This window comes from Silurus aristotelis (genome assembly GCF_946808225.1).
Source record: "Silurus aristotelis genome assembly, chromosome: 10".
In the NCBI taxonomy this organism is placed as follows: Eukaryota; Metazoa; Chordata; class Actinopteri; order Siluriformes; family Siluridae; genus Silurus; species Silurus aristotelis.
Window position 1 is genome coordinate 7263363 of NC_139583.1, and position 144179 is coordinate 7407541.

At 37.5% G+C, this 144179-nt stretch overlaps 10 protein-coding genes across 26 annotated transcripts in view; 7 read left to right on the top strand and 3 right to left on the bottom strand.

The window, feature by feature from the left end:
• Positions 1–15354: 15354 nt before the first annotated feature.
• Positions 15355–20608, top strand: arsa (arylsulfatase A). Its single transcript, XM_083551793.1, has 8 exons — positions 15355–15758; positions 16727–16967; positions 17082–17300; positions 17971–18140; positions 18264–18388; positions 18906–19033; positions 19121–19223; positions 19326–20608. The coding sequence occupies exons 1-8, from the start codon at positions 15541–15543 to the stop codon at positions 19631–19633; spliced, it is 1512 nt and encodes a 503-aa protein (XP_083407919.1). The 5' UTR covers positions 15355–15540; the 3' UTR covers positions 19634–20608.
• A 123-nt stretch (positions 20609–20731) lies between these two features.
• mapk8ip2 (mitogen-activated protein kinase 8 interacting protein 2) lies at positions 20732–65153 on the bottom strand. Of its 3 annotated transcripts, XM_083551737.1 has the most exons (14): positions 64162–65153; positions 63916–64089; positions 41000–41105; positions 30624–30857; positions 30423–30501; positions 28991–29185; positions 26364–28697; positions 25945–26020; positions 25642–25814; positions 25367–25476; positions 25151–25273; positions 24967–25037; positions 24755–24853; positions 20732–23897 (listed from the first exon to the last, which is right to left on the bottom strand). In XM_083551737.1, the coding sequence occupies exons 2-14, from the start codon at positions 63984–63986 to the stop codon at positions 23825–23827; spliced, it is 3744 nt and encodes a 1247-aa protein (XP_083407863.1). In that variant the 5' UTR covers positions 63987–64089; positions 64162–65153; the 3' UTR covers positions 20732–23824. The 3 variants fall into 3 exon arrangements, with proteins under 3 accessions (XP_083407863.1, XP_083407864.1, XP_083407865.1); XM_083551738.1 differs by lacking the exon at positions 64162–65153 and having other exon boundaries at positions 29093–29185; positions 63916–64145; XM_083551739.1 differs by lacking the exons at positions 41000–41105; positions 63916–64089; positions 64162–65153 and adding an exon at positions 35621–35721.
• Positions 44603–47798, top strand: LOC310732715 (gastricsin-like). Its single transcript, XM_083553331.1, has 9 exons — positions 44603–44670; positions 44818–44962; positions 45037–45154; positions 45285–45403; positions 45905–46104; positions 46259–46375; positions 46559–46712; positions 47312–47407; positions 47519–47798. The coding sequence occupies exons 1-9, from the start codon at positions 44615–44617 to the stop codon at positions 47675–47677; spliced, it is 1164 nt and encodes a 387-aa protein (XP_083409457.1). The 5' UTR covers positions 44603–44614; the 3' UTR covers positions 47678–47798.
• LOC310732248 (gastricsin-like) lies at positions 53242–56187 on the top strand. The gene is made up of 9 exons (XM_083552556.1): positions 53242–53317; positions 53453–53591; positions 53666–53783; positions 53909–54027; positions 54447–54646; positions 54745–54861; positions 55007–55160; positions 55561–55656; positions 55780–56187. Exons 1-9 carry the CDS (start codon positions 53262–53264, stop codon positions 55933–55935), a joined length of 1155 nt encoding a protein of 384 aa, XP_083408682.1. The 5' UTR covers positions 53242–53261; the 3' UTR covers positions 55936–56187.
• Positions 65154–70083: 4930 nt separating the features above from the next.
• Positions 70084–80063, top strand: chkb (choline kinase beta). 4 transcript variants are annotated; one of them, XM_083551804.1, is made up of 12 exons: positions 70084–70125; positions 70418–70714; positions 71663–71771; positions 71875–71988; positions 73110–73243; positions 73331–73435; positions 75450–75508; positions 75706–75793; positions 76090–76198; positions 77159–77250; positions 77396–77477; positions 78389–80063. In XM_083551804.1, exons 2-12 carry the CDS (start codon positions 70449–70451, stop codon positions 78443–78445), a joined length of 1215 nt encoding a protein of 404 aa, XP_083407930.1. In that variant the 5' UTR covers positions 70084–70125; positions 70418–70448; the 3' UTR covers positions 78446–80063. The 4 variants fall into 4 exon arrangements, with proteins under 4 accessions (XP_083407930.1, XP_083407929.1, XP_083407932.1 ...); XM_083551805.1 differs by lacking the exon at positions 70084–70125 and adding an exon at positions 70147–70165; XM_083551803.1 differs by lacking the exon at positions 70084–70125 and having other exon boundaries at positions 70128–70714.
• Positions 80064–81532: 1469 nt separating this feature from the next.
• Positions 81533–85501, top strand: LOC310731849 (kelch-like protein 26). Of its 2 annotated transcripts, XM_083551791.1 has the most exons (5): positions 81533–81625; positions 81918–82035; positions 82926–83645; positions 83765–84065; positions 84386–85501. In XM_083551791.1, the coding sequence occupies exons 2-5, from the start codon at positions 81946–81948 to the stop codon at positions 84724–84726; spliced, it is 1452 nt and encodes a 483-aa protein (XP_083407917.1). In that variant the 5' UTR covers positions 81533–81625; positions 81918–81945; the 3' UTR covers positions 84727–85501. The 2 variants fall into 2 exon arrangements, with proteins under 2 accessions (XP_083407917.1, XP_083407916.1); XM_083551790.1 differs by having other exon boundaries at positions 81533–82035.
• A 620-nt stretch (positions 85502–86121) lies between these two features.
• cpt1b (carnitine palmitoyltransferase 1B (muscle)) lies at positions 86122–98404 on the top strand. 2 transcript variants are annotated; one of them, XM_083551772.1, is made up of 20 exons: positions 86122–86437; positions 87928–88100; positions 88287–88426; positions 88769–88940; positions 89077–89178; positions 89284–89421; positions 89641–89718; positions 89810–89917; positions 90020–90104; positions 91154–91349; positions 91621–91806; positions 91994–92099; positions 92819–92935; positions 93087–93251; positions 93349–93483; positions 93713–93865; positions 93960–94073; positions 94194–94286; positions 96597–97613; positions 97817–98404. In XM_083551772.1, the coding sequence occupies exons 2-19, from the start codon at positions 87960–87962 to the stop codon at positions 96678–96680; spliced, it is 2313 nt and encodes a 770-aa protein (XP_083407898.1). In that variant the 5' UTR covers positions 86122–86437; positions 87928–87959; the 3' UTR covers positions 96681–97613; positions 97817–98404. The 2 variants fall into 2 exon arrangements, with proteins under 2 accessions (XP_083407898.1, XP_083407897.1); XM_083551771.1 differs by having other exon boundaries at positions 87952–88100.
• Positions 98405–98496: 92 nt separating this feature from the next.
• Positions 98497–104343, bottom strand: sephs1 (selenophosphate synthetase 1). 5 transcript variants are annotated; one of them, XM_083551795.1, is made up of 9 exons: positions 104021–104343; positions 101772–102021; positions 101474–101577; positions 101201–101308; positions 100959–101113; positions 100759–100849; positions 100438–100537; positions 100144–100356; positions 98497–99515 (listed from the first exon to the last, which is right to left on the bottom strand). In XM_083551795.1, the coding sequence occupies exons 2-9, from the start codon at positions 101962–101964 to the stop codon at positions 99301–99303; spliced, it is 1179 nt and encodes a 392-aa protein (XP_083407921.1). In that variant the 5' UTR covers positions 101965–102021; positions 104021–104343; the 3' UTR covers positions 98497–99300. The 5 variants fall into 5 exon arrangements, with proteins under 5 accessions (XP_083407921.1, XP_083407922.1, XP_083407920.1 ...); XM_083551796.1 differs by having other exon boundaries at positions 103117–104343; XM_083551794.1 differs by lacking the exon at positions 104021–104343 and adding an exon at positions 103467–103661.
• A 20929-nt stretch (positions 104344–125272) lies between these two features.
• On the bottom strand, positions 125273–135036 carry bend7 (BEN domain containing 7). Of its 3 annotated transcripts, none has more exons than XM_083551800.1 (9): positions 134660–135036; positions 133322–133396; positions 132973–133242; positions 132464–132595; positions 132098–132378; positions 131778–132003; positions 127444–127557; positions 127303–127356; positions 125273–126364 (listed from the first exon to the last, which is right to left on the bottom strand). In XM_083551800.1, exons 1-9 carry the CDS (start codon positions 134721–134723, stop codon positions 126330–126332), a joined length of 1251 nt encoding a protein of 416 aa, XP_083407926.1. In that variant the 5' UTR covers positions 134724–135036; the 3' UTR covers positions 125273–126329. The 3 variants fall into 3 exon arrangements, with proteins under 3 accessions (XP_083407926.1, XP_083407927.1, XP_083407928.1); XM_083551801.1 differs by having other exon boundaries at positions 133322–133431; positions 134660–135032; XM_083551802.1 differs by having other exon boundaries at positions 133322–133434; positions 134660–134717.
• Positions 135037–136634: 1598 nt separating this feature from the next.
• The window catches only part of prpf18 (PRP18 pre-mRNA processing factor 18 homolog (yeast)), a 13813-nt gene continuing 6268 nt past the window's right edge, over positions 136635–144179 (top strand). For 2 of the 4 annotated variants that reach the window (XM_083551809.1, XM_083551808.1), the window contains exons 1-7: positions 136636–136822; positions 138525–138602; positions 138786–138812; positions 141279–141389; positions 141477–141590; positions 141681–141827; positions 143555–143623. In XM_083551809.1, the coding sequence (XP_083407935.1) occupies positions 136757–136822; positions 138525–138602; positions 138786–138812; positions 141279–141389; positions 141477–141590; positions 141681–141827; positions 143555–143623 (612 nt within the window). In that variant the 5' untranslated portion in view covers positions 136636–136756. Of the gene's footprint in view, positions 136823–138524; positions 138603–138785; positions 138813–141278; positions 141390–141476; positions 141591–141680; positions 141828–143554; positions 143624–144179 lie in introns of all 4 variants that reach the window. The other 2 variants (XM_083551811.1, XM_083551810.1) reach the window with 1 other exon arrangement.

The following is a 144179-nucleotide window of genomic DNA, read 5'->3' on the forward strand; positions in this document are numbered from 1 at the left end:
TCCTGTGTTCTTTCCCTCTAGCTGCTGCCCCATCCAAGAGTTTATGTCCATTATCAGTTGCTTCACCCTGTCTATCAAGTCTTTGTAGTGCCTGTACATCAGCCTGAAGCTCATTTACTTTTGTCACTTTTGCACATGCATTGTTCTTTAGTTTCTGTTGTCTCTCAGTTTCAATGCCTGCAGCATCGTTCATCCTCTCAATGAGCTCTTCGTCTGTAATACCTTGATTTTCCAGGTCAACTTTTAACTGAAACTTTATGTGGTCGCTGATGAGGCCAGTACTGACAGACCGTAAGAACTTCTTTTGAATGAGCTCAGCACTATACTGTTCCTCGACCTCACCGTCTCTGAAGGCAATCAGAAGTCTCTCTTTCAGTTCTATGGCTCTGAACAAGAAGTTTTGAGGTGATTCACGATTATCTTGTGTGATGTTTACCAGTTTGTGATACAAATCTGTGGGCCCATCCTCTTTGAAATGGCCTTTTAAGATGATTTTTAATTGGGGAAGTGTCAGATTGCTTTTAATTTCCAGCATGTCTCGAAGGCAGAGGCCGGGAGTTATAGATCTTACAACAGCATCCACAATTTCTGTCTCAGCATGTCCTTTTTGAACTCCACTGTCTATCTGATGCATCAGATTAGTGTATGACAGCCGATCCTTTTGACCTCTCTCACCTATTTGTCCCCAAATTTTAAAATCACGTCTGATGGTCACTTCTGACACTCCTGATGGCTGAGGTTTGGCATCCCTCTTTATAGCTGGGGCTGACCTGCTCTCTTTTTTCTTCACGTGCTCACTCAGCCTCGTAATTTCACTCTCCAAAGATTTTGTGGAATTCTGAAACATCAACTGGAGTTCTGCATATTGTTTTTTTTAACTTTGCCAGCTCATCTTCGTCCTCGCTTAAACTCTTTTCTGCCTTCAGAAAGTTTTCATTTTTCATCCGTTTAATTAATTCCAAAACATCGCCCATAAACTGACGTACTGCATCCTCATCTTCCTTCGCAATAACTCCATCAATCTCTTCATTGATTGCATGAACGATAACGTGCTTTTTCCTTACCTTATCCACGGGCACTTTTGGAAATTCAGCCAATTCTTTAAGCTGATCCCACGTGAGGTGCGGTAAATCCGTGCCGAGCTGCTCTTGCAGCTGCCGAAGATCCATCTCCTTTTTTTCCGCGTTGTTCTGTGCTCGTATATGAAATCTCCTGGGCTGGCTCGCCAATTTTGTTACACACGAGGTCCACAAGTGTGTTGGGATAAAGGTATATGGTTCGTTTTATTTTAAAACTCTTTTCCACTCAGCAAAAAAAACTCTCTCTCAACGTGGGTCAGGTCAAAACTGTACTTCCGCCTCCCGCGCTCTCTAACAACACCCGTCTATACAGCTCCGGTTTTTTTAAAGACACAGACATTAACATATTCAATAAAGACAACATAAAAAAAAACCCAGAACCATTACAAAGTCCAGAAGAAAACAAATTCCATCAACAGTACATTGAGGTAAAGATTATCAGCCAAATAAAGAAAAATAAAACAAAACATTAATTGAATCTGGGGGGGGCTTATTCCCTTACACACACTCATAACAAAGTGTTCGGTCAAGGCCCTTAATCAAAAATGTCTGGTGGTGAGTACCATGGGAATGCTGGCTGAAGTACAGAGGTAATAGGGCATGTCATCCTTGAGATCTCTGCATTTTAATAGGCTTTTATTATTTAGTTCATATATATGCAGAGGTCACATTTATTTCTTTTAAAGCAATCATGTACCATATTTCAGCCTAAAGCCTGGAACGTGCTTTTTGCTATTCTGATCACAGGCTTTATGCCGTATTTTCACAAAGAGTGACTACAAGAATAATTAATAGCTTTGTGATTGAATCATTTAAATAAATGATTTGTTAGTGTTACTTTAAGTAAACATCATGATAGAAGGATTACATGCTGTTTATTAACTATATAATGCAGTATTTTGCAGTAAGAAGGAGCAAATCAGTATATCAAAATGTATACATATCTTACCACCAGACTACTGTTATTAACTGCTGGGTAAATATTGGGTAATTAAAAAAAGGTTTGGTTGTTGGTTTTATTAACCACAAGTTAACCTCATTAGTCTTGAAACTTGTGACAATGCAATAGTTTGCTTTTAGGAGGCATGGCGATACCAGGTGCCATTGAGGGAAACAACATTTGCTCCATGCAGATTTTTCACTTGTTTTCTTTAAGGCTTAGTGCTGAGTCAGTTCTCACATTAATTTCTCAAACAATGTTTTGCTGATTATTTTCTCTCATATTTTTTTTCCCCCACTCTGACACTTGTATCTCTGCATGGATATTCTGGTAGACATCTCACCTCGAATGGCAGCTCATCAGCTAAAACACATTGAAACTTGGGGTACACACAGACAAATCAATTTTCACTTCAAGTCACTACACCTGACTTACTCGTGTCAGTTTCTCCAATGCACTGTTTGAGTAGTTCTGGCTATTTCTACAAGAGCAATGCAGGTTCTTTTGTCATTCCTTTGTAATTTTAGCTGATTCAGAATGCATGGATAAGGAAATCCCATATAACCCCACTGCTACCTCATTCCTACCTTCTTCTCCAAGCTGTAAAGCATAACACTGTATAGAAAATGTTTAAGATTTCCCTTAATTGTATTAAGGGAGTATTAGCCACAGATGTTTTTGTACACAGACATTATCCTTGTACACAAGCTCCATAAGGAAATATGTGCAAGGGTTGGTATGGAAAAACACCAGTAGCCTGCATAAAGCATGATCTCAACCCTACTGAAAAACTTTGTTATAACCCGGAATGAGGTCTGTATGACATGCCTTTTTCAGATGCCTATTCAGAAGAATGCTGCTGTTGCGACAATAGCAGGTCAGGTGCAGGTCAACAAGATGTTTAACAAGTGCATATGTGTATGATAATTTACAGTTTACAGTTTAATTAATATGTTAGATAATGTCTGAAATGTTACTCTGTCCTTGCCTGAAAGTTAGTGATAATTTAGAGCAGTACTGTAGAGTGAAATATATAATAATTCATTGCTAATAACTATTTAGCTAATACAGCTTTACAATTTCTGTGGTTTTATGTATTCATTTTGGCCCACAATAAACATCCAAACCATCATTTCTCTTCATAGATGTCTACTTGTTGAAAACCATATAAAGATTTATTGCAATGTTAAGCCTTGAATAGTTTGTGCCCCATATTGTATTACCGTATTTTTCGGACTATAAGCCGCTACTTTTTTCCAACGTTTTGAACCCCGCGGCTTAAACAACGAAGCAGCTTATTAATGAATTTTTCCTGGGTTTTTCCCGGTTTCACAAACTTCAAGCCAAAAAAACTGAACCCCATACCATTAGACCAATGAAATTTCCGAACGGAAACAAAAAACACACCTCACCTGTGTTCTGAGCTGCACGGCATCGGGAGAAAAAAACTTTTTTCTTAAACACACGACGATGCCAAAAGATAAACTCCCGAGAGAAATAGTGAAAGGAAGACAAGACAGTAAACAATGACTTTCTTGGTCAGCTACTGTTTAGATACAAGCCGTTGTAACCTGTTGAGTCTGGGTGAAGGGAGAGCTCGCTAACTCCAGTTGCAACAGAAATCATATAAGCACAGACAGGTTTCCAAAACTCGTGCTTTTTTATTTTTCTTGGCAGCAGCGTTAAGGGTTAGTCAAAGAATCTTAGAAATGAGCATCAGAAAATAATAAGGACATATTCCTCAGTCTCCACACATGCAGTAATAGCGGAAAAATGCGGCGCCAGGCTATTCCCAAAATACCGCTATGCTCCTAAAGGAAGCGCAACATATTTCACCCGTTACACCGTGTGTAACGTGTCTTTCGTTAACACTGTTCATGATAACATCTCTTTTGATTTACAATGGGTCTGGAGCACAAATCCACTGTTTTGAGGCTCTGAGCTTTATCATAACTGCTAAAGAGGCAGAAAGACTCCCACAAGCACAATGAAAAAACCTTTACACTGAAAAATGTACTTGCCTGAACGCTAACACATAGGGACATTGAAGTGAAACATTACAGAAATTGTAATTAAGTAAGCTTATATAAATGGCCTTGCTACAATGTTTTTTACTGGCCCCTGACTGGCTTCACATACCTTTATACTGTATATAAAGGTCATCGGAATAACTATGTAGTGTGTTACTGCTGCTTCTTTATATTCTTTAAACCTGCACCCTGAGACATTCTTAATGCCTATTCAGTCATTTTCAGTTATGTTCATCTGATACTATATGTCTAATATGCCATGGACGTGGTGTTTCAAGAGCAAAGTCTATTTTGCACAACTTTTAAAATATAATAGAAAAGAAAAAGAAAGACCTTCAGTCGGTTGGCACAGCAAACTTCTCAAACACATTGTCATCCTGAAAGGATGTGATGCGCAGCTGAAAGAATGTCCAATCTTGTTAGCTTCTCTCTACAGAGAAACATGATGTGAGCGACAGCAAATCAGTTATGACACCCATGAATTTTCACATTAGCTGAGCCATGTCTACATTCTCATGTTGCAATACCTTTTAATGAAGAACTCAAAGTCCATGTAATGAAATGTAAGCGCAGTATACAGGAACCTTCCATATTGTATGTAAACATGCCACGTTTTATCTTGGATTTGCGGGGAATCGTAATCAAGGCACACTCAATGTCAGAAGTAGCAGGGAAAGGAATATGACCATTAAAAAGCTTAAAACAGAAAATGAGCAAAGAGGGGGCTTCTGAAACAATAATTCACTTTCAATCACATTTCAATCGCAGCACTAATCATTTCTCAAAATATATTGAAAATTGACATTTTTTTTTTATTATAGCATGTTGTATGTTGTTAAGGTCACAACAAATCCAAGACACAAAATAATAGAATTTTACCAAATGTGTTGTTTAACAAAACATCCATTAGTTGATATGCTTTAGCCATTTATAATGACGTTTACTTAAGATTTCTGATAACTGGATCTGAAGGACTAACCATCTTTTCACAAAATTACAAAACTTGAAGTAAAACACAATGGGTCATGCTTTTATTGCAAGCAAAACTCTGCTTTCTGTCACATCAACACAGTGAATATTTTCATAAAGTAGCATATTCTGTAAATTTTTGTATGTGTACTATATAATGTAAACTGCAGCTGAAAACACTTACTTATTACTTGATATTTTCTTATTCTGACCTTCCTAAAGCTAGAGGCTACAGTTATTTATAGTTAGTGCAAAATAACCAGGTCATACATTTACACACTTGAGGGAAAACAGGAAAATAATGAGGAAAAGGCAAAGAAAAATGAAATCGATAATTCAGTTAAAAGTGTCTGACAGCTTGCGAAGTTTTCGGATATAATAGCCCAGGCGAAGTCTTTTATAGTCAACACCATATGTGCTAATGGACATTCAAAAGACGTATTTGTATAAACCTTTAAACTGTTTTATACAATTCAAACACATTTGTGGTTATTCAGCATCCAATTAGCAAGTCAGAAAATCTCTCTCTCCCACACACACACACACACACACACATACACATACACACACACACAAACACACTCTGAAGCAATGAGTCATTGTGTCGTTGTTTGAGCAACGGATAATTAAATAATAAAGACAATCTATTTGTGAAAATACAGAGGCACTGTGTATTTGGGGAAATATTTTGGCAAGTTAAAATACTGATCAGTTACTACAATTTGGAAATTAAACTTTTTAAGACATAAACTTCAGCCCTGATTACATGCTACATGCTAATACATTAAACAAATCATTGTAGTGTTTAGCATTATAAAAACTATAGTACTGGGCAGGTCAGATGGTCTGTGATAGTGAGATGTTCTGTATTATTGTGCCAGTAGTGTTACAACTCGTTGTATTCTGTGTGTCGGTACTCTGTTGTGTGCTCTTTGTGTAATGTGATGTGTTGTGTGCAGGTCGGAATCCCAAACAGAGTTTTCAGCATTCCCTAACCTGCCTTGATCCTGCCTTTACCTTGATGACATCATGAATGATGCGCCTATTTAAGGAAAAAGAGGGGAATTTTAATAGATTGGAAATAAGCCTGGTTATTTCCCACAAATTCTGCATTCCCAACAAAAACAAAAGAAGTTTATTTCAAGATCCTTCATAAAATATACCCAGTGAATTGTACTTTGGCAAAATAAATAGATGTTGACAGTTCATACTCTTTTTGTGGCATTGAAGATGAAACACTGATCCATTCATTTTTTTTAATGTGAAAAAGCTTCTGGAATAGCTTCATAAAGGTAATCACATTGATCCTTTCAGTTAAAAGATTTGTTACTATAAAGGTAAAACTAATATATCAGTGAATTACATTAACTTTTTCATTTTGTTTAGGACTTTTTTTTATTAACAAAAATTCTTAAATTCACAGCCTTCTTTTTCACATATCTTAATTGAAATTTAAATATCTCTTAGATTGATTAAAATGAATAATCATTAATGTTATTTAAGAATAAGTGTTAATTATTAATTATCTTTAAAATATATGTTCTTACACACACACACAAGCAAAATGTTTTAATATGTTGTAAAGTTATACATTTTGCATGGCACATAAAACAAAAATAGTTTGCAAACTGTACTTTTGAATGTGAATAATTCCTAATCGATTTGGAGTCATTAAGTAAATCCTTAATGTTAGTTAAAAACAAAAATAATGAAATTCTGTTCAACTTTAAGAAGAAATTCTTTGCAAAATAATATCCCCGATAAGCTTTTCAAATTGTGTCTCATTTGAATATGTTTCTACCACTTTTTCTTTTACGCTTTTTATCTTTTAGCAATATTATTTGTTTATGTAAAATTTGGATATGAATTTTTTGTGTATCTTTCTTTTATATGGAATCATTATCCTCTGTTTTTGTAGTAGGGAGTTCTGGAAGCTTGGCTGTATTATATATTTTTGTTTGTTTGTTTGTTTCTGCTTTAGTTTCAGGGAAGGCAGCTCCAAAAATGTATGTGTGTGTGTGTGTGTGTGTGTGTGTGTGTGTGTGTGTGTGTGTGTGTGTGTGTGTGTGTGTGTGTGTGTGTGTGTGTGTGTGTTGTTTCTTGTTCATTATAATGATATCAAATCCTTTGAATCCTGAGGTAATTACCAAACCTACCCCTAGACTGGGTCATAACAGTAGAAAAGTCATATATTTGATTCACTTCCAAATAAAATGTAAAGTATTATGTCACAAATGATGCTACAGAGAGGTTCAGAAAGACATACAGGAAGCTGTTCTGAGACCTGCAGATATCTAAGTGAATGAGCTCCATGGTCAGCAGAAACAAATCACAAGATGCTTAAAACAGGCTTATTAAATTGAGATCTCCTTATAAAACGGCAAGAAACAGTTCCTCAGAGAATCGAGGCATGCAGTTTAAAAGGCAGAAGCAGGTCTCGGATGTTTGTTTTATTGACTAATTCTCTGTATAATTAAAAGCAGATTTACACATTTTTGCAATAAGGGAGTTCATTGAAGCATTCAGTACACTTCTTGTTCTTTTTTGCAGAACATTTGTTGTAGGCATATAATTACGTATTATGTTTAATTATTATGTTTTGTCCACAATGAAACATTTATGAATGCTGAAATATCAGTGCAGAGTTTTGAATTAAAGTTCTGATATTACAAGCCAGAAATCAGGTGTCATAGAAGAGTAGTGTTAAAAAAAATTGGAATGAATGTTAACCTTAAGCACGACGTGCAACAAACACTAAAGATATGGACTAAGGATGTGGATATGTACCCCACTGTACCACTGAGGAAAAGCATTTAAAAAGGCAGCCAAATCCGATAAACTAGCTAATAAATTGTAAACAGGTAAGTACTGTTACACAGTGCTAGATCTCGAAATCTGAAAGTCACCAAATATTTTACTCCACAGGATTTTACAAAAACACAGACATCATCATTTACTCTTCCGTCTCCTCTCTTTCACAGTTTTTTTTTTCTTTACCCAAAACAGAACCACTGCATTGATGCCAAAGAGCAGTAAACAGTCAGGCAAGAGGAAATGCTCACTAGCTGAATTATTCAACAGTCTTATCTACTGTCTCGTAACGTACTGTTCAAGTAAGCGAGAGAGAGAGAGAGAGAGAGAGAGAGAGAGAGAGAGAGAGAAAGGAGAACGAAGGTAAGGAGTTTTTAATCCTAACTTCTCCTCCCTTTCTGCCACAACCACCCACTCAATTATTCATCTGCTGCTGGGTGGGCAGAACACATGCGCTTTTGTGAACAGCAATTAGGGATTGATATATAAAAGCACTTTGCTCTCAGAATCCACAATGTAATAATTAACCACATCCCAACATTTATCCTAAAATCAGTGTTCACGTGGCTGTATTATTAATAGGCAATACATTACAGGGCATGCTTTTACCTGTGTACTAGGAGGATATCCCGCAGGCATTTAGCTACCCAACTTATTTATATACGAATCAGCCAAGCAGAGTGAGACACACAGCCTGAATACAAAGTTGTCAAGGTTACATTTCTGCAGCCAGTCTAAGCCTGATGCTGATGCTTTGCTCACATATCCAACATATAATTTGCTCATCGCTTGCTGTTTTCCAGTTATTTCAATGGTGCAGGTAAAGTGCACCATTTACTCACTACAACTGGGATTTGTTTAAAAAACCCAAAGAAATTCTCTAATTTCTCTGCCTAGTCTATACTTTACCATCACCATCTAGATTATTAGAAAAACCTATACACATGCACATTCATTTACTTGCACAACATTCTTTAAAAAATATATACAACATCATGCAAATATGGATGAAATGTATAATAAATGATGAAAATTATAAACATAAGGTTTGGTAAGTGGAGATGCATTGTTGAGACTTGGCAGCAGGGCATTTCACATAACCACTTTAGTGCAGAAAAGCATTTCAGAATGCAGATGGACTACAACACTATCACAGAAGATCAACATTCATCCCAGGAATCTGCTCCCATCTGTAACGCACCTGCCTCAAGTATACTTTAAGCTAAACTACAGATATTTGACTGCAATAAAATGCAAAATGCAAGCCATGGTTCATGGTTCACACAAGCTGCAGGTGAAACCTCTGCTGAAAGCCATTAAATGGTGAATTTACATAAATGCAGTGCAAGAACCATATTAACAGCGGTGACCTGCGACAGAGCTGCTGGGGACACGCGCTCACAGGTTAAATTAAAATCTGCATCCTGCTCTTTTACGTTAAATTAAAAACACTACTTTACAAAACTTTACACACGCATTAATTATAGCATGTCATGCTGTCAAATATTGGCAAAGCTCAAAGTGCGACGTTTTTTTTTTTTTACTTAAAGCCGCCAAGTACGAAAAAAGTACCACAGCATTCACAATGTAAAAAATGTCAGCTGTCAGCAAAATGTCAATAAATACAACCACACTCTGATCCCCCAGCATCCAACAACATCTATAAGATGCATTTATCAGAAATGTTGCAAATATGTTGAGGGAGAGATTACCATGAAGGAGCACTTAAAAAATTTACCAAACATGCAATATCATATAGACCTGATTAAATTTTTTTATCAAAATATATGATTTAAAGAAAGATCACCCCCGATATGTACATAGTTTTCTCTTTTTTTCTTCTCGATCTATATTTCTTATGAGCATGTGTACATTAAACATAATGTGTATATGTATATATGGGCATATACTGATATGTACACGTGTGTATAGATGTAGATGAACGTGTGTTTAAATATAAGTGTATACTATACTCTATAAGTGTAAATGTCTGATGGAAATGGATTCCTTTGATAGGAAGAAAAATTTAAAAGTAAAAAAAAATTAGCACTTATTGTTTGTTTTGAGGGTACGATAATATTAAATTTATTATTTTTACAACTTTTTATTTGTATTAACAGATACAAACACTAATTTCAATTAGACATGTTGCGATTACATTTTCAGACTGGAGATGGAGATTCTGTTCCTCAGATCAATATCATGGAAGCTTTTTAGTTCGAGGACAAAACTGTGCTTGACTAAGAAACACCTTGATTTTTGGCTCCGCCCCCCCATGTGTAAAACTCTTGCATCATTTCTGTAAAAATGCCAAATTTTTTGGATAAGCCTGAGATCTGAATCCTAATGTGCAGAATTTCATGTGCAGATATTAAATCCTCACTATACGAGCGTAACTCTGTCCTAAGTATGCATGAAAAAAGGGGATTATGACAAAATCAATATCATATTACAATCCTGAGAAAAACTCCAGGACCCAACACTCAGAGCACAGAGTAGCAAATGAGACTGATCAAAGTGATACTTTAGAGCTGTAATGAGGAACTTTATATGAGGATGTTCAAAAGCGCTACACGTTTAGAATAGGAAAATTTCACTTAATGCATCTCTGAGGAATAGATTTATTACAGCTGATTACCATCAGGCAATCTTTGATCTTCACCACACTGTTACTTAACATAGTGGTGAAATCCAAAGACGTGCGCTGCAAATTTTCCTTTTTATTACAGCTTTGTATGATCACACACATACACACACACACACACACACACATACACACACACACACACACAAACACACACACACACACACACACACACACACACACACTGGCCTTGTCAGAAAGCAATCCAATAACCGAATTTTCACATTCTACGATGCACAGTAGGAAGGCGGACAATAACCAGCATTCAGGAGAGAATAATAAGACATTTTCAGGACAAAGCAATTGTAAGTATAGATGATTCTTCTATTCTTCCTTCACCCCCAAAATACAAACCCCAGTCCATCCTCCCTGTCCAACCACATTTGTGGTTTGGCCTTGAAGGGCACAAAGAGACATTTCTGACCATCTTGATTTATCATATTCGCCCCCTCCCTTTTTTTTTTATTCTCTTATTCTCCTTCTGCCTCCCTTCATTACTCCTACTATATGCACAATCACACTGAGCTGAATGTAGGTCAGCTTTGTAGAGAGACGTGAAAAGGAATAGCAAATGCATCGTCTTTTTCTCAGCCAGACACATGGATATAACTGTCCATTCATCAGCAGTGGCTGGTCATGGTGGATCAGGGAATGCTGTGTTTGAAGCGGGAATACATCTTGGCTGAGACACCAGTCTATTAAGAAAACCATGCAGAAACCCTATTACACACTGAATCCTGTCTGGTGAAAATGTATAGTACTGGCATATTACACAAGAGCACCTAAAGAAAAATCATGCAAATATGAGGAATATGGAAAACGTTTTACAGTATGAGTTGGTCACACTACCAGCTGTGCCACCATGCCAGCATTCCACAAATAATAATAAAGCCTTAATCAGTAGTATCAAAACTCCTGTGAGTTTACTTTGTTAAATTATTCAAAACAGTATGACAGGAACTGACCCTCAATATAATATTATTAGAAAGGGAACATGTCTATTTAAAAGGTAATAAAAGTTGTAATTTTTGAGGTGACAAAAAAGAAGAATTTCATGAGACAGTGTTTGAAATACATTAAATATATCTCCTGATACATCTTTAATTTCATTTTGTAATAATAGTACATTAAAGAGAAATGATATACAAATTATTTCCAAAAAGGGTAAGAAATAATCTTTATTAAGCACTGATTTAAAGCTTTGGAGAATATAATTAATACTTTTGTGTGTCAATAGACTGTAAATGCTGACATTTTACCTGATATGAGAATGAACATGTACAATGGCTGTAAACTTAAACATACAGTATGGGGATGCTGTATAGTCTAATATATATATATATATATATATATATATATATATATATATATATATATATATATATATATATATATATATATATATATATATATATATATACAGTGGAACCCACTTGTCTCGACCTCGGTTACCTCGACAACCCTATTAAGTCGACGTTTTTGAAGTGGAACCGCCAAATTCTCGCTTTGTCTAAGCATTTTTTAATGGTTATGTCGACTTTTTTATGTCGCCGAACCCTGATATCTCGAGCACAAGGGGGGAAAAATGTGCTTTTGCTAAATGCTTTTTGGCGACCCCCTAGGACATCGACATAACCGGGTTCCACTGTATGTGTGTGTATATATATATATATATATATATATATATATATATATATATATATATATATATATATATATATATATATATATATATAATTTAAAAATTTATTTTTTTTTTTTTATGTTTGTATGTAGGTATGTATGTTTTAAAAGTACTTGGCACCCTTTAAAAAAGTAACTGTGAACATCATAACTGCTATATAGTTTTATATAGTTCTTAATTATAAGTCGAAATGTTAACCTTTTTGCCCAAAATCGCATATTAAAACTGTATTCTCATAGATTGTGCATTCAAGAGACTATAACGAGTTTTTAAATGTAGTTACAGTGCAAGAAATATGGCGTATATATTTATATGATTATGTGTTGTAGCTGTGAGACTTACTGGTCTGTTTGACTGAAATTGAATAGGTTTAATTCACCGTGTTATTACCCTCAGTCATTTAAAAACATGAACATCGACTTATCGTGTTTGGGTGTTGGAAGGTTAAAAAATTCCAGGAAGTCTTTCTGTTTAACAAAATTGGACAAACAATGTTACAAAATGATGTGCATGAAATAAATCTATAATGAGGGGGTTTAAATCTATTAGTCTGTAAAGGGTTACCTCAGTAGTTAAAATGTTGGACCTCTGATCAGGAGTTTGTTTAATAAATTTCACGTTTTAGCATTTATGCATGAAGTAGCAATAGTTTAAATGACCTAGTTTATATTTCTATACCATATTAGCAGAGCTCTAAGTGTAAAACCCAGAGCATCAGTGAAATGATAGGTGTTTCCCTGCTATCCCTTTATTTCTGTCTAAAGACACTGTCAGTTCCTTATGCATTTATGGCCAATTTAGACTCATGCTGTCCGATACACTCTTCAATTAATTAATTGCAGTAGCAGGAAGTAAGTGGCTTCTTGTGCTTTATTTCAATAATTACATTACCGATGGCGTTGAACTTTTACTTAAGATTTAATAAACTCGTGAACTCTATTTCCTACTTTGCAATGCACTTATTGAGTGGTCGGGTTAGTGAAGTCAGAACAGTTTCTCCTCATATTTCAGAAATCAATCAATTATGTGGAATTGAGGAAATTCTGGACAAACCTGTGGTGTACTGTACCAAGAAACAAAATAATGATGAAGACCAGCCAGTCCATATTTTTTTGATATCTTCTCATTTCAAGCACAGGCAGATATACGCAGCTAAAAAATGACTGGTTCACAGAACATTATAAAATAGCTTCCTGAAAGAATCGAAGGTATATTAAATGCAAATGTAGAAAAACAGTTTGTGTATGCAAAAGTAGGTAATCAGTATCATTGAGACCCTTATTTCCTTGCTAAGCCTTTCTGACTGAACTAGAACAGAACATATAGTTCTTGAAGAATTGGTTTATTCCACGGATTATCATGTTGGATTACTAACACAGCATTAAGATAGCATATAAGAACTCTAGTCATAATATACCATAATGCTTGTGGTGGCACAGCGATTAAGGCTCTGGGTTATTAATCAGAAGGTCAGGGGTTCAAGCTAGCACTGTTGAGCTCTTAACCCTAATTGCTCCAGATTGCTGGAACTGTTGTTTTGCATTTGGACCCTTAAAAAAGACCCAACATTTTATTGTACTTTAATTATACAGATTATTTAAAGGTAATATATATAAGGATATTTTTTGGTTTAATGATTAATGATTGATCCATTTCCTATTACATGGGTCCTAGCACTGGTCTGACATTTTAATGTATTCTCCACACACAGACACACACACACACACACACACACACACACACGCACACACACACACACACACACACACACATTCATAACCCATTAGTTTAAAAGTGTGTGCAAGAGCAAGGAAAACACTAATAATGTGCAGGGCAGCTGGGTTTTCAGGAGGGTTGTGAATCTGATTTATAGGCTAATTTACAGTAGGAATCCTCAAAAATCCTTTCTGCGTTCAGCTTTGTGTACTTATACTGCGCCACCATCAGGGAAACAGTGACCCACAGTGGCAGAGAAAATCTCTCTGTCCAAAACAATCGACCATTTCGAATTTCTTCCCCAGAAGATTAAATGTATCCTCTGATTAATATTTTATTGGATTTTGTAATACTACTACATTAAAGTGTAGAAATAGAAACAGACATTATAATATCGATATATAGAAATATAATATAGAAATTATTATAGGCTGTAATTTCTAACATGAGAATGAATCTTGTATGTTCAGTAGCTGTGAGCTGAAATATATGTTCAGCAGTGGTTTTGCAATCTAAGGGCCTATGAAACATAACCAGGGGTCCCTTTTTATTCTAGTTACACAGGCAGACATCTATCTTAAATGGTGATGTGTTGTAACTGGGAGACTTACTGGTCTGTTTGACTGAAATTGAATAGGTTTAATTAATTGTGTTGTAAATCTCAGTAATTTAAAAGGAATTCAGGATTAAAGGTCGCTCTGTTTCCAATAAGAAATTGACAAATGTTAAAACAATGTGCACAAAATAAATCTATACTGAAGGGGTCTAAGTTTATTAGTCTGTAAAAGGTTAGCTTAGTGGTTAAGATGTTGGACTTCTGATCAGAAGGTTGTGAGTTCAAATTCCACCACCACAAATCTGCCTTTGCTGGGTCCCTGAGCAAAACCCTTAACCCTCAAGTGCTTAGTTGTATAAATGAGATCATTGATGCTCTGGATAAGAAAATCTGCCAAATTCCATAAATGGAAATTATAGATAACAAATAAAACAGGTTCTTTCTTTCTTTCTTTACTGTATGCTAAATTGAAGACAAATTACAGAAACTTGAAATCCAGTAAACAAATAAATTGTAATATATTTCATTTTTGTTTTATTTATAACCTTTATTTGTTTGTTTATTGCTTCTCACTTTTATACTTTCTTTCTTTCTTTCTTTCTTTCTTTCTTTCTTTCTTTCTTTCTTTCTTTCTTTCTTTCTTTACTGTATGCTAAATTAAAGACAAATTACAGAAACTTTAAATCCAGTAAACAATTTTTTTAAATATATTTCATTTATAACCTTTGTTTGTTTATTTGCTTGCTTCTTTCTCTCTCTCTCTCTCTCTCTCTCTCTCTCTCTTATTCTTTCTTTCTTTCTTTCTTTCTTTCTTTCTTTCTTTCTTTCTTTCTTTCTTTCTTTCTTTCTTTCTTTCGCTAAATGTAAGTACAATTTCACCACTTCAAATCCCATAAGCCCTCTGTATGATGTAATGGTTAAAGTTGATCACGTGACTTTCACATGACTTCCACATGACTGCAGAGTGAAACACTGCGCTCTACACTGTTACTGAAGCGTGATTTCCGGACTGAATGAACACATGCTTTAGGATCTCAGTTGTGTGAAGTGTGATGGCGGTGATGGCTGCTGAAGGGTTCCCCTGTGGAATTATGTGAGCGGTGTGGAGGTCATGGAGAAGTTTACGGTTGTTGGATTAGTGCTGGTGTCCCTGTGCCAGGCTGCACCTCTGCCCAACTTCGTGCTGCTGTTTGCGGATGATTTGGGTTATGGAGATTTGGGTTTCTCGGGTCATCCTACATCACTCACACCGAACCTGGACCGACTGGCGGCTGATGGGCTCCGGTTTACCGACTTCTACTCCACCAGCCCTGTGTGCAGCCCGTCCAGGTGTGCAGTGTCTTTATTTTCTGCTTACTATAATTACTCTGATCATTTACTTTATTTCTGTTTTTATGTATTGTACGGAAAACCTGAAAAACATGTAAAACATGAAAAATAATTGTTTAAGGCTTTAGCTCAAGTGTATGTATATGATTGGATGACCCTCCTGTCAGTCATTGTATAGGTCCTGGGGGGCGGAGCTTCCTGAACACTTGAACATGGGCAAGAAAAAAAGAAAGAAAGAAAGTGAGCTTCATACTTGTCACATGTACCTTACAGCAGAGTACAATTCTATTTTTGCATATACCAGCAATGTTAGAAAAGATGGGATCAGAGCGCAGCCTTGTTACAGCATCCCTGAAGGGTCAAGAGCCTTGTTCAAGGGCCCCAAGTGTCTCAGCCTGGACCCCCAACCTTTCAATCAGTAACCCAGAGCATTCAGTGGTGTGAAACATATAAAAATAAATATATAACTTAAATGTCAAACCTATAATTAATTAAAGACATAGTCTTGGGGCTAAAATCCTACCTACAGTGTAGATTTAAAAAATTTCTCTGCAAATACACACTGAAGAAGAAGAAGAAGGAGAGAAAATATACAGAAGAACTAAGGGTTCGATTTCAGTTTTTAATATAACAACAGACCAGTTTGTATTTCCAAATTCACCCTCTGTGTTCTCAGAATGAGCTTCAGATCCAAAACAACCCAGATCATGATAAAGCATTTTCAGAAGATCAATGATAAGATATGTCATATTTATTTAATGATACCAGATGAGTATTAGGATTGTCAGTATGCTGTTATTGCAAGGCAGTACAGTATTTGGATAATGTAAACTTTGGGATGCTTGATTTTCTTTTTAATTATCAGGAAAGTCAAACAACAATAAGCGAAAGTAGAACTTAGTCAGCGTTATTAGTTCAAAAAATTTACCATACCATCATCTCAGTAATGTTTTCTCCTCATTCGACAGAGCATCTTTGTTGACAGGACGCTACCAGACACGTTCTGGGATCTACCCCGGTGTGCTGTACCCGGGCTCAATAGGTGGACTTCCTCTTAACGAGACCACTATTGCAGAAGTACTGAAGCCTCTAGGCTATGCCACAGCCATGATGGGGAAATGGCACCTGGGCTACGGCGCTAATGGTACTTACCTGCCTACACGACAAGGCTTTGACCACTACCTCGGCATCCCATACTCTCATGACATGGTAACATATTTGTCCCTGCCATCTGGTAAAGAATTTTTGGAATCGTTTTACCTATGTGGTAATATGTAGATTTCGATGTCTAAAATACTTCATTCTTACTTATTTTCTGTACAGGGTCCTTGTCACAATCTGACCTGCTTCCCTCCGAATGTGAAGTGTTATGGCTTCTGTGATGTCGGTACAGTAACCGTGCCTCTGATGAAGGGGGAAACCATCACACAGCAGCCTGTAGATTTTGTTAATCTGGAAGACGCCTACAGTGATTTTGCCACAGAATTCATCCGCAGCTCTGCTCAGAAACGCCAACCTTTTTTCCTCTATTATCCTTCTCATGTGAGTCAGCAGTCAAACATCTCACTAATGTAATAGGAAGTCTTGGTGTCTTGGTGGGGAGGTGGTTATGTGAATGATAATGGCTCTAGGTTACTGAGCAGAAGGTCGGGGGGGTCAAGTCCCGGGATCACCAAGCTGCCACTCTTGGGGCCCTTGATCAATGCTCAAAACCCTGTTTACTTCAAGTGAAGCTTTTAGAGTTTATTTTCAGTGAAATAAGATGACGACATCACACAACATAGAGCGACAATCGACAAAATAGAGCGACATAACACATCACACAACATAGAGCGACATAACACATCACACAACATAGAGCGACATAACACATCACACAACATAGAGCGACATAACACATCACACAACATAGAGCGACATAACACATCACACAACATAGAGCGACATCACACAACATAGAGGGACATCACATCACACAACATAGAGCGACATACATAACAAAACATACGTACACCAGGCCGTCCGTAAACCGAGGTTCCACTGTATTTCATAAAGTTTCATTTAAAGGATTAACTACACAAATAATGAAACTAGATACACAGTAAAAGGACTTCTGCTTAAATTGTATAAAATAGATTGTATGGAAAAAATGGATACATATTTTTTTACTGTGCATGTTTTTTCTCTTTCATCTGGCCGTGTGTCCGTGTAGCACACTCACTACCCACAGTTTGCAGGGTGGAAATCTGTGGGCCGGTCGCTCAGGGGGCCGTTTGGAGATGCACTGCTGGAGTTTGACTCCACCGTAGGAAACATCCTGCAGACGCTGAAGGACACAGGGGTGCTAAACAACACACTCGTCTTCTTCACATCTGACAATGGGTAAGAGTGTTTGTGTGTGGTTCGAAATAAAAAACAACAACTTCCTGCAGTTCTTTATGTTTATACTGTATTTTTATTGCTCTATTATAGGTTTTCTTTTTTTTTTTCTTTTTTCTTCTTCAGGCCAGAACTTATGCGAATGTCTCGTGGGGGAAATTCTGGGTTGTTAAAGTGCGGTAAAGGAACTACTTATGAAGGAGGAATGAGAGAACCTGCTATTGCCTACTGGTCTGGAGTCATCAAACCAGGTACAGTAGTCGTACATAAACATGTACATGTATAATGCAAATGTATATGACAGCTGTTGAATTTTTTACTCTGACACTAGTGTGGTCTACATATTAATATAAATGAACATTATTGTTTCTATAGTAACAGCTCATTTCATATATTAAACATAGAGGGAAATAGTTTTCAGTGCTCGGGATTTGTAACATTCACAGAGCAATACAAACATTACAAGTGATATATTTTGTCTTATTAACTTTATGAGAAAGCAGCAGAGAGACTGGTTTGGGAAGAACTGTTTATAGCTGATACTGAATAACAGATAACATTCCACAGCATTAAATGTAACTCTAAATGGATAAACAAAAAATATATCCTTAAAAATGTATTCATCAGAAATTGTAATGGCATGATGCTGACTTCTATTCCTATAACAGCATACCCCCCAAGTATATTATTACTTACTTGAATTACACTCATTCGCTGTAGAATGAATTAGTTTTATTTGTAATTAAATGATTTACTTATAATTCCCAGGTCTCACCCATAGTCTGTCTAGTACTCTGGACATCCTGCCAACCATTGCCAGATTGGCTGGAGCTCCATTTCCCAAGGTTCAGCTGGATGGCGTGGACATGATAGATATATTGTTCAACCATGGAGAAGTAAGAATCATGAGTCTAAATAAAGCTGTTTCCTTTGAGTGCTTTCATTACATGGGTTCATAAAACTCTCTATGGCTCGGCTTTCAGGGTCAAAGGAAGGCTATCTTTTACTACCCAGTCGACCCCACTGAGAAGTATGGTGTGTTTGCAGTGAGAATGGGACAATATAAAGCTCATTATTACACAAGGGGTGAGATCTGGCTTCACTCTTCTCATAACTAGTTCTATTCATGCACTCTTTAACATGCAATATATTCTTTACATCCCTTTGTCTGCTTTTTTCCCGTCTTAGGAGCGTCACACAGTGAAACAACTCCAGATCAGGACTGTCGGTTAATCTCCGTCCTGAAGTATCACGACCCTCCTCTGCTGTTTGACCTGGAGTCCGATCCATCTGAAAACTATAACCTGAGTGTGAAGGACCATCCCGAGCTGGTCAGTGTGCTGCAGGAGATCAAGGAACTCAAGGAGAATTTTGAGGCCTTGATGCAGTTTGGAGAAAGTGAGATTGGAAAAGGAACTGATCCGAACCTGGCACCCTGCTGTAACCCACAGTGTTCTCCTAAACCAGAATGCTGCCGCTGTGAGATTAAATACTGACCAGTTCATTTCTACAGGTAGTCCCCGAGTTACGATGGTTCGACTTTTCCGATCTTATGATGACTACAGCAAAATGGGAAAAAAATGGAAAAACGCAACGCCACTCGTCCACACACCCGCTCCCAAATACATGTATACCGTAAAGTTTATACATTACGGTACTTTAAATTGCTCCGTTTTGCTAAATTATGTACTGTATTTTGTTCAATTATTACCAATTACAGTAAACTACCTCATACTGATCATTCTTTAAGACTCCAGGGTGGGCTTGGCCATGTCTCGATATTTACAAGTTACGATGATGTCATTATAATGCATCTTCATCGTAAGTCTGGGACTACCTGTATGTACATAAATGTTTTTTTTTTCCTTTTTCTTTAAAATCGTACACAGGCCAAAAACCAGTTTTATAATGCATTAATGTGTTAATTTTATAATGCATTAAAATCAGCCACTGCCACTCACACATCTGCTGTGTTCAAGAGAATAATTCCTATAAAACAGTGTGAAATGTGTGAAAGATCCTTTTGCTCTGCTGTTCTGTTATATTCTCATCTCATAAAGCTAAAAGTCATGCAGCAGTAATCTGATTTCTATTGATTTGTGGGGGGTTTTCTGTTTTGATTTAAAAACAAAAAAACAAAAAGAATTGTGTCTAGAAGGCATTTTTGCTCGAGCTCTGACTATTAATTCATTAACAATGCTCATGAGAAAATGGTTCCCGTAAAAATGCACTAAAAAAGGTCGCCTATTTCACCTCTGATTGCATTCGTGTGTTTTGTTTAATAGTATAAATTTCTTTCGAAATGTTTCAAATGTTTTTATGTATTTATTTGCATTGAAGTGATTTAAAATCCTAATAAAATGCACGTGTTCAAAAGAGCTAAATGTTTTTAACGTTATCGAGCTGTCCTTTAAAAAAGAAAATTATTCTGAAAATGAAAAAATGGAATAAAAAATTATTTACTCTTTAAACTCTTGGCCTGAACTGGGTATAATTATGTTGCCTGGTTATTAAGATACATTGACTGATTAACATTAGCATAGCTGAACTTCACACTGTCCACACAGGCTTACAGAATGACAACCACACAGTGATGACATCAAGCATATGTTTTATTTTTAAGACCAAATCCATGACAAGGCAGGGAATTTTTTTTTTCCATTTTGGTTTTTACAAGTTTTAAAGATACAAGATAGCTAGTATGTCATACTGTTGCTGTTCATCTTGATATACAGTAAAGGCCTGCATTATGTAATTACAGTCCAGAGATTTGCAGTTATTGTAGTCATTCAGCTATCCAAGCTCACATGGTCCAGTTGCTCTGCTCCAATACATAAAGGGGTTTAATGACCAATCAATGATTGTAAAATGTTAATATGTAGACAAAACGTTCGGCGGAATCCATTTTCTGGACAAACAATAACGAAGTAACATTTTGATGGGAAAACAGTCAAGACGTTTCGAATTCGGAGTCCAGAGCCATCTCTGCTAACCTCTGGGAGAAGTCAAACCAAATGATTGTACTGATAATGCTAATGCTAGCATGAAAACGTGGATGTTTGTATGAAAGAGCCGATCGACTTACGTTCTGTTATTAGCACAATGTGACAACATTCGACCTCACGTACAGCAGTGTGTAGCAGCTGAAACAAAAAAATCGGACACTAGCTGAAATCAATTTACAGTTTTGAACCCCATTTTAGCTGTGATAGTTTATCAATGTCTGCGTTATTGTTTATTTAAAATTGACGTTTCGTTATTTTTATTCAGTAACACTCAATAGAAAAGACACAGCATTGTCATCTCAACTAGACTATTTACAGCAATCTAACTGACACCAAATCACATTTATAGTCTTAAGACCGCAGCTCCTTCCTACATGTGGCATCAGCACAAATAGACGATTAACAAAGGATTCAAACTGCAGGCCGCTGGTGTGTGTGTGTGTGTGTGTGTGTGTGTGTGTGTGTGTGTGTGTTTGATTCAGTGAGCAGAAAGTAAGTAGCCTACAACTGCAATTCCAGTCTAAATGTTGCACTGCTATGATCTACTGACACCGGGATGATGAAACCAGCCTGCAGGAGCTGATCAGGAGAATCAGGTCCTAATTTACAATAATATGAGCTTTTAAGCATCAGCACACCGAGAAGCAAATTATTCATTTAACTGTAGGCCTCTTAGTACTTTTACTATTTAATTACCATTTAATCTATAGGTTATTTAGTTCCAAGCTGTCCATACAATGCTGGGAGAATTTCATTGTGGCAGATTATAACAGAACATTCCTGAAACTATACATGGCCAGGAGGGGGCTCTCTACTGTGAATACAGTCTAGCAACAAAGCCGTGAAGGTTAGGAAGAGGGATAGACATTTATAGGATGGAAAAAAATGTTTAGTGTCTGTTACTTACAACTCAGGAGACCAAAGAAGAAAAATCTAACTGCATTAGCAGTCAGTAATATAAGATTTAGTTACATGGTTATAGATAATATAAATTATCTAATTGCCTATACACTGGCAGTCAAATGATTTTGAACACTTGAGCTAAATGTATGCAAGGGTTTATTGAATGATCAGCCTCTGACCCTGATAGGGCTCTTAATGAGTGCCATATTAAAGTCAAAGTGAAAGAAATCGAGTCTAAAATCAAAACATGCTCGAGTGTATCAACTGTAACTGTAGAAATATATATGCTGGCAGGGACATACGACAAATCTCTGGCTTTTCCAATTCTATCGAATGTTTTTCCATTGAAATACAAAAATGCATTTCTAATTGACTCGAGAATAACTCAAATGTGGAGTGCTCAAAAACATTTGACTGACATCGTACAAGAATTCGACTTCAACGCTGGTCACATGTTCTATATGACCAAGCCGGAAAACAATGTATAAGGATATGAAAATATTATTTTAATGATTATTTATACAACGAGACTATGTAATGTTATTATTACTCTGCTAAAAATGTAAAAATAAATAAAAACCACTATGCGAAATAATTTATCAGTTAACAATTTTACTTGTTTAACACTATCTTTTATATCTTCTTTTAAAATGGCTGTAACTTTTATTAAGGCCTTTTTCTAAGTAATCTAGGAGCTTTGACAATTTGCAAAGTGATCTGGCTGATGACTGCAGTACGCCAGCGGTTGGCTGTACATTTACCTGTTAGCCTTCAATGAACGAAGAGAGTGACTAAATAGACACTAAAGCACTAACGCACAGTCTGAAAATTACACAAGATGGCCAACAAAGAGTCGCACGAAAGAGTCATTGGGAATAGGATGCGATAGCAGAGCTTGATTTAAGTAAGTGGTTAGTAATTTACAGGACCGTGCATGGCCAATGCTACCTGACTCTCCATTCTCAGGCTAACGAACATGCCTTCCTGGCCACCCGCAATCCTCATCATTCTTCCATTTTGCAAATGGAGGTGCTACTTACATACCGTGATGTAACGAACGTCTGTAGTAGTCACCTACTGTTTTCTAAATATACAGTATTTACATGATGGTAATAATAAGAACGCACAAGGAACCTTCTACTACAGCGAGCAGATAGTCATATATTCCTAATCCAACACCTGTCCAGATGTTCATTTCAGTACAAACCACGTTCAGCATGTTTTGGAATAATCAAACGAGTACATATTTACAAACGAAACCCATCCTTCGAAATGAATTTCAAATATAGGTATTTCCTGTGTGTGTATACCTGCCTGTGAGCATAACCCTTGAAGCCATGCATTAGAGTGTGTGAAGTCATAGTTTTGTTGTTTCTGAACCAGGAGAAAGTGAAAGTATCTGTGCCACAATCCTAGGTACTTAATCATACAAAAGTTAAACAGGCAATCTGTTTCGAGGATGAGAATAAATAAAAGAGGAAACAAACAAATAGTGAAACAAATTGATGCATCGCTAAGATTGAACCTACATATTGAGCTCAGGTCATGTGAAACACACAGAGAGACAGAGAGAGACAGAGAGAGACAGAGAGAGAGAGAGAGAGAGAGAGAGAGAGAGAGAGAGAGAGAGAGAGAGAGAGAGAGAGAGAGAGAGAGAGAGAGAGAGAGAGAGAAACTCAAGGCCTACATTAAACCTTTAAAGGCCACCTAGAGCCCCCAAGTGGCCAAACCAGGAACAGACATTTCTTTTTGTTGACCATGGAAACCTTTTTTTTCCCTTTACTCCAGGTAGATATCCTCAGTGGGACAGGCGTACTCAAGATGCTCCTGATAATACTCCTGAAATGCACGTCTGCACACACACACACACACACACACACACACACACACACAAACACACACACACACACACCCACACACACAAATAAACAGTACTGATTAAGTTCTAATAACATTATCAACAATACAGCTCTTACTTTTATATTAATTCATATTTCTTATCCAACTCTTTTGTTAATGTTTATTAATATGCTGATTCACAGACTTCAGTAATAATATATAACTGTTAAAACATTTCAATAGTAGTAAAATGAAGTCTGCAGCCTAACTGGAAATGAATATATTTATATGCCTCTGTGTGTGTGTGTGTGTGTGTGTGTGTGTGTGTGTGTGTGTGTGTGTGTGTGTGTGTGTGTGTGTGTGTGTGTGTGTCTCATCATTTTAAATGATGTTTTTTTACTCATTTTGGACTCAACTTTGTGTAGTCTACATAACAGATCCTCTCTTCTTCTCCTCCCTCTCTCTATGAGTAATTGATGACTCTTTTAATGAGGTCAGATTAATGTGATGAGGCCGGGTCTCTCACTGATGAGTGATCATAACTCTTCTTCTGTGTCTGTTCCTTATGCTCAGGATGATGCTGTAATGTTAAATTATTCACACAGTGAATAATTATTCAGTGGACTAGATGGGTTCTGTGATGGAAACACCATCATCCATTGCATCATCTCATCCAGGCCTACTGCCCTCACTCCTTTATCCCTCTAACTCCCTAAGCATTCTCTGTCATGCCCGTCATGTGTGTGTGTGTGTGTGTGTGTGTGTGTGTGTGTGTGTGTGTGTGTGTGTGTGTGTGTGTGTGTGTGTGCGAGTGTGTGTTTAAAAAGAGTCAGGACTGTTTAAATATTACATTAGAAGTGTCCAGCTTACCCCACACACTCAGCCACAGGACGCATGGACTCCTGAGAGACAAAGACATGGCACGCAAACCTGTTCAGGACTGGGTGCTTGGTAATAAAGCCAAAGTAACTGCAAAACAGAGACAAAAAGACAAAGAAGAGCACAGGTGAGCTCAACCATTGAGCAAAATTTAATTTTTAATGTATAATATTTGAACCATGCAGCGCTGAATGAGTTTCTACCAGTTGTTCTTTGGGTGGCATCCACAGAAAGAAATGTTCTTCATCTGGAAGAAGTGACTACATCTGTCAAACTGGAAGAAAAGAGGAGCAACTGTTTGTATTTTCAGTAATACACTGTTCATGTTTCTATATATATTTCTAAATATTATAAATAGTTATCTCTCTCTCTCGCTCTCGCTCTTACCTCCTCCGAGAGGTCATACTCATCCTCCAGGCTCATGATCAACTTCACACCCTGTAGGCTGATCTCCAGCTCACACAAAGAAGGAGGATGGAGATGCACTGTCCTCTTCCTCGCCATGGCAATCTACAATGCGAGAACATAACAGCAGAGGCTTTAGCACTGATCTTACAGTATATTAATGATTCTTGATATTCATTGTGTCCATTTTTTCTTTACCTTCTGCATTGCAGCACAGAGAATGCCGTTGCCTTGGTGGTAAGGCACTTCAACCGAACCCAAAAACTGCACAGTGAAACTTTCCATCCATGCTGGGTTTCTTTTCATTGCTAGAAAAATAATTACGCAGGAACTCCTTAATGCATGATATCATAACCAGTAAATAATATAAAAACTAAAAAGGTTGTTTACTAACACAGACTCGTCTTTGGAAATTTTTCGTTTAAGAAATTTCCCCACTGTGAGACGAATAAAGGTGTATCTTATCTTCTTACCCATCAGGTCTTTGGTTTGGCCGATGACCTCATGGGCATAATAAGCAGGGAAGATCCCCCGAGCCCCTGTGCGCATATTGTAGCCACGGTACCAGTAATCATCCTCCTCTTCCTCAACAAAAAGCGGGTCATCGACATCCAGCTCTAGTTCATCTGCATGACGTGGGATAAACCTGTAAAAATACCAGTCAGAGAGCTGATAGTTTGTATTGTGCTGATTTTACTGCTAGCCTGCATTTCTCTATTTATGAAAACGAATAATCACACCAAGTTTATGATTGTTACATGATATCATTCATTTACCTGAACACTGCTCTGTGAGTCTGGTCTCTCTCCTCTCCATTTATTGTGCAGGAGAACAACCCGAACGATTCTGTGCCTAAAGCACAAAACACATATGTATGAGAAGGTGCAGGAGTGTGTTCTGAAAATCCAGTTTTTATTAAAAACCTTATAAATATTGTAGCTTAAGTCAATGCATTTGTCTATTAACAAATACTTTTGACTACTGATGCGTAAAAAGAATTGTACAAAATTGTACATATTTACATCTCAATATGTATTTAAATTGCATTCAGAATCAGAATACATATACATAAAGTTATATTCAACATATAAAATATTAAGTTATATATCATTATATATGAAGTCATATTACTCTAGTTATATTCATCTTAATCTCTATCTATTTTATTTCGAGGTTGAGAAGTTAGATTGCTCACTGGAGGATCGCGACGTGGCATTGACAAACACGTTGAGGAATTTTTTGGAGAAAGGAAGGTCTGCCTCTGGTGAAGAATCTTCTGAGGAGGAGCTCAACAGTAAATCAGAGCATATACCCCCCACATTCTGTCTCTGCCCATAGATATCATCATCCTCATCAGCAACCTCTTCATCGCAAACAGTGGAGAGTCCGTCGCTGTCGTCACTGAGAACAGAAGTGCATCGCTTCAAACTCACCAGCTCCAGAGTAGTATTCTCATCCACAACTAGAGTGTACTTTACTGAGTCATATGCCAGGGAGTCATCCACAGGTCTAACCCCCGCTGGATCAAAGGTATTTCGAAATTCCCGGACACTTTCATCGATAGGTGGGGAACTGTCTAGGTAAGTATCGTCTCCGTAGGGTGAGGGTGGGTTGTGAATAGCCTCCAGGAAGGGTGATGCATCTTGCTCGTCTTCATCATTATCTGTGGAGTATGTGAGGCTAAAGCAGCGATTAGTCTGTGCTGTTGGGAGGTCAAGGGTCAGACTGTTTTTGACTTCTGTCATTTTTTCCAGAGAAAGTGGATCCACTCTTGTCTCTCGACCCTCGTCCTTGTCACTGATAATGCTCTCGCTTAAGCTAGGGGAGTCCAGATCCTTCATCCTGTCCATCATCAAGTCATTATTTGGCTCCTCCTTAACGTCATTTTGTTGATTTTTGAGTGATCTCTCGGAGGTACAGTCCTGATTTGTGTTGTTGGATTGGTATCTCTCCAAGCACACAGGAACAACTGTATCATTTGTAGGATTGCTCATGTATAGACAAGAGCTGACAGCCTTGCTTTCCTGCTCTTCTCCTGATCCAAAACTGTCTCTTCTGCCCTCTTTTTCTCCATCTGTCCGCATATCTGAGCCCATAGATGGCTGTTCCTGGAAGTCTTCTTTGCATTTCAGCATCTGCGTTCTGTATCCTTCACTTTCATTGAAGGTTTCTGTCTCCAGGTCAGATGAAGGTGAGATTGTGTCAGAGATGGAGGCAGAGCGCCTGAGGCAATCTTCTGGACAGCTGATTGGAAAGGACCCTTCTGAAATCATCTTGTTGACTAGGTTGCTAAGAAGCCATGGTGAGTCTGAGTTCTCACTTAGTTCATCCTCTGATTCTGACTCTGAGTCTCCCTCAGTGGTTCCATCATAATCGTCCCCTGGGGGCATAAGTCTAGGTTCCACAGGAAGGTAAAAGGACCGTTTAAAGCTTTCCAGGCTGTGATCTGGTTCAATTTTCAGGAGCAGTTGCTGAGTTGCACTGTCATCACATGGCATAGCAGGAGGCAAAGTCTCATCTGGATCAGCTTGATGCTCAAAACTTTGCTCGTCATCCACATTTTGTAGCCCCATCAGGGCCTGACCATCATCAAAAGGATGAATATCCGGACTGGGCTTCAGATATAGTGAAATGTCTTCTTTAAATGGCTCAGGTTGACCTAAAAGAAGAGATGCCTTCAGACCCACAATGCCACTGTCTTGCTCAACATCAAGCTCATGATCCAGTTCAGGGTCAGATGTTGGGGAGCTGGCTTCCTCAATGGAGTTTGTGAGATGCGAGGACCTTCCACTGCTGGACTCACTAGTCAGGTCTAACTCTGTCTCTGAGATTGATGAAATCATGTTACTGACCAGTGGACCACCACAGGCAAACTCTGCCTCCAACTCACCCTCAAGATCAGAGTCAGATCCAGGAGAGCTAAGGTCATCACTGTGGTGGTCAGACTCTGCATAGCGCTTGGCATTCATGTCAGCAATGCCAGGGTCAGAGGAAGGAGATGTTGTGTCATTTGATGCAGAAGCAGCAGCTAGATTCGAGTCATAAGACTCATCTCTGGGTTCAGATTGACTGGACAACGCATGGACAGACAGACAAGATGGTTCTGTCGGTTCAATGCAGGGAAACTCTACATAGGATGAGCCTTCTTCTTCCTTACAAGTTAGATTAAAGGTCTCGTGACTCATGAAGTCAATCTCAAATTCCTTATCTAACTCTTCATCTGACAGAGGGGTCTCTGCATCATTCCCGAGTGGTGCTGTAGAGGATAGGCATTTGCTGGTGCCATCCATTGTAAGGTCGGTCTCCAGCTCTGGGTCATCAGCAGTCTCTGTAGTAATGGTATACGTGTCATCAGGTCGAGGATGGCACTGTCTGCGTTTGGCATGGCTATTGAGGTCATGGTCAACTTCAGTATCAGAGCACTGGGAAGTGCAGTCATCACTTAAGGAGACACGTTCCTCAAGGGTTCCTTCAGCAATAGGTTCAGTAACTTCTGGACCGCCTGATGAGTTGTGCTGTCCGAAGGAACCTGATTAGAAAAAGAACAGGTAGACAGTAGAAAAATAGAAGTGTAAACAATATAAAACAGAGAGGTATACAAAGAAGACAAACAGAAGAACTTATATATATATATTTGGTTTTTTTTATTTTAAAAAATTTAGGGTCTGGAAATACTGTTAAACATTTGAAATACTTTAATGATGGACAAAGTGGATGTGATGTTGAGAAAACTAGGGAAAGCGTGCTGATAACTTCAGGCTCAGGGTTGTAAATGTTTGTTCATGTTGATGGGCTCCTAGCAAAGTCTGTTTTATTTTGTACCGTATTCAAGACGCTCGCGTTTGTTGCCCTCAAAGTCGTACAGCAGCGGCCTGCCAGGTGACTGATTGAGACCACAGTGGCCAGTTGGGTTTGGGGGAGTACCTTTGGCAGTGACGATGGTGACAGGAGCCCCTGTGCATGTATCAGTATCGTGGGAACCATCCTCAATGCAAGTGTGGCTTGGAGACATACGACCTGTCGTCATAGATATAAAGAACATAAATAATAAACATGAAGAGTAGTAAACAACAAAGTAAATGCCTGTTGTTAGTGTTAGACAATTATTTTTTTTTTATTACAAGTTAACAACATAGTTGAAACCAGCAACAAAATCCAGGTCCTATGATTTTTTCTTCAGGTAATCAGCCAGTGGTAGACGAAGTCCCTAAACCATGTACGTAAGTTAAAGTGGAGATACAGTAGGTAAAATATGACTCCAATAAAAGTAAAAGTGTCCCTTTAAACTTTCACTTAAGTAAAATTACATAAGTATTTGCCTTCAAATGTACTTAAGTATCCAAAGTATTATGATTTATTATGGCTATAATGTCCCTATTATAATTTTTGTCACAAGACTCTTTGCTTTATCAACTTAGTTTATGTGAAAAGACTCTATTATTACTTTTAGCACAACAATCTATTAATATAATGATATTATTGAGTCAAACACTGATTGATATCTATTATAATTATCATGAGCCCAAAACCTTCTTTTCAACTACTTTAAAAAATCATGCAAATAAGGTCACAGGTGTTGTGGTGAGTTCAAGTCAGGAGTTTCTTCCATTATTCATTCCTCTCTAAATGTTCTGCTTGTTGTTGAACTGACACTAAACTGTAGGTTGGTGATAAGTGGATACCACTAAGCGGCAATTAAAAACAAGTTAAAAAACAAAGCGTGAGCTCTACCCTGATTGGTGGATTGCTGCCTGTTTTAACAGTATGTTTTTATTCACTCATAAATAAAAAGAAACGACTGATTTTCGCAAAATGTAGTTGAGTAAAAGATAGCATATTTGACTTTGAAATGTAGTGAAGTTAAAGAAAAAGTCTCCCAAAAAGAAAGACTTCAGTACCGCGGATGAAAACTAGCCATTGGCTAAATTCAGTACAATGCATAAAATGGAAACATTTGTGTTAAAATTGTACATGGTCCCTTTTCAAATACATTTTAATAAAAAAATAAATAAAAAAAAGTAAAGACGCCCAAAAGATCTACTTAAGTACAGTAACGAATTACATTTGCTTTGTTACTGATCACTACTGTAATTATCTTTACTGCTAGGCAAATTGCATTTTAAAGTGTCTCCTGTATCTTTAAAACCGGAAAAAAAGCCCAAAAACATAACAGCTAAAATATAAATGTTTACACCCCTGCAACGGTCTATATTTAGTCTATCTAATCAATCTAAAAAGTGCTAGAGATAATTACCCTTTGAAGTGGAGTTGCGAAGAGATTCCTGCCAGCTTGACTTTCGTGGAGATACACTACTGTTGTTGTTCAAGGAATCCTATAATGCCAAACATTGATTTATGCCTTACAGTTGTACAGTTACATATCCAAACATATACATATGTATACATATATTTCAAGTTGTATCAGTGCATTGTAAAACAGTGTTCATGTGCATACCTGCGAAACTGTAGTGGTCAGGTTTAAGGATGTGGGTCGGCTCTTAAGTGACCCCAAAGTAGGGGAAGGAGGAGGAGATGCAGAAGGAGAGGGTGGGGCATCAGGATCTCCCTCTGCATCCTCATCTTCCTCTTCATCCTCGTCTTCATCGTCAATCATCTCAAACTCCTGGAAGTCATCTTGAAATGAGCATACAGTATGGTGGACATCACTCTTCTCCAGTATTAGGCAGTCCTGTGAAACAAGACACAATCGGATTCTGTGCTCTTTGAAAAGCATTTTTGAATTTATCTGAAAACAAAAAAACAAAAAAAAAAGATTCCTGCAGTGTGTTGCTTATTCAGGAATACAACTAAGCACATGCTAAAATGAGTTCAAATGGATAGCAGATTTTTCAATTTATGTGGTGTGTATTAGGGAACACAAATGTGGATTAAAGACAAAATTGCACTTAAAATAGAAAGTGATGGACACTGACAGCAATTGTTTTGCCAGTTTGGTCACAAAACACATTTTCTGAATCATTTTACCATTTTAAACAAACAGAACACACTGTTTTTTTATTGTACGTTATGAACCTGTATTCCATCACATATATAAATCCTAGAATAAACATTTTAAATAAGCTAGTACATAAGTGAATTAGGTAAAAACAACAAAAAGTAAATTCATATATAACAAAAACCAGTGTAAAATATATAGACATGCAAATAAACAGATACACACATCCCCCAAATGCTAATTTAAGATGCTAATCTTAATGGTGGTAGCTTAATGGTTATGCCATTGTACTTTAGATCCAAAGGTCATGAGTTCAAATCTCAGCTACACCATATGGCCACTCCTGGGCCCTTGAACAATGTCCTTAACCCCATAACTGCTCAGTTAGATAAATGTAAGTGGCACCTGATAAGGGTGTTTGCCAAATGCTGTTAATGTCAACGGTTCTAGTAAGAACACAAGAAATCTCTTTTTCTTAAATCCGATTTGTTCTGGAACAAAATGATAAAGTTCAAGGCTCGAGTTAGAGAGATTTAAAAATGAGAAATCAATAAGTAATCCACTTAGGTTTCTACAGAGATGATTTCCGGTACGGTAAAAGATAGAACTATGATAGCTCTTATGTACGCCTGATGCTGAAACAGCACTTTGTTGTGTTTTGTTATTCTAAAGCCCCATTTAAAGGCTTGTGTGTGTAAAAGCATTAAAGCATTGATATAATAAGAATATAATAAGAAGACACAGAATAGTGTCTTAAAAATAGCTAAATGGCATGTTTCATTTGTTTTACCAGTTTGTGAATATGCTGGGCCACCTAAAAGAACTGCATTAGTACTGAATAAAAGTAAAAAAAAAAAAAAAAAGAATACTGGGTGATATATATGCAAATAGAAAGGCATAATATGATTTTAATATGATTTTTGGGACTGAAGATTGCATGTGCAAATATTTGCCATTTTTGCCAATTTTTTAACCAGTTCTTAATAGAATTAAACAATTCACTTTGTTTTAAAACAAAAACCTCTTTTATATAGCATTAATATTGTTGCATTAGGAAGGGCATCCAGCGTAAAAACACCCCTAAGCCGAAAGAATGTTTAATATTGTTGCGTTAAAGATTTAATGACAAACTGACTTCTGGGAGTCTCCTAGAGATCTGAAACAGCCATTGCTATTGAGAACAAATGTTTAAAAACCTAATTCACATTAACTCATAGGATGTTAGAAAAGCTGAGCCACCACTTAGATTCGTTCCAATTCATAAATGCGTAAAAATGTTTGTAGAGGTTGGGAATTTATTGACAGCATGTAATGTCAGATACTGTAGTACCACGTAGGAATCGGTAGTGATTTTTTGGTTTGTTTCTCATGTCCATTATTTGATTCATCATTCATTAATTTTAAGTGGCATGTAGTTTCTCAAAAAAGTAAAAAAAAATGCTAATTTTCCCTCTGCAGTATCATAATGCAGCTATGTCCATGTGTATAAACAAGGTGCACACGCCTCTTCCACAGACAGCACTGCAAGGACGCCAGTCAATAATCAATGCAGTTATATGGGCTGATCAATAATGCTAACAACCAGCACTCCAGCAGTCCAATCACAGACCAAAGTTTATATTCATCTACAACCAAAATGCCACAAATTGCCATTGTTTTCATATTCTAATAGATGCGTTCTCATCCTGATCGGCTCGGGGAAGCCTTACATCAGCAAAAACTGTTCTGCTGACACAATCAAACCTGCAGAGAACTTGTGAATGAACGCTCTGTCTGTTCATGGACTGCATGTAAAACACGAAAGGGAAGGGGGTAAAAAACATGGCAGACCAACGCATATTCAATGCTTAAAAGAATGGAAAATGAAGGAATGAGGTAGAAAATGAGAGACGATAGAGAATAAGAAACAATAGAGAATATACTCTATGCACAATAAAAAAATCACATATACAACTAATGGTTCGGTCTGTAATATTGCCTGACCTGAAGCAGAGAGAAGGCGCAGGAGGTAAATCTGAGCTTTATCACATATATACACACACGCACACACAAAAAAACACACACACACACACACACACACACACACACACACACACACACACACACACAGAGCTAGGGCAGTATCAGATGACAGCAGGATGCTGCAATGGGGGCAGAGAGGACATACAGTAACTTTAGGACACAGCACTGGAAGCAAGATGAACCAGCGTTCCTCACAAATCTGCCACATCCTGTCAGTGCTGCTGAATATTTCACTAAAAGACATGCTCAGATCCTTCTAACACCTTGATTATTTTCACAGGGGAGGAAATGTCTATTTTTTAAAAAGCAGTAAGAATCTTTTTTTGGCCATTTGACAATGAACTCTTATATAATCAAAACTCTTGTACAATAAAAAAAAAAACGTTTTGTTTGACTGAGTATTTCCAGCTAAATCTCATATTTTAGCCATGTCAACTTTCTGAATAAAAACAGCAATCCCACCACCACTGAGCAGCCACTGCTGGGCCCTTCAACAAGGCCCTTAACCCTCAAATGCTCAGTTGTATGAACGAGATAATTGTAAGTCGTTCTGGATAAGGGCGTATGCTAAATACTGTAAAAGCCTTTAAACTACCTCACCAGCAGCAGTGTGGTAGATCTAGTCCTACCTACCTACAAAAAACCTACCTACATTCCATTCATATAAGTAAACTTGCATTAACATTTTGTTAATGCAAGTTTAGGTAGGTTTTTTGTAGGTAGGTAGGACTAGATCTACCACACTGCTGCTAGTGAGGTAGTTTAAAGGCTACTCTGTTAAGCATGTTCAAACTTTAGAGATGCTAGGAGCCATGCTGCTACAAAAGGTGAAGTAAGATTAACCCCTATAGCAGATCTAGAGAGGGGTTGCTGTGATGTTGTATGGTTTAGAGACAGTAGCATTGAGTAAAAGACAGGAGGTGGAGCTGGAGGTAGCAGAGCTGAAGATGTTGAGGTTTTCATTGGGACGAGGATGGACAGTATTAAAGACGTGTTTATTAGAGGGACAGCACATGTAGGACGTTTTGGAGACAAGGTGAGGGAGGCGAGATTGAGATGGTTTGGACATGTGCAGAAAAGGGACATGGGGTATATCAGTAGGAGAATGCTGAGGATGAAGCCACCAGGAAGGAGGTAAAGAGGAAGACCAAGGAGGCGGTTAATGAATGTGGTGAGGGAAGACATGCAGGTAGTGGGGTTGAAAGAGGCAGATGTAGAGGACAGGGGGGTATGGAGACGGATGATCCGCTGTGGCGACCCCTAATAGAAGCAGCCGAAAGGTGAAGGTGAAGAGTGGAACAGAAATAGGTGTAGTATGCACAGAGATGGCACCCGGCTAATTTCTTAAAAATATTAAGAATTACATAGATGAAGAAGCATCCCCGATAGAGTTGAGAGAAACATTCAGAGCATGGATAAATTTCATGGCTTAACTTAACATATCTAGATCCTCAAATGCAATGTTTACATTACCTCTCTAATTCGATTTTTTTTTTTGTCAAATCATGAGTCAACAAGTGTAAGTAACACTTTTATTCCTGAACCCATTTTAATTTCAGCCTGTTTTGAACACTGCATAACTTTATATAATATATAATCCCATTTTCCTCTTCAAGTCCACAGTCACACTTCACATTACCTCCTCCTAGTCCATACCTTTCATCATTCCCACCTACCTACCTACTAATAACACCTTCCTTTCATTTATGTTCATGGTGTTTAAATATACACAGTATATATCACTTACTTTTTGGTGACTATTTCATCGCACAATTACTCTGTGGTTTAACTGAATTTTTTCTTTGACTTTGAACTGATCAGATTCAGTTTTTTTTCCTCATTTTATAATTTTTCACCATAGATTGCATATTAAGGATCCAAATTTAAATGTGCTTCGTGACAAATTCTATTCTTAATCATGTCATGCATATACAATTGATTTTAAGAAGAGGAGACGCTAAGTAAGATGAAAGGCAAGCATTTCGTTTCTCTGATTGGGATGAAGCAGGAAACTGACATATAACCACATCCCTCATTTTGATTTATACTGTACATGCTATGTATATTTTAATAGGATCAAATTTACTTCTGATAAAATTATTTCTCAGCTTAAACCAGCCAAAAGCAAACAACAGGAAAAATAGACTTATCACACACTATTTTTTTAGTACGCCATAATTGAAATATGAATAATTTATTTGTTGACCAATAATTACATATTTATTTTCTATTACTACTATTACGACTAGCTGTCACACTGTCACTGTAAAATGGCACACCAAATTCAGTGCCAATACTGCAATATACATGATACAGTGCTTAAAATATATGTATGATGTTCTCTCTCTTTCTATTTCAGTATGGAGAGTTATGGGATAAGCAGCTTAGCCTCAGATCTCTGATTAAGACTACAGCTTTGCTGGACACTAATATCCTAGATTATACACTGCACAGCTTAATACACACTTACTCACCAAAATGCACAGCTCTAAAGAAGATTAATTTGCTAGCATTCATCACTCTGGCTGTAAAGCTGTTTGAAAATGACTGTCCAAATCTGTGCCTCATGCATTTTTAACAACTAACAACCAAATCAAACCTGAAGCTCCCTCTGAGTCCATAACCTCAGAACGCAGTCGCAGCAGGTCAGCATGGGTTATAAACAACAATCTCGATGAATAATTAATGAATGCAGAGAATAACTTAAGTGTAAGAAGAAACCTAGAAACCTTTATTTTTCACTTAACGTTTACTACACATACAGTATATACAGTAGATACACAAGGAATCCTATGCTAAAAGAATGTTGGTATTTTTGACCATTAAAGGTTTTGACCTTTAAAAAATATAAATGAAAAACATCCACACTCACATTTGAGCAACTGCACTCAAAAAGAGTTCAAAAACATACAAACTGTCCAAGACATTCTTGCCATCATATATTCATTGTGTTATAAGTCACCCAGGAAATCCAGAAATGACAGAGATACATTGTGCACATTTGTCCTCAAAACTCTTATTGGTTTTATGTAGAACACAGGCTGATTAATGAGCCATCATACCTGCACTCATGTATGTTTAATGCCTAATAGTTAATTTCTTTTATTCTGCCTGCTACCTATAATGTAGTTTTACTGCAGTATATCTCTTCTACTATTACTGTGTATATGCACATGTACTGTATGTTGCCATGTAGAATCGGACAAACCTACACTGCATTCAGATGATTTTGGAACGAAAGCTAGCTTTGCATTTTGGTATTAAAACACAGTTATGTAATACTGCCACTGAAATCAAGCTAAGCTGTGATAAAGGCTGAGGTAAACTGTGATTGGCGAAGATTAATAATCTACACAGCAGAGATGTGTGTGTGGGTGTGTATCTGGTGGGGCATTACTGTCTCTATCTTTAGTTACCTTTAATGTGATTTGATGCATTGCATAAAGCAAGCAAGAGACCTGCTAAGTGGTCAATCATCAGCCAGAGTCAAATGAACAATCACTGGGATTATGCAATTACAGAAAGGCTGCATGAACATGCACAAACGTATTACACTTAATCAGACATTTGGCAACATTAAGGGACGCGAAAAATGTGGAAGAGCAGAATCCTAAGGCGGTCAATGTCTCTCGAGGACAGAAGGAGAGAAGAAGAGCAGAGGAGAGGAGATTTCACTGGATTTCTCTTCCACTGCGGCAGCCATGGCACACAGCCACTGCAGTGAAATATTTAAACACCCCCTTGATTCAGTCAGCATACACATACACATCGTTATGTCGGCAATGAAACACTGTCGCAGGTACCTACAATATACAAACGAAAAACTAGGCAGGTTCATTGTTTCTTATATATAGAATAGCAAAAAAGAGAGAAGAGGTGAGAAGAGGAGAGGAAAAAGGAGATCATCTACCACTTACCAATGAGGAGTGAGAACAAGCTGAAGGATCTGTTAAGGCTACATAATATTTGATGTTAACTGTTTTTTTCTTGTATAAAAACCTTTGTGTGTGTGTGTGTGTAAAAATAAGACAACACACATACAAAAATTCCAGACTGTGTTTGCTTATTGTGACAGCCAGCTTTATATCAAACCTCAGCTAATAAATACAGTGTTGGTGCAACTAGCATGAATTTGCTAATTTCCTGCTTGCAACCAAGTTGGTCATTGTGACAATCTCATGCTAGCATTAGCAATGAATTAAACGAATTGATCATTCATATAAACAACTGAAAAACCTTTTTAGTTGAATTTAAAAAAACATTTAATGAAAAAATTGTAAGTGTAGCTACAACTGGGGTCCTCAGGGTTCTCTGTGTATTTCACATTATTTATTTATTTGTTTGTTTGTTGTGGTCATGAGTGTGGAATTTATGACTGAAAGTTTTAGGTCATATCTGAGTCATAACAGAGCTGAGTTTATTGGTTACACAGGAAATAAAAGAAGTGCTTTTCAATCATTTTTCCATGTATATCTAAAGCTCACAGATTTGTGCAAGGCTCAATTTGTAATTGAGTCCCTAAAAATCTATTCAATTTTAATTCCATTTACTTCAATTCAATTTTATTTGTATCAGATTTTTAACAATTGACATTGTCTCAAAGCAGCTATACAGAATGTAAGAATTATAAAAACAAAATTTACTCACATATATATATATATATATATATATATATATATATATATATATATATATATATATATATATATATATATATATATATATATATATGTATGTATGTATGTGTGTGTATTTAGGTCCCCTGGTGGTCTAGTGGTTAGGCTGCGGCGCTCTCACTGCTGCGGCCCGGGTTCGATCCCCGGTCAGGGAACCAACCCTAGCCACTCTTAGTGCTGGTCCCAAGCCCGGATAAATGGGGAGGGTTGCGTTAGGAAGGGCATCTAGCGTAAAAACATGTGGGGGATCCACTGTGGCGACCCCTAATGGGAGAAGCCGAAAGAAAGTTTATATATTTATGTGTATTTATCCCTTATAAGCAACTCTGGGTTGACTAACGCAAGGGAAAAAAATGCTTAGATGGCATGAATAAGGAACCTTGAGAGGGAGCCCATCCTCATTTGGGTAAAACCAAGATAAGATTATAAATCATTAAAACATGACAAGTAAGAAATATCGTGAACATCGGAGTTTATGATTATGAGTAATGTCTTTCTACAGTACATACATTCCTTTATACATTCAAGCTCAGGTATGTTTCTACTCAGGCTGACATACAATATGTGCACATTTCAAACCCTCATGTAAAAAAGGTTTTACAGTTACATGCACCAAAAGAGATGCCCTCCTGTGGTGTACTTTAACAAACACACATGGAAACAGAAAAGCATATAGACAGCAGACCTGCACAACTCATTCAGTACTCTGTAGTACAGCAGAGACTGTAGCTACTTATCTAAAGGTGACAAAGTAAATCAATTGGAGTATAAGAGATGGGTGTGAGTGCTTAGGTACCTCATTGTTTTTATCACTAAAATTCAAGGCACATAGCGCATAAATAAAATAACATTTTAGATGAAATGTAAGTAGTTGCTGATCAGTTTTCAATAACAGCAGCTCGAACAGTAGCATAGCCTGTAATAATAAATCACCATTAAAATGTATGGTAACAGTTTATTGAGAATGCTGCACAAAAACTAAGCCTAATGGATTAAAAAGTATGCTGCTTCGAAACTAAGAAAAAAATTAGATTGTTGGTGTAGGAGCTTTGCCAGCAAGCCCTCAAAAGTTTTTTTTTCTGTTTAACCTTTAATGCTTGGCCAGCAGACTCAAACACTATCCCAAAAATCAGCATTGAATGAAGCTTACTTAAAAATTATTAGCCAGATACCAGATCACAAGCCATCTGCAACCTTATGAATCTGCTTACACTGCATGGTTACTTGTTTCAAGGTGGTCAGCATTTTTTGTACCATTGCAAACCCTTCAGGCTACTCTGCCCTTTGTAAAGCCGTGCCAGGGCATAGCAAAGGGAGTTTATAAAACCTTGCACAATCAAGGAAATCAAACTAAATCTTAATTTAATATCAGCAAAGCAATTTTTCATAAAAAAATGTGAATGTAGGAAATTGCTCAAATCATTTTCATGTTCTTTTTTTATAATTACTGTGTTGTTTATATGAAAATTGCATGCTTAATTAAAAAAGGGAACTCTATATATGCAATGTACACCGATTAGGCATAACATTTTAACCACCTGCCTATTATTGACTTTGTCTGTGGCAACGCAGCCCCATATGAAACAAACTGCAATGCACTGTGTATTCTGACACCTTTCTATCAGACCCAACATTTACTTCTTCACTAATTTAAGCTACAAAAGCTCATCTGTTGTATCGGAACACACAGGCCAGCCTTTGCTCCCCACATGCATTAGTCAGCCTTGGCCACCCATGATTCTGTCGTTGGTTCACCACTGTTCCTTTCATGTACCACCGAAAACACCCCACAAGAACAGTTTTGGAGATTCTCTGACCCAGTCGTCTAGCCATTACAATTTGGTCCTTGTTAAACTCACTCAAATCCTCACGCTTGCCGATTTTTTCTTGCTTCTAACACGTCAACTCTGAGGACAAAATGTTCACTAGCTGCCTAATATATCCCACTGACTAAAATCTGCCATTATTAAGAGATAATCAGTGTTATTTACTTCATCTGTCAAAATGTTATAATGCCATAATGTTATGCTTGGTCAGTGTCATGCTTGGTCTTAATGCATTATAAAAATGATGCAAAGTATTTTATGGTTCTGTAAATGGACAGAAATTCAGTTTCCTGCTCTGCTCTGTCCTTGAAGCGGTGTGAGTGGTTGACCAATCAGCAGCAAATGACCGAATAAAAAGACTCACAAAAAACACCTCACCATTCAAAAAATTTACAAATCCAAAAAGCTCATAATCATCTGTCTTTGGTGAGTGAGGAATTGGATTTCCATCCCCCTGGATCTCTGACTATTATTTCTTTAGAGGTTTTGATTCCACCCACATTGATCTAACCAGTTCAAAACATATCTACTTATCACGACTAAGCGAATGTGCACACTGAGTCATAGGATATAACGTTGAGACATTTTGGATTTATTCCGTCCACACAACTTTTTCAGCCATATCTAAACTAACAGACTCACTAACACAGCAAGCTGAATATTCGCCATGTCTGCCTAATAGTATCTTTAACATCGAGAAAAACACTGCAGTTTACCTACTTTATATAATATTGTCCGAACAGTCCCTACAGTCTATCTACTGTATATCTACCATTTAGCTTCTTTCAACAAGTTATCCATTTGTCACTTTTTTTTTATTACTCCTTCGCTATAGTTTTGACATAACTCTATATATTTATTATCTACATACAATTTGTATTCAACTGCTGTTTACCTTTCTCTTTATTATTAATTTATGATTTAATTAACATTTTATCTATGGGTTTCTCTTAAATGAGTTCCGGCAACAGTAAAAATGAATACTTTGGCGAGTTTCAATCTGATTAACCTGAAGAGAAAATGAGAAACAGAACAACTGTTTACAGCTGCAATAAGTAATAAGCAAATTGTTTAGTGAATATTCCACAAAATTGAATGTAATTATAAATAGATTGGTGAGTTTTAAATAAAATATGGTGTTAGCAAAATGTTTGGGTGTACAAGAAATATTTCAGAAAATGATCAACTTCAGTGTCCAATGCTACATGGTTAATTATTTTCCTACATCAGCAAACCCCTTAATGTTTAATTGTTTATAATAATAATAATAATGTTAAAATATAGAATAGAATAGAATAGAATAGAATAGAATAGAATAGAATAGAATAGAATAGAATAGAATGCAATTTACCTTTTCATAGGGATCAGAGTCATAGTTGAGGCCGATACCACAGTCGTCTGTGATCTCAGACAGATCTTCATCATCAAACTCCTCTAGACTGATGTCATGTGCTGCCCTGCAGACAAAAAACAAATAATCCAAATTATAAGGTCCTTTAGCATGTCCTTTGTTTTTTACACAACACAAAAAATACTATCTACAACACATACACAGCCTAAACTAGGGCCTATATATTTAGGGTTGCATAACATATAGCAAGCCCTATATAACACTATCTAGACAAAACTTTTCTTTCCGCATTATTGCCAAAGCCACTTAACCAGACTTAACCAGCACAAATACACATATACGCAGGTAAAAAACTATTGAACTATTTAAATCTATCTGACCTGAACATAAAAAGGACATTACCCAATTGCCCACAAATATCTATTACTAGGATTTTAGGAATTTTTATCAGTACCACTCATTTAGGGTTGCTGTTAGGTGATGTTATATAGGTTAGCATGCTGCTAAACGAGGACAGCATCTGTGTGATCGCTCGGGGCAATAACAGAAAGCAACGGGCTACAGCAACTGCTCTTATACAGATCACATCAGTTCTACTCCATTCCATTGAGTGGAATGCTGCAATGCAGCTTTTCACACCCCGACCATCTCAGGCATAAAACCTACAGAGAGAGGCATATACACTGCATATATACATACATATATGTGTATATAGAGAGAAATCTGTGGCAATTTACTGCCTGGAAACATCTTACTTGAAAATGATCTGTAAAATAAACTATGAATATGCACAATTATTTTATCTAATATGTGAATCATTCACAATGCAAACACATCATGGTGGTTTAATAAACACATCATTATTCTATATTATATACTGATTGCATTGAAAAGCCGAATTCAGACAGCCCTCATTCTTTTCCCGAGTTGAAAATGCATTTGACAATTTTTCTATTAGCAAGGATTTTTTTTTAATAATCAAAACTGTTAGATGATTTATTGAAATATCTATTTATTAAAAGAATTTCCTAAAATAACAAAATGGACAATAACATATAATGCATCAAGAATAAAACTGAGGTTTATAACTTAACAGATAACATTAAGATAGATTTCAATTTTAAAAGTAGTATATTTTAAATAATTTACCTTACTAATTAATAATAAATAATAATTCTTAGATATATGCATTTACTAAATACAATTGTGTATTTTTTGCAATGTCATTAGAAAAGGTTTTGTTTATTAATGTAAAAATAGATTTTTGACAATGGAACAGGCCAAACTTAATCTTTTTATCGTAACTTTATGTAAATAAAATTGTTTGGCAATCATGTAGCAGCAATGCAATGCTTAAAATCATGCACACAGTTCAAGAGATTTAGTCAATACCCATGATAGTTATCATGATGGGAAAAAAATAATCTCAGTGACCTTGACTGGGACATGATTGTTGCTGCCAGATGGACTGCTTTGAGTATTTTCAGGAACTGCTGATTTCCTGGGATTTATATGCACAACAGTTTTTAGAGTTTCTACAAACTGGTGTAAATAAATAAATAAATAAATAAATAAATAAATAAATAAATAAATAAATAAATAAATAAACCATCCACTGAGTTCAGTGGCCAAAAATTTAAATTTTAAGTGGAATCCTTGGATACTTGAAGTGGATGTGCTACATCAGAATAAGATTGCATTGGACAATAACAAGAATCGGAATCTAAGACTACATGTTCATTAAAACTGGATAGTTGTGATTAGAAAAACATCAGCCTGTTTGATGGGTTTAGATTTTTGCATCAACATGCAGATTCTATTGTATTAAAAGCAATGACAGATGACAAAAGGAAAGAGCCCACTATTTCAGTTTATGTCTATAACGGCCATCAACTAGAATATGACAATTAGTTCAATGACCATTCACAAATCTCCTCTAACTTGTCAGAATCGCTGTGCCATGTTTTTTCTCATGTCTTAATTTTGAATATGGCTGACAATCTAAATCTGGCTCATGTTCTGGATTGGAGAACACCATGCTGCCTCGAGCTTTTAGTATAATGGCTGCACATGAACATAAGTGCCTCCAGCATTACTGGCACCAGCTACTACCTGTCTTATCTCATGCATCATTTGGCCCAGTGCAGATTGATTGGTGTTACATCTGTATTGAAAACACTTGATGGCAGTTATTAAGCTTAAATTGCAAGATCTTAGTCTTAAAGAACTTCTTTTCAATTGAAGGTCATTACAGCTGCTAGATGACTACAGCCAAGGGCCGATTATCCTCACAGAATCTGCTCACAACTCAGGAACTCGTGTTTCTGCCTGAACATCCTTCTCACTGTATTCTGCAGCAATGCTGTGGACTGTAGCCAAGTCTGCAACCTCCCTACTCTCCAACAACAGTAGAGTAACTTTCCCTGTAGGGCTCTCTGACAGATAAGTTGTTTTACTTTTAATAAAACAAGTTTATATATATATATATATATATATATATATATATATATATATATATATATATATATATATATATATATATATATATATATATATAGTGTTAATGAAAGTTGCCATCTCTTTAGCATCATTAATACCTGTATTAATTACATGGGCATTCCACAGTTCTGTGGATGTGTCTTGGCACATGTGTGAGAGCTAACATGGTGGTAACTGGTAAAACGAAATGTAAATAAACAGAAATAACCTTGGGGTTTTGGTATTGTGTTGGCACAATTTTCACTTATGTTGTAGATAAAAAAAAAACAGTTTTGGTAATTTGGAAACGATTCCTTGATTGCAGTAATCAAGATAAAGTTCTTACATACTAATGGGAAAGATTAACATAATTATTTTCCACTGAGATATGAAACTTTTTTTTTTTCTTCAAATTACCTCCTCATGAGAAGTACTGTTTCTACAGCTACCTCGGTCTTGTGATACTAATGTAATACTAATATTAGTAAACTAATAAAAAATTGTATATTATGGATGTTAATTATAAATTTCATATATTTGGAAATGACTGACTAATTTCAATGTAACTATAAACAGTTAAAAAAGCAAGCTGTGTGATTAATTAAGAAAAATACAAAAATGTTGGCACTGGTATATAGGGAAATTAAAACTTTAGGACATAATATTATTGGAAAATGATCAACAGAGTACCGAATATGCTTATACTCTAAATTGGGCTACATCCGGTATTTGATTATTTGTCTGTAACCACATGAACCCAAACGCTTTGTTCTATTCTAATAAAAAAAATTTAGTATGAAGTATTTTTTTTATTATACCCCACTCTCCTGCTTAAAATGAAGTTCAGACTCTAGTAAGGATTTATTTATCAAATATCTTTAAATATGATAATTAAATAGTTATAATATAATTTTTTTTATAATTATTTATTTATTTATTTTGAATGCATTCTCACAGTATTTTATCACATAACTGGTGCGTATCTTACTTGTTCGTCTTATCGCCGTTATCATGAATAAAGGTTCTTTGGTGGAAAGTGTTTGGGTGTGAGGGATATGCACCTGGTGCATGTACATATAAAAGGTTAATGCCATGTGAATGGTTCGTGTGTTTGGTAAACGGAGAAGAGGAATCACCATGAAGAGCTTGATCGTCTTAATGGCTTGTCTCATCCTCTCAGAGGCAGCCATCAAGTAAGCTCTAAGTTTCAGATATTTGGTTAATGACACTTAGCATTCTCTAACTTCTCGTTTTTTTCCCAGTAATTATGTCAATTATGTAAATAGTGTTGATTTCATGTGATGTTTAGACAATAGATAAATTTTTCGCCCTATGTGCAGGGTTCCGCTGATTAAGGGCAAGTCCATCAGAGAACGTTTGAGAGAGAAGGGCATTCATTTGCCCTACACTGATCCAGCCCTTAAGTACCAGTCTCCAGAGGTCCTGGCTACTTCCACCATAACCCCTATGACAAACTATGCTGATGTAAGTCACATCCAGGCCTTATTTCTGATTTTAGCCAGAGTATAAAATCAGTTTAACACTTGTGTTTGTTTTAGACATACTACTACGGCGTTATCAGTGTTGGCACACCACCCCAGTCCTTCCAAGTGCTCTTTGACACAGGCTCATCCAATTTTTGGGTTGACTCTGTCTACTGCAGCACCCAGGCATGCAGTAAGTTTGTCTCTATATACGGTGGTGCATTACTGCATTAGAAACACTATTACCATGGTTTAACGCTATGAGCATTGCAGACAGTGCAAAATAGATATTTACAACAAAGCTGTGACTTTTCTCTCCACAGCTGCACACCCCCAGTTTAATCCTCAGCAGTCCTCCACCTACCAGAACACCTCCCAAACCTTCTACCTGGCCTATGGATTTGGATCTATAAGTGGGGTTTTTGGTTATGACACGGTCACTGTGAGTGTTGTAGTAAAACATAATAATAATAATAATAATAATAATAATAATAATAATAATAATAATAATAATATATACAGTGGTCCCCCGGAACTGGTGGAAGTTATGTTCTAAGACCCCCCACGAATTCCAAAAATCTGCAAATTCTGGACGCACCCCTGCAGCCCCTTTAGTACATTATGTAACTTTAATACAATAATGTGTTTTAAACATTTTTACAGAATTTGTTAGCAAAAACAAAGTTTAAAATGTTATTCCTAACGTTCCTGAACATTCGGTCCCGCTGCGGATTCCTACGAATTTTTCAATAATCCGCAACTTGATGTTAGCTAGGTTCCAAATGAGAATCGGGGGTTCACTATATATATATATATATATATATATATATATATATATATATATATATATATATATATATATATATATATATATATATATATATGACAGCTGATCTACTAAAAAGATAAAGGGATAGTTAACATCATTATCATCATTCGTTAGCTGTCTGGCATCCAAGTCCCCAACCAGGTGATTGGTCTAAGCACCAATGAGCCAAGCCAAACCTTTTTGATGGCCCCATTTGATGGAATACTTGGTCTGGCCTACCGATCTATTTCTATCGCCAATGCCATGCCCCTCATGGACAACATGATGCAGCAGGGTCTTCTTCAACAAAACCTCTTCGGATTCTATCTAAGCCCGTAAGCAGGAGATTTTATACATAATAAAATAAAAAAGCATTACAGTCTAAATAATGTGACTGATATATTATAAAAATGCATACACTATAAAGTGTTTTTCTTTATTGTTGTGATTGGAATTGATAGCTTAACCTGACATTCAGTGATTTTTCAGCTATGGACAGTCCGGCAGTGAGGTTTCTTTCGGTGCTGTGGACACCAACATGTATCAGGGTCAGATATACTGGACACCTGTGACTGCTGAGACCTATTGGCAGATCGGCATTCAGGAGTAAGTGGTACTCGGCATGGCTACTATTTTATGCATTACTAATTATATAATCAGTGACCATCCTTTTATTTTTTTTCATTTTTTTGTTTGCACTCAATGTACTAATCATTCCTGCCATGTCTCAAGTTCATAGGTCAACAGAATGAATTTGTTTTTCTAATCATGAATGCTAATCTGGCTCAGGTTCCAGATTTCAGGACAGCAGACTGGCTGGTGCTCTCAGTATGGTGGCTGCCAGGCCATTGTGGACACCGGCACCCCCAGCCTTACTGCTCCTAGCTCTGTCATGTCCTCACTGATGGAGTATATTGGGGCACAGCAGAATAGTTATGGCGAGGTACAGACAGACACACAGACACACACAGACACACACACACACACACACACACACACACACACACACACACACACACACAATGACAGACCATAGCATTTTTCACCTTTAATCTTTTTACAATTAAAACTTGAAAATAGCTTTTTTGGCATTATATGAAATGAATCTATATAATATTAAAAGGCAGGCTGTTACAATTATTTATACATATAACACAACAATCACGATAAATTTATTCAGTATTTACCATCTATAAACCTTTAAACTGGTTTTGCAATCGAAAACCACTGATGAATTCCACCTGTGTGCAAGTATCACATCATCTCAATATAAACACATATGTTGCTGAAAGAGTTTGTTAGAGAACAAATAAAAATAAATAACAATGACAACCAATGTGATATCAAAACAAAGTATGAATTTAGTCATTTAAAATATTCCAAATATCGATTATTCAATGGAGCAACAAGAGGTCTTTTCTGCTTTATATTCAACTGTATAGTCACATGCCTTGCTACTGCCAGGTGACCTAAATATCTTCATGGACTGTCCCTCCAACAAATCTATCTTTGCCTAAACATCTGCTTCACTGTGTTTTACAGTATGCTGTGGACTGTAGCAAGGTTGGCAATCTCCCTACTCTGACCTTCACCATCAGTGGATCAACTTTCCCTCTGGCTCCATCTGCCTATATCCAAGTGTGTTCCTCTTCCCTACTGTTTGTACACCAAAAGCTTATACAAAATTATGCTTTTCTAAGAAACAGTTGGGAACTCAAAAGCCTTTTTACCTTGTGCATATGTTCATAGGAGCATCAAAGTGGCTACTGCATCGTTGACATCTACCCCACCTATCTACCTGCTCAAAACAACCAGCCTCTCTGGATCTTTGGTGATGTCTTCCTTAGGGTCTACTATTCTGTGTATGATCGTGAAAACAACCAGGTGGGTTTTGCCCAGGCTGTCTGAACAACATCACGACTCTACAGAAGAAAAAGAATCCACAGTTTCCTTAGCATCAGTGCATGCATTTATTATGTTAAATTATATTACAATGATTTTAAACTATTCAGCTATCAATTCAAGTCAAATAAAATCATGCAAACCTTGTCTCTAGTTTTTTAGTTTTTTTGAAAATCACATCATCACTACCAACCAGAAAGCATAAAAAGTTCCTCCAAGTTGAATGAAGCACACACCTTTTCAAAATGCTGTATATTTTAACACACATTTGGAGGAAAGATCTATTTGCCCAGTTCCACATACATGAGCTCACACATGCAGTTGGCTGGTGTTCTCTTATTTACAGGCCAATTTTGCTCTTCGGACCCCAGGCTTTGGATGGCTCGAACAGTGAGACGAACTTGTAATCTCCTAAGAATAATTGGGAATGCTCCACACAGGAACCTCTTTAATAGTTGTGTATTTGTATAACATAAAGGGTTTTTATGTAGTACAAAGTAGACTGGACACAAATTGAACATTGTACTGGGTTTTCTTGAGCATATATTAATAAAATCCATCCAAATTTAGCTAAGGTTTGATTTAAAGGTAGTGCATACTGATCCAAATTTGTTTTCCTGTTTCATCAAAAATAATGCTTTTCAGAATTAATTTTTGTTATAAAAATCTAAATTAAGTATTTAACTTATAATGAAAGCCTATTGCAAATCTCTTGTAAAGTATGATCATGATCCAAAAAAAAATCAAATGTATCCATAATTCAACATCATTAAATAATAAACAGTAGTGTTCTTTCTTATTAGGTTTTACAGCAATTCAGAATACATAGAGCTAACAACCTTGTCTATATCATGTTGCAGTTTAGTATCTTTTAAAATACAAAAAATATATCAAATATGGTTTCAAGAAACATCAGAGTTTAAGAACATAAGGTCATTTATGAACGCTCTTGCAGGCAACAGTAAAAAAGCAATGGGGAATCACTGGACATCACTGGCCAAAAAGATTTCGAAATAATGTTCAACCAAAGTATAAATAAAGTGGCAAAACGTAGTAAGTAAAAAAATATATATATAAATATAAATATGTATGTGTGTGTAATTATTATTACTTATGTAAAACTGTTGATTGATTGATTGATTGATTGATTGATTGATTGATTGATTGATTGATTGATTGATTGATTGATTTTAATATAAATATATGTTTATATTAAAAATATGTTTTAATATATAAATGCACTTCACTGTATAAAAAGCATTTCTAAAGTGTTTCTAGAGTGTGAGGGTGTCACCCTTGTTTTTTCAAGTCTAAAACATGCTCATAATAATGTCTTCATGATAATGTCAAACTTATGTCACACTATTGCCTAGAAACAAAAGTGTAAAGTTGGAGATGATCAATTAAATTCACTGGGTTTCTCCCCGCCGTATGCTGTTTTTTTTGTTTTGTTTTTTTGTCAGATGGATGGTACCGCAGTCAAGCTACACTGACAGAGAAGATCTGCTCTGTAACTACTTTCCTTACAGTCATACCACCATAGATTGTGAAACGTAGAACATTCTACAGATTGAACCTAGTGGTACACAGTGAGATCAAAGTCCCTCATCAGGTTTTTAGTTTTTTTTTTTTTTTTTACGAAACTTTAAGTAGAATGTCTGAGTTTACTCACACGTTACCCCAGAACCATCTGGTCCATCAGGGTATGTGGGGTGAGCTTAATGCTTTATTGCTCCTAGAGGTGATCATCATCCAAAAAAGGGGGCTAAGGGCCTTGCTTAAGGGCATAAGAGTGGCTGCTGGCTAATGTTGGGGTTAAACTTTCTATTTAGTAAGCTAAAGATTTACCCAGTGAACCACAACCACCCAATTCTGCAGCACCACCTCAGAGAACAATTGCCTCTCTGCTGGGCTTGTGCACTTCTTTAGCATCAAGACCACTATACCAATGCACTGACCCAGAATGTTCTGTAACCTCTGCCATCCTGAGTCCAGAGGGGAATATTATGGCCATCTACGAATAGTAGAGGCAGCATGGCCGTCGACATTCTGATTAATATACACAGGGAGTGGTCGCTTAGTAACGAGGAGTGTATATGGGAAAAAGTTTTGGGCCACATGATTTCCAGCAATATGAGGTTCTTTCACAAAATGTTTCTGCTCATTTTCGAGGCATGCAATGTCATAGGATTTCTTTTAATGCAGTAGCACTACATTTTCCCTTCATTTGAGCTGGGAGATCCAAACATGTTTACACCTGTCAATGCCCATGTGAACAAAGCAATCTCCATGAAGATAAGGTTTATATGATTTGGAGTGGAAGATCTGGAGTGGCCTGCTATAGAGCTCCGTCCTCAACACTATTAAACACATTTGGGATGATTTTTAACACTGATTACACACCAGGCTTCTTTATTTTACATCAGTATCTGACTTTAAAAATTTACATATTGTTTGTTCATATAGTGTACATTTGTAAGTGAGATTACGTTAGGTGCTTTGGCACCACTCTGAGGTTCTTGGTAATAGTTTGGAACACATTTAATAATTACGGTGTACCTATTGCTTTGTAGTGTTTTAAGGGTTAATTATTTCCCATTATTGCCATATACCGTGTTTGTTTGTTTAATCAGTATTACCTTGAGTACAGTCCGGGGCTTTTGCTGGATGTTTATTGGAGGCCTACTGCCATCAGAGAATAAAGCAGTAGCATTACTGCATTAAAGAGTCACACTGTGAGAATAATCTGTGTGTACATGCAGCTAAATGGATCAAAAGAATCACCCTGAAGAGCCTAATTGTCCTTTTGGCATGTCTGATCCTGTCAGAGGAAACTACTGTATCAAATAATGTGAAATGTCTTAACATGCAGCAGTCCTGACAAAGAATATTCAAAGTGCATTCATCTACCATACACATATGATGATTCAAGTCAAATACCTTACCTCTTAAACCAAGACAAAGTTGTTCATTCTACAATGGCGTGATCAGTATCAGCACACCACACTAAGTGCCCTTTAATGCAGCCATTTTCAATATGTGGACTAACAATAAATTTCTCTGAAACTCTAACACACATTACTGCTTTAGAAACACTGACATCAGGAGGTTTTACAAACATACTATGATTGCAAAAGTGATACAGTTATCTGCTGTGGACTGTAGGCATGTCAAACAGCATGTCTTTTACATGCTGTTGGATGTAATATTCAAATATTGCACAGTGCACCCACAGGTTTTAATCAATATTGAGATAAACAGTAAAAACATTAAGATTTTAATCAGTATACTGGAGAACCAGTGTGACTACTGCACAATAAACATCTAAACCACACCAACCTGTATTCTCTGAACAACCATCCTTTAATGATTTTTGGTAAAAATCTACCTCGTTTCTGTGTATGACCACAGTAACAATGAGGTAGGCTTTGTCCTGACTATGTAAACACCAACAGCCATACCGAATTTTTTAAAGATTCTTAGGGCAACTAGAAGATACCAACATTTGAGCTACTAACGATCATCATGATATTTAGTAATTTGACAAAAATTCTGTGAATATGAGAGGGTTTACTGTCATTTTCATGCAGGCTTGGGTGACCCAGAACATGCACACTTCCTTTTATCAGTCTGATTTCTGATATTTGGCAGTAAAATCCCAAAACTAGTAATATTAAAATAAGACTATGGTGTCCCATAGTCCTTCATCCTTGGCCCTCATTTTTTAAAAACCAGTGTTGTTACTTAAAAATACGCATCAGGGCTTTTGGAGTAACCCTGTGTTAAGCAATTCATGAGTGCATAAAGTCATCCAGCACACATTCTGGCAGCTCATTTTGTGTATTTTTTTTTTTTTTAGAGCTACCTATCTTAAGCAAGATTAATAGGTTTTAGCCCTTCTACATCTACTGAACAAGATAAAAGAAAGTTTGGGCAATGTATTTTTGCTGTATGGCCATTCATATCTCCAACATATCTTGCAATATATAAGGTTCTATATGTCGTAAACACATTCTACATTTACAGTTAACCTTTACATGTGACCTCGCACAGTCGACGTAGCACATCCGGTAATGGGTTTTGATCTGTCCAGTACCACTAACATTTTCTTAAGGAAATGTCACATTCTAGTTACAATGTATTCAGATTTTGTGTGATAAAAAAAATTTAATTTCTGTCAATTAACTGTCTAATCACCTGCCTCTTCTTGGAGTGATGGGCAGTGTAACTGGACATACATGCATGACCATTTAGGAGAGGTACTTAATATTTTAATTGCATTTAAAATATATGGAGTTGTGAGTGAAGAGTTTATGAAGGCTATTTTTGTTGAATGGCTGGTATTTACACAGGGAACACCTGCAACTAGGGATGGTGATTATTGTTCTATTTAAAATAAAACTTTCAGTCAAAGCAGTCAAAATAACATTAATTCCTGTTAAAACTGGGAAAGTCTATAAACAATAACCTTGGGTTTTCTATTTTGTGTTGTTTCTGATAACGGCTACGATTTTCCCTTTATGATAAAGATAAGAGAATGGATATGATTCTTTTTGGCAAGGCATTTAAGAAAGTATACAGCGATAGCAGTGACCTTGCTTAAGCTCTTATGCAATCATAGACAAGATTAACATATAATTATTTTCCACTGAGATACAGAAGATAAAATACGCTTTCAAAATGCCTTGTATTGTGGAAGCACTGGGTCCATGTCCCAAAATCAAAAGGTAATTAAATAAAAATCAAAAAAGATCTGTTAAAATAAATAAAATATGATATATTAAATGTTTATTCTTTCACTTTTATTATTGACTGTTAGCATGGCACGTTCTTGTACTGGTCTTTTCTCTAAACTCATGTACAGTGTTATGAACTAACCAATCTCACAAATGTTAGTACAACAATATTAATTACAACAATAAACAGTTTAAAAGAAAAATCATAGAAAATTGTATACAAAAATTTTAAATAATGATAAACTGGTGTGATATAAGTGAAATACTTAAGAAACATCTGCCATAAACAGGGCATAAATGCTTTGGTTGTAAGAGAAATATTGATTCGTGTCAGCATGCATTTCACCAACAGATTATTGTCATATAGCAGTACACTGTTAAATGGTTTAATCTTTACGGAGTAAACAGTACATTTATAGTTGGATTTGTCATCAGATCAGACTTATTAACCATACCTAAATAATACTAATATAAAATGTTTCATTTTGGGGACATTTTTAAAGAGACTACATTAGAAAAACAATAATAATAATAATAATAATAATAATAATAATAATAATAATAATAATAATAATAATAATAATACATATAGCTTATTAGGAGGCATTTGATTTAATTTCTTTTTTTGTCCTTTACTTGAGATTTGGCTCCATCCCATTACTGGTTCTAATTTTATTTGTGTGTCTTATCAGTCTCGCCTGGCATTGTGTGTGTTTCCATCAAATAAAAAAGTGCTGGCACAGGTAAAGCCTAATTTGCATGTATAATGATATGTGGCTGGTGTGTGTATAAAAAGTGTGCGTTGTGCGAATAATCGGTGTGTTCATTCGGGCAAACTGAGAACAAGAATCACCATGAAGTGCTTGATCGTCCTAATGGCTTGCCTCATCCTCTCAGAGGCAGCCATCAAGTAAGTTCTATCTCTTTACCATTGGTTGATGACTCTCATGACTCTTTTTAAATTTTACCTACTGTCCTACTGGTCTTCGGTTGTGCATCTGTTGTAAATATGTTGTGCCAATCAAGGCTTTGTCCGTCTGTGCAGGGTTCCCCTCATCAGGGGTAAGTCCATTAAAGAGAGCATGAGGGAGAAGGGCATCCATCTGCCCTACACTGATCCAGCCCTTAAATACCATCCTGAGATCCTGGCCACTACCACTATTGATTCATTGACCTTTGCTGGTGTAAGTCAAGTCCCAATCTTACTTCATAAACCAGTTGAAGTATTCATCTAATCACTGTAACTACTGTGTTTCAGGCATACTACTTTGGCGTGATCAGTGTTGGCACACCACCCCAGTCCTTCCAGGTGCTTTTTGACACAGGCTCTTCCAATCTGTGGGTTAACTCTGTCTACTGCAGCACTCAGGCATGCAGTAAGTTCACATCTCTACCACAACTCAGCATTAGAAACTTTTAAAAACTCACTGTGTGTGCAATTATGCAAAGGATAGATTAAATAAAATATTTATAACCTAGGTCTATGCATTTCCCATCACAGCGACAAAAACACAGTTCAACCCTCAGCAGTCCTCCACCTTCCAGAGCACCTCCCAAACCTTCTACCTACCCTATGGAGCTGGAGCTCTTAATGGTGTCTTTGGTTATGATACTATTACTGTGAGTGTTCTAATTTATATTTTAACACAATTTAGCTTAGAATTGATACACTATGCTTCAGCCGGTTTTCCATGCAGCAATACAATGATTACACATGATCCCAATGAAATGGCACCATATTGCTGTGATGGTAAAAAAAAATAGTCTGGCTTGAAATGAATACAATATTTAGAGGGGTGAAATCCAATCAGGTTTTTTCCCCCTTTATTCCCGTAAGGATTGTGTGATTCACCAGAGTGACGTTATTGCAATTACAGGTTTCTTGTTGATATTTAGGTGGTAGAATTTAGCTGAGTGATTTACATCCTGACAAATATAATATCTGTGTTCAAAGGCACTTTTGCTGTTGTAAATCATGTTTGAGCCTCTAGACCTCTAGACCTCATTTTAAAAAAGTCTTTTTTTTTTACTTTTGGTAGCTGGCTGGCATCCAAATCCCTAATCAGGAGATCGGTCTAAGCACTAACGAGCCAAGCCAGCCCTTCCTGCAGGCTCCATTTGATGGAATTCTTGGTCTGGCCTACCCATCCCTTGCTGTCGGCAATGTCATGCCCCTTGTGGATAACATGATGCAACAGGGTCTCCTTCAACAAAACCTGTTTGGAATCTATCTGTGCCCGTAAGCACATTTTTTAAATGTTTTTATTTAACCACATAGTGAGTGATGGTGCATTACTATGGATTGACATCTAAAATCTGGTTGTTCTGATTGTTTAGAGAGGGAGGCTCTGGCAGTGAAGTGGCTTTTGGTGCTGTGGACACCAACATGTATCAGGGTCAGATCTACTGGACACCCGTGACAGCTGAGACCTACTGGCAGATTGGCATTCAGGAGTAAGTGCTTTTTTTCATGGAATTTCGTATCAAATTATTATTAAGAATTCTGAAAACTATTCATACATCTCAGACTACATCACTCCACTGTCATGCTTTAAACTGCCAGGAATGCTTTCTAACCAAAAACAAATATATTTCTCAGAGTTTCGATTTCAGGACAGCAGACTGGCTGGTGCTCTCAGTACGGCGGCTGCCAGGCCATTGTGGACACTGGTACCCCCAGCCTTACTGCTCCCAGCTCCTTCCTCTCCTCACTGATGCAGTCTATTGGAGCACAGCAGAATAGTTATGGCGAGGTACTCACACACTTGTTTTTGGTAAAAAAAAAAATATATAAGTGAGTAAACCGTTATTATTTAAATATGTATAGTTTCAATCTCATTGTGGTGAAGTTCTTCTAAATCAAACTATCCTAATAGTTTATCCTAATTGAGCTCTTTCAGAGTTTTCCTTGGACTCTTGTTAGCTTCTTTGACTTATCTCTACTTTACCCAGTCAGTAACTTTTTTTTTAAATAATCAAATTATTGGTGTTTTTTGAAACACCAACCAAACCTTCATTGATATTTTACCATAAGTATAGGTATTGATGTTGGAATCTGTCAATATTACTGACGTCTAATTACTGGCAGGTGACCTTAATATCTTCAAATAATGTATAACAAATGTTCTGAACATCTTCAATGCTATTTTACAGTACGTTGTGGACTGTAGCCAGGTGAACAATCTTCCCACTCTGACCTTCACCATCAGTGGAACGAATCTCCCTCTGCCTCCTTCTGCCTACGTCCAAGTAAGTTCCTTTTCTCCAACTGTTGGTACAACAATGGGTTCTGATAAATACTCTGATAAACAGAGAGAAACTCCAAACGCCTAAACATCTCGCCTAATTATCTTGTGTGTATGTTCTCAGGAGTACCAGAGTGGTTACTGCACCATTGACATCACTCCCACATACCTGCCTTCTCAGAACAACCAGCCCCTCTGGATCTTTGGCGACGTCTTCCTCAGGGTTTATTACTCTGTGTATGACCGTGCCAATAACCAGGTGGGCTTTGCCCAAGCTGTCTGAACACCACCACCAACACTCCATGGAAATTTCTAATAAAAGCTTTGGTCGCCATAGCATAATTAATACCTGCATTAATTCCATGGAAATTAAAAAATCTCTGTGGCATACTACTTCTTACAGAAATTTCTTTTTTTTCACTCCCTATAATGCCAGTTGTAAGTAAATTCAAGATAGTGTTTGTGTTAAATTGTCTTTAAACAAGAATATCTATTTATCCCTTTCACTATATGTTAAAATACAATCCTTTAATTAAAAATTAAAATCATGCAAAAATCATCTTGAGTATTGATTCTATTCAAAAGCACAGAACATTAAGAGTTTATCAAATAATGCTGTACTGGATATAAAGCACACACTCAGGTTATTCATCTCTTCATTTCCTGGTATCAGCTAAACCACTGAACCTGGGATTAACCTTACAGAAGTCCAAGTCTGTTTGGCAGGTTGAAATGTTTCAAACTCATGCTGATAATGAAGATAAAATAAAGAGTTCTACTATCACTTTCTCTATCTACTCATGCAGAGAATCCATGAATAATATTTCTACTCATCAACTAAATCATAACAGCCTTCACCAAAACCTTTAAATATATTCAAGTCAAGTCAAGTCAAGTTTATTTCTATAGCGCTTTTTTCACAACAGATATTGTCTCAAAGCAGCTTTACAGAAATCAACAGTCAAGGTGAATGGTGTGCATTTGTCCCTGATGAGCAGCCTTGGCAACTGTGGCCAATGTTATGAGGAATGTTATGAGGAAGAAACCTTGAGAGGAACCAGACTCAAAAGGGGAACCCATCCTCATTAGGGTGACATCAAGTGTTTAATAATAAATCTTTAAACAATAAAGAGCACTGGAGAGTGAGAACTAACATGAGCACTGGAGTGTGTGATTATAGATAATGTTCTTTCTACAGTCTTATATATATTCATACATAAACGTTATTAAATGCTGTCTTACTGCAAATCTACAATATATACAGAGCTGCAGACAGTACACATTTCATAAAATGTTTACTGACACTAGTTGCAGTACCATTGCTGTTTACTACAATAGCTGTGCACAGGTTTCCACCAAGAGAGTATCAAGTATACAGTTGAAGTATGACAAACATTCATCAGTGAGAAATTATCACATCCATGACACCCTAAGTTTTAATCCATTCTGTTTTGGTAAAGATTTTATCCTGGTACTAATGTGATTAAAACAATCCTACCTCAAGTAATATTAGAATACACTTCAATGCAAAACATTTTCACAAAAAAAATTCTAAGGTATTCAACATCCGTAAGAGAACCCACAGCTCTAGGAAATATACGATAGTAGAAGAACATCCGTAAGAGAACCCACAGCTCTAGGAAATATACAATAGTAAAAGAAAATACAAATGTTTAGCTCTCAGGAACCATTGATTTAGACGATCAATGAATCAGTCAATGGATCAATAAGGTCTATCCAGGTCATATGATCATATGGCAGCACAGCTAGCTTTTATTTATGGCTCAATTTACCTGACCGTCACAAACTAAACTCAGACAATAAAAAGTGTTGGCTCAGTGGTTAAGGCTCTGGTTGACTCTGAGTCTCTGATTAGAAGATTTGGGGTTCAAGCCCTAGTATTGCCAAATTGCCACTCTTGGGTCCCTGAACAAGATTGTAAACTCTGTGTGCTCCAGGGGTGCTGTATCAAAGCTGAACCTGTGCTCTGACCCCAGCTTCCAAAAATTGTTGGAATAAGCACCTTTCCTAAAAGCTATACTTGATTTTCCTTCTTTCTTTTCTTGTGCTATACAATATTTAATACCTAATGTGTGTGTGTGTGTGTGTGTGTGTGTGTGTGTGTGTGTGTGTGTGTGTGTGTGTGTGTGTGTGTGTGTGTGTGTGTGTCTGTGTGTGTGTGTGTGTCTTGTGACAACAACATAATATTTAGTAGAATCTCACAACTCAACCCCTCCCTGAAATCAGTGCCTTAAGTGGCCCACATTGAAATCTCGAATCACTCCTTCCCTAATACAGTAGGCAGGGCCTTATCAGCATTCTGCAGTGTAACATCAGCTGCCTGTCATCCGCTGTTGCTATGACCACCAGTGCTGGCTAAGGGCTGATGTCACACCATTAGCAGGAAAACCTCCCGGAGGGTTTGAACTCGTTAAGTAGGGTGAGGTCACCTTTAACAGCTGTCACTATGACAACTACATCCTACCAGTACAAGCTCAATCGCTGACTCATCCTTTCATCTTCGGTTTCAAGTCAGCAATCTGAGAGAAACCATATAATACGTGTATGCTAAATGGTTAATTTCTTTTCAAGAAATTAACAATTTATGCTACATCTTGCCATATTACCCTGCATGCAATAACAATACGTAATATAATCAATAAATAATAATATTAATAGTACATGATAAGTTGCGTGTAGCACGTTATTTGATACAGTGGTACTACAGACTCATAGAAATGAAAAGTAATCGAGTGAGATTTGAGACTACGGTAAATTTAAACCCTTACAATAATTCAACAGCATATAACGTGTATGGGCTTTCTCGCTTCTCCTTTTCCTCCTCTTTTCTATTTCAAACAATGAAAAGAATTTTTTAAGCCTCAATAATGAAGAAGCTCATTAAAAACTGCCAGTATGTGTCCATACACACACACACACACACACACACACACACACAGCATGGCATGTGCCTGCATAAATTATGTAATAGTAGGAGATGAGACACGATAGTTAGATGATGGAAGCAACAGAAGGATTACAGAAAAGGGCACGAAAAAAATAAAAAGGGGATTATTCAACAATGTGGCATTAGTTTAGCTGCACTACGGTTTCAAAATGACCGAATCATTTCATTATATAACATATATAACAAATAACAATAATAAAAAAAAATTGCTGATTATCTAAAGCACGAATATTCACTTCTAAATTATTTTGCTCTGTTCTGATTTCTATATGAAACCCAGTTCCCATCTCCAATAACATAAGTGTGGTGGTAAATTGTTCATCTCAATGCTACCAATAAACGATCTATAAAGATTCTTTTTACTGTATGTAGCTGTATTTTGCATTATTCTCATTTGAAACTGCTGGAGCATTTTACTAGAAATAATTTTTTCCCACAGAATCAGAGCCTCAGCGCATAGGAAGAAACTCAAGAACAAAATTACATGGCAGCTATAAGAGACTGTGAGCATAAAGCTGAAAATGAAGCTTTGCAAGTTTGAGCCCTGCATTAATCATATGCATAATGCATAATGATGAAGCCGAGAACAGGATCCGACGTTTGTTTCCAGACAATGAGTACAATATTGAAGTTTTATTGTATTATCCTGATGAAACCTCACAGTCCATCTGCAGCAAACATTATTTTTTATCGACTTTTTTTAAACTAAATGTAAGATTGTTACATCAACAAACACAGTTCAATAAACAAGTCCTGTGATTTGTCACATGACACTTGGCCAGACACTATGTATGTTGTGAGCTACAAAGACTCCAAAATACATGATTTACCTCAGGACTGCTTTGCATTTTTTACTGTTATTTTAATGTTGAAATCAAGCTGATTGAACATTTCATATAATTGCATTACAAGAAATGAGAGTATTGGAATCTCTGCATTTTTGTGTCTGCATTTCCATGTGAATGGTTTCATTAAATCAGGCACTAAGCTGTCACTGTGTCTTGGTTCATTCATATGAAGTCATTACTTAAATGGTATCAGCAAGTGAAGTGAATAAAAATGACACACAGTATTAGTTGCTGGAAACATGATCCATTCTGATTGATTGCATGACTGACTGTCTCATGGGTGAATGCATACGCACATGTTTTCTGTGTGTCACTAAGAAGGACATGTGCTGCAATAAGGTTGATACACCGAAATGCCATTGTCACGTGTCCAATACAGAACTCACGCCTCTTACACATTATAGATAAAAGCCTGCAATGTATTTTCACATAGCAACTTAGTAATGAGGTGTCATCTGTAGCTTTATTTCCTTTTTCACACATACACCCCCACATTCAGAATGACTTACTATGCCAAGTGATTGAGTAAACTCACAGTTTGTAAAGCTGAACCCTTCATGATCATTGACACTCATCAGGTCAGTTACAATAAAGATGAGATAGTTTTTATTCAAACATAGTTTCAGGTTCAAGCCTGAGCATGGATTACCGTCTCTGTGGAGTTTCACATGTTCTCTCCCTGTCCTTCTATGTTTCCTGCAGTTTTCTGGTCTATTTCCACCTTCAGAAATGTGTTGGTATGGATATGCTCAATATGACTCAGTGTGTGAATGGATGTGTATAAGCATCCAGTATGTATTGTGTATAAATACGTATGCATTAATTGCTCATACAAATGGTTTGATTTAATTGTTTCATTCCTTTCTACATTCTATATTTTACCAAATGCACCATCCTGAGATTTACACACAGAATCATTGACCCCCAGATAAAACTAAGCTGCATTAGTTAACTTCCTGTGGAGCCAAAAACAGACACATATGGGATTTCTGTCCATTATTGTCTATACAGCAAAAAAGAACATACCAGTAATGTAGTAATAATAGTTTCTCAGATTGGCCTGAATCTGGATGTAACCAAACCCAACCGACCCAAAAACACACCCAAGAAGCCTCACGAGGTGTCTTACTCTTAAAATCTATTTTTGGTTAGTCCTTTTTTTCTGCCTTGATTTTGCCCCAAATTACATTCTTTTTTTATTTACAGCTTGTACATGAACACATCGTTTGCACTTTCTACAGGTTGTTCATTATGTCTGAAATCTATATGTGCCACTTTTGTCAGCAGAGACTTTAACAAAGAGAAAAGGAAGTAAGAGTCCTTACAGTCATTTGTGATATATGCTGATGATTTTGGTGTGGGTTTAAATCCCATAGCATATATTATAGAAGTGTAAATTGGATCAGGTTGAGAAAAAACTTATGAAGAAATTAAAGGGTTCCTATTGTAGTTATTATTTAGTTATTGTTTTCTGGGCATCAGTGGATTGAGCTGCTACTTTATAGTTTCAGATTCCCCAGTTTCACATGTTTTTTTATGTTTTTTTTCTCTAGGATCAAAAAATAATTCTAAATTGACCCATCTAGTGCATTCCCACCTGACAGTCAGAGTTCCTGGGATAGACTAAGCATTGAATGTGACCCTCTCCAGGACAAAGCACTTACTAAAGTGCAATGAATAAATATTGTTTTCTTTAAAATAAATCTAAATTATCTTAAAATCTACATCAATATAGACAAATACAATCCTCATTGGTCAAAGGAATAAACGTTTAAAGGGCAGTGTGTTTTAAAATGACCTTTTCTAGATTACTGTTTAACAAAGCTGCCATCTTTTCAGATTATATACACTTACATTTATGACTTTTAGCAGATACCCTTATCCAGAGTGACTTAAAACTCTGTCATTGTTATACAACAGAGCAGTTAAGGGTTAAGGGTCTTGCTCAAGAGCCCAACAGTGGCGGCTTGGTGGTGTGATTTACTGCTTTCCCACTGAGCTGGAACTTCCACATATACAATATCAGGTATTTTCCTGAGTGTATTCAAGTGTACACTCAGGCTTATCCACAGTAGGTCTAATTTAAAAAGGGTTAAGCGATTATCAGCGGTTAAGCGAGCATGCACAAATACACACACACACACACACACACACACACACACACACACACACACACACACACACACACACACACACATGCAGATCGAAGACTTTACTGTGCTGTATTGAATTGTGAAGAGAATAAAGGGTCATTCAGCTGTAAAGGTTCTGCCCTAGTGATGAGAAGGTCATGAGTTCAAATCCCAGGAGCCTTTGAGAAATGCTTTTAACCTTCAGCTGCTCAGCTCAGTGCTGGTAGTGGATTACTGCATCATTTGTACATTGTTATGGATAAATGTAAAATGAAGGGGGAGCTGAAGAGGCATGTGAGGAGAGGAAATCAGGAATAAAACTGGATGTTCCTTCCCCCTACCGTGAAGGTTCAATTTAATCAATTGGCCACAACAGCACTGACATAGTCATGAGCTTAGAAAAACATGCTTTTAAGGACAGATACAATAACAAACCCAGAATTAGTAAAGCATCATGAATCGAGGAGCTGGAGAAAATATCGCGTTACACAACTGTATCATATCGATTTAATGACTAAACACCTGATACAATACTTTCATTATACTAAATATGATATATTTTATAAATTATTATTAGTTTAGAGTTATATCTTAGATTATCTCTTCTTGGCAATTGTTGCAACATCATTTAGAAATGATTCTCTCTGCATTTGCCCTCTGACAATTTCTATTTCTATTGTTTATATTGCAATAGAGTCTATCTGTACATTTGTAATTATTATCTACATTGCATGCAACCTTGAAAGCTATTTTTGGTGTATCAATAAGCATGTATTTATGGATTTAGCCATTTTCTTTTTACATAGTTATAAATAGGTCAAGAAAAAAATAATGATATTTACTATTGCTTTCAAACATAATGTATTAGAGACTGGATAGAGTCCTTCCATTTTACCTATATTTTATTCTTGCCTTTTTTTTTCAGGCACCTCTCTCTCTCTCTCTCTCTCTCTCTCTCTCTCTCTCTCTCTCTCTCTCTCCATTATAAGTCCCATATCCTAAAGCATTAGAGACAACACAGAAAGGCCAATGAGCTAAAGGAAAAGGAGGACGAGAAGACAGAATAAGAAATCATGTTTGAGGTAATATATAGCATTAGGAATATCAGAGAGAGAAAGATAGAGAGGAAGAGAGAGAGTACAACAATCAGGGCTGGATAAGAATAAAATAAATTAATTTACAGAAAAAGAGACAGAAGAGAGCGAACGAATGAGTCAGAAAGACATTAAGGTGATCTGTTTCACCTACCATTTTTAATAACCCTCCATTTCTGTTTTAGGGTGGTCTCCCCATCTATTACTCGCTTACTCAAGCTGCTTTAATCAGTTTGTAAAGCTCTGACTGGCCACGTGTCTGTTATAACCTTTTATCGGAATGATTTTCCCACTAGAAGGTCGGGAAAAATGCTATTGTGCCAGAGTATATACATTTTTTAAGTATGAGTACCCTTGTTTTAATTTATGTTCCTTGAAAGGAAACAGGAAATTATAAATATATATATATATATATTTATAATTTCCTGTTTCCTTTCAAGGAAACTTCCTTTACTCAGAACAAAACAGAGACTTGAGCACAGTGCTGCATTATTATGGACCTGTGTTTGTGTGTCTGTGTGTGTGTTTGTGTGTATGCTTATATGTGTTAGATTTTAGGTTATTGTTTCCTTATTTACTATTTATATTGCAACACTGGCCGCTCCCAGGAAAAAAAAAAGGGATCTCGTACATCACTTGTTTTCAGACATTCACAGTCCAAAAAACTTAGACAAAAGATAAGGAACCACAGCACTGTTTATAACAGCAATCACACACAATGTGGTAAAACCATCCTATTCATTTATTCATAAAGCAGACAAATCAATACCTATGTCTAAGGCTGTCTATCTAAATCTACGTTGCATGATGCTTATCAGATATGCCTTTAAACACAGAGAAGGTGAAGCAGTTTAAGACCTAGAGCCATTTACAGAATAACAACTTGGCTATTGTTCTCAAACACTCCTGGATATGAAGGAAGTTACCCTGTTTACAGTTTGCATATTAGCCCAATAGGGCGTGGGCCTCCTTTCTCCTTATGGAAACGGATCCTGCGCCATGGAAACCAATAATAACCTTCAATAGATCTCGTCTTCATGACTATTTACTAATTTTTTTTTTGGATGGGAGTTGATTATTTTAACACAATTACAAAAACCAGCAGACGCATCATATTTTACTATAAAAGAGGTGCAGGTATAAATGGATTCTTTTTTTTTAAATCTTATAATAAATCTGAGGGGGGAAAGCTAAAGGGTTTGAAGGATGAAGGTTGCTTACCTGCAGCCCGGAGGAGAGAGGGAGTGAAAGGTGGAGAGGGAGAACATCTCGGCTCTGTCCGCCATCTTCATCCACTAAACGCGTCGGAGAGGCGACTGCGGAGGCGCGCAGCCCATCCACAGACAGCGGGGACGGATGCAAACGCGCACCAAGCGCCGCTCTGTGTGTGTCTGCGTGTGTGTGTGTGTGTCTGCGTGTGTGTGTGTGTGTGTGTGTGTGTGTGTGTGTGTGTGTGTGTGTGTGTGTGTGTGTGTGTGTGTGTGTGTGCGTGCGTGCGTGCGCCTCTCCTGTCTCCGGCCACACTGCGGATGCAATTACCGGGCCCGACTACTCTGATTCATCCGCTGTGCAGCATCACACCCGATGCCAGAAGCTGTAAGAATATTGGGAGGAGGATAAAACGGTCCTGATGATGCGTGATGAATAAATGTATAACCTCAGTGCCCTGGTTGGATCCGGCCATGCACCAGTCTGCGGGATGCGGGAGCCGGAGCGCGCTTTCGGAGGTTGATGATGGAGCGATCTCGCTGAACAACACGGATGCGTGGAGATCTGCACCGTGATGATGCTGTTGCCGTGCGTGGGCTTGGGAGCGCGTGACGCCTTACAGAGAAACGCGCTGCAGATCAGGCGAGGACCACGGCGGCGTGCGCGCCCCCTAACTATGCGCGCTCCCGCGCCCAGCAGCAATCTCTGATGAGCACAGCAATTATAGGCCTAAAGGTCTTTAAAAACCATCCATAATGTTTGTTAGGCTAGTGAAACAAAAACCCAGCATGCAAACATCATTAAATGATTATACCAAGCTGAATTTATCAGTGGATTTGAGTTATGGGAAGGTGCAGAGCTAAGAACAAGGTGTTCCTCTCAAATGAATTGAAGGTCATCAGGGCTGTGATGTTTATAAAGCAGGTGGAGGGCCATGAAAATATAGGTAGACTAATTTACGGTTTCTAGATTTCTACAAAAGGGCCTTAGTTGTCCGCACATCTGGTGCAGTACAAAGAAAAAAAGAAAAACAACGTTCCTCCATATGGAGGAACAATGCAAAATTATATGACTCTATACAGAACTATACAAGAACCTTTGTTTTGGATCATCTAGGGTTGGGCAATACCACTTCCAAGGGCTCGGATCTAAGCTTTCCAGTTATTGATTTAAAAAAATCCTCCTAAGTATGCATTTCTCAAATTATGGGGCAGAACATATTAAAACAAAAACAACTTTTCTCTAACAACATGGTGCTACGTAGAACTACACAGAAGTAGCTGCTGCATTCTGATCAAATCTTTAACCACCTTGGTTTGGGTTCATCTATGGATGGGCAATACAACTTCCATATGCTCAGTAAGTATGCATTTCTCAAATCTCCATATATATATATATATATATATATATATATATATATATATATATATATATATATATATATATATATACAGGAAAAAATATAAAACTTTTGTCATGGTGTGTGAAAACCATTTCAATGTCGTATTTGCTCGTTCGGGAATGGATATTTTCATTAGCTTGGATCTTTCATCCTCAACAACACAATTAATATTAAATTGGCAAGATTTTTTACATTAGTACTCTGGGCCAAATAAAAGTACAATACTGTACTTTCTTTCAGCTTCTCCCATTAGGGGGTCACCACAGCAGATCATCCACATGTTTGATTTGGCACATGTTTTTACACTGGATGCCCTTCCTAACGCAACCCTCCCCATTTATCCGGGCTTGGGACCGGCACTAAGGCATGTGCAACCCTAATGGCTGGGTTTTGATCCCTGACTGGGGATTGAACCCGGGCCACAGCGGTGAGAGCGCTGCATCCTAACCACTAGACCACCAGGGAACCACTTGGGCTAAATAAAAGTAAAGACATTAAAATATTAGGCATGGACTCAGTAACATTTAATTTCTTCAGCAGGATTCAATGAAACAAACTCATTTTAGTAGCATTATAATTCAGTCATTAATTCAATTCAATTCATTTTTATTTGTATAGCTCTTTTAACAATGAATATTGTCTCATAGCAGCTCTACACAGATAATGTGGTGATTAAAAGTGAATATGTTCTTTATAAGTAAGTTTGTCTCTGATGAGCAAATGGCGACTGTGGTGAGGAAAAACTCCCTCAGATAGCATAAGGAAGAAACCAGAGAGGAACCAGACTCAAGAGGGAACCCATTCTCATCTGGGTTGCACCGAATGTCCATTTATAGCAGATATAGAATGTTGCGGGGTACAGTGATGATGATCAGCAGCGAAAAGTAGTCCTGAATCATCATCATTGCTGTAAAATAATACACAGTAAATTACGATTGAAATCTTGGTTTAGATGAGCAGGAGTGGATTAATGTTAGTGTGGTTTACTTTAACGAATGTGATTTAACTGAGACGTGCAGTCAGCAGAAGCCTCATCACTGCCTCACCTGTTATATTCCAAAAAGTAAATGGAATGAAATGTGAAATTATATATTTTTTAAACTTTCTCTTGACTCTGTTATGATGCCATTTCTCCATAAATTCCCTAAAATTTGCATAGTTTGGATGAATTCTCAGCAATGCAAAACTGAACTGAGCACAGGGAATAAGCACATCCTGGGCCTATTTGTGTGAATTTCACCAAAACACTGACCTTTAATTTGCATGTCATCGCTTTCTATAGTCTAGAGAACCTATTTCACATATCCCTGTAAAAGATATAGACTTGTTGCTATCGATAAAACTGCAATTAAAAAAGTACAATGAGAGGCAGCCATTACCCCTACCGCAATGATGAGGGCCCTGAAGAGCTCAAGTACTGATGACTTTAACATTGTTCTGCCGCTAGCTAGAGTTAAAATGTTTTTTTACAGCTATCAAAAAGGAAATAACCTACAAATATTTGCACTACAGTTAGGACTCCTACTTCTACAACAAATTAAAGGACACCTTTGTCCAGAAGGATAGGCGTGTTGGATTTCATTTATAACTAAAGCTAAGACTATGCAATTTAATATTTTAATTTTTTTGTTGAAAGAGTGAATATCTGAATTGTATTGACAGTATTCTTGGGTTCGACCTACATCTTTCCACCAAGTGATGGAAATTGGACCCAGAACCAAAAACACTCGGAAAACCGGGGAATAAAATATGTTATCTGTGCATAAATAATGTGATATTAAAAAGGAAACATAGCATTGCATAATCAAACCAAGTTATTAGGAATTTGAACATTTTATATATATGTGGAAATCTGTCTCTGTCTGTTCAGTGTCTCATCTGCCCTTGACCTCACTGAACTACAGAGGTGGCAAAAGTACACACATCCTTTACTTAAGTAGAAGTACAGATACTCATGTTTTAAAATACTCGGGTAAAAGTTGAAGTACTAATTAAACTTTTTTACTCAAGTGAAAGTAAAGAAGTCTTGGCTCTGACATGTACTTAGGTAAAAAGTAGTTATTACTTCTACCTGTTTTAGCTGTTAACTGGACCTCACATCATATTGATAGATAGATAGATAGATAGATAGATAGATAGATAGATAGATAGATAGATAGATAGATAGATAGATAGATAGACAGACAGACAGACAGACAGACAGACAGACAGACAGACAGACAGACAGACAGACAGACAGACAGACAGACAGATAGATAGATAGATAGATAGATAGATAGATATTTATTGTCATTGTATTGTACAGGTACACAGCAACGAAATGCAGTTTGGCATTTACCAGAAGTGCAAAAAGTAGCAATCGTGCAAATAGTGCAGATAAATATGTAGCATATTTACAGCATATGATATTTATGTAAGCATATGTACAGTGATTAAATATAAAGGCTATAACAGTGCAGAGACGTGTGGACATCATTAAGAGCCTTTGCTATGTTTCCACACGGACAGTTAATGAGGTGATACCGGGGAAAGTGCACCTCTTCAAGTCAAGTCAAGAAGCTTTTATATATAAAATCATAGACATTTTACAGATTTGAATGATGTATTGTTTTTATCTGTAGGATCAATAAAGACAGTAATTTAAGTTCGTGTCGCCATTATGAGGGAAAAACCCACAAAACGCCACCTAGAGGATAAATTGTGTAAAACATGGCGGATTTGGTGTTTGATTTGAGACTTGGCGCAGAAACTAAACAAAAGTTTGCTGATTAAAAATATTTTTATCTGGAGTTAATTTTTTTATTTTATATTTAAGTAAAGAAAGAACGTGTTTTTTTTTTTTGTTGTTTTGTTTTTTTACACACATTGGCCGATTGGGATCCCTTAACATGCTCGAAAACTCTTGAAATTTGGCACACACGTCAGAGTCGTGCGGCACTAGGCCCGGGCAAAGGCTGGAACACAGGCGTGGCAGGGGGGCTCTGTAGCGCCCCCTGTAATGCAAAAACAAACATTGGTGCACAGATCGGGCAATTATGTACGCACATGCACGAGTTGGTATGTATATAGATCTCATCGACCCGAACAACTTTCATCTCAAAAATATCAGCTCCGCCCAACAGGAAGTCGACCATTTTGGTTTGTTTTGTAAGTGCATGCGGAGAACTTTTTGATATTTCGAACGCTGTTCCCATGGCAACGCGTCAAACTTTACTTTCATTTTCAGGCGTGTTTAAGCTCTTGGCATGCCCTTTGGGGGCCTTTACGTGCTCGAAAACACTAGAAATTTGGCACAGACGTCACAGTCGTCTGCCATTAGGACCGGTCAAAGGCTGAAACATAGGCGTGACAGTGAGGCTCACCTGTAATGCAAAAACAAATATCGGTTCACAGATCGGCAAACATGTACGAGAGTTGGTATGTATATAGATCTCATCGACCCGAACAACTTTCCCAATCAAACCTATTAGCTCCGCCCAACAGGAAGTCGGCCATTTTCGTTTGTTTTGTAAATGCATGGAATACTCCTCCTAGGGAATTCATGCGATTGACATCAAACATGGTGAACATGATGCCAAAACATTGCCCTTGCTAAATTGCGAAGGGTTTTTTGATATCTCGAACGGTGCTGCCATGGCGAGGCGACAAAATTATGGCGCATTCAGAGAAACAGAAAATGTCTAATATCTAAAGCAAAAAATGACTTATTGGGATGACAATAAGTGTGTATGTTCGGTCAAGGATTCCGATCGCATCGATGTGCCCATTGTGAATCTCGTACATAGCGCCACCAACAGGCGCCATGGAGGTGTGTCAGTCACAAAAGGTGTATTTTTTGACAGTTGCATGTGGTGAACTTTTAAATACTTCTCCCAGGATATTCATGCGACTGACACCAAACGTGGTCAACATGATGCCGAGACATTGTAGATAATAAATTGCAAAGGGATTTTTGATATCTCGAACGCTGTTCCCATGGCAACGCGACAAACTTTACTTTTATTTCAGGCATATTTAAGGCTTTTGGCGTGCTTAGATTAACTTGAAATTTGACACATAGATCACATTTGTCGGCTGTTAAGTGTGGACAAAAAGGTCGGACAACGGTGTGTCTCTTAAGTGGCTCACTAGCGCCCCCGTTTGTCTAAAATGTGGGGTTTCTTTTACCTACAGTCCCCAACTGGGTCAGTAACAACATAAAATAGTCCACTGACATTTACCCACTTGATGCACTTGCCCACTGTGCATTGTTTTCTGGGAGGCACCGTATAGCGATACACAAACGTGCGATGGCCAGCCATCGCTGCTTGCAGCTATATTTATTAGATGGAATCATTAAAGTAATAATGATAAATGTACAATTTGACATTGTTGAAATACTTGGTGTAAAGTAATAGGCTGCTTTAGTGGAAAATATAATTAAATGTTATTTCAAATATAATACATATTCGAATGTAAAACTCCCACTATCATTTTTTTTTATATTAAACACTATAAACATTATTTCTCAAGAAGCGGGCTATACTGTCGCCTGCAGGAAAAAAGGCGGTGCTTGTCTTCTTGCGGCATCCAATCACTGATTGGTATTCGCGAAGAGCTGGACATTTGCGCGATTTGATTGGACCAAATTCGTGTCAGTCATCCAGCGCTAATATCTGATGACCGACAAAACCTTAGGCGACGGTTGAAACCCAAACGGCTTTGTGTTTGACTTAAAAGTGCACTTCCGGTAGTGTAGTGTATAACGAGTGTTATATCTGCTAAGTAGGACGCATATGTAGGGAACAAGGAGACAATTGGGACTGAACCGAAAGCCGGAAGCGAGTAAATCGGTGTGGTATTAGATAGAGTGTGTTGTATGTGTAAGTGTGGGGCTATAAAGCGGTTTTTTATGAGTTTGATATTTGAACTGGAGTCATAGTGATTGTTATATGGATTATTAAATGTTATAAAGGTGACGTGGAGTTTTATAGACCCGGTTATTTTAAGGGATTATAATTTGGCACATGGCAGCCAGAGCAACTCCTGGATTCAGATGAACTTTGCCTCAGTCTACGTGAAGCTCTTTAACGGTTCTCCTGGTGACCCTGAGTGATTTTCTCTCCTCATTAGCAGTGTTCAGTGGAGCCTTTTCCGGGACATCATGCAGGCCGGACAAAGCTTTACAGCGTGTGCAGGAGATGGAGCTTCATCCAAATCCGCTGTTAACGGTCAGGTGGAAAACCCTGCCATCAGAGAGCTTCTGGACGCCAACGGGGAAGAGGATTCCGAGGCGGAATCGTACCTCGAAGGTAGAACCGAGGGGTTGGACCGGGAAACGAGGAACCGAGCGTTCACGTGGTGTCGGAGCTTTCTGTCCGGGGCGTGGAAGACCATCACTGAGGAGGATTTCGAGATCAGCATCGTAAGGTATGGAAACACAAAGTCCGAATAGGGCTGGAGCAATAAATCGTTTGTATCACGATATTTTTAATTCCTGTGAACCAGATGGGAATCAGTAAACATTCAGAATATATATATATATATATATATATATATATATATATATATATATATATATATATATATATATATATAAAACCTTATTCCATGTTTGGTCAGGAGATCTAAAGGGAGAGGTCTGGAAAACAGAGTCTGATTAAATGTATAGTAAGTATAAAATATCTAATCGGGGTTGAAGCAGGACACCGAATGTTCACCAAATGTAGTGTCACCTTTGGTGCCCGGCCTGGGTGTGGAGTCTGCAGGTTAGAATCTGGTGACCTCTGTACCTGGACACCTGTAATTCGGACGAGAGATCTTCACTGTTTACTTTTTAACGATCTTGTTTCACAATGAAGCAGTTTAACCGTGGTTCTCAGAGTGGGTACATCCTGTGAAGCACATCCAAGACCTCAGTATTGCTCATTATGCTTGTTGGATAGGCAACAAGGTAATGGTCTAAATCGGGGTCTCCAACCACCAGGCCGCAGACCGGCACTGGGCTGTAGATCATTCGGTACTGGGCTTCATAAAAAAAGTTAAAATTTTAGTTTTTGTTTCATTTCATGGTCGGCTGTTTGACGAATTTATCTAAGCATTGAAATAATAAGCTCCTACTGATTCTGCATTAGAATTGAGTTGTATTTTAATTTTAAATGTAATAATTGAATGGATAATTAGATCATGTATGATGGTAATACAACACGTTCGTTATTGCACATGACAACGAATTTGTATTTTGAGAAACTGGTCTGTGCATTTATTTTCTTTTTTTGTTATTTAAAAATGCCATATCACCAGGAAGTTTAATTACATTGTGCAACATACCACATGACAAATAACCTTGATAACATCAATATGTGTGTTTCTTGGCAGTGGTGGACTCAGCAATCTGCTCTACAAGTGCAGCTTACCCGATCATGTGAATCCTATCGATGCCGAACCTTCACCGGTGCTGCTACGCATCTACGGGGCCATTTTACAGGTGACTCTAATAGGATAGCAATAACATTTTAATCACCGATATTAAATAAATTTTTGTTAGTTATATAGATGTGTACACGGTTGTGTTTTTGTGTATTTGACAGGGAGTGGACTCCTTGGTGTCTGAGAGTGTGATGTTTGCCATTCTGGCAGAGCGTAAGTTGGGTCCTCGTCTCTATGGCATCTTCCCAGAGGGACGTTTAGAAGAGTATCTTCCTGTGAGTCCAGTTTCACACAAAACACAGGGAGAAATTCCATTCGGTGAACTGTTCAATCAAATCAACGCACGCGCACACACACACACACACACACACACACACACAGACGCTTCACAATAAACTTGCACACAATGTACTATGTGTGCATTCACAACTATTGCACCAACAGTTCAAAGGGCTTCTTTTTTTTTTTTTTTTTTTTTTTGGCTGGCTGGCTGGCAGCAGATGTAAAGTCTGATTGTAGATATTTTCTGCCGCAATTGTTTTAAATATTTTAAAGTCTTTTTAAAGTCTTTTACAAACTCTTCAATGTTAACACTATTAATAGTCATGTCAAGTTTATTTCGATAGCGCTTTTCACAACAGACATTGTCTCAATGCAGCTTTACAGAAATCAACAGTCAAGGTGAATGGTGTGCATTTATCTCTGATGAGCAAGACTGTGGCAAGAAAAAACTCCCTTAGATGTAATGAGGAAGAAACCACTTGAGGACTCTTACTAAGAGCACTTGGGCTTTCTCTTCTTATTTAATAGCTTTTTCAATTGTTTCATATAAGTTACATTACAGATTTCTTTTCTCTCCATTTCAGTATAAATAAGCAGTAATAACTTGAATAACTTTTATTTCATAACACAGGTTGTGTTATTTATATATATATATATATATATATATATGTATATATATATATATATATATATATATATATATATATATATATATATGTATATAAATAAAACAGAAGTGTATCAAAGATCTGTTGAAACAACCAACCTGAGCTGCTGTGTTCAGATACAGCCTCATTGCTTCACATCTAATCCAGATAATTAAGGCTTACTGTGAGATTCGAAGGTGCTGTATGTCCTGGAACTGTAATTGGACTTGTAGGTGTAAATGCTATGGCATTATTAAAGAATAAACTAAACGTAACCTGTATTACACAAATGTTCCCGGTTAAATGGTGATAAATGAATTTACATAATTTTTAACAGACAGATTTAAAGCACTGTCAGGAAGTATTAAAGCCCCCTGAGACAATATACAAAAGTCTAGCTGTCCTGATTTACTAATCCTAATGTGCATTTGAAAGAGTGTTAACTCAAGTGTGTTTCCGCGGCCCAGAGTAAGCGCCTGTGCACGGAGCAGCTGCAACACCCAGGTATCTCGGCTGTTATAGCCAACAAGATGGCCCGTTTCCACCGTATGGTCATGCCCTTCAATAAGGAGCCCAAATGGCTGTTCACGACCATGGAGAGGTAAATGCTGCCCTCGGGCCAATGATGGAATGATTTACACTGATTTTTGAAAGGTTTTGCAAAGATTCGATTTCTCTTCTGCCTTAGGTACATGGAGCAAATCGGCACTATTAAGTTCGTGCGTGAAGCTCACATCAAGAAGTTCAAGAAACTGATGAAGTACGATCTTCCGGCCGAGCTGGTGAATCTGAGGTGAGAGGAAAGGAGGGAAGAATGAACAAATAGAGAGAGAGAAACTAAATGAATGGTTGAGATGGCACTGTGTGATATGAGAACTAGCCAGCTCATTAATAATTGTGGAAGACAAAAACCTATAAATGGTACAATTTTAAAAGCTTAAACTGATCTAAAATTGAAAAGGCATAGTTTATTACACTAATTTTTTACATAATGTGTGTGTGTGTATGTGTGTGTGTGTGGGACAGATCCTGCTATGTGAGTGTGTGTCGATTATCCTCATACTCGGCCTTCTCATAGACTCGCGCTGAGACTCATTGGATGTGTAACATGCAAGAATCGAGCTATTGTTCACGATCGCTGCTTATAGTGTGTGAGTGGAGTAAGTGTTCATGAGTGTGTGTAGCTCTGTTTCTGTAGAAAGCTTTTCAAGAAACCAAGGGCTTGTCAACGTCAGCCACACTTTCCATCAAGTGATCTTGTGCTCATTTCAGTTCCATGGCTGTATAAAGTTCTTTCTGTTTCCTCTGAATATTTTTGCTGACTAGGCACTACTTGTTTGTTGGTAACTTATAATGAATAATGATTATCAGCCGGCTTCAAGAAATGTTGCATTGATATTTATGAATATTTACATATTTCTTTTACATTAAGGGTATTTAGCAGACGCTCTTATCCAAGTACGAAATCGCTTCGAGTCTCTATCAATGACATCGGATATCTATATACCGTATTTTTCGGACTATAAGCCGCTACTTTTTTCCCACGTTTTGAACCCTGTGGTTTAAACACACACTCAGTAATACCGGAAGAATGCAGTGAGGTGCTGTTCCCAAAATGCCGCTCTGCTCTTAAAGGAGCCACAACATATTTCACCAGTTACACCATGTAACAGACACTTTCTTTCGGTAAAGCCTGTGTAAAGTTCATTAGTTTCAGTGTAGACCTGCGGCTTATACACAAGGTGCGTCTTATTTATGTTAAAAATAAAAATATTTGTAAAATTCAGTGGGTGCGGCTTATAGTCCGGAAATTACGGTTGATTGTAGGGGACATAAATGTGATCTTAATGAAATGTATGAAGACTTATTTATTTAAATGTCATTTTGTTTCTGTGAGATCGTCCTATAAGTAGGCATTAGAAAATACGCTTATAAAAGGATTATACCACCCCTGAGAGGTGGGGGTGCTGGTGCAAGAGCATACAGATTTTTGATCGCGCACATGGAATAATGAGCGCAAACATACAAAGTTGTATCATTTGTTTGTTTTGTTTCTTTATTTTAAGGTGGACAAAAAAAAAAGCGGAGAGATAAAAGTGGTGACATTGTTTTTAAGACTACAAAGACAATGAATATGTAATGTGTATATCTAAGGCCAGGGTTGTGAATGTGTAGATTTATTTATTTATTTATTTATTTATTTATTTATTTATTTATTTATATAAGTTGCACTACATAAGGGCATCTGCCAAATACCCTACATGTGAATGTATTGGCAACAGTGGAGTCTTGTTGCTCTGTTAATATGTATAGTGTTTGATTATTATTATGATTATTATTATTATTATTTGTTAATATTGATTGAGATTTTTTTTGATGCAAATCACGTGGACCCGTTGCCTTTCACACGTGCAGCTTGCTTTCCATAAGAGCAGCACCTAGAGTTCAGCAGCTCTATTGTAAGACATGCAAATTGGAGTCAACAGTGTTAACTGCGCAACGTGTTAATTTGGAATTGTTCGAACATTACACATTAACATAAAATCGAGTGATTGATTGATTTATTTATTTATTTATTTTTTTTTAAAACACCAGCAATACAAGTGTTCCTTTATCAGATGTTCTGTTATCAATTGATACTGTAATTACTCATTCTAATTAGCGCCTTCTCTGCCTTTTTTTTTTTTTTTTTTGCTCCAAACTGTGTTTGGTGTCATGACGGCTTACACACTGGTATGTGAGAAGACGTGCTAGAAAGTGCTATTAACATAATATTATTGTCTTTTTATTTTAATTTTCTTTCTTAGAGCACTACTGGCAGAGACTCCATCACCTGTGGTTTTCTGTCACAATGATGTACAAGAAGGTGAGTCTCTCTTTCTCTCTGTAGAACAATAGTACATAGAACAATATCTATCATGAATACACATATTTTACCATACATTTTATTTACCCATCTATCTAATCTAAGTGGGTGCTACACGTGTCATTCATTAAACACTGCACTGTTATCACCAACATATACAATTCACTTTCCCATGATTTACCTCTTTTTTTTTTGAGGAAACATCCTGATGTTGGAAGGCCACAATCAGGATTCCTCTGATCAACTGATGCTTATCGACTTCGAGTACAGCAGCTATAATTACAGGTGAACCTGATTTTAAGAAAAATTCTCCATGCAATACATCACCACTTTATTACTAAAATGATTGCAGTGTATTGTGTTTGAAATGTATGCATGTTTGTAGACCCCAGAGTTTGTTAGAGAACATTCTCAAATAAACAGTATCAAGAAGGCCAAGGAGCTATCATGCTAAGTTCAAGAGAATGAGTAATTATGCAAGGCACTGTATTATATTGTTGTTAATTATTATTATTATTATTATTATTATTATTAGATTTTAACTTGTCTACTCCTGCTCTATTTTTGTCTGTCTGGTGCAGAGGCTTTGACTTTGGGAATCATTTCTGTGAGTGGGTATATGACTACACATATGACAAGTGGCCTTTCTATAAAGCAAACCTGGAAAATTACCCAACCAGAGAACAGCAGGTGAGTCTCTCTATCATGTTGTGCATTTTTATTTTTAGCAGCTTGATCATCTCATTTGTGCTTGTGTATGCCTTCATGATTATATAGAATAGACTAATTAATTGTTAAATTAAATGTACTTTAGTTTTTTTTATTATTATTATTTATTTATTATTCCTTTTTTTTTATTTTTTATTTATTTTTTTTTTTTCTTCTTTTTTTCTTCTTTTTTGCGCAGTTAGTGATTGGATAATCCTAAAATCTTACAATTTGATTTATTGTTGATTCAGGTTTTCATTAAGCAGTAATAAAGTTCTAGACTAAAGTGCTAGCTCAATGGTTAAGATTCTGTTTTACTGATTAGAAGGTGATGGGTTCCAGGCCCCCCCCCCCCCCCCCCTGCACTGGAAAGCTGCCACTCTTGGGGCCCTTAGAGCAAGGCACTTAATAAGTAAAAGTAAAAAAATATATATAATTTTATTCTTAATAAAAAAATAATAATAAACAGGGCTCTCACAATAATGTGGCAAATCTTTTTATATTTCATTTTTTAGCTTTTGAAGTGTGTGAGTTGTCTCACCGTTTCCCCCCCTCATCACCTTTTATATAGAAAAAATGCATTATTAATTATGTATTATTTGCAATATTTTTAATTGAATTTAAACGTTAATGCTGTTTTTAGTCTTAGTGTTTTTTTTGCCACTGAATTTCTTTATTTTAAATAATGTTCAATATTTTAAATAAAAATGCATATATGATTTTGATCATGCTGACATATCAAATAAAGAAATAAAATCATCATTAGAAATGTTTGCCACCGTTAACAGACCGATTCGGTCGATGCAGACTTTTTAAAGTGATGCACTTTAGAATCGATTATTTTTAGCACATTATTATTATTATTATAATTATTATTATTATTATTATTATTATTATTACACGCTACTCCTCTCACCACACCCTTTCCGCTTCACTTTTCAGCTGCACTTCTTCAGAAACTATTTGTTTGAGAACGAAGACACTGCACATGACAACCAAGCCAAGATGGAACAGATGATCATCGAAGCAAACAGGTATGATTTGGCTCTTTAAGTATAGTAAAGCTGCTGCTCTGTATTCTCATGCACTTGATCATCTTCTTGAAGATCATTGATTTATTTAATAATCCCATTAAAATAACTAATCATCTCTTACTCTTATTCATGTCCCCATATGCAGGTTTGCCCTTGCTTCTCATTTCTTCTGGGGTCTGTGGTCCATTATTCAAGCCAGGATTTCCAAGATTGAGTTTGGATACATGGTGGGTCATTTGCAATTCATTATTTAAAAAGCAAAAAAAAAAAAAAGAAAAGCTAGTTTTATATTTATTTGCAATATGTTCTTCAGTTCAGACATTTTGGCCATGGTAATTATTCAAAATTATTCAATAATAAATAAATATATATATATAAATGTATAAATAATAAATGTTTTATATATATATATATATATATATAAAACATTTTAATTTTAATCATGAAATCATACAATATAATTTAGAATTTCTTTTTTTTTTTTTTTTTTTTTTTTTTTTTTTTTTTTTTTTTTTTTTTTTTTTAGAAAAAAGCTCATCTTAGAGAATCAGGAACAAAAAAAAAAGTTATTTCCAAAAACCGAATATTAAATCCTGACCCCTGGTTCTTATCCCACAAACTCTAAACTTTGTGTCATTCTGAACTCGATAGTGAAGTTGCTTTGATGTCATTGAACGACACTGTAAGGCAATAGAAATCTAAATAAATGATATAAACAAATTAATATATTATATATATATCGACCGTGTGGAAGATTAATGTCCATACCGGTATGTTCATCCTGTAACGTTTAGCAGGATCTGAATGTGAAGATGAACGTGCTGTAGCCCTGGTGGTCAGGTCTTTGGAGAAGCACGGTGCAACGAGTTCTGGAAAATTCTTCCAGTGTCATACGCTGTGATCTGGTGATTTATTGTGTTGTACTGTACGATGTTCTGTGTGATTTAAGGGCTCAATGGTGCAATGTTTAGAAGGAGTGGTTAAGGGATGTGTGCTTTCTGTAGCTTTGCAAGGAATAATTAGCCTGATGTTTTCCATGTATAAATGTGGAACATTAAATATATGTATAAAATGCGTCATGTTCTAAATCTCACTGTATCTGTCTGCTTTTTTTTTTTTTTTTTTTTCTCGGCTTCAGGATTACGCCCTGCACAGGTTTGATTCATACTTCAAGCAGAAAAAGCTCTTCACCTAATCAGCGTTTGGAGAAGGTTCCTGGATGGGATCAGAACTTATGAGCTCACCTTTTATTCAAATTATTATTTTTTTTTTTTTTTTTTTTTTTTTTTAAACTAATACTGAAAATAACCTTTACTGTGAAATAGGGGTTGGTTATATTTTACTTCATAATTTCAACATTATCTGCTTTAATGTTCTCTAATTATCTTGCTTTGGAACACCAATCTCCACAATCTCCATAGCAACAGATGCAAATCTAACCCAAACTCTTGTGTGTGTACACTACATGATTGATTACATTTTTTTTCTTTTTTTTTTTTTTATAATTATATATATATAAACACTGATGAACCTTCTGAATCTTGAAAGTTAACTGTGAGTCTGTGTTTGTGGAGAACTGCACAGCCCAGCGCGTACCTGAACCAGGTCTCATTATGGATATATTTTTATTTTCTTCCAGCTAGTCTCTTTCTGATCGAGTATTAAGAAGCCCAAATCATGTGTTTGCGCATTGATGTGTTGTCAGTGATAATATAAGGACCAGGCACACATTCATGTAATTCTGTTGTTTTTTCTGGCTACTACACCTACATGTAGTAGTACATTTTGCTTTGTCCAGTAGATAAAAACAAAATCATGTAAATTTGAGCACATTCTTGGCTCTTTGCTTTAAGTGACTGAAATGGTTGAAGCTTTCATCAGTAATTAGCAGGAAGTACTTATGCAACTGGTAGAATTAACTAAAAAGAGACAAAAAAAAAAAAAGAAAACTCCTGAATTTGTCAGGGTTTAGTGGATTATTGCTGCATTAACGATGAACTTGCACTGAAAACTGCTGTGGTTCCTACAGAAGTTGTAACTGTTTCTAATTGTGGTTGTAAAGGAGCATGTAAAGGTCTTGCACTCAGATCTGCAGGTCAGTGTTTACACCACAATACTTTACTAAAAGTAACTCGAACTGAAGTTTTATCTTTTATTGGAAGTTTCTTTAATTTAAAATTTTTTTTTTTTGTCTTCTGTCCTGTCTGCTTGCATTCTATTTAGGACTGAACTGCATGCTTTGTTGTAACTTACTAAGATCTTTGTCAAATTCTTGTAGTGTTTGTAGCTCTTTATTGTTTGTAGTGTTTTTTTTTTTTTTTTTAATGTGCAGTGTTTGTTTGATTATTTATTGACCTTTTAGTCATTCAAAGCAGATCAATACTGGATCAAACAAACATATGTAATTCCCAGAATGTTGACTGTCCATTATTTCCGTTCTTTGACTGTTTAAGAGGTTTCCATTTGAAGAGGATGCAGTTTGGCTAATATGCATTAAATGAATAAAATAAAGAATACTGTAATACTCTATATCGCATGTTAGGCCATACTCATACTCTTAGTGTGTTCCTTTCTTTACTTTCCATCATTAAGTCTAATGATTTCATTGATTTATCCAATTTATGTTGGTCTTCAAGGACTTTAACAGTATAGAGCTGGGTCCATTTTCATTTATTCTTATGTATTTTTGTTAAAATTCCTTGAAAAATGCTTATTTTGGTCAGTAATACACTTGTGTTCTGTGAATTTGCAGTTTTGCTTTATTAGTGTACTGCAGCCACTGAAGCTCTAACTACAAAATAAAATTTGAAAACTAACTTTTTGTGGGAATGTCATTCATACTGGTTTTTTTTTTTTTTTACATCAACAGTTTATCATCAGCTTCATTCCTGCTTTTCATTCTATTAAAATATTATATTATAAACTAAAAAATCTAAGCTAATGAGCTGCTTAAAATGCAATTTAATGTCACCACTAGTATATTATGCAGGTTCTTTATATTCACATGTATAAAGCACATTTATACCACATTGCTGCACTAAGTGCTGGAGTTAAACATCTTTTAAGTTCCCGCTGTCCAATGCTTCAGACAATACTGTTAACACATGCACACTTTTTACAAGACTGCAGGATAGAGGTATGCTATATGGGCAAAATTATTGGAACACCTGACCTTTCCTGTCGTAAGTAGTTCTCAAAACTGTTACCACAATGCTGGAGGTGATACCACAAGATGTATTTGGATGTGATATAATAAAATTTTACGTTCACTTGAACTTTGAAACCCAGACCTGTTCCAGCATGGCAATGCCCCTGTGCATAAAGCGAGCTCCTTGAAGATCTAGTTTAAATGGTTTGGAGTGGAAGATCTTGAGTGGCCTATAAAGCTCTGATCTGAACCCTACTGAACACCTTTGGGACAAATTGGAACACTGACTGCACCCCAGGCCTCCTCATCTCACCTACATCACTACCCGATTTTACTAACACTCTTGTGGCTGATGAACACAAATGTCCACAAGCACATTATAAAATCTAGTAGATCATCTTCCCACAAGAGTGGAGGGAATGATGAGAGCAAATTGGGACTAAATGTGAAATGCAATACTCGAAAAGCCCATACTAATGACTAGGTGTCTGCAAAGTTTTGGGAATAAAGTGTATGTTTTGAGCTTTGATTCAAAAAGGCCCAGGAAAAATCGTTAAATTTGCTAATGGTCTGTTTCAAACATATCAACAGTCACCACAAAAGCATGATTGCCTTTTTATTTTAGCTGACATCAACAATAGTCAGCAGTAACTGTAAGCTAAACCTTAAGCACCTTTCAGGTCCCAAAAAGACTGTAGAGCTACACTGGAATGCGAAAACCTTGTTTATAGATCGTTGTGATAGAATAAAATGTAGAGGACATGAGTAGATCCACATTAGTGTATTAGGTAGGTGGTTAAGCATGCTGATGGGGTTTTGCCTGTGGAAGGAAGAAAGATTAGATTTTTGTGGCAGCCGATCTTCCTGTGTTGTACAGCCAAGATGAACGGACAGAAAGGAAATGCAGCATAGATTGGAAAGTATTTTCAGGTTTTTATGGAAGCAAAGGGGTTCATAAAAATAGTGGGAACATTTTTTTCTTTTATTTTTCTGTGGGTTTTTTTCAGTCTTGAGAACTGTGCTCCAATATGGCTGTGTCTGGTCCTGTTTCAATCCAATGCAATGGGCAGTGAGCTTCCTAAAATAGCTCTGCTCCTCCTGCTTCAGCTCAATAAACACACTGTGCAACTCAGACTGAGCTGAATAATGGAAATAAACCTTCAAAACAAACAGGCCTAGTTTACAAGAGAGACCAGAGGATCGACTGACCTCCAAACAGGGGACTGAGTAAGGCAGACTGGCTTTATTGTGACAGTGGCGTTTAATCTTTATCAGAGCCTGCTAAGATATCACTTAAACGGGAACTTTTTGTTCATTATATGCACTAGAAAAGTAAAAAGTAAAAAATGCATACTCTCTGGGAGACTCTTTCAACACTATTTCTCGGTCTGTTCTCGTGGATAAAGTGCAGTTTTCACTATATTCAAAGACGTTTTGGGTTCAAGAGTGATTTAACATGGATTATGAAAGGGCAGAACAGAGTTACAGCATTGACTCATTCTAATGTTGATAAAATAAGGAGTCCGCCTGATGACAACCAAACAGACATGTGGAAAAGGAACCCAGAAGCTAGGACATATTGTTACCATGGAAATGGACCTATGTTTACCATCCAGACCAGCATGTACCTTTTTTATGTGAGTCTCCACACAAATATACTTTCAATTTGTTTTGATATGACCACTTTCTGTCAAGAATCTCTCTCTCTCTCTCTCTCTCTCTCTCTCTCTCTCTCTCTCTCTCTCTTTTGTTATATATAGGCGATATGAGTTCAAGCATAATGGCCTAATTAAACCTTATCTAACACTCTTCATTTTAACACACTTAAGGCTTCAGTTTGTCTTTCTTTGGGAAGCATGACAAATTCTATGCAGGTCTTTTGAGCTATGCAGTGGAAAAATATCCTATCATAGGGAGTTCACAATTATGAATCTATGACAAAGTTCCAGCTGTCTGGTCAATAAAAACAACACTGCTTTCTTCTAAGTGAGTAACACTTATTATGTCTTCATCAAGGCACCTGTTAGTGGGTGGGATATTAGGCAGCAAGTGAACATTTTGTCCTCTAAGTTGATGTGTTAAAAGCAGGAAACATTAGCAAGAGTAGGGATTTGAGTGAGTTTGACTAATGGCCAAATTGTGATGTCTAGACGACTGGATCAGAGCATCTCCAAAACTGCAGCTCTTGTGGGATGTTCCTGGTCTGCAGTGGTCAGTATTTAGTAAAAGTGGTCCACGGAAAGAACCGTGGTGAACTGGTGACAGGGTCATTGTTGTCCGAGGCTCATTGATGCATATGGAGAGTGCGCTGGTCCGATCCAACAAACGAGCTCCTGTAGCTCAAATTGCTGAAGAAGTTAATGCTGTTAATGTCTCGTGGGTCAGGACTGTTTTAGCAGCATAAGAGGGTCCAACATAATATTAGGCAGGTGTTCATATTGTTATGCCTACTTGTTTGCCATAAAGTTGTGCCTGATCAGTGTATATCCTTTGCTCAGAGCTGTATATTTCATATTGTATCTCTCAGGTTGACATTGAGAGGCTGGCGGACTGCAGTGAGTACTTCAGGGCTCTCTACAACTCCTGCATGAGAGAAAGTGCAGAGCATCTAGTAGACCTGTCCCACGTGCCCTCTATAGTGTTTCACAACCTCCTACAATTCTGCTTCCTACAAAGATTCTGCATTCCACACAATCTTCTAGAGGAGCATTTGCGCATCAGCACGTATCTATTTGTCCCTAGTTTTACTCATCGCCTGCTGTTGTCTCTGTCCGAAATCCTCTCTGAGCAATCATGTCTGGATTACCTACAGCTGGCTGAGGAATTGGAAAGTGTTGAGCTTCGTGAAACCGTGCTGATGTACCTGAGCACAAACCTTTTAGAGCTTCCTCACTTGAGCAGGGACTTGGACCTCCACCTACAGCAGGAGATACTTCAGATCAGGTCGAAAGGCTCACCTCAGCTCTGCTGCCTCAGGAAAGAGAATCTGATTTCACGAAACAATCAGGAAACAGAGTCTGCAAGGAAGCTTTTCAGGCTGGATGCGGATGAGGGGAAATGGAGTGCTGTGTCAGATTTGCCATTTAGTGCAGATAAGTGGTGCTTCACCACAGCAGTACTGTTTAACTACCTCTACCTCATTGGTGGGTTCCGGCACCTCAAAAAAAGTGGATATGAGTTCAAGATGGCCTCCTTCCGATATAATCCTTTAACAGATAAATGGGTACCGACAGCCCCTTTAATCAAGGTATTGTGTCAATTATGTTCACTACAAATATAAACATATGAACCCCATATATATTGTAATGTGTCCTTAGTCATTTATTTTCCTCTGAATGAAGATGAGCTGTGTGTGGATTTTCTTAGCACAGGCGCCACTTCAGTGCAGCGGTGTGTGAGGGCCATATCTACGCTGTAGGGGGCTGGTATCTGGACTCCCTGGTGGCTCCTGACTCTAGCACAGGAGTGTATACAGCAGTGGAGCGATATGACCCTTGGACAGATTCATGGGCTTTTGTCTCTTCGCTCCCTCTCTCTGACTTTCAGTTCACTCTTTCCCTCTCCCATGATTCCCCTCTCACCACCAGCCTAGGAACAAGCCTTTATGTGCTTGGGAACATTCAGAGAACTGGAGAGAAACTAATATTATGCTATGATACAACTCAAGGTATGGCAAACCTTAATTATCTTTAATTGTAAAGTCATAATATTAATAATATTTTCCACATTTGCTGCTCTTTTGAAGGTCATAGTTTCATTCCTGAGTTTAGGCAACTATATGTGCAGAGTTGTAAATGTTCTTCATATGCTTCCTAGCTATTAAAGAATGTGTGTGAGATTCACTGAAATGGACTGGTGTCCTATCCAAGGTCTATAGACTCGGTGTCCCTGCTCCAGTGTCTCTGACCAGTATAGAACAATAACTGTAGATGAATGTATAAATGATGGATAAATCTTGTCCTCCTTAAAACTTTATCTTTTCTTCAGACTGCTGGAGTGAGTTGCTCCCTACCCTCACACGCACTGATGCAGATATGCCCACCCTCCACTTCCTTGGATCCACCAACAGGCTGATTGTAATAGGTGGAAACAATGTTGAAACCGTGGTCACATCATTTTGTGTGGAGAATCGGAAATGGGGTCTCATCAGAAGCATGGAGAAAACGGCTTTAATTGGCCAGGGCACAGTGTTCAATGAAGATGTCTACATGTCAGGACATCAGGAGGACACAATCTATCGGCTAAACATCCACTCTCTGTCTCTGTCCACCCTTCCCTCGCTTCCTGTCTGTACTTGCTATGAGAGCTTCTTCCATCTCTTTTTCTGAATCATTAAACGAGAAGCATTCAAATCAAACCACTTTTAATTTTATAGCTATACAAATGGATGCTAGCGCAGTGGTACTACATGCAGTAGTATTTGGCTAATGTGTCCTATTACTGATAGTCGGCGCATGTGTTACGGGCCAGTCCAGAGACGTTGATCAAGATTGCAGACAACAGTGTTAGTGGTTGCATGGAACAGCGTGTGGTGATTAAGTTTATTGTGAATTAAGGCGTAAAACCCGCAGATAGCTACAGAAGACTTCAAGCAGAATATGGTGATGAGAGGCTCAGCCCCAGTAAGACATTTGAATGGTGCAAACGTTTCAAAGATAGCCATACATCTGTCAGTGACGATTCCGGTTGTGGTGGTTCCCTGGTACGAAGTGAAGCAGGCTGTCCTAGGATGGTTCAGGAGGACAGCTAGGATGGTTCATAAATAAAGCAGAGGAGGATGTCAAAAAATAGATGCAGTTTCCTCTCCTTGAAATTTGTTAATTAGTTCAAAAACTCAAATGTCCTGGTTTGGCTTGACTGCCTCTATACCCTTCCAGTGCCTGTGTATTTGGTACTTTGGTTAATACACTATTTCCAAACGTTTACAGACACCTGTTCATACGTGTGTTATGTACTTTTTGAGCATCGTTTTGAGCATCATTTAGTCCCAATTTGCTCTTATAATTCTCTCCACTCTTCTGGGAAGATAGATTTCAGAGTGCGCTTGTGGACATTTGTGTTTATCAGCCACAAGGGTGTTAGTAAAGTCAGGTACTGATGTGGGTAAAGCATTCCAAATCATCTCAAATGTGTTCAGTAGGGTTGAGCTCAGAGCTCTATAGAAGGCCACTCACGCTCTTCCACTCCAAACCATGTAAATAATATCCTCATTTTATTCATGCTGGAACAGGATTGGGTTTCCAAGTTAAAGTGAAAGCAAAATGTAATTATACCGTATCCAAAGACAACTTATATAACTGTGTGCCTCCAGCTTTGTGGTAACAGTTTGGAGAAAAACCACATATGGCAGGAAAAGTCAGGTGTCCCGATACTTTTTCCATATACAGTAGTATGTTCTGGATGTGTCTATTTATTTAGAGATGCTGTTAGAACACTCACTGGAATTAAATATTTCTTGCAGATGGTCATATAACAGTTGCCAGTTAATGGTAAATAAAAATAATTACATTTTCCAACCTCAAATGTTTGCCCTGAGTGATTGTGCATGTTACCTAATACACCGGCGAGCCTTATTTTGTATACAGCAGATGGGAAAACACCACTACACAACACTGGGAAATTTAGGCATGAGTATGATTATATGCAGTACTGTTTTGTGCAGTCACTAGCATAGCATAGTGTGAGCCACATAGGTGTCTGGTTACAAACACAGTCTCAGACACACACACACACACACACACACACACACACACACACACACACACACACACACACGGAAATACAGTGATCCAGAGAGAGCAGGGGCAAGAAGATTGTGACTGAAGGAACAGAAGGTAGACACAGAGAACATGAGAAACAGAAGAAACTAATTTGACTAAAAGTGGGAGTTGAATTTTCTCCCACAGTCTCCCTGAGGAGATTATTTTGAAGGTCATCAGGGTCAACCTGTGGTACAGAGCTGTTCTCCTAACAAGCCAAAGGAAACTGAGCTCCTCAGCTATTGTGATTCACTTCACCAGTGCACAGCTTTAAATAAAGGTAAAACTGCTGGGTTTGTTTATAATTCTTTATTACTATGCATAAAGCTTCGCAAATGTCAGGGATGTATTTCCTGTCTGTTTTATTTTATAATAAGGTGACAGTTATTTAAAGTTGCATGCAGGCCATTTGTTTATTGTATTACCAATATATTATATATATATATATATATATATATATATATATATATATATATATATATATATATATATATATATATATATATATATATAAATATATATACATATATACCAATATTCAATGATTTTTTAATTTACATTTTTTTTAGTACACTATTAGTGTCTAATGTCTAAATTCTGCTGACTCATGTTTTTATAAAGGATATAATTAATCACACTTTAATAGACAGATTTGTCGTTTCTTTTTTCTTGTACTGTTATATGCTGAATAATCAGAAGTAAAAGCTATTTTAGTGTGAGACAGCTCTTCATCTGTGTCTCCTCCAGCAGTCGTTTGTACTGGGCATGTGCGTCAGCTTCTCTATTTCTGACTGTTCAACTTTGCCCCAGTTTGACTGCTTCTAGTCACACGACATGGAAAAAAAGTGCTCACGATTTCCCCTATCACAGAAAGCTTAACCTGCGGTGGCAACATACCTGGCTGAAGAAAAATATCCCTATTAATCCCAGATTTGTTGACTTTTCGTTCAACTCATTGCAGATATTATAATGTTTGGGGAAAAAGTGATCAAGCTTCATACTAAATATTATATGATCCTAGACTCAACTAGACATCCAATAATTCAATATAGTTTTCCTTTTTTTTTTTTTTTTTTTTTAGTTCTAACATTTGTCATATTCAAAGATACCTAATGATTATAATTTATAGATTTTAAAAATTACAATATTCTGTAATTAGGTTTTTTCTCATTTTCCCCCCAAAACACGATTGCTGGTTAAATACCCTATACTGTTCACTGTTCACAGCCTAAATGTTTAAGTTTATTAAAGTATGCATAAGTAAAAAGATAAGGAAAATACTATTATTACCCATTAAAAGCGAATTTGCTAAATGCTAAATGTTCCAGCATGATACAACTGAGTATTTAACATGCTGCCCTGTGAGGTGGAATGTATATAAGGCTGAGCAGGCCAAGGTGACCTTGATTTTGGCTTATTATGACAAGAGATGTGATTATGAATGGACTTAATTTTTATTTTTTAATATCAGACACAAAAATAGCTGATCAGCTGGTTGTATGTTCATTGGGAACTAAAATGACATCTGCATATAAATATATGTTAAAAAATCTTACTGTATATTTTTTTATTTCACAAGCAAGTGCATTTGATATTCCACATTTCACATTCAAACATGATTTCTACAATGACAAATGCACTATATAGTGAATAAAGTGTGGTTGCTGGCAGTATGTAGGACAGTTTTTGTCCCCTAGAATTCCAATGTGGCCTTGACACCATGTGCTAGGCTGTAACTAATAATCATGTCGTGATTTACTTGTGACTCAGTTAATAGCCGTTCCATTTGTTCAGCACGTGCCATGGCAGAGGCGCACCAGGCGGTGGCCTTCCAGTTCACCGTCACACCAGAGGGTATTGACCTGCGTCTCAGCCGTGAGGCGCTCAAACACATCTACCTGGCTGGAGTGACGTCATGGAGAAAACGTGCAATTCTGTTCCGAGTGAGTGAACTTATAGAGGCCTGTCCATGACCACACTCATGGTGGTATCATGGTGTATCCTGTTATAAACATTCTCTCTTCCTTTCTTCATGAATTGCTATTACTCTGATGTAATGCGAATCATCGGTGCCTGGCTGCATTCACAATCATATCATTAGGACTATTTTTTTGTGCATGTGTGAACAGAATGGCATCCGAATGGGGGTCTATCCAGCCAGTCCCTCAAGCTGGTTATTTGTGGTGATTGCGATAATGAGTTCCATGTATGCCAGACTGGATCCATCCATGGGGATGATTAACAGCATCAAAAAGGTTTTACCTGCAAGGTCAGTATATTACAGTTATATAACTGTATTTTATATATATATATATAGTTATATAATATCTAATGAATTTATATCAGTGATGCATTATTTTTGTTTGTACAGCAAACACTTGCCACATGCTAAAAACTTTATAAAAATATGCATAAATCTGTGTTAACATATATCCATGTGACCACTGGATACTTACATAAAGATTAACATTAGGCCTATAGACCACTTAAAATTCTCAAATCTTGTCAATCATAATAATTAGAGACATTTATAAAGTTAACATAAAAGTTACACTCAGACACACTTATTTAAATACATCTAAATATGTTAATGGTGTTTGTTTCTCTGTAGTGATCGTCTCACAGCTCAAACTCAGACGGTGTTGAGCGCAATCCTGTTTGCCACAGGACTGTGGTTCTCTCTGATTATGCTGCTGCGATACACCCTGAAACTTCTGCTCTCCTACCATGGCTGGATCTTTGAGCCACATGGAAAATTGAGCCTGTCTACCAAACTTTGGATAGTAAATACACATACACACATAATAATAATAAGTAAACATTTGTAAAGGGAGAATAATCTCTGACATCTTTTGTTTCATTGTTTGAAGTAGATTTGTGTAAAAACCTCTTTGATATAAGGTATGTTTTGTGCTTTAGAGCCTGTTAAAGCTGTTTTCTGGTCGCCGGCCGTTACTCTACAGTTTTCAGGGCTCTTTGCCTAGGCTGCCCGTTCCCAGCATTGATGACACCATCCAGAGGGTGAGAAGCTGCTTTTGGTTCACTTAGGCATTGCATACAATATTTCTGTATTTTATATAAACAATGCATTTGCAAAGATTCTACACTACCCTTCCTATCTTTTAGTATCTTGAGTCAGTCCGCCCCCTACTGGACGATGACAGATATAAACAGATGGAAATTGTGGCCAACGACTTTAAAAAGAACCAAGCCCCTAAACTACAAAAATATCTCAAGATAAAGTCCTGGTGGGCCAACAATTATGTAAGTATATAAAAGTTGACTTTTCGAATAAAAATGCAGTTTTTGCATGTCTGTATATTGTTTCTGGGTTAAATTTTTTTTTAACTAAAACGTAATCCTTTTTTTTTTTAAAGATTATTATAAAACTTGAAAAACATATAAACATTACAAGCTTTGATTAACTGCACTTTGGGTGAGTGTAAAAATGCAGAATGACTCCATGCTGTGTTTTCTATCAAGGTGAGTGACTGGTGGGAGGAGTACATCTACCTGAGGGGCCGGGGACCAATCATGGTGAACAGTAACTTCTACACCATGGTGAGAAGAAGACAAAAACATGATTCAAAAGCCTTGCAGTGATTTTTTTTTACAGCTATGCATTTTAACAGCTCACTTCTGTGTGTCTCAGGATCTGCTGTACATGATCCCCACTCACAGGCAGTCAGCACGAGCAGGAAACGTGGTCCATGCCATCCTGCAATATCGGCGCAAACTAGAGCGAGGAGAACATGCTCCGGTACACATACACAAAATTCCTTTGGCTGACACGTCACCCAGTAGAGACGTATAAATGAATTAATTATGGATATATTTGACTGACTCTGTTTTGTCCTGGCAGATGAGAGCTCTAGGGGTGGTGCCCATGTGCTCATATCAGTATGAGAGAATGTTTAACACCACTCGAATCCCTGGCATTGAAACAGGTAATGAGCTGTTCTTCCAATATCAAAGCAAATATTTTGGTCAGGTACTGTCATCGCTAATTAAAATCAAAATGAACAGATTTAGTAATAAAGTTAGAATACCAATCAAAAAGAATAGACTAAGTGTAGAATCCAGGCTTGTGATGTCAAAGAATTGGGCTTTATTTCTGTGAAAAACAAAGTGCCCAAAATCATAGTAAACACACAGCCGTTTTCTACTCTTTCTTACAGGTTAGGTAACACCCTCTTTTTTTTATTGTAAACTTTTACCTCATCTGCCAACATTATCTTTAATCTTCTCTGTACTTTACTGTAATTTTAATGACATAATGACATCTTTATTTATTTTTTTAATATCAAAAGTACATTTGTGACTCAACCTTAGTCCAGGCCTTGGCCTGTTCTTGACCTCCAAATATGAAATCATTGCACCTGGTAAATTATCTTATGCTTTCACACATTTTAAGATGCATTTACAAATGCAATGAAAACATACCATATTAATATACCAAATAATTATGCATAATAAACATACATATATAAATATACCCCATAAAATATACTAAATTACTAATCATTACCCTGTGACCAGACATGGAATTTTATCACAAAGAGGTTTTTTCAAAAAAGCTTCATTAGAACTACTGAATAGTGGGAAAAGTCCCTACCATATAAACACTCTATATGGGTCATTATTGATGGCATTACTGTTAATAATGAGCCATTTATGATGACAAAAATTACAAATTTTCTTTGGGATCAGCATTATAATTGTTGTCTGGTAAAACTTTACACCTGATTCCTGATGCGAGTGAATTACTACTTTGTTTTGGGACATATTATGCTTATAAAGTTTCAAACATTAATTCATATTTAGTAAAACATTAATTCTTGTGTGGTTTGTGGGAATACTGGGCATGAGGCAGAACCAAATCCTGGTTTTGGTGTTTGGTCTTTCAGAATGTTCCTCATGTTTGGTTAAATGTCTTCATATCTGTGATTGTACAGACACGAAACCCTACAATGATCCTTCAATATTGTCTCCTCAGACTGTATTCAGCACCTGAGGAACAGGAAGCACCTGGTTGTGTATCACAGAGGACGCTTCTTTAAAGTGTGGATGTACTATAGTGGTCGTCATCTCTTGCCTGCCGAGTTGGAGCAGCAGTTTCAGCGTATTCTGAATGACACCACGGAGCCTCACGCTGGAGAACTCAAACTGGCCTCGCTCACTGCTGGGAATAGGTAAACATTACTCTCTGTCACACTTACTTGTTTTATTTGTGTATCTTTTCCTACAGTGTTTCAGATTTAAGGGTCATAAGACATTTTCTTGCATCTGAAATAAATGAGATATTTATGCCCACTTATTTTCAGTCATATTGCAACCTTAATGATCTGTTTTAATATAATTGAAATGTTTATACATTGTCAATTATACAACCATAATCTATACCAACATCTAAAGTGCTTTACCATATTAGTCTTTTCATACTCTTAAAATACATCTCTGTAGAGTCCCATGGGCCAAAGCACGACACAAATACTTCAGTGGTGGTGTAAATAAGACGTCTCTGGATGCCATCGAGACGGCTGCTTTTTTCCTCACTCTGGATGATGAAGCACATGGATATGACGCTGAAAATCCAAGGTCAATGGATCTCTATGCCAAGTCCCTTCTACATGGAAAGTGCTATGACAGGTATGGGTGCAATTTATTGTTTGTGTTTTATGCTTCACACGAGATGATTCATGTGGGTGAAAGGTCTCCTGCAGTCAGCGTACTGTATTGCGTTGAGCGAGACGGAAGATATATTTAGAACATAACATTGGATGACCTCTTGTAGGAGTGCAGTACACTAAGACTCCTCACTGCTCTTCTTTCCCAGGTGGTTCGATAAATCCTTCAATCTTGTTGTCTACAAAAATGGTAAAATAGGGGTGAATACTGAGCACTCATGGGCAGATGCTCCCATTGTTGGACACATGTGGGAGGTAAGTAGGACAGTGCAATAGCCAAGAACCAAGAACAGCCTGAAATGTTGACGTTTTCTGGGAACCTTCGAAAATTTTAGGAAATGTTAGCTTGAAAAATATGCACAATACACTGTATTTAGCAAATACAGCGATCATTTGTATACATATTTAATACTTTATACTTTGCTGACATATTTTTTATTCAACTACCAAAAACATAACACATATAAATAGATACCTATTTCTTTGCCTTCATATTACCAAGAAAATACAGCTCATATGCCTAAAATGCATAGCGTTAATTATGATCATATTTAAGTGGATTTATATTATTTGAACCCAATTTAGCCACAGTGTTTTCCTACATTCTAGTTAGTCAGCAGTTTATTAGAGATTAGCCACCAATCTGAGAGGGCTATGTTATGTTAAGGGCTAGTTAGCTAAGTTGCTATCAAACCTGACCAATTTTTACAGAATAGGCATGCACACTAGCCTAAAGAGTTTAGTGATAATGTTAATCTAAATGTTTGACATGCAGCAGATGGTGTTTTTGACATGACATTATACTTAGCATTACATTAGCTAGAAAATATGTACATACTAGATTGCTTGGCTGGCAACAATAGCACAATTATTTAGGTGTTAAGTCTCTGCACATTTTGGTGTTTTTTTTTTCTCGTGCCCGTGATTAGGGGTTCAAATAGACATTTAATAAACATGTTCTGTGGGACGCGTAGGATATTTTGGCTACTGACTTTCTTCGCTTGGGCTACACTGAAGAGGGACACTGCAGAGGAGACATTAACAAAGAGTTAGCTCCACCAACCAGGCTGCATTGGGACATTCAAAAAGAGGTATAAATGGATGTATGGATGGATGGATGGATGGATGGATGGATGGATGAATGGGAAAAACTATACAAGAAAACTTCAAATGAAGCAAATAACAATTCAAGTTTGCTTTGCTGTAGGTTGTAACTTAGTGCTTTGACTGTCACCCTGTCAGTGTCAGGAGATTATTGAGGCATCGTATTCAGTAGCCAAGGAGCTCTCTGATGATGTGGATTTCTGTGCCTGTCTATTCGAGGAGTTTGGAAAAGGCCTGATTAAGAAATGCAGAACAAGTCCTGATGCTTTCATCCAACTAGCACTACAGCTTGCTCACTACAGGGTACAACCTAATCACACGTTCACTGCTTTCTGAGTAATATTTGCAATATTAGGGTGACTTGTGTCTCATTGGTTTTACTGTCTTGCCTTTGGAGTAGGATAAAGGTGCATTCTGTCTTACGTACGAGTCCTCAATGACACGCATGTTCCGGGAGGGACGGACTGAGACGGTGCGCTCCTGCACCATAGAATCCACTGCCTTTGTACGAGCAATGGAGGACAAGACATCTACGGTAAGACCATGCATCATGGTCAACACAATCAACCATTAAAAATGATCCTCAAATATAGCCTATGATATACCATTTGTCAAGTATTTATTATTTATTAGTTTTTTTGTGTCAGTGGGTTTTCGACCGGATCTGATAATGTAATGTAATCTGCTTTAGTCAACAAATGAAGGACTTTTAGGAGACATACTAGTTTCATACATTTGTGTGCTTGGTGCTTTTTCATAAGCAGAATGAACAACGTCTGGCGCTATTCCGAACAGCAGCAGAAAAACACCAGAACATGTACCGTCTGGCCATGACAGGAGCTGGTATCGACCGCCATCTTTTCTGCCTCTACGTCGTCTCCAAATTACTGGACATAAAATCACCTTTCCTCAATCAAGTAAAACCAGTGAAATAAATTAAATGGATTTAATTTCCATATCAAGCTGAACTGAGGACAGAGTAAGAGCTGAATGTGATTGTATGTTCCATAGGTTCTTTCGGAACCTTGGCGTCTCTCCACCAGCCAGACACCACAGCAACAGCTTAACCTTGTTGATATCCTGAAGTTCCCGAAATATGTAGGAGCAGGTGGTGGCTTTGGCCCTGTAAGTGTTTTATTCATTATTTTTATTCCGACATGATTCAAACACAGCATACAGTGTTTTCCAGTCTTCACTTTCACAACTTTATTTAAAGCTCACATAGCCTAAATGGTGTGCTTGTAGGTTGCTGATGATGGGTATGGAGTTTCTTATATTATTGTTGGGGAAAATCTCATCACATTCCACATTTCCAGCAAGTTCTCCAGTCCAGAAACAGTAAGACAAAACACACACACACACACACACACACATACACACATTATTCTTGAAAGAACCTTTCATGAGCACTAGTAATGCATTTAATAAATGCTCTGCCTACAATAATCAAAAATAATACCCTGGATCATATATTTTCAATGAAAGCTGCAAGTATTCTAATAGTTTTTTCAACAAACCAAATATCACCATTAGGCCAAAACTTCCATTTATTGCTATCTGTGTGAGAACATGTTCTCCCCTCCAAGATATAAAATGATGCCCCCTGTATTCTATGTGAGTCTCAGGACATGCCTCGTTCTCAGTAGTGTTGTGATGCGCCATATTCACGTAGCAGCAGCAGTGCTGAGAGAACGCGCTCGAGAAACGGTTTAGTGAGAAAAAAACAATCTATATATAAAATATTGGTCACGATATATAAAAGTATTGTGCATCTATTAATAATTATATATAAATAAATTTGGTTTTACAGACCCAATGTTAAAAATGACTTGTATCCAATGCACTTTTTTAAATTGATGCATCAGGTTAGTTTTGTTTGTTATGTACAGTGAGGAAAATAAGTATTTAAACACCCTGCTATTTTGCAAGTTCTCACACTTAAAAATCATCAAGGGGTCTGAAATTGTCATCGTAGGTGCATGTCCACTGTGAGAGACATAATCTAAAAAAAAAAATCCAGAAATCACAATATATGATTTTTAAACTATTTATCTGTATGATACAGCTGCAAATAAGTATTTGAACACCTGTCTATCAGCTAGAATTCTGACCCTCAAAGACCTGTTAGTCTGCCTTTAAAATGTCCACCTCCACTACATTTATTCTCCTAAATTAGATGCACCTGTTTGAGGTCATTAGCTGCATAAAGACACCTGTCCACCCCATACAATCAGTAAGAATCCAACTACTAACATGGCCAAGACCAAAGAGCTGTCCAAAGACACTGGAGACAAAATTGTACACCTCCACAAGGCTGGAAAGGGCTACGGGGAAATTGCCAAGCAGCTTGGGGAAAAAAGGTCCACTGTTGGAGCAATCATTAGAAAATGGAAGAAGTTAAACATGACTGTCAATCTCCCTCGGACTGGGGCTCCATGCAAGATCTCACCTCGTGGGGTCTCAATGATCCTAAGGAAGGTGAGAAATCAGCCTAGAACTACACTGGAGGAGCTGGGACCACCGTTTCCAAGGTTACTGTTGGTAATACACTGTCATGGTTTGAAATCATGCATGGCACGGAAGGTTCCCCTGCTTAAACCAGCACATGTCCAGGCACGTTTTAAGTTTGCCAATGACCATTTGGATGACCCAGAGGAGTCATGGGAGAAAGTCATGTGGTCAGATTAGACTAAAATAGAACTTTTGGTTTATAATTCCACTAAACGTGTTTGGAGGAAGAAGAATGATGAGTACCATCCCAAGAACACCATCCCTACTGTGAAGCATGGGGGTGGTAGCATCATGCTTTGGGGGGTGTTTTTCTGCACATGGGACAGGGCGACTGCACTGTATTAAGGAGAGGATGACCGGGGCCATGTATTGCGAGATTTTGGGGAACGACCTCCTTCCCTCAGTTAGAGCATTGAAGATGGGTCGAGGCTGGGTCTTCCAACATGACTATGACCCGAAGCACACAGCCAGCATAACCAAGGAGTGGCTCTGTAAGAAGCATATCAAGGTTCTGGTGTGGCCTAGCCAGTCTCCAGATCTAAACCCAATAGAGAATCTTTGGAGGGAGCTCAAACTCCGTATTTCTCAGCGATAGGCCAGAAACCTGACTGATCTAGAGAAGATCTGTGTGGAGGAGTGGGCCGAAATCCCTCCTGCAGTGTGTGCAAACCTGGTGAAAAACTACAGGAAACGTTTGACCTCTGTAATTGCAAACAAAGGCTACTGTACCAAATATTAACATTGACTTTCTCAGGTGTTCAAATACTTATTTGCAGCTGTATCATACAAATAAATAGTTAAAAAATCATACATTGTGATTTCTGGATTTTCTTTTTTAGATTATGTCTCTCACAGTGGACATGCACCTACGATGACAATTTCAGACTCCTCCATGATTTCTAGGTGGGAGAACTTGCAAAATAGCAGGGTGTTCAAATACTTATTTTCCTCACTGTACGTTTAGCTTCAGCATGCGTTTTTTTTTCATCTATGTAGAGCTTTTCATGTTTTCTGTGTGTCTGAGAGGACTGCCGACTCTAAATTTCTCCTAGGTATGAATGTGTGTGTGGTGCCTTGTGATGGAAAGGTGTCCCATTCTGGTTGTACGTCTGATTCAGGCTATCACTCTGTCCACAGGACTCTCATCGTTTTGGCCGGAACATCAGGCAGGCCATGCTGGACATAAGAACGCTGTTCAACCAAAAGGAGAAAGCCAAGTGAAGGCACCGAGACTGTGCGCACACACACACACACACACAGACCCAGACACACACACACACACACACACACACAGCTGGTCCAAAATACCACTTCAAGCAATCAGAATGAACCTGCTGAAAAAAGCCAAATGTAAAAATATTGTACAGACATTTATGTGTAATAAATAATATTGTGACATTTATATTTACCAAACTTAAATATATATTTATTTTTTCTTCCTCTTTTTCGGTTGCTCCCATTAGGGGTCGCCATAGCGGATCATCCGTCTCCATACCCCTCTGTCCTCTACATCTGCCTCTTTCAAACCAACCACCTGCATGTCTTCCCTCACCACATACATAAACCTCCTCCTTGGCCTTACTGGCTCCATCCTTAGCATTCTCCTACCACTATATTATCCATGTCCCACCTTTGCACATGTCCAAACCATCTCAATCAGGCCTCTCCCACTTTGTCCCCAAAACATCCTACATGCGCTGTCCCTCTACTAAACGTGTTTCTAATCCTGTCCATCCTCGTCACTCCCAATAAAAACCTCAACATTTTCAGCTCTGCATCTCCTACATAGAACATATTCCATTCCACCTGTGTGCACCTTCCTTCACTCTTAAATGTCACCCTATGCTCCTCCTTCTGCTTAAAATGTGTATTCAACTTCCAGCTTAAAGTTCATCACTCTATCAGAAACTCTCTTTACCTCCACTACACTCTTACTGTACTCTTCCTTCATAATCACCCCTACACCATTTATTTTTCCATCCACACCATGATAGAACAGTTTGCCCCCCTCTAATGTTCCTGGCCTTACTCCCGTTCCACTCTCCTGAACACACATCATATCTACCTTTCCCCTCTGAATCATATAAGCCAAGTCTCTTCCTTTATCATAGTACCAACATTTAAAGAACCAACCCAAACCTCCACTCTCCTTCGGCCAAAAGTAGCCCAATTTCCACCGGTACTGTTGGCTAACAATACCCGTGGGGTCGTTGGTAACTGGGGATTTGACCAATCCAGTATGAAATTCTGATTCGTGATCTGCTTTTTTGATTTGGCCAAAAGTAGCCCAAGTAGCCCATCTGCTTTTTTGATTCGGCCAAAAGTAGCCCAATTTCCACCGGAAATTGCCCAAGTAGCCCATCTGCTTTTTTGATTCGGCCAAAAGTAGCCCAATTTCCACCGGTACTGTTGGCTAACAATACCCGTGGGGTCGTTGGTAACTGGGGATTTGACCAATCCAGTATGAAATTCTGATTCGTGATCTGCTTTTTTGATTTGGCATGTTTTACGCTGGATGCCCTTCCAAACACAACCCTCACCATTTATCTGGGCTTGGGACCGGCGTTACATATATATTTCTTTTATTTTATTTAATATATTTACAAATATATAAACTAGGGCTAAAATTGACATATCGTGAAAAAATAGATGCTGGCATAAGGCTTAAAAGATACATTTGCAGCTGAGTAACATGCTGATGACATGTATAATTGTAAATATTTGTATGTTAATAAGCATGCTGATTTAACAGGTGACAAAATAGGATCATGATCCACTACTTGATTCATGCATACTGTAATAAATAAATAAATGGATGACGTATTTAAGTACAAGTAAAGATGTAAAGAGTTTCCTACTATGTATTACTACCCGCTTCAAAGCACTTTGATTGCACAGATAATAAAAAAAAAGCATAAATAAATATAAACGTAATAAAGTTTTTTCTGGAAATGGTTCTGTATGCTGTGCTACTAGTCATGTATTCATGTACTGCTATTTCTTCCTCAAACAAACAGAGGCACACATTTCCAAGAAATAAAAAAAAAAAAGATCAGATTTATTCAAGGGGCATAAAGATATATGTTACTGTTGGTGAATCAAAAAAAAAAAATGGAAGAGAGAACGACAGAGGGGGGATAATAGGGTTTTGTATAGGGGAATATAAAAACTCTATCACAGAAGAATTGACTGAATTCTGTTCTAAACCGTGAACGTCTTACAATATATAAACTGCATCGACACTGTTTACATTCATCACCATTATAGGCAGACACGGTACACCTTGAAATATAGGGGACAGTGTTTAATTACTTCTGATTCTTTCAGCCCGTTAAAAAAAAAAAAAAAAAACAGGCATGGGTCACTTTATTTAGATTAGTCCAGGGACATATACAAAAGTAAAAAAAAAAAAAAAACATATACTCACTTTGTCTATCGCTCAACATATTGTCTACAGTCTGAACTACTGCTGGCACTTGGAGCGTCCAAAGCAAAACAATATATATTGCTATAATGTACGCTTGTCAGTGGGCCATTATGGGTGAACTGGGGCATAATTTCCAATTGAAAAGGAGTAGAAGAGATTCATAATGAGCCACAGTATCAGATTATCACCATACTCTTCATTCACTGTAGAAGCTGCCATAAAATTGGGTGCTTCTGTGACATTTTGTAACAGAAAACATACTGATGCAAAAAAATTTCCCTGTTACTTTTTTTTTTAAACTCTTAAGTGTGTCCATGTAGTATCTGCCCGAGGGTCATGGTGGGCAGTTGGTGTGTTTCTACGCTGTGGTGGTGCTAGAGCGTGCTAAATGTTCAAGAGTTGTGGGGGTCAGCTTTAGGATGTTGTTCCCGGGGTGGTGTTGACGTTCTGCGTGGCCACCTGGGGTGCAACCTCGATGATGCGGGGTTTGTCAATAATGCGGGCTGTGCGGTTGCCTTTCTCTACGATGCCGATGATCCAGGCCTGGTGTCCCTCACCGTATTTTGGAGATTTGATCTCTGCGCAGAAGCGAGCGGCTTGCTCACGCGGGAGACAGATCAGCAGACCTCCTGGAGGCGAGAAAAACCCAGACAAAAAAGAAACTGAACGGTGTGTTTAAAAAAAGCTGAATTAAATCAAGGCTTTGTGGTTTATTTATTTATTCTAAGAGGCAAATGTATTAATTTTAACAACAAATTTTTTATACAAATATAATGCAAGTAGGCCTGAAACGATTTCTCAATTAACTTAATTTGAATACAAAATAATAATAATAATCGAGGCAAATTATTTGCATCAATGCTTCGATTCGTCCATTTAACCACACACGAAGCATTGTGTTTCCCACACGGACCATTATTACTGACGCACCACCTGCTAAAGTCTAAACCCGCTCTGGACAGGTAACACAGAAGACACTGCAGAATGTACTTTCTCAGAGTATTTGGAAATTTATTTTTATATTTTAATGATTTTTTTTATTTCTGTTAGCATTTGGTTTGTAATATGGTTTAAATAAAAAAAATATTTTTTATTAAAACATTTTTTAATGCACTAAACGTGTATAAATTTCACAGATATTATCTGCAGCCCACATATGCAAGTAGGTGTTGGTGGTGATGTGTTGGTCACGCCCACAAACGCCATATTGGTGAATAAAACAATTTTATTTCTAAATAAAGCTAAAAGATCTCTGACCTGAGGTCTCCGGGCAGGTGCCGTGCATTAGGCCGAACATGTTCCCGCAGGCTTTGCTGACGGCAGCCATCTTGGCGAGGACGGGTAGGTTATGGATGACGAAGGAGACTTCGGTGCGCTGCTGCCTGGCGAGGTTCTGCGCATGACCCAAAATGCCGAAGCCCGTGATGTCGGTGGCCGCGTGTGCGTTGAACGTGTGCATCAGACCTGCCGCTGGAGACGGAATGGAGAGTCAGCATGAGTGTGTTTCACTTGGTGTGTGAATGCTGTGATTTGTAAGTGTCCTGTACTGACCTGTTCTGTTAAGCCTGGCCATGTTTAACATGGCCTCCTGATAGGCTAGCTCAACATCCTCTTGTGTAACTACTAGCTTGATCTTGTTCCATTTCTCTGGCTGGAACACACAATAAACCACCACATATTTGAATGTTAATCATCGTTGTACTTCATAAATGACCTAGATCACTATTATTTACAATATAATAAACTTCAGATGTTATTCTCATCATGTTATAAACATTAAAACCAGCTGGCACCAAAATGTATAGAGTACAATTTCATATGAGTTTGCATGAGTTTCCATTGCATAGGAGGATAAAGATAATAAACACTCACAATGTCCAGCCACTGGTGCACTGCGACTGCTACTTGAGTGCCGAGAGGTTTGGTAAGAACCAACACATCACCTGGCACTGCATTGTCTGGCCTTTAACACAAAAAGAGACACATGAGATACTAATGCATGGATTGTATAATGACAATCAGCTGAAGCACTGAGATGGAAAAGAAAGGGAAGCAGATAAAGAAAAGCTCACATGATGAACTCGTTCGGTTGGCACACTGTTGTGGCCACGCCTCCAAGTACGATCCAGGGGTTCACAACTGTCTGACCACCGGTCACCGAGGTGCCTGCCTCCTCTGCTGCATCCTTAAAACCTTGGATGATAAGCGGCATCACCTTGTCCCTCTCCTTCACAAAGGCACGTCGGAAATTACATCAGCGTAAAATCACTCGTGGGAATCGTTTTTAACGTTCTTGAATGTTTCCACGTCTTACCTTTTCTGAGAGTTTGTTACTAACGCCCAACAACATCAACATGTTATCACACTCGGTAACCCCCATGGCGTACAGGTCACTCAAGACGTTAGCACATGCAATTCTGCCCTGCGGGGGACGACATTACACTGTGTATATTACTTCTGTCATTTACATTCAAACGGATTGTTTCTCCAACATAACATTTATTCCTTTATATTGCACACATTATTATGTCAACCATTTTACAAATCATTATTAAAGGAGCTTTTTTTTAGAGTACAAAAACGCTACCATCATGTAAGGGTCGTCCACTATAGGGTAGATGTAGTCTGTGGTCTGTACTAGTGAAAGGCCGCCGTGTCTCAGAGGAATCACACAGGTGTCCATGCCGATGCCTGTATCACATCACAATTTGTCAAAACCGCAACAGTTCAAATGCTCATAGAACACAATAATTTTGAAATAGTATACGATTCAGTCCAAGACAAGCAATACACAACTAATAACCTTATTAATACATACTCTGTTATGACTTAATGAATTAATACTCTACCAAGACTTCAGAAAAGTAATGTGTACAGTTACAAACCCAGTCTGGGCATAACGGCCCCGAGGAACTGCTCATCCTCCTGATAATGGTTCTCCTGCAAAGACTCCAGAAGTTTTTGAAGTACATCCTGAGGAACTTTGCAGCCGGTGCCTTTAAGCTCTGTGAAGCGTGTTAATCTGAAGTTCTTGTCCAATTCGTAACTCTCTGGGTTAAAAGCCTCCCGCACTGACATGGTGGAGAGATTTACCGGAGCCCACACCCGTCTACACAACACCTTACTGAACAGCAGCTGGACACAGAGAGAAGAAAAAGGGGATGAGAGAACAGAACAAAAAAAACACAACTCACGATTCTGTCCTTCACATACAATTAACACAGGCAAAGCTGTGACTTTACATCGATCGAGAATCAAGACAACAGTTTCGCAACAGAAAGGTCATATCAGGGATTTCCTGAAAAAAAAAAAAAAAAAAAAAAAAAAAAGTATATAATCACTGTAGTACACGTGAAACACAGAAAACTTCAGAAAGCGCTGTTATGACAAACCACAACACGTCATCATTGATTGCTTTTCTACAGCTGCCCAGATATTTATATTAAAATATGCAAAATATAATAATTATTGATTTTTTTTTTAATACATCCCTGATACTTTTCAACTTTTTTTAAAGCATTTAGAAATATGAATGTAAGGTAGTTTCAATTAGGGTACGTATTTAAGACCAAACAAATGCATAAACGAAAAGATGAATAATATGTTACTTAAAAAAAAATTGTTTTAAGCCACACCCACCTCAGTGTACAGTGGATTTTTGCATCCTAATTTACATAAATAATTAGCATATTCATTCTGGATGAGTAAAGTGTTAAAGTCATTTAATTTCAGATTTCTTTTTTTTGTTCTCTATGATAAAGTTGTAAAAAATATAAAAACAGGTGACACAGTGACAGAGGCTTTGGAGTTACTGAGTGTTCAGGCAGGTAGGACTGAAATCCCAAACCACTACTTCTTTCGGCTTCTCCCATTAGGGGTCACCACAGCGGATCATCCTTCTCTATACCCCTCTGTCCTCTACATCTGCCTCTTTTAACCCAACTACATGCATGTCTTCCCTCTCCACATCCATAAACCTCCTCCTTGGCCTTCCTCTTTTTCTCCTTCCTGGTGGCTCCATCCTCAGCATTCTCCTACCGATATACCCCATGTTCCTCCTCTGATGTCCAAACCATCTCAATCTCGCCTCCCTTACATTGTCTCCAAAATGTCCTACATGCTCTGTCCCAAACTAAATACAGGAATTTACATTTGTGTAAGAAAAAACTAATTTTAAATAGTTCTTTCCTTAGTTTATATCAAAGTCGTGATATAAATTGTGTGATGAACCTTTTTGGCATCTTTGTGTGCGTGTTTTCATCCTCAGCACCACATGTTCCTCCACAAGGAGTCTCGTGAATATCTTATTTAAAATAAAAGCTTTGGCAAGATAGAAGAGATGAAGTGGATTATAAAGATGCATCCTTGACCTTTTTGGTGATTACAGATGTGCGACTTGTGCACACGCGCGCGCTCTCACACACACACAAAAGTCAGAAGAAAGACGAGAACGAGACCAGTCAAGTCCAGCCTCTAGTCTACTCCCCTTTAAAAACGCGCGCGCACAGGCACACACAAACACACCTGTTTCAGCGCCCTTAGAAACACACACACACACTTTCAATGCTCCTTGCACTTACGTACAGTTTACGAATGCGCATATATTTACAGTGTTTCGCTTTCTTATTTATATGCATGCAGGCATAAACACTCTCGCTCGCGCGCGCTAAAAGTGTTGATCTGAGCGCTGCAGTTTACTCGTGTTTCTACTGAAGGAGTGAAATGAAGATGCATTAGATACTCTGTGTGTGTGTGTGTGTGTGTGTGTGTGTGTGTGTGTGTGTGTGTATTTGTGTGTGTCGCTACACGTGTGCGTTAATAAAAACTCCCTCTGTCCGCGCCTAATCAAACTTTTTTTTTTACAGGTCTCGTGCACGACCGAGAGGCTGCAACTGTTTATAAAATGTCGGCGGCGGAAAAAAAATTAACCCTTAAGGCCCCCCACGCCATTGGAGGTGCGTCGAAGTCAAAATAACGCACGCCAGCGACAGTCCCGCGCGCTCTGCGCCATTCCCGTGCACTCCGGCGCGTTCGGGGACGCCTAAACGAGCTCCCACGACACTTTGAGCGGTGTGCCGCGGTTTTATTTGTACCTCATTTCCCCTTTAATTGTGCAGCTACGTTTACTGCTTACCGGTTTCGCTTTAGTGGCGCCTCCCGATAGAAGAAAAGGCGACGCTCCCACAATGCATTGCGCGCACAACGGGCGCCCTTGGCGGCCGCCTGATAAGAAATAAAAGGCGACTCGTGGCGTGTTCCGCCGTTGACCGGGTAACGTTCACGACACGCTCGGCAAGGTTTTGCCGCGAGGACGAGAAATATACTCTTCGAAGCCCGGGTTCAGGGGCACACGAGTCGAGCCGGAGAGGGATGACGGTAAACAATCCGGAGCACAAAGGGTCCTAATATGGCGCTTTGGCGCCGTGACGTCCCCTTTAAGGGCGTTTGAAGTGTGGCGACGGAAAGTCAAAAAAACACCATGTACCTTTAATTGGGTCTTTTGTCCATTATTCATTAGGTTCAGGCAGAGGTTGAGTGAACAATCATGAAAACAATAATTCAATTATTTTATGTATATATAAAATTTCCAGTAATATTGTATTGAAAATCCGAAAGTTAACTCTTATGGTCTTTACATTTATAATGAGGAATATAATTAATTATTATACATAAGAATTAGCCAGGTATGGCCAATTATATTTTTATTTTACATATAAAAACTTAATAATAATTATATAACAAACTATATATATATATATATATATATATATATATATATATATATATATATATCAATATCATCTTTTTAAATTTATATAATTAAAGAATACGTCTCCCAGAATAAGCATTACAAACTACGTATACCTGAACTCTCTTTGTCATGTTACATCTATTTGTGATATTAATGTTGTTATATATATATATATATAACATATATATCGAAAAGTCCAGAGATTTTTTTTTATAGTCTATAAATGTATATTATACAAAATATTTTATGGCCAATTGTAAACTTGTAAAAAAACATATAAAAACTTAATAATAATTATATAACATCATCTATGTCATCTTTAACAATGTAATATAAATAAAGAATACTTTCCCAACTATGCTTTACAGACTACCTATTTATAATGATAAGCAAAATAAAGAAATAATGTGTCTGTTTCCTGTTACTGCATTAATTTATGTAATATTAATGTTGTAATGTTCTATATATTTGTGTTATATAAGATTAGTGGACTGTTTTACACTAATACAAACCCTCACTATTGCTCTGGTGGACAATCTCACCTGGATGTTGTAGATTTGAACTGGTGCTGCTGCTGTAATCATAACCACTGTCCTGTGCTCATCCCAGAACATTTATTCATCGTCTGCTTATAAAAATCATACAAATCCAATTCCAAAAAAGTTGTACACTGTACAAATTGTGAATAAAAACAGAATGCAATGATGTGGAAGTTTCAAATTTCAATATTTTATTCAAAATACAACCTAGATGACATTTCAAATGTTTAAACTGAGAAAATGTATAATTGTAAGGGGAAAATAAGTTGATTTTAAATTTCATGGCATCAACACTTCTCAAAAAAGTTGGGACAAGGTCATGTTTACCACTGTGTGGCATCCCCTCTTCTTTTATAACAGTCTGCAAATATTTGGGGACTGAAGAGACAAGTTGCTCAAGTTTAGGAAAAGTAATGTTGTCCCATTCTTGTCTAATACAGGCTTCAACTGTCTTAGGTCTTCTTTGTCGCATCTTCCTCTTTATGATGCAGCAAATGTTTTCTATGGGTGAAAGATCTGGACTGCAGGCTGGCCATTTCAGTACCCGGATCCTTCTTCTACGCAGCCATGATGTTGTAATTGATGCAGTATGTGGCCTGGCATTGTCATGTTGGAAAATGCAAGGTCTTCCCTGAAAGAGACGATGTCTGGATGGGAGCAGATGTTGTTCTAGAACTTGGATATACCTTTCAGCATTGATGGTGCCTTTCCAGATGTGTAACCTGCCCATGCCACATGCACTCATGCAACCCCATACCATCAGAGATGCAGGCTTCTGAACTGAGCGCTGATAACAACTTGGGTTGTCCTTATCCTCTTTAGTCCGAATGACATGGCATCCCAGTTTTCCAAAAAGAACTTCAAATTTTGATTCGTCTGACCACAGAACAGTTTTCCACTTTGCCACAGTCCATTGTAAATGAGCCTTGGCCCAAAGAAAACACCTGGGCTTCTGGATCATGTTTAGATATGGCTTCTTTTTTGACCTATAGAGTTTTAGCCGGCAAAGGCGAATGGCAGGGTGGAATGTGTTCACAGATAATGTTTTCTGGAAGTATTCCTGAGCCCATGTTGTGATTTCCATTACAGTAGCATTCCTGTATGTGATGCAGTGTCGTCTAAGGGCCCGAAGATCACGGGCATCCAGTATGGTTTTCCGGCCTTGACCCTTAAGCACAGAGATTGTTCCAGATTCTCTGAATCTTTGGATGATATTATGCACTGTAAATGATGATAACTTCAAACTCTTTGCAATTTTTCTCTGAGAAACTCCTTTCTGATATTGCTCCACAATTTTCGCCACAGCATTGGGGGAATTGGTGATCCTCTGCCCATCTTGACTTCTGAGAGACACTGCCACTCTGAGAGGCTCTTTTTTATACCCAATCATGTTGCCAATTGACCTAAAAAGTTGCAAATTTGTCCTCCAGCTGTCCCTTATATGCACATTTAACTTTTCCAGCCGCTTATTGCTACCTGTCCCAACTTTTTTGGAATGTGTATCCCTCATGAAATCCAAAATGAACCAATATTTGGCATGACATTTCAAAATGTCTCACTTTCAACATTTGATATGTTATCTATATTCTATTGTGAATATATATATATATATATATATATATATATATATATATATATATATATATATATATATATATAAGTTTATGAGTTTTGTAAATTATTGCATTCCTTTTTTATTCACAATTTGTACAGTGTCCCAACTTTTTTGGAATTGGGTTTGTAGTAATGGACTTGAAGCTGTTTGTAAATTCTTTTCTACACACAAATAATGTAATAAACAACTTAGTTTGATTAGACACCAATGAGACCCGTGAAATGCTCATTAGAAACAAATTCGTGTCTACGATCTGAAGTAAGATAAAATCCTACTTCAGGGTTTTCTACTGTTGGGCACCTTGGCCTTTCTAAAAGACTATACAGTAGGGGTCACCAACATGGTGCCCGCGGACACCAGGTCGCTCGCAAGGACCACATGAGTCACCCAGGGGCCTTTTCTAAAAAATAGCTGTAGTTAAATCATTGTTGATAATTAGTGAGAAATCATTAACATGATCAGTGTCTTCACATAGATCAGGGGTGTCAAACTCAGTAGAACTACAAACCACAAATCCTTGGCGATGTACAATTGTATCCGGCGAGATGATTTTTTATAGATCTATTATTATTGTTATTAATGGTCCGGCGATGTGAAGCGCTAGTAAACACAAACTACAGATCCCACAATGCAGCGCTTCAGCTGCCTTACCGAACACTAGACCACCTGGGAACATTCCAGCGTCAATCAAGTCGAGCTTCTGTTGATGTATTTAACCCTAATGTAAAGTTATTGTGAAACAGCGCCTCACAGTGGTGAAGAGAAAAGTTTATTCTGAAAACAGAGCCTTTCAAAACCAATGGGATTCTGAGTAGATGTTTACTGACACTGCTGGTGTTGTGCCTAATTCAGACCCCCGGTCTGAAATCAACCCCCCTTCGCGTGCACGCGGACAATACCGTCGTGTTTCCTGTAGATGGCACTAAAAACACGGAAGGTTGGGTCAAATGTTTTCCTGATCCTAACGCCAAAAGATAAATTTGAAGAAAATGTATTCAGCTTCCTGTAGATGGCAGAATAAACTCAGGAATGTAATCATTTGCGTATTTATTTTACGTTAATACCTAGACTCACTAAAATTACTCCGATACACAAGTAAAAAAAATATTTAAATAGTTCATTTCATTTTATTAACATGGACATAACCTGACACACCCCCCCCCCACCTTGCTGTGATACACCTACACAAGTAATAATGTATGTGTAAAATATTACATTTAATCTAACAGCATGGACAGCAGTATTATTTAGAGGGGTATTATTTAGGCAAGCTGAATGTAAACCCCCTGCCTGAATTCTACCCTACCCCCCTCTATTGCTTTTTCCCACATACTCAGAGTTACCAAACTTTCTGTGATACACCTACACAAGTAATAATATTTAATGCACAAAGTTTTGTTCGATTTATACAGACAGCTCTATTTTTCAAAATGTCCAAATATCTCGAGCTCATGCATGTAAAACTTACAAAACCATACAAAATAAAAATCCACTAATAGAAGAGTTGTATACAAAGTGTTACTCCTTTATTTCTTCTTTTGACAGGCATGAGACAAAAAGTGCACTTGTGATGTCGCCTGGATACATGATTGGTGGTACCACCGATTGCAGCAGTCACAGGCAATCTGAAATGTAGAGAAGACATAATTTTCTTCAAGGCACTAGACAGAGACTGTAACGAATTATTAAATTGTGATAGATAGTGAATAATCTTGCCCATAGAAAACAGTAAATACCCAGTTATTATCACCACTTTTCTCCCCACAGACATGGCACAGCTGGCTCAGGTCATCTAAAATAACCAATTCAAGTGAGAAGATTATATGATTTGCATTGAATGTACAGTCAGTGAATGTACATTCAAAATGTACATTGCAAAAGAAAATATATCCTATTTCAACCAAACGTACAGGTAAATTTCTGCTAAACAAGCAGGTAGTCAAATGAGTTGGTGAGGATGATGGCAGATAGGTGTGGTGATTAAGAAGGAGGTGTGGTGATTTAGAAGGATGTGCAGTAAATAACTAGGGAGGAAATGTAGAGTGTAGAAGAGGCAGGCATTCTTACTGCTGAATGGTGATCATGAAAAGTTGTGCTCCTTTTTTTTTTAGAGGCTGCTATGATTTTTTCAGGATTCATTTAAGAATGTAAAAAAAAAAAAAAACAGCATTTATCTAAAATGGAAATCTTTTCTAAAATTATAAGCCTTTACAATCACTTTTTTATTTATTTAACACGTCCTTGCTGGAAAAAAGTAGGCTATATTTTCAAAACAAACAAATAAAAATTCAGCACTGACCCAAACTTGTAGTGTATTTTCTTAAAAAAACAAAACAAAAAACAAATAAAAAAAAAAAAATAATAAAATGTTTTATATATATATATATATATATATATATATATATATATATATATATATATATATATATATATATATATATATATATATATATATATACAGTGGGTACGGAAAGTATTCAGACCCCCTTAAATTTTTCACTCTTTGTTATATTGCAGCCATTTGCTTAAATCATTTAAGTTCATTCTTCTTCCTCATGAATGTACACATAGCTCCCCATATTGACAGAAAAACACAGAATTGTTGACATTGTTGCAGATTTATTAAAAAAGAAAAACTGAAATATCACATGGTCCTAAGTATTCAGACCCTTTGCTGTGACACTCATATATTTAACTCAGGTGCTTTCCATTTCTTCTGATCATCCTTGAGATGGTTCTACACCTTCATTTGAGTCCAGCTGTGTTTGATTATACTGATTGGACTTGATTAGGAAAGCCACACACCTGTCTATATAAGACCTTCCAGATCACAATTCATGTCAGAGCAAATGAGAATCATGAGGTCAAAGGAACTGCCTGAAGAGCTCAGAGACAGAATTGTGGCAAGGCACAGATCTGGCCAAGGTTACAAAAAGATTTCTGCTGCACTTAAGGTTCCTAAGAGCACAGTGGCCTCGATAATCCTCAAATGGAAGACGTTTGGGACGACCAGAACCCTTCCTAGAGCTGGCCGTCCAGCCAAACTGAGCTATCGGGGGAGAAGAGCCTTGGTGAGAGAGGTAAAGAAGAACCCAAAGATCACTGTGGCTGAGCTCCAGAGATGCAGTCAGGAGATGGGAGAAAGTTGTAGAAAGTCAACCATCACTGCAGCCCTCCACCAGTCGGGGCTTTATGGCAGAGTGGCCCGACGGAAGCCTCTCCTCAGTGTAAGACACATGAAAGCCTGCATGGAGTTTGCTAAAAAACACCTGAAGGACTCCAAGATGGTGAGAAATAAGATTCTCTGGTCTGATGAGACCAAAATAGAACTTTTTGGCCTTAATTCTAAGCGGTATGTGTGGAGAAAACCAGGCACTGCTCATCACCTGTCCAATACAGTCCCAACAGTGAAGCATGGTGGTGGCAGCATCATGCTGTGGGGGTGTTTTTCAGCTGCAGGGACAGGACGACTGGTTGCAATCGAGGGAAAGATGAATGTGGCCAAGTACAGGGATATCCTTTACAAAAACCTTCTCCAGAGTGCTCTGGACCTCAGACTGGGCCGAAGGTTTACCTTCCAACAAGACAATGACCCTAAGCACACAGCTAAAATAACGAAGGAGTGGCTTCACAACAACTCCGTGACTGTTCTTGAATGGCCCAGCCAGAGCCCTGACTTAAACCCAATTGAGCATCTCTGGAAAAACCTAAAAATGGCTGTCCACCAACGTTTACCATCCAACCTGACAGAACTGGAGAGGATCTGCAAGGAGGAATGGCAGAGGATCCCCAAATCCAGGTGTGAAAGACTTGTTGCATCTTTCCCAAAAAGACTCCTGGCTGTATTAGATCAAAAGGGGGCTTCTACTAAATACTGAGCAAAGGGTCTGAATACTTAGGACCATGTGATATTTCCGTTTTTCTTTTTTATTAAATCTGCAACAATGTCGACAATTCTGTGTTTTTCTGTCAGGGGGGTGCTATGTGTACATTCATGAGGAAGAAGAATGAACCTAAATGATTTTAGCAAATGGCTGCAATATAACAAAGAGTGAAAAATGTAAGGGGGTCTGAATACTTTCCATACCCACTGTATATATACATATATAATCAGCACAACTGTTTCCACCATTGATAATACATTAATAAATTAAAATATTAGATTTAATTCTAAAGGCTTGTGTGAAATAGAGGGGGGGGGGGGGTAGAATTCAGGCAGGGGGTTTACATTCAGCTTGCCTAAATAATACAGCTGTCCATGTTGTTAGATTAAATGTAGTATTTTACACATACATTATTACTTGTGTAGGTGTATCACAGCAAGGTGGGGGGCGGGGGGATGTCAGGTTATGTCCATGTTAATAAAATAAAATAAACTATTTAAACTTGTGTATCTGAGTAATTTGAGTGAGTCTAGGTATTAACACAAAATAAATACGCGGTTAGAATTCATGCAGGTGGTTTTAAAAGCAAATGATTACATTCCTGAGTTTATTCTGCCATCTACAGGAAGCTGAATACGTTTTCTTCGAATTGATCTTTTGGCGTTAGGATCTGGAAAACATTTGACCCAATCTTCCGTGTTTTTAGTGCCATCTACAGGAAACACGACGGTACTGTCCGCGTGCACGCGAAGGGGGGTTGATTTCAGACCGGGGGTCTAAATTAGGCACAACACCTGTTGTGTCAGTAAACATCTACTCAGAATCCCATTGGTTTTGAAAGGCTCTGTTTTTAAAATAAAAATTTCTCTTCACCACTGTGAGGCGCTGTTTCACAATAACTTTACAATAGGATTAATTACATCAACAGAAGCTCGACTTGATTGACGCTGGAATGTTCCCAGGTAGTCTAGTGTTCGGTAAGGCAGCTGAAGCGCTGCATTGTGGGATCTGTAGTTTGTGTTATCAGCGCTTCATATCGCCGGGTCATTAATAACAATAATAATAGATCTATATAAAATCATCTCGCCGGATATAATTGTACGTCGGGCCAGGTTAGAGTTTGACACCCCTGGCATAATAAGAGCAAAGAAATCTGATTGTTATGATTTGTTGTTATTTTAATGTTTACTTAAAAGCGCAATTATTATTTTTTTTTCATGGGGTTTATTTGCAGCATGTTCATATTTCTAATTTCTAATTTTGACAGGAGATATTTTTATGGAGAGCAAAATATTTTAAGTTATTTAAAGTTTAAGTTTATTTATTCTGGAATAATATTCCTGTTTTTTTTTTATTTTATTATTCATATTTATGTTTAAAAAAACATTGTTTTAGTGTGTTAAATAAATGTTTATCCTGTTCGGCCCGCGACCTAAAGTGTGCTTTAAGTTTTGGCCCCCTGTGCAATTGCGTTTGACATAGATAAATATCATTAATTATTAATAATAACATATAATTAAAGGTAAATTGAGCAAATTTGTTATTTCAGAAGTGTTTATCAAACTGGTAGTACTTCACATTAATCGGAACCCAAGAAGTAGCTCTCAGTGTCAAAAAGGTTGGTGAGAGTCGACACAGTCACCAATTTGATGTCGGAATCAAATTTGTATGAGGTGTTTGCCAATCCCCAGGGCTCTGATATCAATATCATTGCAAATGGAAAAATGCATCCTCTACTGTGGAGGATCCTACTTCATACAGCAGAATGATTTGAAGGAACACTGTCATTTATTTATTTATTTATTTTTAAACATCAGAGCTTGGTTTTGTGAAGGGCTTCAATGAGGTAAAGGAAGTAAAAAAATCAGTGTTGGGCAATAACGCAGTTACTTTTGACAGTAACTATACCAGAGGTGGGAACTAATGAAGTACAAATACTTTGTTACTGTACTTTAATAGATTTTTTTGGTATCAGTACTTTACTCCACTATTTATCTAACTTTTTACTTTTACTCATTACATTTTTACACAAAAATTTGTACTTTCTACTTCTTAAATTGTCAAAACAGGCTCGTTACTTTAGTTTTAATCTATTGATTTGGTGAAATATATATATGGTGTGTATAAAGTCCTGCCTCTCACTCACCACAGATGTAGACTAGTTTATGGAGATAAGAATGAGCAGGACAGAAGGCAATAAGAAGTTTGGCGCGACCCAAATTACGGATAAGCGGGAGAAAATGAATTAATGAATACGCCAAGTCTCAAATCAAACACCAAACCCGCCAATGTTTTACACAATTAACCCTCTGCGTGGCGTTTTTTGGGTTTTTCCCTCATAATGGCGACACGAACTTAAATCACTGTCTTTATTGATCGTACAGATAAAAACAATACATCATTCAAATCTGTAAAATGTCTATGATTTTATATATAAAAGCTTCTTGACTTGACTTTAAGAGGTGCACTTTCTCCGGTTTCACCTCATTAACTGTCCGTGTGGAAACATAGCAAAGGCTCTTAATGATGTCCACACGTCTCTGCACTGTTATAGCCTTTATATTTAATCACTGTACATATGCTTACATACATATCACATGCTGTACATATGATACATATTTATCTGCACTATTTCTTTTGCTACTTTTTGCACTTCTGGTAGATGGCAAACTGCATTTCGTTGCTGTGTACCTGTACTATGCAATGACGATCGATCGATCGATCTAGATGTGAGGTCCAGTTAACAGCTAAAACAGGTAGAAGTAATAACTACTTTTTACTTAAGTACATGTCAGAGCCAAGACTTCTTTACTTTCACTTGAGTAAAAAAGTATAACTTTTTTGTTTTACTTAAGTAAAGGATGTGTGTACTTTTGCCACCTCTCACTAATACTCTAACGCATTACTTTTTAAATAAATTAACTCGGTTCCCGTTACCTGTTTTAGAGACAGTAGCATTGAGTAAAAGACACGAGGTGGAGCTGGAGCTAGCAGAGCTGAAGATGTTGAGGTTTTTTCGTTGGGAGTGACGAGGATGGACAGGATTAGAAACGTGTTTATTAGAGGGACAGCGCATGTAGGACGTTTTGGGGACAAGGTGAGGGAGGTGTGATTGAGATGGTTTGGAGATGTGCAGAGGAGGGACATGGGGTATATCAGTAGGAGAATGCTGAGGATGGAGCCACCAGGAAGGAGGAAAAGAGGAAGACCAAGGAGGAGGTTCATGGATGTGGTGAGGGAAGACATGCAGGTAGTGGGGTTGAAAGAGGCAGATGTAGAGGACAGGAGGGTATGGAGACGGGTGATCCGCTGTGGTGACCCCTTATGGGTCACTGTGGGCGTGTTTCCATTTATTCAGGTCTGTGCGGCAGTAATGGCTAGTCGAGGCGAGTGCACTTTAGTTGTGCATAAAGACAAAAACTTTTTAGTCAAATGTAAGCTGTGTTTTTCTGGTTCGAAGGTCGTATCTACTGCGATAAACAGCAACTCCAATCTGTCGAAGCACCTTGCTAGTTTCAAATAAATAAGCACGTTATTAAAAATATTTGTTTGTTAAAAATAAAGGTTAGTTTAGTAGCCACAGTGACATTTCTGTTATCTCTTAGCATTATAAAAAAAAACGTATTGCGAGGAAAATGTTTTATTTATTTTTTTTAAATTTTTATGGAATATACAACAGCAGATTTTGCACTTTGAATACACACAGCTTACTTTACACAAGTTGGTGACATGCAACTCTTAATTTGTGTTTAGGTTGAAAATTGCTCAAAGATTTCATTTGTAAACAGCTTTTATACTTTTTATGTTGTTTTTTTTAATGCATATCATTTTATGGTCGTCAATAATAGCAGTTTTTTGGTGCTGAGTTTCTCCAAATTGATTCTGAATAATTCAGATTGCTTTCATTTATTTATTTCAAAATGTTTTGTGTTCTGTTGTATATAGTTGATAGTTTTCATACTTAAGCTGTGAAAGGAACATTTTTAAGAGCTCAACACAACAGCTTTTATGAAGCAGAAGCCACTTTAGTTTTTGATTGTGAATATATTATTCAGCTTGTTTTGTTATTTATTTCAGAAATCCTTGTGATATATTCAGTTTGTGTTGGTCTGACTTAAATAAAATAGTGTTTAAAAATTACTTTGTGTTTAAGTCAGTTTTGTGTTTGTGTAGACCATAACGCATAAAAGGGCATTAATGGGAACATTAAAGAAGGTTCTTTAAAAAAGTAACTAAAACGTTACTTTTAACAGTAACGCATTACTTTTTGGTGTAAGTAATCAACAAAGTAATTGATTTACTTTTTGAATGAAGTAACTAGTAAGTGTAACTAGTTACTATTTCTTAGTAAACACTGGTAAAAAATACATTATACATAATGCCTCTAACCAAATGATTAATGACCCGCCATCCACATACATTTAAACCCACACTATTTCACAGGAAATATTTTTGTATTGAAACATGTACAAATATAATAATCGATGTCCTTCCTGCATGTATGGACGCCAGAGAGTTTGGGAGGTTTTGGTTGTTTAATAAGCAAGTTCTTCTTGTCCTTGAAGAAAATTGCAAAAAATGTTTTGTCTATATCCATCAAGCCAGTGCATGAGAAACAAAATGACCTTGAGGACTTTGATAGTTTATTAAACATTACTGGAACATGGTGCAGTCCAAACTACATGAATCAGCACCTAGAGTAAAAAGCAGATAGCATGTAAACATGAAATAAAATACACCACACACTAGCCCAGAACAGTTATTATTATTTTTATCAGATGTCACAGTTTTATCTCTAAAAACATTTGTAGATCAGGAGATGAGATTCAGAGAGTTTCATAGGCGTCCTTAAAAATCACACATTTTAAATGACTATGTTTTTCACACGCAACATCAAATCACACATAAAAAACCTGTGAAAGTGCATATCTACATGTTAGGTCCTGGAAATTAACGTGATTTTATCTAATAAATAAATCCGTTTGTAAAATACATACTATATTTGTGTATTTTATATGTGTGGAAAATCTATATATCTACCGTAATTTCCGGACTATAAAGTGCACCCATATATAAGCCGCACCCAATGAATTTTACAAATATTTTTATTTTACAATAAATAAGCCGCAGCTGTCTATAAGCCGTCTACACGAATTAACTTTACACAGGCTTTAAACGAAAGACACGTTACACACGGTGTAACGGGTGAAATATGTTGCGCTTCCTTTAGGAGCAGAGCGGTGTTTTGGGAATAGCATGCCACTGCATTTTGCCGGTATTACTGCGTGTGTCTAAGACTTAGGATTATGTCCTTATTAATTTCTGATGCTCATTTCTAAGATTCTTTGACTAACCCGTAACACTGTTGCCAAGAATAATAAAAAAGCACGAGTTTTGGAAACCTGTCTGTGCTTATATGATTTCTGTTGTAACTGGAGTTAGCGAGCTCTCCCTTCACCCAGACTCAAGGCGTTCCAACGGCTTGTATCTAAACAGTAGCCTACCAAGTAAGTCATTGTTCACTGTCTTCCTCCTTCCTTTCACAACTATTTCTCTCGGGAGTTTATCTTTTGGCATCGTCGTGTGTTTAAAAAAAAAAGTTTTTTCTCCCAGTCGTGCAGATTAGAACACAGGTGAGGTGCGGTTTTTCGTTCGGAAATTTCATTGGTCTAATGTTATGGGTCTCAGTTTTTTGGTTTGAAGTTTGTGAAACCGGGAAAAACCCAGGAAAAATTCATAAATAAGCCGCTTCGTTGTTTAAGCCGCGGGGTTCAAAACATGGGAAAAAAGCAGCGGCTTATAGTCCGAAAAATACGGTATATAAAATCAATAAATTTAGATCACATAAATTGTAATTATAATTAAGCTTCTGATACAAATATCAGCTGTGAAAATACACAAATTATAAAAATAAAAAAAGTCATCAAAAACAAACATGAAAATAAAATAACTCGCATGAAAAAATAAAATGTATTATATTTGGAAAGTGGAAAAAAAAAGTCTCATGTGAAGATAAATCGCCTAAAAAAACATGTGCCATGTGTGAAATGTCTCATAAAACATAGTGTGCAACTATGAAAAACCATATGTGTAAAATTCACACGTGGAGTTCATGTGATTTTGCAGTAAAGGAGATTAAATGAAAGTTTAATAAACATATTTATCCTTGATAAAGTAACTAAAGTACTGTAACTATCATGTTAAATGTATAACGTAAGTCGTCACTGAATAGATTAATAATATCTGATGTTTAAAAACCAGAAGAAAAACCATGTTATTTACAAAACAATTAAACCAAAATGTATTTTCCAATATTATGATCAGGAATAAATGTTTGTGGGATTAAAAATGTCCAAGTTTCCACCTACACCACATTAGTCTTCGCCACTATATTTGTGTGCACAGTCTCTGTATGAAGTTTCTTTGTCTGTACCTGTTTTATATGTGCATGTCCTGTTGGTCTCCTCACTGTCTGCAGTCGTCTCCGCTGTTGAACCACACACAATTCATGTATTGCAGTTACTAACAAAAAGGTCATCAGCAATCAGAGGAAATAAAGTGGACATTCACTGACCTCTTTTTAAGCGCCTTCGAGCCAGCTGGATTTGGTTGTTAGAAATCTGGGCCCAGTCTCATGGACCAGGAAGATTCTCGATTCGGTTCGCAGTGCAGTATTTTTCCTGTGCACACTACATTCAGACATTGGTGTCAAAATAAGATATACTATATAACACATCAGTTCACAAACAGAATGATGGTAAAGGTACACTGATTAATATTTGTGTTGTATTTTGTGTTACAAATAAATTTGGGAGCTGCTTTAATAACATGGAGGTTCTAGTGAGGGCAAAGGAGAGGAAGCCGACAACTGTTGACCAGTTGAGAACAACTAATCATTAATGATCATTTACATTACAAACTCCAGGACCAAATGAGTTAATGGATGTATCAATATTTTGCATGTTTTATTAAATCTATCTATTAAATCTGCTGGACTAATGTGGATAAATGCCTTTGGTCACTGTGTAATCTGAAGGGCGGGGATTAGTGTATAAGGGATTGGATGGGAGGTGGAGTGAAAACGAGCACAATTCTTTTCAGTGGTTTTATATTTTGTTTTTAACAATTTTTAACCAGGTTGAATAACAATTGTTTTAATATCTCACTTGTACCACATTGTATATTTTCTGCAATAAAGTATTAAATAAAATTGTATAAAATTCCAGATAAATTGATTATAAGCAATTTAGCTACTGATGGAATTTTGTTCAACTATGCACATCATTAGGCAAGTCGAGGTTTATTTTACTCATTTGCATTCCTGTAATATTTATTGTACCGAAGAACAAAAATAAAACTTTTAATTCTGATTGGTCAAAAGCTGTTGATTAGTTTTCTCCAAGAATATTACAGCATTATAGCATTACAGTATTATTTATGTAGTAATAATTTCATCTACTTCATTTTATAGTGGACATAGTGGACTTCAACTAGAAAAATAAACATCATTTTTATTTTTTTTAGATTATGTCTCTCACAGTGGACATGCACCTACGATGACAATTTCGGACCCCTCCATGATTTCTAAGTGGAAGAACTTGCAAAATAGCAGGGTGTTCAAATACTTATTTTCCCCACTGTATATACACTATTGACACACACTGATCTGTACCTCTGTATCTGTGTTCAGACAGTACTGAGCTGATGATATAGGATTAGATACAGGTGTTGATGGAGGAGATGGCACAGAACTCTCTTTCTGTTCTCTTTCTGTTCTTCTCTTAGGAGATCTTTTGCTGCTGGTAGGAGATGCTCTGGCTACACCATGCTGTTTTTCTGGTGGTCCTAGGTTCAGATAACACAGGCTAATAGGGAAATGTACAAGAAAACAAGATGTCATCAGTGTTAGTGTGTATGTGTAATGCTGTACCTCTTTAAATCTGCATGAGTTTTCTTATTGTGCGTAACTCCAGCAGGATGGCATGTAGTGTGCTCTTACAATTGCACGTGCAACAGCTGGACTCCTTTTTCATGCTGGCAGGCACATGAGGCAGAGCTGAGTCTGAAGGCGAACACACACACGATATTCTGAATTGCACACCTCAGGTTCAGGCATTAAACCTCTGTCATTTTATTTTGCCTTCAGTGTGAATCATGCTGGAGGTGCAGTGCTTCTCCATCTAACACATAGTGAAGCATCAAGTGTTATACACCAACAATTTGCTATACAAATTGCTGGTTTGTAAAATACTTTTTAATACCTGAATGCTAGTCTAGATACAGTACTCTGAACTATTGTACTAATCGGCTATGAGACCCACCTCGGATATTGCTCTGGTCCATTTGCATTTTCTGGTGTTTTTGATCCTGGATCATACTGACTGTGGGACACTGAGTTCGAGCCATGCTCTGGCTTTTCAGGGCCTTGCTTGTGACTCGAAGTCCAGCTCAAACAAGATTCTTGTGGCTCCTCTTTAAGCGTTTCCCCCTTTCTTCCCACTCTCTGGTACAGCTGGCATGTCTTATCACTCAGCAGCTGCATCGTGCCTGTTATCTGCTTCTTAATCTCCATGCCTTCTTCACCTAGCCATGCTGAGAAGGAAGGAGATGAAAGCTTCAGCACCAATCACTTACAGACTGTAGTAGCATAACATTATGTATAATAGCATACTTTCATTCTCAGAGGCATCCAGAGGTTCGCTGTCCATGTCCTCTACTGTGTCAGGGTTATGTCCGTAGTCTAGAAGAAGACTCACTTAGAATGATCTTCCAAAACTACTAGGACATTATAAAAACATTATAACAAAATTATAAACTTTTCCCAGTTGTTAGTGTAAAAGGTAACAGCAACAATTTTTCTGGATTTTAATAAAATTAAATGCATCTATAAATGGTTTAGAGTATGTAAGAAAAAATTATGAGGACAGCGAAGATATCGTGGCAGTGACAAAATACATGAAGAACCCAGAGAAACTCTGCCCAGATATTTTATATTGTTCTTCCCTTTAAAGTATAGACCAGAGTTTTCCTTTAAATGTAAATTAGATGTAGGACATGCATAAGGGAACAACTGGCTGGGTGATCGAGACGGAGGTCACTGTTGTTTACACCTTTGCTGGTGCCCGCCCCCCCAGCAGGTCAGGATAGGGTATTGTTTAATTTATAATCATGGTCTCACGCATCTTTTGGTTAAAGATGGTCCTTGATGGCTTGCTGTCTCTCCCAGACTGATTCAATTGAGACTATGATTAGGATTGATTCAACTGAAATTCTATATCAAACTACATAACTACTTTTTATCAATTTTAAGCCGTTTTGCGGATGAGCTGAATTTGATATATAGCGTGGGGTGGAATCTGGATCGAGGCAGTCTGTAATTCTTACAAGTATGAAATGCAATTTGGTAATAAACATAGTACTAGTTGGTACATTGATGTGGTATCTATCTATCTTCATATTTTTATATGTAATTATTTATATTAATTCAGTAATAATTTTAACAAATATGAAAAAGAATAAGCCCATTTTGCCCAACTCTAATGGTTATCAATTTTTTTTTTTTTTTTTTTACAGTATATTCAGATACGTTGCCATTAATAGCTGAAAATATAGATATAATTTAAAGATTGCAATAGATAACATCTAAATACAGCTACAAAAGGAAGAGTTTATATATACTGTATATTTGTTAAGATGTATGTGCATAGATGCACCATCTTGGCAACATCTATTATCTAATCTTCAACCTTGATCAGAAGATGGGTAATCAAAACACACAACAGTTTATGCTATATAAATATAATTAAATGGATCAACATTTTTATTTAGGTGATTTTTTACATTTTTTTTAATAGTAGGCTGATAATTCTTTCAGGTGATATATTTTGTGCTATTAGTTTAAATAATTATTTGATTCATTGATTTGTTGGTTGGTTATTTGGTTGATTGAATCATTAATTTATTCACTCATTCATACTCCAAATTTTCTATCTTACCCTCGGTTTAAGTGATGAAAAACAAAACAAAAACAGAAACAGTGTTAGACACTACATTATTGCATCTAGTCGGCGCGCACACACACACACACACACACACACACACACACACACACACACACACACACACACACACACACACACACACACACACACACACACACACGACACTTTGAGCGGTTATTTGTACATTTCCACTTTAATTGTGCAGCTACTTACCGGTTTCGCTTTAGCGGCGCCTCCCGATTGGGAAAAGGTGACGCTCCCACAATGCATTGCGCGGACAACTGCTGAGAATTAAAAGGCGACTTGTGGCGTGTTCCGCCGTTGACCGGCTAACGTTCAAGGTTTTGCCGCAAGGACGAGAAATACACACTTCGAAGCCAGGGTTCAGGGGCACACGAGTCGAGCCGGAGAGGGATGACGGTAAACAATCCGGAGCACAAAGGGTCCTAATATGGCGCTTTGGCGCCGTGACGTCCCCTTTAAGGGCGTTTGAAGTGTGGCGACGGAAAGTAAAAAAAAAAAAAAACCGCCATGTACCTTTAATTGGGTCTTTTGTCCATTATTCATTAGGTTCAGGCAGAGGTTGAGTGAACAATCATGACAACAATAATTAAATTATATATATATATATATATATATATACTTCCCGTGGGCTCACCACCTGCAGGAGGGACCGTAAGGGACGGTGCTGTGAGGATTGGGCAGCAGTCGAAGGCAGGGGCCTGCTTAGACTGCTGCCCCCGCGACCCGAATTACGGATAAGCGGGAGAAAATGAATGGATGAATGAATGAATATATATATATATATATATATATATATATATATATATATATATATATATATATATATATATATATATATATATTTCCAAAGATCACTCTTATGGTCTATACATATATAATTAGGAACATGATTAATTGTTATACATAAGAATTATCAATTGCCCAATTATATTTTTATTTTACATAAAAAACCATAACAATAATTATATAACATAAACTATATATATCATTTTCAACAATTTAATATAATTAAAGAATACGTCTCCCAGAATAAGCATTACAAACTATGTATTTATAATAAGCAAAATAATAAATCAAGCTCTCTTTGTCATGTTACATCTATTAGTGATATTAATGTTGTAATGTTCTATATTTGTGTCATATATGATTTCTGGATCGTTCGACACTAATGGTTGAAAGATCTGCACTTCCCAAACCCTCCCCGTTGCTCTGATGGACAATCTCATCTGGATGGATTGGGTCTTCTGATGATTTTTGTATCATCTGGGCAGGGGTCATTTAGATTTCATGTCCCAGGCATTCCTTTTAACCCTTTAATCTGCATTTCAATCAAAGGATGAGCACCACGGCTTACACTTTTATTGGGGGTTTGTATACCACAGTGTCATACCAACACCCTGGAAGACATGAAGCAGGACAAACCCTGACATCTCCAGCTGACTTCAAAGCAGCATTCAAATTATAACACAAGCCAGTCTCTATACCTTACACAACACACACACACACACACACACACACACACACACACACACACACACACACACACACACACACACACACACACACACACACCACCCTGAAAGCCAGATAACCCCCCTTGGCCTCTCTGGTTGACTTCACAAAGACCCTTAAACAATAAAACAATTCACTCTCGAAACTTTGCCCCAGTACATCTGTGTATGACACACACACACACACACACACACACACACACACACACACACACACACACACACACACACACACGCACACCACAAGGGAGCATTGTTTTATTAATCAAACAATAAATAAAATGTTACACATTCCATGACATAAATCGATATATTGTATTTTTTTCCTTTTAACAATAGATACACTTTAAAGGTTTATTAATGCACATCTGCTTTATTGCTGTATTTTCTTTAAAGGCTTGATGTCAAAGTTAATGTAAAGTTATCTGCTCTTTACTTGAATTCCTTGATGGAGGGAGTATTTTGAGAAGCTGATGAATGGTTGGGGGGTGTGGAGTTGGTAAAGCAGGAGGTGGATAGGATTAGTAAGGAGGAAGTGAGAGCAGCAATTAAGAGGATGAAGAGTGGAAAGTTGGTTGGACCAGATGACATCGCGATCATGAGTTGCATTGTGTGTTTGTGGATTTAGAGAAAGCGTACGACAGGGTGCTGAGAGAGGAGTTGTGATATTGTATAAGGAAGTCAGGTGTATCAGAGAATTATGTGAGGGTGGTGCAGGACATGTATGAGGACAGTGTGACAGCAGTGAAGTGTGCAGTGGGAACGACAGACTGGTTCAAGGTGGAGGTTGGACCGCCTCAAGGATCGGTTCTGAGCCCTTTTTTGTTTGCAGTGGTGATGGACAGGTTGACGGACGAGGTCGGACAGGAGTCTCCATGGACTATGATGTTTGCGGATGACATTGTTATTTGTGGTGAGAGTAGGGAGCAGGTTGAGAAGAGCCTGGAGAGGTGGAGGTATGTGCTGAGAGAAAGGGGAATAAAAGTCAGTAGAAGTAAGACAGAGTACATGTGTGTGAATGAGAGGGAGGGCAGTGTAGATGCGCGGTTGCAGGGAGAAGAGGTGGAGAAGGTACCTGCGATCAACAGTGCAAAGTAATGGAGAGTGTGTTAGAGAAGTAAAGAAAAGAGTGCAGGCAGGGTGAAGTGGGTGGAGAAGAGTGGCAGGAGTGATTTGTGAAAGGAAAAGTTTTTAGGACTGTGGTAAGACCTGTAATGTTCTATGGTTTAGAGACAGTGGCATTGAGTAAAAGACAGGAAGTGGAGCTGGAGGTAGCAGAGCTGAAGATGTTGTGGTTTTCGTTAGGAGTGACGAGAATGAACAGGATTAGAAACGAGTTTATTAGAGGGACAGCGCATGTAGGACGTTTTAGAGACAAGGTGAGGGAGGCGAGATTGAGATGGTTTGGACATGTTCAAAGGAGGGACATGGGGTATATCGGTAGAAGAATGCTGAGGATGGAGCCGCCAGGAAGGAGGAAAAGGGGAAGGCCAAGGAGGAGGTTTATGGATGTGGTGAGGGAAGACGTGCAGGTAGTGGGGTTGAAAGAGGCAGATGTAGAGGACGGGGGGTATGGAGATGGATGATCCGCTGTGGCGACCCCTAATGGGAGAAGCCGAAAGAAGAAGAAGATGATTCTCGTTTAGGTTGTGGTTAATTTTGAAGATTCAGCTTGCCATTCCTTTTCATTCTTTCTCTCTTTCTCTTCCTTCTTTTCCATATTTTTAACTTTTGTTTATTTTTATTTTCATTTTTATTTTATTTCTTTTTGTATGTTTGTGTAGTTAGTTCTATGTTGTGTTTATCTCATTTATTAAACGCTGTATCAAGTGATCGTCTCTGAGTGCCGCTCACATTTTAAAGTTCCTGCAATATTCGATCTGAACTACATGCTCTATTAATTGCACGGTATAAAGTAAAGCGGGGTTGCGTCTTTCTTGGCCAGGGAGATACCCCTTTTATAGAATTGAAAAAATATTATACTGTCTGTTTGGTGAAGAACAGACCAAATAATTATAACGTTAATTCCATTCCATTAACGGGTTGTAATTACTCATAAATATTTCCCTTTTTGCGATCTACATTTGCTACATTATTTATATATATATATATATATATATATAGTGTGTATGTTATATATTGTGTGTATGTTATATATGTTGTTTATATGTTGTATTAAAATGTCCAGAGATTTTTATTATAGTCTATAAATTTATATAATACATAGGATTTTATGGCCAATTATAATATAGATTTTTTTTAAACATATAAAAACCTAATAATAATAATTATTTTACATCATCTATATATCATCTTTCAAAATGTATTATAATTAAAAAAATACCTCCCCAACTATGCTTTACAGACTACCTATTTATAATAATAAGCAAAATAAAGAACTAACTTGTCTGGTGCCTGTTACTGCATTTATTTATGTAATATTAATGTTGTTGTAATGTTCTATATATTTGTTATATAAGATTAGTGGACTGTTTTACACTCATACAAACCCTCACCATTGTTCTGGTGGACAATCTCACCTGAATGTTGTAGATTTGAACTGGTGCTGCTGCTGTAATCATAACCACTGTCCTGTGCTCATCCCAGAACATTTATTCATCGTCTGCTCATAAAAATCGTGGTAATTGACTTGAAGCTGTTTGTAAATTATTTTCTACATACAAATAATGTAATAAACAACTTAGCTTGCTTAGACTTTTTCCTAGAACTGGATGGGATCCTTTTCGAGTCAGGTTCCTTTCAGGGTTTCTTCCTCATGTTGCCTCATTGAGACAGCAATGAAACCTGTGAAATGCTCAATAGAAACAAATTCTACATCTGGATTTATGTAAAACTGCATTGTGATCATGTCTACGATCTGAAGTGAAATGAAATCTACACCCTTCAGGGTTTTCTACTGTTTAACCTATGTAATGTGAGAGAAATGGACACCTTGGACTTTCTAAAAGACTATACAGTAAGGTTCATCTATGTTAAAAGATAATAAAAAACCCTTAGACAAAATGGTTAATTTATTTATTTTTTTCTTTTCTGGCCATTTTAAACAACTTGACATCTGATAATCTGTGCGCACATTACAACAATCAATGAAGAAGTTAAAATCCATGTGACTAAGATGTGGGACATAATTCACACATATTACAAAAACACATCCTCTTACGTAGGGAGGAATTTAGCACAAGCCATTTGGCACAGCTTTTAGGGTTACCATACTTATACACTGTCTACAGAGCAAAGAGAATATTAAAAACTCTAGCAAAAATGGTACAATATACTGTAGATTATGTAACTCTTGTAACAGTGACGTAAAATGTTTGTTAGAATACTGTTAGACGTGACAATCCAGTGCCGTGTACTGATATCAAGGCTGATACAAATGCAGGATTTGCTGTTAGAGCAGATGATTAATATTTGTCTGATCCACAGAATATTTTATGATCTTCTGCTTGAACACAGGATACAGCTTGTCACATGAACCCACCATTATACCTCCGATGTTACACATTACAGAGGCTTGCAGAGTCGACACAGTCACCAATTTGATGTCAGAATCAAATTAGTATGAGGTGTTTGCCAATCCCCAGGGCTCTGATATTAATATCATTGCAAATGTAATTGGATCGGTGCATCCTCTACTGTGGAGGATCCTACTTCATACAGCAGAATGATTTAAAGGCACACAGTCATTTATTGTTTTTTTTTTAACATCAGAGCTTGGTTTTGTGAAGTGCTTCAATGAGGTAAAGGAAGTAAAAATACATTATACATAATGCCTCCAACCAAATGATCAATGACCCGCCATCCACATACATTTAAACCCACACAATTTCACAGGAAATATTTTTGTATTCAAACATAAAAATATAATAATCAATGTCCTGCATGTATGGACGCCAGAGAGTTTGGGAGGTTTCGGTTGTTGAATGAGCAAGTTCTTCTTGTCCTTGAAGAAAATTGCACAATTTTCTTTTGTCTATATCTATCAAGCCCTTGCATGAGGAACAAAATGACCTTGAGGCCTTTGATAGTTCTTTAAACATCACTGGAACATGGTGCAGTCCAAACTGCATGAACTCCATGAGAAAAAATAGTCATCTTAAGCATTTTGCACATCGACCTGACAATCAGCACCTAGAGCAGATAGCATGTAAACATGAAATACACCACACACTAGCCCAGAACTCAACAGTTATTATTATTATTAATATTATTATGTTTATCAGATGTCACAGTTTTATCTCTAAATAAATTTGTAGATCAGGAGATGAGATTCTACATTTTTAAAGAAAATCAGGGTTGGGGTTTCAAAGGCGTCCTTAAAAATCACATACATTTTAAGTGACTATGTTTTTCACACACAACATCAAATCACACATATAAACCTGTGAAAGGGCATATCTGCATGTCCTGGAAATTAAAGTTTTTTTTTTCTAATAAATTAAACCTTTTGTAAAATACATACTATATTTGTGTATTTTATATGTGTGGAAAATAAAAGAATCATGTAAAAAAAATCCATATATCTATATAAAATCAATAAATTGAGATCACATAAATTGTAATTATAATTAAGCTTCTGATACAAATATCAGCTGTGAAAATACACAAAGAAAAAAAAGAAAAAAAAAAAAAGAAAAGTAATCAAAAACAAACAAATTTGGAAAGTGGAAAAAAAAAGTCTTATGTGAAGATAAATCGCCAAAAAAAAATGTACCATGTGTGAATCTATGAATAATCGTATGTGTAAAATTCAAACGTGGAATTCATGTGATTTTGCTGTAAAGGAGATTAAATGAAAGTTTAATAAAGATATTTATCCTTAATAAAGTAACTAAAGTACTGTAACTATCATGTTAAATGTATAATGTAAGTCGTCACTGAATAGATTAATAATATCTGATGTTTAAAACCCAGAAAGAAAACACGTTGTTATTTACAATACAATTTACACCAATAAAAATTTCATTGAGTTTGTGGGATTGAAAATTTCCAAATTTCCACCTACACCACATTAGTCTTCTCCACTATATTTGTGTGCACAGTCTCTGTATGAAATTTTTTTTCTGTACCTGTTTTATATGTGCATGTCCTGTTGGTCTCCTCACTGTCTGCAGTCGTCTCCGCTGTTGAACCACACACAATTCATGTATTGCAGTTACTAACAAAAAGGTCATCAGCAATCAAGGGAAATAAAGTGGACTTTCACCGACCTCTTTTTAAGCGCCTTCGAGCCAGCTTGATTTGGTCTTGAAGAATCTGGACCCAGTCTCGTGGACCAGGAAGTTTATCGATTCGGTTCGCCGTGCAGTATTTTTCCGTGAACACTACATTCAGACATTGGTGTCAAAATAAGATATACTATATAACACATCAGTTCACAAACAGAATGATGGTAAAGGTACACTGATCAATATTTGTGTTGTATTTTGTGTTACAAATGAATTTGGGAGCTGCTTTAATAAGATGAAGGTTCTACTGAGGACAAAGGGGAGGAAGCCGCCAACTGTTGACCAGTTGAGAACAACTAATCATTAATGATCATTTACATTACAAACTTCAGGACCAAATGAGTTAATGGACGTGTCAGTATTCTGCATGTTTTATTAAATCATCAATAAAATTATAGGATAAAGTGTAGTAATAATTTGATCTACTTCATTGTTATCAGGGATTCCCCTGCCACACCCCCTTCGGCGGCTGTCATGCGGCTGCTACCTCTGCCGCTTCCGGGTTTAATTCCAATCACCTGGTCCTCGTTATCTACTCACCTATTTAAATGCCCGTTCCAGAGTCACCGGTCGTCGGTTCTTAAAAGTCATGCTATGGATCTACCGACTGCCAGCTTTTCCCGCGGGTCCCTCTGTGGACTGTCTCCGCTCTGTGGATCATCTCCGCTCCGTGGATCATCTCCGGTCTGCTCCGTGGATCATCTCCACTCCAAGCCATGGATCATCTCTGCTCCGTTCCATGGATCATCTCATCTCCATTCCATGGATCTTCTCCCTTCTGTGGACTATCTCTGTTCCTGTGGATTATCACCACTCCGCTCCGTAGATCATCCCTGCATCACGGACCTAACCCGCATGAGGTTTCGTAACTCTAATTAACGTCAAGATAGAGCTACTCCCGCTTCCAGCTCGTGGTCCGTGCCCTGACAGAAGAACCGACCTAAACCGAAACAAGAAAGAGAGAAATCGCTCTACCGCGATAGATCGGCAGCCCGTTTCTGCTTCGGATTTCACCTGGAAGCACGCTGCTACTTCTCGCAGATCATGCTTGCCGGCTCGGGATCATACAAGCCCACCTTCATGAACACAATGGCTTTTCCGCCTCTTTTCTAAGGCAATGCGGCCGAGTGGAGAATGAGCAATTTTATTGGGCTATTTCTGGGGATGTTCGGGATGACAGTGGCAGACCTGCACGTTGGCTCGCTTCAGTGTTCCGACCTCTTGGCCTCTGGCCTCCGCTGAGGACGTTGCTCGGCCTCTGACTTCCACTGAGGACGTCGCTCAGCCTATGAACCCTGCAAGGGACGTCGCTCGGTCTCTGGACTCCACCGAGGGTGTCGCTCTGCTCCCGATCTCCGCAGAGGGCGTCGCTCGGCCCTCGGGTCCTTCCCGGCTTTCTCCGGTTCCGCAGCAGTGCCGCCCGGTCCTCCTTCGACCCTGGATGGATGGCGAGGCCCTCCTCCAAGTGCCCTGGCCCACCAGGCGTAGGTGGGTTTGGGGTGTCAGGTGCCACCCCTGGGGGGGGGGAATGTAAGGGATTTTCCTGCCACGCCCCCTTTGGCGGCTGTCATGCAGCGGCTACCTCTGCCGCTTCCGGCTTTGATTCCAAACACTTGGTCCTCGTTATCTACTCACCTATTTAAACACCCGTTCCAGAGTCAGCGGTCGTCGGTTCTTAAAGGTCATGCTACGGATCTCTGACTGCCAGCTTTTCCAGCTGGTCCCTCCGTGAACTGTCTCTGCTCTGTGGATCATCTCTGCTCCGTGGATCATCTCCGCTCTGTTCCGTGGATCATCTCATCTTCGTTCTGTGGATCATCTCCCTTCCATGGACTATCTCTGTTCCATGGATTATCTCAGCTCCACTCCATAGATCATCCCCGCATCACGGACCAAACCCACATGACGTTTTATAACTCTAACTAACGTCATGATAGAGCTACTCCCGCTTCCGGCTCATGGTCTGTATAATTGCTGATAATGTGAAGTTTTGCCTTTTCTGGTTTTTTAACATGACAAGGTAAGGAACCATCTGTTTATATCTGCTATGACGAAAATGATAGAAGATCTTACATCTTGGTATTTCCTCAACATTAAATGTTAACGTTGTTAATGTTAAATGTGTTATGATTTTACTACTTATAATAATTAAATTTTAATAATATATATTATTTGTTGAGGATAGTAACAGCATCACACCTCCCTGTTGTGTTAGGTTCCCTACACATTGAATTAATAATGTATCATATGTGTAAGTGTAAATACTCATGGCAAGATTTTTTGTTTACAGAATATAAATGAATTCACCCCAATATGGTTACTGTTTGTTTAAATCAAACACCTTTAGTAGTATACCCATGCAAACCAAGAATATTTCAATATTAACATTATATCAGTATTACTGGGAAATTATATTAAACTGCATATATGTGTCAGGGTACAGACAACGAGTCGGATGCCTAAGTAACTCAATCATAGTTTACTGAGTGATGTACACACACACACACACACACACACAGAAGATAGAGAGATTACGAACCGCATGGCTGGTTTAGTCCGTAATGCCGGTATAATCCGTTACGGAGGGTTAATCCACAGAATAGGTAAAATCCAAGGAAAGTGTAGAAACCACGAACGTGTAGAATCCACAGCGGGTATAGTCCACAGCGAAGGTACCTCGAAGCGTGACAGCGATGTCACCTTCGGATGAGCTTTGAAGCACGACGTCGCTTTCGGAGGGGCTTGGGCCGTCTGGGACCGTGACATCACTTTCATAGCATGAAAGAGCTACGTCGCCTTCAAAGGGGCCTTCAGAGGGACCTTGGGCAGCGGCGGTGCTTCCGGAAGGGTCTCGGAGCGCGGTGCCACCTTCGGGGACTTCAGGCGCAACAGCGCTCCTAGATAGACTTGGCAGCACAAAGTCGCCTTCAGGGAATCTTGGAAGCGTGCCAGTGCTGGCACCTCTAGAAGGACCTTGAAGTGTAATGACGCTCACAGCGGAATCTTGAAACGCGACTGCGTCCTTGGAGTGATGTGGATAGACCTGGAGACCTGGAGGCGCAGTGTCACTTTCTGGATGTCGCCTTCGGAGGGACTTGGAGACGAGACCTCGCCTTCGGAGGGACTTGAAGGCGAGACGTTGCCTTCAGAGAAGCTTGGAGGCGGGACGGCACCTTCAAGGGAGCTCGGAGGCAAGATGTCGCCTTCGGAGGAGCTTGGAGGCGAGACGTCACCTTCGGGGGAGCTTGGAGGCGAGACGTCGCCTTCGGGGAAGCTTGAAGGCGAGACGTCGAAGGCGCCTTCTTAGGAGCTTGGAGGCGAGACGTCGCCTTCTGAGGAGCTTGGGGACAATGTTCTTTTCGTCCGGGGGCGGTACGGGGCCGTGGGCGGTACAGCGTCTTTTTCACGGCCGGGCGGCGGTACAACATCCTTGTCGCGGCCGGGCAGCGGTGCAACATCCTTTTCGTGGCCGGGCGGCGGTACAAAGTCCTTTTCGCGGATGGGCGGTGGTACAACATCCTTTTTGCGGCCCTGGAGTGGCTCGCTTCGGAGAAACACTGGAGCAGAGAGGCGATCTCGGAGGAATACTGGAGCGGAGCGGCGCGCTTGGAGGAACACTGGAGTGGAGCGGTACCGATGAAATTGGCGTATGACCCAAAATCGCCTCCATTAGTGCTCCCCAGCTTACTGGCCCAAGAGAGAGCGTCCCCAGATAGGAGAGAAATGAAAAATGCGATCTTGGCTCGCTCAGTGGGGAATTGGGATGACTGTGCTCCGAGAAATAAGCAGGTGCTAAACAGGAAGCCGCTCCATTCGGCTGCATTTCCGGAGAAGCGAGCAGGGAAATCCGAAGCGGAGCCTGGCTGCCGGTTCATCACGGGAGAGCGATTTCTTTCTTTTTGTTTTCGGTTATGGTCGGACCTTCTGTCGGGGTACGGACCACGAGTCGGATGCGGAAGTAACTTAATCATAGTTTATTGAGTGATGTTCACCCACACACACACACACACACAAAGAAGTTATAGAGATTACGACCCACATGGCTGGTTTAGTCCGTAATGCCGGTATAATCAGTTACGGAGGGATAATCCTGTAGTCATCGAGTAGGTCTGACACGAGTGAGATGGAAACGAAAGCTTATATAAGGGAATCGGTAACGAGTGTCAGGTGTCTGTAATCAAAGCCGGGAGCGGCAGAGAAAGTGGCAGCATGACGGCTGCCGAGGGCGGCGTGACAGGTGGATCCCTGACAATATGATAGTCTAATTGCTAAAATGTTTCTGATTATTTTTATCCCATGTACTCATGTTCACTCACCCTTAATGGCTCCCACTATGTTCTGGTCCAGTCCTTTCCTCTGGTCGTTCAGACCTCTCTTCCGCTTGCCATTGGGCAGTGAGTTAGCAAGAGTGGCATCATCAAAGAAGGCACAGACCAGTTTGCGGAAAAGTAGACTGCCCGAACGTGTGTAGTTCAACAGGATGGAATCCAGCTGTGCCTTCGGGATGAACACTTCATATTCTTCTGCCAACTGCACCTCCAGCTATTAAAACAGAAACAACTCAGATTATTTCATATTGTACATGTTTTATTACATGCAATAAATATATACAACATTGACACACACTGATCTGTACCTCTGTGCAATTCTGATCTCTGTTCAGACAGTACTGGGCTGATGATGGAGGATTAGATATGGGTGTTGATGGAGGAGATGGCTCAGGTCTCTCTTTTTGTTCTTCTTTATTTTTAGGGCAAATCTCCTCAAATGATTTGGCAACAATGGGAGTGTTTATGGTCGAGGGAGTTTTTGTGGGTGGGGTTAATGCTATTATTCTTTGCACTGTTCTCCTCCTAAGAGATCTCTTCCTGCTGGTGGGAGATGCTCTGGCTACACCATGCTGTTTTTCTGGTGGTCCTAGGTTCAGATAACACATGCTAATCGGGGAATGTACAAGAAAACAAGATGTCATCAGTAGTAGTGTGTATGTGTAATGCTTTACCTCTTTGAGTCTGCATGAGTTTTCTCATTGTGCGTAACTCCAGCAGGATAGCATGCAGTGTGCTCTTACAATTGCACATGCAACAGCTGGACTCTGTCATCATGCTGGCAGGCACATGGGGCAGAGCCGAGTCTGAAGGCAGAACACACACACACATACACACACACACACTTCTGAACAGTGATGCAAGGACACTAGACAAAGGGCTCGTTACTTGACTTTGTGTGTGTGGCTGCAAGAGAAAGAGAACTGTCTAGACAGTCTAGACGATATTCTGAATTGCACACCTCAGGTTCAGGCATTAAACCTCTTTGTCATTTTATTTTGCCTTCAGTGTGAATCATGCTGGAGGTGCAGTGCTTCTCCATCTAACACACAGTAAAGCATCAAGTGTTATTCACCAACAATTTGCTATACAAATTGTTGGTTTGTAAAATACTTTTTGATACCTGAATGCTAATCTAGATATAGTACTCTGAACTATTGTACTAATCGGCTATGAGACTCACCTCGGATTTTGCTCTGGTCCATTTGCATTTTCTGGGTTTTGGATCGTGTATCATACTGACTGTGGGACACTGAGTTCCAGCCATGCTCTGGCTCTTCAGGGCCTTGCTTGCGACTCGAAGTCCAGCTCAAACCATCTTCTTGTGGCTCCTCTTTAAGCGTTTCCCCCTCTCTTCCAACTCTCTGGTACACCCGGCCTGCCTTATCACTCAGCAGCCGCATCATGCCTGTTATCTGCTTCTTAATCTCCATGCCTTCCTCACCTAGCCATGCTGAGAACGATGGAGATGAAAGCTTCAGCACCATTTACTTACAGACTGTAGTAGCATAACATTATGTATAATAGCATACTTTCATTCTCAGAGGCATCCAGAGGTTTGCTGTCCATGTCCATGTACTCCACGTTGCCAGGGTTATGTCCGTAGTCTAGAAGAAGACTCACTTAGAATGATCTTGCAAAACTACTAGGACATTATAAAAACAATGCCAGCACATAAAATTAAAAACTTTTCCTAGTTGTTAATGTAATCTTAATAACATTAAGTGTGTGTGTGTGTGTGTGTGTGTGTGTGTGTGTGTGTGTGTGTGTGTGTGTGTGTGTGTGTGTGAGGGACAATTTAACTGTTTTCATTTTTAAAATACTATAGATGTATTTTTCCAAGACATGTGCTTGAACTTACAGAGTACAAAATACTTTCACGTCAAATATTGCCATTGTGCCCAACTCTAATGGTTCTCAACTTTTTTTTTCACAGCATATTTTTAGGCATGTTGTCATTAATAGCTGAAAATATGGATATAATTTAAAGATTGCAATAGATAACATTTAAATCCAGCTAGAAAAGATAGAGGTTATATATATATATATATATATATATATATATATATATATATATATATATATATATATATATATATATATATATATATATATATATATATTTGTTAAGATGCATGTGCATAGATTCACCGGCTTGACAACATCTATTATCTTATCCTTAACCTTGATCAGAAGATGGTTACTCAAAATACAGAACAGTTTGTGCTATACAAATATAATTAAATGGATCAACATTTTCATTGAGGTGACTTTTTACATAATTTTTTTTTAACTACAGCTTCTGTTTAAGTGATGAAAAACAACAAAAAACAAAAAACTAATACAAGCAGTTTTATGCACTACATTATTGAATGACGCAATCTAGTCGCGCGCTCCCTGATCCTCGTGCCCGCGCAGTTAAAATCCCACCTGTAGGCAGTCTGTTGCTTTTCAGAGGTCACACACACACACACACACACACACACACACACACACACACACACACACATACATACATACATACATACATACATACATACATATATCTTTGAAATGAATATATATATATATATATATATATATATATATATATATATATATATATATATATATATATATATATATATATATATAAATACAATTAAGGGTGTTTGAAGCAGGCATGTGGTGTTATATATAGATATTTACAAATATTTTATTATTGGAGCTTGTTATATGGTAATAAACAGAGACGACAGTAATGAAGGCTGTGTGACAGACGTTCATGCTTTTGTGGACATTTGGGATCTGGAATCTGGGATTGGACCTGCAGTGTGTTATTCCCATCTTTGTGTTTGATTTGATTCTACTAGTAAAGAGAAATCTCTTACCTGAGTCACTGATCAGTTTAAAGCTTTGTGATTTTCGGCTCCGTCTCCTTTCCGCCAGCTCCATGTTTCAGATCAGGAGAAGATCCAGAGGACGCAGGGAGGATTTAATCACGGAGAATAATTACACTCCATCACTCCTAATCCTGTGCCCAGTGTGTGGAATAAGAGCTGAGGATGGAAGAGATCTCGTCTCCCCCCCCACATGAACAGGAGACAGTGTATCGGGTCATGGGGGATGAGAAGAGCTCGGTACCGCTCGTTTGGGATGCAAATAAAATTAACCGGTTAATTTTCTTTATTTTAATTCGTCGCATCTGGTCCTTTGCGCCACCTGACGGCCGCTAATATTCTGTGGGGTAAAAATGTGAACGTCCGAGATTTGCATTGAAGTGGACAGTGATGCAGAGACAAGAACACACACACACACACACACACACACACACACACACACACACACACACACACACACACACACACACACACCTGTTAACCAAGAAAAACTTTTCCTCTGTCAGACCATTCAATTTATTTTTTCATTTTTATTTTTTTATGTTTACTTTTTTAGTCATATTTATTTAAAGCATTGTTGTAGAGGCTTGAGATACAAAATGCACAATAAGATAAGAGAATATTTTAATCATGCACTAAAAACAGATAACACAATGATTATGTGTTCAGACCACTGTTTTAAATTGTATAAACCCAGGTTTTATTATATAACATAAAAAACTGTTTAAAAAAACTGAGTATATAGGTGCATTTGTGTCTATGAAATGCAAATTTCAGCATCCAATGAATGCAAAAAAAGGCGAATACTGTTTTTTAGAGCAAAATATGCTTCCATCCAGGAATCTAGGACTTTAATATTTTATCAAGACAGTGCTAAACTACTGCGTCGATTACACCAGCATCGCTTTATAGTAGTAGTGTCCAGTTGCTAAACTCTCCTGCCTGCAGTCCAGACCTTTCAGCTACTGAAAACATATTGTACATTGTTAAGTGAAAAATACAGCAAAGAAGACCCAGGACTGTTGAGCTTCTACAATCTTGTATCTAACACCAATGGGACATTTCCCTCAAAAACTTCAGCAACTGGTCTCCTCAGTTATCAGATGTATACAGACTGTAGTTAAAAGAAGAGCAAATGTCGACACAGTAGTGAACATGGCCCTGTCCCATTTTTTTAAAGAATGTATTATGATCATTAGATTCAAAATGATCTTACATGTTTCATAAAATGGTAAATTTACTTAGTTTAAACATTTGACATGTTTTCCAATTCTTTTGTAAAGAAAATATTGGTTATGATATTCACAAAATCATTGCATTTTGGTTTTATTAATATTTTGCTACAGCATCCTTACTCTTTGTATATATGTTTTATATATGTATGTGTGCACATTTGGGTGCAGTTCTAAACATGAGTATTAGAAAGACACTATAGGGAAACATTATTATTATTATTATTATTATTATTATTATTATTATTATTATTATTATTAGTAGTAGTAGTAGTAGTAGTAGTAGTATTAGTAGTAGTAGTAGTAGCAGTAGTAGTAGTGTATTATTTTTATTATTAGTAGTAGTAGTAGTAGCAGCAGCAGTATTATTATTATTATTATTAATAGTAGTAGTAGTAGTAGTGGTAGTAGTAGCAGTATTATTATTATTATTATTATTATTATTATTATTATTATTATTATTATTATTATTATTAGTAGTAGTAGTAGTAGTAGTAGCAGTAGTAGTATTTTTATTATTAGTAGTAGTAGCAGTATTAATATTATTATTGTTGTTATTAGTAGAAGTAGTAGTAGTAGCAGTAGTAGTATTTTTTTATTAATATTATAATTATTATTATTAGTAAATTATTAATAATAAAGTTCTTCTTCATTAACATGTGAGGCAATACCTAATCACTTGCACCTACACGGCTGATCCAGTAGAGGGTGCAACACTAAAGCGCACAGAGTGTACCGGAAGCCATTTATCACAACTTCCTGTTGACCAGCTACTAGCAGCGTGTGTATATTTTGTATCTTAGGAAGTCTTTTTCTTATGTTTAACAAGTAAATCATAGAATCGCTTTTTGAAGAAATGGACATTCTGAAGGCGGAAATTGCTCGAAAGCGGAAGTTGATGGAAGAGAAGGAGCTCGTGAATGTGAGTGAGGATAAACTCCATGTTTTAGTTTTCCAGCTAGTCGTCAGTCTGAAATAGAAATATCCAGAAATAGTCACACATTTGTTTTTAGGGCTTTTAAAGTCCACTAGGTTAAAGTACTGTCAAAATATTATTCGCTTAAATCTGTGAATCAACCTCAATTCTTATCAAAACTACAAAATATTTGTTTTTTTAATTCCTGATTCTTAATGGTGACGTCACAAAAATGGGGAAAAAAACATTTTTTTATCATTTATCACCGTCTTGTATGTTGTAAAGATTAGTAACAAAGCTGAATTTTATGACTCTCATAATAACGCAATTTTTTAATCACGCCGCCATGACGTACTGTATATGCATGTATTTTTTAAAAGTAAATAGCGCCCTCTAATGGTAAGAGGTTAAATTTGTGTTTTTTACAGTTTACCAAATAGCACCACAAGACCACGAAATACAGCTGTCGATAGAAAGCTGACGTAGCAAAAGTTTTAAAATCATTTTTCCAAAATATATGTCTTAGTAAGTTTGTTCACCAAGAATCATTACATTAGCTGAACACGTGGAAAGTTATGGGCAAAATAAATCATCAGGTGGCTGAAAAAAAACCAGAACACCAGATAAGGATTAATAGACTCCCAGCTCACTGGTCATAATATAACTGCAGGACTCTATAGTTTGTTTTTAATCAGTAATCAGCGAATTATACGTGTATAAGAGCAGAGATACACTACATGTAGTGGATAGAGGACAGTCTTTATATTGGGAATATAATTCTCTTAAAATCATGTAAACGCACAAACCTTTAGATGAGATTAGATTAGATTCAACTTGATTATCATTGTACAAGGTACATGTACAGAGCATCTATTCAGAAGTGCATAAGGCCTATTTACAGTAAATAGCAGTAAGATAAATAGACTATGAGGTCATATGTACAGGGATAATGTGGTAAATAATGTACAGAAGGTAGTAATATATGGTGTATGTATAGTAATATACAATACACTGTGCAAAGATTATGCATAGACACACATGTCAGAAGATAATATACTCAAATGACATAGTTTTGTACAAGTATGTATGATACAGTATATACAGAATAAATATGGGTAGTGGATAAACAGTGGACAAAACAGAGAAAGTGACAATGCAGTATTGTATTGTAAACATTGTATGATGTTCAGCTGTTCAGTGCACAGTAACATCTTGATTTAGCATTTATGTTTTTTGTTCATAAGTGTGTTGTTTTTGTTAGAATCTTGTATTGGTTACATTGTAGGCCCCTACTCTTTATGCTTTTTATCCGTATTTAACTAGATATTAAAATGGGTGTGTGGTCTTTTAAATATCCAACAAAATCACGTGTTACTGCCCAAGGATACTGGAGAACATTTCCTAATTTTTGTTAGCGATCCCTTTTAGCAGTATAAAAAATCTTGTTGGATTAACTTTATTTATAGACCTCCATGTTTTCGTGCAGGTTTGAATTAAACCCAAAGATAATTAAAGTCAAGGAGTCACATTTACACACATTCAACGAACCAAGATCCTAATCTGGATGTGAACATTTACATTGCATAGTGTTAACAGTTATATATGTAACAAGCTATAATATCTTAGATCTTCTAGTTCTAGGTCTGTAGTTTGGAAACTGTGAATCCGAATGTGTGTTTTATTTATGTTTGCCATCATAATTTTGCAGAACACAAAGAAATACTTCAAGCGGGCTGATCTAGCCAAGAAGGAGGAGGAAGAATACTACAAAAGGTGTGGATACAATGTAAGTTAATGAACACAATGTTACTGAAATGTTTTGGATGTCAGACAGATAGCGTGGCATCATCTTTGTCTAAACTTTTCAACTTATCCTTGATAACAGAGTGTTCACTACTCATTCTCTTTCAAACCCTCTTTCTCTCGAAATCTCTGTTTTTCTCTCTGTGTCCCTCTTGCGAGTGTGCAGGTTGCTCATGAACAGCCTGTGACACAGGTATAGTGCACACTGGCAGAATGCACCAGTATGCATGACCTGTTCTGAATGTCTGCATTAGAGAAAGAACGATTTAATTGATTCTTATCTGTTTGTCAGTTGCCTTTGGTTTCACTGTTGCATGAAGCCCATAGAGGCATTTGCTTGAAATCCTCTAATTTGTTTTTCTCCAGTTTAACTAGTCCATGCGAGTAAGTATTTGTTTCTCAGTATGTTCTTATACTATATGGCTGAATGTTTAAAGGACACCTCATTCTCTCAACCATATGTTTTGTTTTTTTACCCCCCAAAAAATTTTGAAAACACACAATTGTTTAGATTGGATTTGTATTACAGCACAGAGGAAATAAGAGACCTGTTCCAGCAGGAAAAAGTGCACAAAGTGAGCTCTCTGGTGTGCCTAGTTTGGAGTGAAAGACCTCGAGTGTCCCGTGCATCGAGTCTTGACCTCATTCCTGCTGAATATGTTTGGAATGAACTAGAACACAAACCGAACCCCACACCTCCTCACTTGTCATCATTGCCTGATTTCGCTAATGCTCTTGTGGTTGACTGATCTCAAAAAGCCAATCTGCAAAATCTGGTGGAAAAAAACAGAATTTGTGTAGTTTATTATAACATCAAAAGGAATGTGATCTTCACCAAGCACATATGGGTGTGAGAGTTGTGTCCACAAACATTTGACCGTATACTGTATATTTATGTCTGTATAATGGAGGAATTGTGTGAAAAGTCTGCTCTGTGCAGTTCTGTTCATTTGCTTTGTCCTGTCTTGAGCAGCTGCATGTGCTAGAGATGCATATGATGTCAGACTTCAGCAAACCAGCAGGACTTTAGAGCATGGAGTAGAGGATGATATAAGCCTGATTTATACTTCTATCCAAACGGTGGATTTGATGGTTTGGGATTTAGATTGATTTATGTAGATTACCCGTATTTTCCGGGTTTATATGCCACTACTTTTTTCCCACGCTTGGAACCCCGCGGCTTAAACAACAAAGCGGCTAATATATGGATTTTTCCTGGGTTTTTCCCGGTTTCACAAGCTTCCTGCCGCCAAAAAACTGAGACCCATAACATTAGACCAATGAAATTCCCGAACGGGTTCAGGTGAACCAATGAAACTCTATATTAAATCAGATGCGCTCCCACTGAATCGAGCCGCACCACATCATAAATATGGATGATGTTCCTCTGACGTTTGACCTGCCGCTCACTCGGACTGTCTACAGGAAATGCGAATCATTCGTCACTCTAAAAAAACAACCGGGCATGAAAAAACACACTTCACCTGTGTTCTGAGCTGCACGGCATCGGGAGAAACGCTTCACCGATGGTCATTTTTAAACGCACAACGATGCCAAAAGATAAACTCCTGAGAGAAATTGTTGTGAAAGGAAGGAGGAAGACATTGAACAATGACTTTCTTGGTAGGCTACTGTTTAGATACAAGCCGTGTAACAGACACTGTCTTTCGTTAAAGCCTGTGTAAAGTTAATTACTTTCAGTGTAGACACCTGCGGCTTATAGACAGGTGCGCCTTATTTATGTTCAGAATAAAAATCTTTGTCAAATTCAGTGGGTGCGGCTTATATTTGGGTGCGTTTAATAGTCCGGAAATTACGGTATATATTTTAACTATCAGCCAATAGTGGATTTGGTTTGAATAGTGGAATATCCAGGTTGGATTGTACTTGTCGATAACCAGTTAATCAACTAGTAGTTTTTCAAATTAATACTGGATTAAAAAAAACACTATGTAAAATAGTACTGAACTTTATTACAAAAATAAAAATCGCTGTGATTTCAGAGCTCTAGCCCTTGTGAAGACATTTAAAAAATTCTATTTTAAATATTAACTGAAGTAAATAAATGATTTAAAATTATTGTTTATAGTTTGTTAATTTTAACATTTACAAATACATTTTAAAGTTGGTATTTTTCATTTTATTTGTTAACTTTAGTTAATACACTATAAACTAACATGAATGAGGTACAGCATGCAGTTTCTCTTGTCAAAACAAAGCGCATGGCATCAGTGATTCGCCTCTAGAGGCCGCTCTCGTACCGTATAATGATAGCAGACCTTTTCGGCCGCCCAAGCGCAGACGCATCCTGGAAAAACTATTGGTATCCAGCAATTAACTATCGATGCCAATTAATCGGCAAAAAAGTTGATTCGGTCGACCTCTAATTTAACTACTGATGAAATCAAGTTTTTTCTGTGGAAAGTATGATTCTGTATAAGCTAGAAGATGAACCTGCAACAGAAACAGCAGCAACCCCATCTCACTGGCATTAATCCTGAAGATGTTTCTCTTTGAACAGACAACAATAAAAAATGCACAGTGTTGTCAAACTTTCATTTCATAAGAAGATCTGATGAAGCATAAACCAGGCTTTGTGTGCTTCATGAAAATAATACGAGTGAGTGGTCATTTGTGCACCTCTGTTTCTTACCTGAAGTTGGAGAACAAGCAGCAGCAAGAGGAGACTGCTCCATCTACATCCTCCAACCCTGTGTTAGAACTGGAACTCATTGAGGAGAAGTTACCCATGACCCTCTCTCGACAGGAGGTACGTGTGAACAGTTACTCATCCCGTTTGTGTTATAATGTATGTGTGTATTGTAAAACAGCATATCGATCGTGCGTTATCATGCAGGTGATCCGCCGTCTGAGGGAGCGTGGAGAGCCAGTGCGTCTGTTCGGAGAGACCGATTATGAAGCCTTCCAGAGGCTTCGCAAGATTGAGATCCTCGCACCAGAAGTGAACAAGGCAAGACATCACGTGTTAACTTGTTCAGCTTGTCAGAGAAATTATTGGTTTTGGACACTGTGAACGTTCTGACTTTATGGCTGTGTTTAGGGGTTGAGGAACGATCTGAAGGCTGCAATGGACAAAATCGATCAGCAGTATTTGAATGAAATTGTAGGAGGACAGGAGGCTGGGGATCCAGACACACAGGATGATCTTAAAGTGCATGAGGAAAACACTACCATCGAGGAGCTGGAGGTAGGGACACCAAAAATCTCAACCCAGCTCAACTCGTATGTTTAAGGGTCTCTTTGTTAAGGCAGATAGATACTTGGATTGCATATATATGATATTTGGATTGATCTTCCACTGCAATTAAGTTAAATTAGCTTAAAAAAGATTGTTGGCTAAAGGCTGAAAATAGAGCTGAAAACTAATTGTAATTAAAATTTTTCTCTCACTGGTCAAAAGATTTTTTGATGGCATATTAGGAAATGAGTGTAGAATAAACAGGAGGACACTGAATTGACACCAGCATCATATCGCAGTTTTACCAGTATCTATTTATTTATTAATTTCTTTTCCGTTCAAATATTCCTCCAGCGCTACAGCTTTGTTTAGCAGTTTCTATCTAAATGCAGCAACCCAAAATAAACTGCAGTTGCTGATTTTATACACTGCTGCTATCGATTGTATGTGCGATCGAATATTCTGATGATTATTCGATTCATCAGATTATCAAGTATCGGATATAAAGTGCTTTTTAAAAATATTTTATTAAAAAAGAAATACTAAAAAGAGAGAAAATACGGGTTTTTTTTAATGAAAAAGTAATTTTTCCTTTTTGTTTTTTGTTTTTTTTTTTAAGAAAAATTTACATTTTAATAGCTGAAATGGCATACAATAAAAACGGTGAAAAAAAATTATCTTTAATTGCATTTAATTGCAAATTACATAAAAATGTGGCCACACAGAGAAGGTTATGGGAAACTATTGGTGTAATGAAACTCCATTATTCTTTATTTATTAAATCTCGTACAGTATCGGGATGTGGTATTATTGTCTCCAGAAAAGCTGCTTGAAAATTTCCATGCACTATATTAGTGTATTTATTGCAGTCTTCTGTGTTAACCTGTCCAGAGTGCTCCACAGTTTAGCGGGTGGTGTGTCAGTAATAATGGTCCGTGAGGAAACACAGAGCTCAGTGTTGTAGTTCAATGGACTAAACAAAGCCCAAATTTTTAGCTTTGATGAATTTTTAAAATTGAGTTATTGAAGTTACTTGCCCTAATCAACACCAACACTGCATGTAAAATAGTACTGTATTTTATTACAAACATTAAAAAACAGCATTGAATCATGAAAATGTCCTAAATGAAATAAATATTAATTTATATTCACTAAAATAACATATCAAGGAAAATAAGACGCTTATAAACTGAAACAAATGTAACACTCCAAATAAATAAAAACAGTTACATCCAATATAAATAAAAGACGCTTCAATTAAACATCATGTAGCGTTAGTGATTCGCCTCTAGAGGCTGCTGTCGTATTGTAACGCAACCCCCAAAAACAATCAGTATGGAGTTTTGCTGAAAGTTCGGTGCTGATTAATTGGCAAAATCGATTAATCGCTCGAGCACTAACTCGGACACTCTCCATTGTTCCGGTCCTTCCCTGAATCTTCTCACCTACAAAATTAAACTGATTTTCATTCAAACAGACTAAAAACTGCATTGTGTAATGCAGCAAAGGGATTTGTAATTAAATGAGTCTCAGTTTCACCTCTAAACCAGCAGGGGTGCTGTGGCTCAACACACACATTATCACTATTAAATAATCACATACTGGGTTCCTTTGTTCACATACAATGCTGTCTACAGATGCATTATTTATTTATGTTACAGATTTTAAGATGTTTTAAAATATTTTTTTGTAATATAGTCCATTTGATGTTCTAAGTCATGTGTTATAACCTGCAGGCTCTGGGTGAATTGCTGGGTACCAGAAATGATAACCAAGATATGGACATTATAGAGAAAGTGATGCGGGTGAGTCATGCTTTTAAGACAAAATGTTAGCTATACAATTTAACCTTTATGTACTTATGTGTCTGAATCGTCATAGATTTTAGCTGACGTTGGTGAATACATTTATATTTAGAATTAATGTTTTTTGTTAAACAGCAGAGAGTCTTTATAAGTGTGTAATTTCACAATTAGAGGTCAACCGATTTGTGATGGATTTTACTGATTCTGAACACTAGGTTGGATCGTTCTTGTTTATAATCAATTAATCAAATGATATTTTTTAAAATGTATACGAGATCAAAAAACAAACAAATGTACTAAATAAAATAATTGAATAATCAGTGATTCGCCTCTAGAGGCTGCTCTTAGCACGGACCAGAAGCTGGAAAAACTATCGTTGCTGATTAAACAGCAAAACCGATGAGTCGGTGAACCTCTATTCATAATCCCCATTCATGATTTTATGCCTTAAACTTGAGATTTGGGGTTTAAGGACCTTAATGATGCCAAATGGAATAATATTAAAAATATGTGTATTCAGCATGGCTGTAATGTTATAACAGTGTTAATGTTTACA

What these genes read in the sequence shown, in the direction of transcription:
- LOC310732248 (XM_083552556.1), top strand. Translation starts at nt 53,262, where the DNA reads ATGAAGTGCTTGATCGTCCTAATGGCTTGCCTCATCCTCTCAGAGGCA. An exon ending in AGCAGAATAGTTATGGCGAG is followed by an intron (nt 55,161 to 55,560) that starts GTACTCACACAC and finishes GCTATTTTACAG; the next exon opens with TACGTTGTGGACTGTAGCCA. An exon ending in CTCCTTCTGCCTACGTCCAA is followed by an intron (nt 55,657 to 55,779) that starts GTAAGTTCCTTT and finishes TGTTCTCAGGAG; the next exon opens with TACCAGAGTGGTTACTGCAC.
- arsa (XM_083551793.1), top strand. Translation starts at nt 15,541, where the DNA reads ATGGAGAAGTTTACGGTTGTTGGATTAGTGCTGGTGTCCCTGTGCCAG. An exon ending in TCCCATACTCTCATGACATG is followed by an intron (nt 16,968 to 17,081) that starts GTAACATATTTG and finishes TTTTCTGTACAG; the next exon opens with GGTCCTTGTCACAATCTGAC. An exon ending in TCCTCTATTATCCTTCTCAT is followed by an intron (nt 17,301 to 17,970) that starts GTGAGTCAGCAG and finishes GTGTCCGTGTAG; the next exon opens with CACACTCACTACCCACAGTT.
- sephs1 (XM_083551794.1), bottom strand. Translation starts at nt 103,523, where the DNA reads ATGCATATAAATAAGAAAGCGAAACACTGTAAATATATGCGCATTCGT. An exon ending in GGCCGTTATGCCCAGACTGG is followed by an intron (nt 101,578 to 101,771) that starts GTTTGTAACTGT and finishes GATGTGATACAG; the next exon opens with GCATCGGCATGGACACCTGT. An exon ending in GTAACAAACTCTCAGAAAAG is followed by an intron (nt 101,114 to 101,200) that starts GTAAGACGTGGA and finishes GCCTTTGTGAAG; the next exon opens with GAGAGGGACAAGGTGATGCC.
- LOC310732715 (XM_083553331.1), top strand. Translation starts at nt 44,615, where the DNA reads ATGAAGAGCTTGATCGTCTTAATGGCTTGTCTCATCCTCTCAGAGGCA. An exon ending in CTCTCAGAGGCAGCCATCAA is followed by an intron (nt 44,671 to 44,817) that starts GTAAGCTCTAAG and finishes CCCTATGTGCAG; the next exon opens with GGTTCCGCTGATTAAGGGCA. An exon ending in CTCCATCTGCCTATATCCAA is followed by an intron (nt 47,408 to 47,518) that starts GTGTGTTCCTCT and finishes ATATGTTCATAG; the next exon opens with GAGCATCAAAGTGGCTACTG.
- bend7 (XM_083551800.1), bottom strand. Translation starts at nt 134,723, where the DNA reads ATGGAGCTGGCGGAAAGGAGACGGAGCCGAAAATCACAAAGCTTTAAA. An exon ending in GAGATCAGAATTGCACAGAG is followed by an intron (nt 132,004 to 132,097) that starts GTACAGATCAGT and finishes CTGTTTTAATAG; the next exon opens with CTGGAGGTGCAGTTGGCAGA. An exon ending in TCGAAGGCGCTTAAAAAGAG is followed by an intron (nt 127,357 to 127,443) that starts GTCGGTGAAAGT and finishes GTGGTTCAACAG; the next exon opens with CGGAGACGACTGCAGACAGT.
- LOC310731849 (XM_083551790.1), top strand. Translation starts at nt 81,745, where the DNA reads ATGCATACTCTCTGGGAGACTCTTTCAACACTATTTCTCGGTCTGTTC. An exon ending in CCAGCATGTACCTTTTTTAT is followed by an intron (nt 82,036 to 82,925) that starts GTGAGTCTCCAC and finishes TGTATCTCTCAG; the next exon opens with GTTGACATTGAGAGGCTGGC. An exon ending in ATGCTATGATACAACTCAAG is followed by an intron (nt 84,066 to 84,385) that starts GTATGGCAAACC and finishes TCTTTTCTTCAG; the next exon opens with ACTGCTGGAGTGAGTTGCTC.
- chkb (XM_083551804.1), top strand. Translation starts at nt 70,449, where the DNA reads ATGCAGGCCGGACAAAGCTTTACAGCGTGTGCAGGAGATGGAGCTTCA. An exon ending in GTTTAGAAGAGTATCTTCCT is followed by an intron (nt 71,989 to 73,109) that starts GTGAGTCCAGTT and finishes TCCGCGGCCCAG; the next exon opens with AGTAAGCGCCTGTGCACGGA. An exon ending in TCACAATGATGTACAAGAAG is followed by an intron (nt 75,509 to 75,705) that starts GTGAGTCTCTCT and finishes TTTTTTTTTGAG; the next exon opens with GAAACATCCTGATGTTGGAA.
- mapk8ip2 (XM_083551737.1), bottom strand. Translation starts at nt 63,986, where the DNA reads ATGAAGATGGCGGACAGAGCCGAGATGTTCTCCCTCTCCACCTTTCAC. An exon ending in CTCTCTCCTCCGGGCTGCAG is followed by an intron (nt 41,106 to 63,915) that starts GTAAGCAACCTT and finishes TTTTGTCTGCAG; the next exon opens with GGCAGCACATGACATCAGTC. An exon ending in TGACCACTACAGTTTCGCAG is followed by an intron (nt 30,502 to 30,623) that starts GTATGCACATGA and finishes TTGGCATTATAG; the next exon opens with GATTCCTTGAACAACAACAG.
- cpt1b (XM_083551772.1), top strand. Translation starts at nt 87,960, where the DNA reads ATGGCAGAGGCGCACCAGGCGGTGGCCTTCCAGTTCACCGTCACACCA. An exon ending in AACGTGCAATTCTGTTCCGA is followed by an intron (nt 88,101 to 88,286) that starts GTGAGTGAACTT and finishes ATGTGTGAACAG; the next exon opens with AATGGCATCCGAATGGGGGT. An exon ending in TTGATGACACCATCCAGAGG is followed by an intron (nt 89,179 to 89,283) that starts GTGAGAAGCTGC and finishes CCTATCTTTTAG; the next exon opens with TATCTTGAGTCAGTCCGCCC.